This window comes from Dromiciops gliroides, chromosome 4, assembly GCF_019393635.1.
Source record: "Dromiciops gliroides isolate mDroGli1 chromosome 4, mDroGli1.pri, whole genome shotgun sequence".
In the NCBI taxonomy this organism is placed as follows: Eukaryota; Metazoa; Chordata; class Mammalia; order Microbiotheria; family Microbiotheriidae; genus Dromiciops; species Dromiciops gliroides.
The window spans coordinates 72966109-73087794 of NC_057864.1; the positions used below are offsets into that span (position 1 = coordinate 72966109).

Sequence of the window (121686 nt, forward strand, 5' to 3'; positions counted from 1 at the left end):
GATTGGGCTTTAGAACTGGCTTGATGGTCTATGGACATCAGGTCTTTTACATTTTAAAAATTTGGTCGATGTCTTTTGTCTTTATATCACAGTCACTTCCAGATATACCTTTCTCTGATAGTGAGTTTTACCTTGTAAACAAATTTAATTAAAAATAATACATGCAAAACCAACAGATGAAACAATGGGCAACATTCTGTAACCATAGCCTGCCACCTCTCATACAAAAGGAGGGAGGTCCATTTCTTCATCTATTCTCTGGGCCAAGATTGGTCATGATAATTGCATAGTTTCATTTTATTATTCTTTTTGTTTGTATTTGTTGTAAATATAGTTTCTTCTCTGGTTTTTTAAACACCAGATAGTGAACCTGCCTTCTTTATTTGATCCCCCACATCCCAAAGTCACTGCCCAGCATGAGGCTCCCCCAAATCCTGGGACAATTCTCCCTGGGGTGGCTCTTACAATGGCAAATCTAGAAAATTTCATTCACTATAAGGGGTTTAGTGATGGCGATTGGCATCGTTTGTACCCTGTTACTGTTGGTGAAAATCTTTGCTCCCAAGATGGTGAAAACTAGAAGAGAAAATGGGAGGGGGGCACTTACTATACTCTCAAAGGCATCTGGATTAGACTCTCCCCATTTAGTGATAGCCTACTGAATTGCCATGGGTTTCCATTAGTTAAACTTTTGCAAAGGATATATGTTTCCCAGCTACTCCTAAAGTATTTTCTTCCAGTTCACATTTTTCTAGTTTCCCATTTCTCTTTTGGGACCCCATCATGTCCTAGTCAAGGGTTTAAAATCTGAGATTCACAAACGGAGATAGATAGATAGATAGATAGATAGATAGATAGATAGATAGATAGATAGATAGATAGATAGATAGATGGTAAATGATAGAAGGATGGATGGATGGATGGATAAACTATTTTTCAATATAATTGGTTTCCTTTGTAATCCTATATATTTTATTTTATGCATTTAAAACATTCAGGGAAGGGGACCCTGGGCTTCACCAGGCTTCCAAAGGGGTCTATGGCACACAAAAAGTTCATTTCTTCTATCTCTTCCCTGTGTTCATGCTAGTATTTTGCCCCCTTTCCCTCCATACCCATAATATAAACTCCCAGAGGACAGGAACAGTGTTATTTGAAAAACTCTTTGTGATGCTAGGGTTTGAATTCCAGCTCTCCACATTTATTAGTTAATGAACAAATGTGTGTAAAGCACTTTACAAACCTTTAACGTGTACAAATGTCAGCTATTACTATTATTATTCTCAGTGCCTTGCAAAGAATAGGGGCTTTAATGTTAAATGAATGGGTGGCTAGATGGAGGGGAGGAGAAAGTCCTCTTGGAGCCTTTGTGGGTGAAGGAGAACTCTGGATGGGGCGGGGGGGGTGAGGGGGGGAGCCTGGACCCTGGAAGCATGCCTGGGTCTCCCCCGCACAGTTGTCTCTCCCCCAGCATCTTTCTTTGCTCCCTTGGCCCTCTGATTGATAAACAGGGGGTGGTTTCTCCTTGTTAGCCGGACTGCTGCCTTTCACCTTGATTTCCCCAGGGCCCTCGTGAACAATATCAATAAACACTAGGCTTCGCCCCCACCAGCTGTTCCCTTCCCCCACACAGTCTGCCAGTCCAGGGAGCTGGGAGGGGGCTGCCGGTTCTGGTCTGGGGACCGTTCCCAGGTGGTCCGACAGCCACGCGTTTGGGTGGCACCCCTTGAGGCTCTGTCTCATTGTCCTTAGGCTGGAACTCTGTCCCTCTGGGAGCAGTTGGGGTTCATCTGAGGTGGAGATGGGGAGAGTAACTCCTGCCTTGGCTTCTGAGCCAGCTTAGCCAACTGGCTAGAACACAGACGAGAGAATGTAAGGAAGGACAGGGGAGCCTCCCCAGCCATTAAGGAGCTTCTGGGGCAGGAGGAGAAGTGGGGAGGAGATGGGGGGGGAGGGGAGGGCAAGGCCACAAAGGGGAGGCTTTTAGTCTACGAGGTCCACACACCATTTGGTGAGGCTGTGTTTGAGCCAGAGCGAAGGAAAGGGTGTCTCGGCTATCTAGCAATAGTTTAGAAATAGGGGTCTCTCATAATCCTTGTCCTGATAATAATAACTGACATTTCTGTGGCACTTACTGTGCCAGGCACAGTGCTAAGGGCTTTAGAATTATTATCTCATTCGATCCTCACAATAACCCTGGGAGATAGGGGCTATTATTATCCCCAGTTTACAGTTGAGCCAACTGAGGTCAACTCAGAAGTTGTGACTCGAAGCTCCCAGGATCATGCAGCTAGTCATGTTTTCCTGACTCCTTACCCAGTGCTCTATCCCCTGCACCACCTAGCTGTCCCTAGTACAGCTTGGGCACCCACGTTCGGTGTACCATTCATTCTTATGAGCTTAAATTCCATCAGGGGAGAGTGTGTGAACTAAAAAGCTAAAGCTTACAACTGCACCCAGACTTTTGGGACACCATGATAAGCGTATGCAAAATAAATACAAAGTTATTTTTGAAGGTAGCAGCATGTACCATGTAGAAAGCAGTGCTGGAGCTTAACTCTGAAGGAAACAAGGGATTTTGAGAGGCAGCGGTGAGGAGGGAGTATATTCTAGACTGTGCAAAGGTGTGGAGGTGGGAGCTGGGATGTCATGTGTGAGGAACAGCAAGAAGGTCAGTCTATCGGTTATCCATTCAACAAGCATTAAAGTACCTACTATTCACCCACCAGGCATTGTGCTAGGCATTGTGGATGGGAAGACAAAAAAGGAACATTTCTTGCTTAAAAGAACCTTACATTCTTATGGTATGCCCCTCAGGATGATAATGGAAGACAGAGAAGGATGGGGGAAGGGGAAGAGAGACTGAAGGGTTGAAAGGAGAAATGAGAGAATCATAGAATTCTTTTACTTTGGAGGAGCCCAGAAAGTAAGTTATAAGGCAGCTAGGTAGCTCAGGGGATAGAGCACTGGGCTTGGAATAAGGGAGACTCATCTTCATGAGTTTATTTCCAACCTCAGACACTTACTATTATTTAGAATTTTATTTTCCCAAATTACAAGTAAAATACAAATTTTGACATCAATTTTAAAAAAATCTTTGTGTTCCAGGGGGCGGCTAGGTGGCTCAGTGGATAAAGTACCGGCCCTGGATTCAGGAGTACCTGAGTTCAAATCTGGCCTCAGACACTTGACACTTACCAGCTGTGTGACCCTGGGCAAGTCACTTAACCCCCATTGCCCCGCAAAAAAAAAAAAAAATCTTTGTGTTCCAAATTCTCTTCCTCCCTCCCTCCAAGAACTCAAGCCATTCAAAATAAGCTATACATGAGCATATGTATGAGCTATACATTTCCACATTAGCCAGGTTGTGAAAGAAAGCAGAGAAAAACAACACTTCATATAAAGGAACTAACAGAAAAATTATGCTTCAGTCTGTATTCAAATACCATCAGTTCTCTCTCTGTAGATGGATTGCGTTTTTCATAAGACCTTCAGAGTTGTCTTGTGAGACCCTGGACAAGTCACTTAACCTTGTTTGCCTCAGTTTCCTCACCTGCAAAATAAGCTGGAGAAAGAAATGGCAAACCACTCCAGTTTTCTTTACCAAGAAAACCACAAATAGGATCACAAAGAGTTGGACACTACTGAAACAAGTGGACAATAAAGAAAGTAAGTTTGATCATGTGAAAATGATCTGGGGGTTCTGGGGGCTGCAAGTCCAATGAGTCAATGGAATATGGCAGCCCCCAAACAGTAAATGCAATCTTGGGCTGCTGCTCTGAGAGGGGCATGGAACATTCCACTGTACTCTGACTTGACCAAACCTCCTCTGGACAGAATGGTCAGTTCTGGGCATCACAGTTTAAGAAGGTAAACTGGATTGTGTCCAGAAGAGGATAACAAAGATGACGAAGAATCTTGAGTTCATGACATCTAAGGCGCAATGGAAAGAACTCAACATATTTGGTCTAGAGAAAAGACTAAGGGGAGAAGGGATAATTGTCTTTGTATCTGAAGAACTGTGATGAGGAGGAGGGATCAGATTTATTCTGTTTGGCCCCAAGGCTTATCCCCAGTGCTTGATGAGGTGCCTGATACATAGTAGGTGCTTAATAAATGTTTGTAAATTATCTATCCAGATGTCAGAATAAGAAACAATAAGTGGAAACCACAAAGAAATAAATCTCATCTTGAGATCAGGAAAACATTTCCCAGTGGTTTGTCCAAAAGTGGAATGGTCTGTCTACAGAGCTGATGGGTCTCCCCTTCCTTGGAACTCTTGGAGCAAAAAGTGTATGGCCATTTCTTGGGTTTATCATAGTGGGGATTCCTAAGATATGATTCTGGGATTCTGAGATAGTCCAGCCCCCATCTCCCAGGCAAATCTACACCTGATTCATTCTTTTAAAAATGCAGATCCAAAACCAAGACAGGCTCATCTCACCACAAAGATGGCCAATAGCATTACAGACAAATTTCAGAATCAGCACAGTATATTTTGTAAGTTGCTTCCCTAAATATTTCATCATTTAAAACATTGTTCATAGAATTAAAAAAAACACTCAGATCAAACTTATTTTTTAAGATTCCACCATACAGGGGCGGCTAGGTGGCACAGTGGATAAAGCACCGGCCCTGGATTCAGGTGTACCTGAGTTCAAATCCGGCCTCAGACACTTGACACTTACTAGCTGTGTGACCCTGGGCAAGTCACTTAACCCCCATTGCCCCGCACAAAACAAAAACAAAAACAAAAAAGATTCCACCATACATACTCTATAACCTAGGGCAGTGTTTACTAAAAGCCACTTCACATGGGCCCTTTGGGTTTCTAAAATTTTGAACCTAGTGAAGTGAAATCATTAGAGGACACAGCCAAGTTGGGGTTAAGGTAGAAGATGACCCTCAGCAGAACATGTTCCAATGAGATTGTAGTCTAAAGTGCATACTACACAACTCTAATAGCCCATCCAGGAGAAAGCATTGATCCATCCTAGGAAAGCTTGATAGAGAAATTGTACCTGTCCCTCCTTATCCCCAGTTGCTGTCCATGGTTGCCCTTGAGCCTTCAGAGTAACATATTCAACTTGACTTATCACAAAGTAAAAACCTACATGCCTACCTTCCAGCAGAATTTTCTAGATACACACACACACACACACACACACACACACACATACAGACAGACATAGTAATATTTAAGTGTTTTTCTTTTCATCTCTCTTTCCTACATGTAGTTCCCTAGGCAGCTCCCTAATTGGCCTATCCCTGGTCCTATCTCTACCTGTTGGAAAAAAGAAGAGTCTCTAAGAGAACTATGGAGGATATGAAATTCTCTAAATGTGAAAGGAATGAAAAAGAACCCAAGCTTTCCCTTATATAGTCTTCTTTTCTTCTCTTGTCAGCCTGGAGTGCTGTGTCCCTAACACAGTACCCATCCCTTTTTAGATGGGTAAGATTGAGGATAATGTCAAAGAAGATCTGAGCCTTAGTTTCCTAATCTATAAAATGAGGATTATATTTATACCACCTCTTTACAAGGATGTTTTGGGGATCAAAATGGAATCCCCTCCATAAAAGTTCTTGGAAACTGGGAAGGCAGAAAAGGAAATATGCAGTCTCATGGGGTGTGTGAAACCTTCCTGGTACAGGTGAAACTTGAAGGCTTATTGCATACATAAACAAGAGCAGCTGGTGGCCCATTGGATGGATCGCTGGCCCAGAGTCAGCACAAATCTGAGTTCAAATCCAACCTCAGACACTTGCCAGGTGCGAAATCCTGTGCAAGTCACTTTAGTTCTGTTGTGTTTACCACTTTTGCCTCCGTTTTCTCATCTATAAAATGGGAATCATAACAGCACTTACCTCCCAGGGTTCTTGAGAGGATCAAATCAGATAATAATTGTAAAGTCCTTAGCACAATGGTGCTTGGTGCATGGTAATCATTATATAAATATTAGCCATTATTACATATGAGCCTTGCATCTTCTTTTAAAATATCTATCTGAAGGCAGGGCCTCACCCTTTTTCCACTTTGCTGGCTCCCTGAATCACTTCCTAGAGCCTTGTATCTACCTGCAGGTTCCCAATCCCCAACCCAAGCAAAGAGCCTGAGCCCTGTACCCAAACACTGTGGACATCATGACCTTTAGAGACAGCTAGGTGGTGCAGGGGATGGAAGACTGCACAGTGGAGTCAGGAAAACATAAATTCATAATCCTGTATCCAACCCTTAATTGGCTGTGTTACCTGGCCAAGTCACCTAACCTGCCTCAGTTTCCCTCATCTTTACAACTCCCCATTTTATGATGAGAATGATGATGCTACCAGCACCTGCCTCACAGGGTGGCTGTCTGGATCAAAGGAGAAAACAGATTCAAACACTTTGGAAACTTTAAAGCACCATAAAAATAAATGCTACGACAGATGACACCTTCTGGACTCCTTTCTTCCTCCCTCTACCTGGACAGATGCCCTTCTATGGAACATCATGGCCTCTCCTCCCAGGAGACATCCCAGATTTGCTTCCTACGTCATTGGGGGCTGGACCAAAATCAGCCGGGGCTGGACTTTGTAATGATTCCCTGCTCCCTACTCCCCTCCCTTCAAATACCTCACCCCCAGCCTTAGTAACTGCAGGATTCAGTCACTTAAGGCTTGAACCGAGATCTTGTCAAGCCTGAAAATCTAATTTTCACACATCCCATCCCCTCATTGCCTGAAGAGATGACTCTTAGGCTCTTGTCTTCCCAAAGCTTCCTTCTCTCCCCACCCCCTCCCCCAGGTGCAAGGCACACTGGCTTCTTCCTTTATGTCTGAGATTGTTTTATGTGTGAGATAGAATATCCTCCATCTCAGACACCTGCTCCCTCCCCAGCCTCCCTTCTCCCTGGGGGACATTCCTGTCATCGTCCACACCCACTAGAGCCCAGCTGCCACCTGCCCTTCTTTCCTCTTCAGTCCTGCCCCTTCCAACCTAGGCTTCTTCACCTTTCTCTGCTCCCCTCTCTTCTTTCCTCTGCCCCCCCAACTGCTCCTTGGAAAGCCAGGGAAGAGAGGCCAATTCCTCTTCTTCTCCTCCCCAGTACCCTAAAGCCTTAAATCTATCGCAGTTATTTGGCTCTAAGGAACACATCTCCATTTAAGGCCCTGGGCTCTGCCTTCAGCAAATCTGGAGAAGAGTGACAGTCAGTGCCAAGGTGGCTTAGAACACTGCAGCCACTGTTTTCAAGGGAAGGGGAAGAAAGACCCATCTCCATCTAACCCAACTTCCAACTACTGCTCCTCAGCAAGAAGATCATGGTGAAGATTAGATATGGGGTCACAGGGCGGGGTGGGGCAGAAGAGACCAATTATTCTGGCAACTTGGTAAAAATGAGGCAAATAGGGGCAGCTAGGTGGTGCAGTGGATAGAGCACCATCCCTGGAGCCAGGAGGACCTGATCCCAAATCCGGCCTCAGACACTTAACACTTACTAGCTGTGTGACCCTGGGCAAGTCACTTAACCCCAATTGCCTCATCAAAAAAAAATGAGGCAAACAATCCAATTGGAGTCAACAGACATTTATTATTTGTGAACTATATTCAAGGGGAAGCAGGACCACGTAGTGGGAAAAGCACTGAACTTGAAGTCATAGGGTTTGAGCTCAAGTCCCAGCTCAGTTATTTCCTTCCTCTATGACATTTGTCAAGTCAATTAAATTCTTTGTGACTCAGTTTCCTCATCTGTTAAAAAATGAGATTGTTGAACTAGATAATCTTCCTTCCAGCTCTATCAAGATCTAGGTAGGTGGGGATGGACGTAGACCTGTGATTTCACTAGTATGAGAAGCTTATGATCAAGACTCTCTCTATCCTAGCAGGTATCTTCCCTGCAGTTTATAACTTGGAGACCACTGAAAGGTTAAATGATTTGCACAAGGTCACGACAACAGTGTGTAGTCCTTGAATCTAGTTCTTCCTGACTCTAAGGCAAATTCTCTCTCCACCAACCTACACTGTTTCTCGGCACTGGGGACAAAAAGACAAAGAAAAACAGGCCAAACAAACAGTACTAGAGGGCATTTCTAATTGATTCTATTCAATAAACCTTTAGCAAGTGTTTACTAGGACATATGCAAGACCCCAATGGGGTACAGAGGATAAAAAAAGAGAAAAATACAGTCCCTGCACTCAAAAAGCTTCCATTCTGGGGCAGCTAGGTGGCATAGAGGATAAAGCACTATCCCTGGATTTAGGAGGACCTGAGTTCAAATCCAGACTCAGACACTAGACATTTACTAGCTGTGTGACCCTGGGCAAGTCACTTAACCCTCATTGCCCCACCAAAAAAAAGACTTCCATTCTATTCTGTGTGAGTGATGACCATAGAGGATAATACATGTAAGTGGATTACAGGGTAGGGTGTGATGAAGGCAAAGATGAAATTCAAGGTATTCTAGGAAAATTGGAGGGGGCGGGGAACATATTTAGTTAGGAGGAATCAAAGAAGACTTTCCAGAGAAGGCCAAATATGATCTGAACCTTGAGGGGAGATGAGGAAGTGAATTCCAGGCATGGCAGATGGTTTGCAGGAATGCAGAGGCAAGAGACAGCATGCTGAGCCAAAGGCAATAGCTTTGTAATCCAGTTTGGCTGGGAGGAATAGGGCAGGAAAGGCAGTAATGTGACTTAGGGTAGGAAAGGTAAGTTGTAGTCAGGTTGAAAAGAGCCTTAAATAGCAAGCTGAGGAGAGGGGGAGAGGAGATCTGAGGTCAGGTCTGTTGGACAAGTTCACTTGAATTAGCCTCCTTAGCAAGGACGGGGAACACTTGGCAGAGAAAGACATGCAAAGATACTCTGAAGGACATCTCTTACTTTTTGCTCTTGGTTAGTCACTTCATTTCCATTGAAAAGTCTGGTGACGTGGCAAGGCCAGAAATTTTCTGGGACTAAGAGGGAATCACTATTAGTTGCTACCAACTGATATCCACTTTTAACTTGCCCCTAAACCCTCCATTTCCCCTCATTATCACCCCAGGCAGCATCCTGGTGTGCTGGAGAGGGTGCTGGGTTTAGAGTTGGAATACCTTAGAGTTGGAATCCATTTATCAACCACAGGACTTTGCCCAAATCTATTACTCTTAGAGTTTATCTCTGTTTCCTCATCATAAAATAGGGATGACATTTGTGAAAGGCAGCAAGATGTAGTTTACGGAAGTCCATATTTGGAATCAAGATGAAATGGGTTCAAGAATTGACTCTAACAACTATCATTGTGGGGTAGGGCAATAAAACTTGTTGAGTCCTTTCAGTAATGTCAGAATCTCAGTGACCCTATTTGGGGTTTTCTTGGCAGAGATACTGACTGGAATGTTTGCCATTTCCTTCTCTAGCTCATTTGACAGATGAGGAAACTGAGTCAAACACGGTGAAGTGACTTGCCCAGGGTCATATAGCTAGTAAGTGTCTGAGGCCAGATTTGAACTCAGGTCCTTCTGACTCCAGGGTCAGCTCTCTATACACTTCCCCACCTAGCTGCCTGATTTTAGGCTAGAGGGAGCTAGTGAGGGGGTACTGTATGACTGTGGGCAAAGTCACTTAACTTCTGAGGGCTGTGAGCAGCTTTCAAAGAGGATGAGTTACTGTTCTGCATTGGTGGAAGATGTTTCCCAAAATTAATAAAATATCAGATATGAAATAACAGAAACTAACTACTTCATAAGAGTTGTGGTGAAAGTTAAGTAAAATCATCTGCATCCAGGGGGCTTTGTAAGTCTACACAGAAGCTTGGATCCCTCCCACCCCTTCCTGGCTACTCTCCTATTCATGTGATGCTGAACAAAGCTGAGGGTCATCACAAAACTCTTTGGAGTCCAATACAAATTTATGCTATGTAATCTCAACCGGGCCCTCGCTGCAGCAAATCAATCCCTTTCACACCTCCCTAATCCATTCAGGATCCCACTTAGCACAGCAGCTTTTCCAAACATCTTCATACATCCTCAAGACTCCCTCTCAGGGGAGAGCCTTGCCTCATATTTCACTGGAGGGGGCGGGGAATGGAGGCCATTCACTGAGAGCTCACCCTTCCCTTCTCCTCTTCTCATATCTTCCAGAAGCCTTCTTCCACTATGTCCTCCTTCATCCCTGTCTCCCATAAAGAAGTGGCCCTTCTCCTTGCCAAGGCCAAGCCCTCTACACACACAAGTGATCCCATTCCATTCTGTCTTCTTCAGTATAATGCCCCCTCTATCATCCCCAATATCCCAGTGAACTTCATTCTTTCCCTGTTTACTGGCTGCTTCCCGGCTGCCTACAATCATGTCTGTATCTCCCCCATCCTCAAAAAAACTCTCCTTTGATTGAACCATGCCTGCTAGCTCTCTCCCTGTATTTCTCCCTGCTTTGGGGGCTAATCTTGAGAAGACTGTCTACAATCTATGCCTCCTCATCCCTTTCTCTCACTATCTTCTTTTTTTATCATAAAAATATCTTATTATGTTCCAGTTACATGTAAAGATAGTTTTCAACATTTGTTTCCATAAGATTTTTAGTTCCAAATTTTTTTCTCCCTCCCTCTTTTTTTTTTGTGAGGCAATTGGGGTTAAGTGACTTGTCCAGGGTCACACAGCTAGTAAGTGTTAAGTGTCTGAGGCCGGATTTGAACTCAGGTCCAGTGACTGACTCCAGGGCCAGTGCTCTATCCACTGTGCCACCTAGCTGCCCTCTCCCTCCCTCTCTTTTTTTCTTCCCTCTCCCCTGCCCCAGGCAGAAAGCAATCTGATATAGGTTATATATGTACAATCACATTAAACATATTTCTGCATTAGTCAGGTTGTGAAAGAAGAATCAGAACACAAGGAAAAAACCTCCAAAATGGGGAAAAACACCAAAAAGTAGAAACAGTATGGTTCAATCTACATTCAGAATCCACAGTTCTTTTTTTCTGGGCATGGAGAACATTTTCCTTCCTGAGTTCTTTGGAATTTTCTTGGGTCATTGCACTGCTGAGAAGAGCCAAGTCTATCACAGTTAATCATCATACAATGTTGTTGTGACTGTGTACAATGTTCTCCTGGTTCTGCTCCCTTCACTCAGCATCAGTTCATGTAAGTCTTCCCAGGTTTTTCTGAAATCTGCTTGCTCATTATTTCTCACAGCACAATTGTATTCCATTACATTCATATACCACAACTTGTTCAGCCATTCCCCAATCGATGGGCATTCTTTCAATTTCCAATTCTTTGCCACCAGAAAGAGAGCTGCCATAAATATTTTTGCACATGTCTCACTGTCTTCTTATCTCTCTTCAGCCAGAAAGACTTCATCTTTCAATTGAAACTGCTCTCTTCAAAATTACTAATGATATTTTAATCAGTGAATCCAATGATCTTTTCTCAATTCTCCTTTTCCTTGACTTCTCTGTGTGTAGCCTTTGAGACACTTGATGCTCTCCTCTCTATAGGTTTTTCTGTCATTACTAATCTGATTATCCTCCTACATTCCTCATTTTTTTTTCTGCTAGATCTTCATCCTGGGTGTACCTGCCATCCTTGGGTGTCCTCAGCCTTCTTCTCTTCTTCCTTTATACCATTTCACTTGTTGATTACATCAGTTCCCATGGATTCTATTATCATCTCTTTCAGATGATTCTCAGATTGACTTGTCCAGTCCTAACCTCTCTGACCCCTAGTCTTTTATCTCCAACTGTCTATTACACACCTCAAACATTTTAAACTGAACATGTCCAAGACAGAATTCGTCATCTTTCTCCATAAACCTTTCCCTCTTCCTAACTTCCCTATTATTGCTGAGGGTATCATCATCCCCCAGTCATCCAGGCACCCAACTTAGGTGTCATCCTCAACTCAGAAGGGCAGTGACAGGTACCTTTAAACATTTTTGATGTTCTCACATCTAAGAGATTGGGTCTGTAAGGCCCCAGAGGGAAGATCAGGGATCAGTGGATAGATTTTGAAAAAAGGAATGTAGGCTGATGTAAGGAAAGACTTCCTAACAATTAGAATTATTCCTAAGTGTAATGGACTGCCTCAGGAGCTAGTGGGTTCTCTCTCATTAGAGGTCTTTCTTTTAGCAAAGATCAAATGACCATTGGTTGAGTATTTTGTAGCTAGGATTCTTTCTTTTGCGGGGCAATGGGGGTTAAGTGACTTGCCCAGGGTCACACAGCTAGTAAGTGTCAAGTGTCTGAGGTCGGATTTGAACTCAGGTCCTCCTGAATCCAGGGCCAGTGCTTTATCCACTGCACCACCTAGCTGCTCCTAGGATTCTTATGTGAGTATATGTTGAGCCAGGTGATTTGGGGGATCTTCTAAAATTTAGTGACTCCGTGACAAGAAAAGATGTCTCTCCTAAGAAGGATAATAGAAAACAATTTCCCAAACTGTCACCTTCATGAGCTGCCCCATCTTCCGGTCCCTGACCATTCCTTCATCAGCTGTATCTGGGAGCCTCAATTTCAGCTTCAGGACCCAAGGATTTCTATTGTTGATTCAGAAAGCTCCTTCCCCTAAAGCTCCCAATAGCTTTTATTTTGTGCATCCTTACAACAGATCCAGCCACTAAAATAGGAATAGACTGGCTAACAGAAGGGATTTTTCCCAGCAACTCTATTTGTTAATAATGACGATATTAGCAGTAACAACTACTTAAGCCTCTTGATAAATATTCATGCTTGCAGGGCAAGGCTTGGCAGCCCAGGATGGCTTCCCCCCAAATCTGTACTTAAAGTGAGAGACCCTGCTGGATACCCGGGTACCTGCTGCCTTCAGCCAAAGCAGTCCTTTGGAAGAAAATGGCCTCAGGCCCTCAGTTTAGGGGCCAATGCTGAAATGCCCCTGGCTGAATACTGAGGAGAAGAGCTGAGGGGGTAGGGGCTGAAAGTGGCCATTCCCTTTTTTATTTATAAATATTATAAACAAACCAACCACCTTCCCCCCCACACACACACACAAAGCACTTGATCTTTGGAATCTTCTATCAAAAGGGAGGGACCCAAACATAAGTCATTATCTTGAGGTAGATGGAACCAATAGATGAGAGAGATATGCCTCCCACATTTGGCTGTGCCTGTCAACTCAGCCTGGACAATGAAGGGGAAGCTAGGGGTGGGCATAATGGAGGGCACAGGTTCAGGATGCAAGGGAAGACTGATCTCAGAGGAGGGGCTGTACTGGAAGCCACACTGAGCCCAGAGAAAGGCAAGGGCTTTATGCCAAGAAAGTCAATTTCAGCACCAATGAAAAAGCAAACCTGGATTGATTCAGGCAGAGCAGCCTTTTACAAAGGCTGGAGAGACAGACAAATAGACACACATAGACAACCAGAGAGAGAGAGAGAGAGAGGGAGAGAGAGAGAGAAAGAGACAGAGACAGAGACAGAGACAGAGACAGAGACAGAAACAGAGAGACACAGAGACAGAGACAGAGACAGAGACTGAAACAGAGAGAAATGAAAAGGGCTTTACCCTCAAGGGCTTTACACTCTATATCCCTGAAGTATTGATGTAAGAAGAGGGAAACAACAGGATTTGACAGGTGATTGGATATGGAGAGTGAGTACAAGTGAAAAATCAAGGATGACATGAAGATTGTTAGCCTGGGTGACTAAGAGAATTGTTTAGGGAGGCTTGGGGGGAGATAATAAATTCAGTTTTGGACACAAAGAGTTACAAATGTCTATGAGACATCTAATTCAAGCTGTCTAATAGACAGTTGGAGCTGCAAGACTAGAGGTCAGGAGAATGGTTCAGGCTAGATAAATAGATCTGAGAATTATCAGCCTAGCAATGTCATTGAATTTGTGAGTGGTGATGATATCATCAAGAGAAATAGTATAGAGGGAGAAGAAGAGAGGGCCCAGGGCAGAGCTTTGGGGGACACCCACAGTCAGTGAGTACAACCTATATGAAGATCCAACTAGAGTGACTGAGAAGGAACAGTCAGAAAGATAGGAGGCGAACCAGGGGAGAACTGTGAGAGAGGTTAGGGCTGTGTAATAGGAAACCTGAGAATCATATGCAGAGAGATGATCATGGAGTCCAGAGCCACTGATGATTTTAGCAGTGAAATGTTGTTGTTGCTGGAGTTTGTCTTTCGTTTTTGATATCACAGGTGATGTTATAACTTGACCTTCGGGGCGGCTAGGTGGTGCAGTGGATAAAGCACCGGCCTTGGATTCAGGAGTACCTGAGTTCAAATCCAGCCTCAGACACTTGACTTACTAGCTGTGTGACCCTGGGCAAGTCACTTAACCCCCATTGCCCAGCAAAAAAATAAATAACTTGACCTTCAATTGGATTTAAGTGAGGCAGAGTTGCACAGAATCATCAGCCTCACTCTCTTCCAGGGTTATCAAAGTCCAGTGACAATTCAAGAGTCAGAATGACTGGCAATGGTCTGGGGTACAGTGAATGACCTTGGCATCTTTGATTCCTGACCAAGCCTAAGCATTCCACAACACCTGCTTCAGCCTCCTTCAGGGCTGTTGGAAGAAACTGTTCTCATCTGCCCATTTCTCTGGGAGAAGTATTCACGTACTTGGGGTAGACATCACCTTAACTCATCATACCCTCAACCTGTTTTAAGTTTTCTACTTAGATGCTTTTGCTGGGGTGTGGCCACTACAAATGCTATGGCTTCTTGAAGCCACAGGTGAGAGATAGATGAAGATGGACACCAAATGTGGATAAGCAGCCCTGAAAAGGGCTCTGCAAGCCTTCACACTAGAGATGATAGACCTCCCTGAACACTCTATACATCCACAAAATAGTATGGGCTTGGAGCATGAAATAGAGGGGTGAAAAAAACATGGAAAGCCACTGAAGTAAATAGACTAATGATTGGTTTGTTGTTCAATTGTTCAGTTGTGTCTGACTCTGTGTGAACCCATGGTGTTTTCTTGGCAAAGATACTGGCATTGGGGGCAGCTAGGTGGCACAGTGGATAAAGCACCAGTCCTGGATTCAGGAGGACCTAAGTTCAAATCTGGCCTCAGACACTTAACACTTACTAGTTGGGTGACCCTGGGCAAGTCACTTAACCCTCATTGCCTCACAAAAACGAAGATGCTGGCATGGTTTGCCATTTCCTTCTCCAGTGTCTCCCCATTTTACAGATGAGGAACTGAGGCAAATAAAAATTAAGTGATTTGCCCAGGGTCACAAAGCTAGTAAGTGTCTGAAGCCTAATTTGAATTAAGGAAGTGGAAAAGGATTTCCTTGTAGCAGGGGAGGGTCCAGTTGAGATGATGTGGTATAAATTTGTAGTGGACCCAATCAGCACAGTTTTGTGATATTCTCCAGTCTTGTTCAGCAAAACAACACATGAATAAGAAGTGGAGGCAGTGGGGGCAGCTAGGTGGCACAGTGGATAGAGCACCGGCCCTGGAGTCAGGAGTACCTGAGTTCAAATCCAGGCTTAGACACTTAATACTTACTAGCTGTGTGACCCTGGGCAAGTCACTTAACCCCAATTGCCTCACCAAAAGCAAAAAAAAAAAAGAGTGGAGGCAGTGGATCATGGGGTTTGTCAACACATGACCTACAAGAGGATAAGGAGACCAGAGGCTCAAGTGGAGAGGAAAAGTATGGCGTCAAAGCAGTTTGCCAGTTCAAGGGGGTCAAGTTAGAGAAGGGGGAGAGTATAACAAGGGTCATAACCAAGGGTCAAGAGCTGAGGGTGTAAGGATTTTGGAGGTGCTGAGGAAGACAAAGAACAGGTCTAGGGAATCATAAGGTAGAGGGCGGAAATGGAATGATTAATGCTTATGATTCAGAGGCATGAGCACGTAAGTAGAACACTGGTGAGTGATGGTCAGCCCATCACTTAATTTGGCTGAGGTGGAGGAGAGATGTAGGTCATGAGAGAAAGCAGTTTAGATGATCTCTGGGGTCCCTTTAAATTCTGAGGGTGGGCTAAAGATTGATATTTAATAACTCCTTTATTTTTTGTTTTTAATTTATAATACCATAGCATCGTATACAATATATATGAACTTAATTTAAATTCTACAATAAAAATCAAATCTCATAAATATTGAAAAAATAAAGAAAAATAATTTTCAAAAAGTTATTAAAACATCGTGACTTTTGGTCCAACCTGTAGCAGCCATAACGGTGGTAATACCAACGCTGAATATACATGTTTACTACTCTCGGCTTTGCAAAGGGCATGCATATTCATTCTCTCATGTGATCTTCACAATATCCCACTTATACAGAAGGGACCCTTGCTGTTGTTTGTTGAATTGTCTCAATTTTACAAATAGTGGGGAAAGTATAAGGAGATGACATTTCTTGCTCCCAATCACAAAACAAGTGAATGTCAGAGCCAGATTTAGGACCAAGTCTCTAGAAGTCCCATACTCCCTGCCTGACACCCTCCCACCCCCGCCAAAAGGCTATCTTGTCCAGGATAAGGGAAGGATAACCTGATACCTGCTCCCTCCTCTCATCTTCTGCCCCCCACCCCCACCCTTGCCATGACCAGTTTCTGAGACCTGCCTAGGATCCTTATCTCCAGCCCTATCTTGGGGATGGAAAAGCCACCAATTAGCCTGAAGTGTTCCAATTTTCATGCCCTGGAAGCTAGAGTTGAGGAGTGTGAAATGCATTCTCCATGGTAGATTGCCTGGAAGCTTTCAGTGCAGGGCCTGGGGGTGGTCCTGTAAGGCTAATCCTACAGCTTCTGCTTTTCTCTGGAGGAATTCCTTTCTGTGTCCAGAATGCAGCCTAAGCAACAGCATCCTGGGAGTATTGTTCACTTCTTGTGGTTTACTAGTCTCTTTAGTTCCTGGGCCTTGGACAACAACATTAAATTGCTGGGAGTGGGGGGGGTGTCCTGTCTGCCCTACAGTCACTTTCTATGGAGTCTTAGAGTGGGGTAATGGTGATAGAGTGCAACAGGAGGGATAGTTGGGGTGATCTCTAAGAGATATGGATTAGGAGAGAGGGGCTGACTGAGCAAAGGGACGAGGACTTCTGGGTCATATTGTTCCTAGTGTGAGATTAACCCTCAACCCCCAATTTTCCTATCCCAAAAGGATCAAGCAAAATGTACTAAACTATATATCGATCAATCAACACACATTTATTAAGGCTCTACCATGTGCCAGACACCAGGCTGGCATCACAAGAGTAATGAGTCAAACTATATAATCGATTATTATTATTCTCTCTTTTTTAAAAAAAGTTAGATCAAGTCAACAAATATTTATTAAGAGCTGAGCCTGGACTAGATAGGTAAGATAGATGACTAGCTGCATATTAAGAAGGGCATGACAAAGAATACTTTTTAATTTTGCTTTTTATAAAACACTCATTTAAAAAAATTTTTTTTGCAGGGCAATGAGGGTTAAGTGACTTGCCCAAGGTCACACAGCTAGTAAGTGTCAAGTGTCTGAGGCCAGATTTGAACTCAGATTCTCCTGAATCCAGGGCTGGTGGTCTATCCACTGAGCCACCTAGCTGCCCCAAATACTCATTTTTAATGCCAGGAATTTTTGCTCTTTACAACACAAGTATTTATTTGTTCTAAGTCCCACTCCTTTGAAGAATTTCATCATCATCACCATTAATTATTATTATTCTCCTCAAATTTTCATTCCATATGACCATCACATTCTGCCCTGGGAACCTTGTTGGAATCTCCCTTCAGTGGAATTGTCACTCTGCCTCCATTTAATGATATCCTCTCAAGTTATCGTCAAAAATAGAAAAAAGTACTGACTGAACTTGGGAGTTGGAAAGACCCATTTGAATGTTATCTGTGAACTTAATCCCTGTCAGATCCATGGCAATTCACTTGACTCAGCTGAGCCTCCATTTCTACATCTGTGAAATGGGGATAGTTGTCCTTACCTACCTTTCAGGATCTCTGTAATGGAGGCTTAAATACTATCAAGATATGAGCCATTGGGGCAGCTAGGTGGCGCAGTGGATAAAGCACCGACCCTGGAGTCAGGAGTACCTGAGTTCAAATCCGGCCTCAGTCACTTAACACTTACTAGCCGTGTGACCCTGGGCAAGTCACTTAACCCCAATTGCCTTACTGAAAAAAAAAAAAAGATATGAGCCATTGCCTTGTCCTTTTGTTGCCAAAATTCTAGAAAGAGTGGTCTTAGACCTCATTTTCACTTCTTCACTACCTTGCCCCTACCTCCCAGGGTTGTGGTAAGGATCAAATGAGATGATATTTGCAAAGCACTTCTCATAGTGCCCAGTATGTTATATAAATTTCAGCTGTTAGGATTGTTATTATCTTCCCCAGTAGAAAATGGATGCACATTGAGGCCACTTGGTTCCCAGGAAAGGTGTCAGAACTTGGCCTTTTCATCTATTCTTTTCCTTTCTAGGTGACAAGGATTGGACTTCATTACTGAGTGAATTTAAAAAGTCATCAAGAGGATGCTCCTAAGGCTCCAGAGCCAGTTCCACCTTGATGCCATGAAGAGCAAGGAGCAAACTGTTGGAGTAGCTTTCAAGACCATAGGCTATTGGTCTCAGATGCTAACTTTGGATATAATTTGGTGGGATTAATGCTATGTAGAAAATGAGCTAAATTTTGAGCTAACTCCTATAAAGACTGAATTAACATAAGAGACAATATCCCCAGAGGCATTGGGGAAAATGCTTGTGCATTTATTTTTACATATCTTTGGAGCAAAGGGCAACTAGGTGGTGCAGTAGATGGAGTGCAGGACCTGGAGTCAGGAAAACTCATCTTCCTGAGTTCAAATTTGGCCTCATACACTTACTAGCTGTATGACTTTGGACAAGTCACTTAACCATGTATGCCTCTTTCCTCATCTGTAAAATGAGCTGGAGAAGGAAATGGCAAACCACTCCAGTTTGTAGGGGCCAAATTTTAATTGGGGAGTGTTAGTTAGGCAGCTTGCTGCAATATTGGGGCAAGGAAGGAGATTAATAGCCTCTTTCAAAAACAGAACAGGGTTTATTAACAAGAACAAACTTAAAAACACAAGTAAGATTAGTATAATTAAGGGAAAGGAAAAAAGAAATGGGGGAAGGAAAATAATACGACCTGAATCACACCACTGCCCGGGGCTCAGCAGAACATACAGCTGCGTCCAGTTTCTTTCCAGCTCAAACACCAGAATGGCAAATCTCCTCCCTTCTCCTTCCCAGAAGACCCCAGGCTGTCCACACACAGCCCCAAGCTAATTGGCTGGCAGCCCTAACTAACAGTCACATGACTGCCCTCACTGGGCTTCCAGTCATTATCATTTTGCCAGGCCCATGTAGTCATGATGTGAGCGGCCAGCACCATGGCGATGGCTACAGCCAGTGGGTGGAGCACTGTGCCAGTGCAGAGGCTTGGCGCCTGAGCCCCACCAGTTTGCATACTGGGTTTTAAAAAAAATTCTAGCCAAAAGATAGGGTCATAAAAACCTCAAATCACAATTAATTCTTTACAACTATCTTTGCCAAGAAAACCCCAAATGGGGTCACAAAGACTGGACTGAAAATAACTGAATATCAACACCAAATCTTTGACCAATTTTACTTCCTAAAAAAAGTTCTAAAACATATCATTAACCTGATGGTTGATGAACATTTAGAAAATAAATCCGTGGTCACCAAGAACTATCATAGCTTCATCAATGACAGGTCCTGCCAGACTAATCTTATTTCTTTTGCTGACAGGGGTAATAATCATAGATGTTGTAGATATATATATATTTTTTGGTATGTAGATATATAGGTATATATGTATATATACCTATAATTTCTAGATCTATTATATAGATCATATTTTTTAACTAGACCTATAATATCCTTGGTTTACCATATGTATGTATTTATGTATGTGTATGTGTGTATGCATATATATGTATATATACACACATATCTATATATCTATCTCTATCTCCCATCTCATCTCCCATCTCATCTCCATCTCCATCTCCATCTCCATCTCTATCTATCTCTCTCTATCTCTATCTCTATCTATCTCTATCTCTATCTCCATCTCCATCTCCATCTCCATCTCCATCTCCATCTCCATCTCTATCTATCTCTATCTCTATCTCTATCTCCATCTCCATCTATATCTCTATCTCTCTCTATCTCTATCTCTATCTCCATCTCCATCTCCATCTCTATCTCTATCTCCATCTCCATCTCCATCTCCATCTCCATCTCCATCTCCATCTATCTCTATCTCTATCTCTATCTCTATCTCTATCTCCATCTCCATCTCCATCTATCTCTATCTCTATCTCTATCTCCATCTCCATCTCCATCTCCATCTCCATCTCCATCTCTATCTCTATCTCTATCTCCATCTCTATCTCTTCCTTAGTAAGAAACCTCCTCACTTCTACCATTACAGAGTATTACCTGACCTATAACTTAGATTTGCCTGAGGACACCAAGCAGTTACATGACCTTCCAAGGATCACACGGTCAGTACAAATTTAGGATTAGAGTTAGATGATTGGGAATTTTAACCTATGTCTTTCTCACTCTAAGTCACCTGTCTACCACCCTGACATGCCTCTTGTATGGTGTCTGGCACATAATACAAGTTGGTTTATTGGTTGATTATGAATACCAACAGTTAAGTGGCAGATGTACTAAGGACTTTGATTCTTAGTATGTTTTTAGTCACTGTTACTGAGGAAATGGAAGGAAGAACTGTGAGGATTGTTGTTGTTCATCCTTCATTCTGGAAGAGGACCAATGACATCACCTTCATGAATTGAATTGCAAGTGGATTGAATTTAGGTGAGGCAGAGCTTTGAAAAGGCATCAGCCTCACTCTCTCCTCCAGAGTCATTTGAATTCAGTGACGAGATATAAATAAAGATGACTGGCAGTGATCCTGGCCCATGAGGCTAGGGACAATTTGGCATGCTTCTCTGTTTGATGGGTCATCATGGATAAAGACTTCATCACCTACTGGCCAGTCTTTTATTAACATGTCTCTGTCCTTATCAAGTCAGATCTTCTAAGTTAGGAACAGAGTTATTGGGACCATACTTGGAGTGAAGACTCTTCCATCATGACAAAACTCTCCAAGGCTTATACTCTATGAGCTTAGCATTTAAGAATCAGGTCATCTCCATATCATGATATGGTATCCAAACAGGGCTTTTGTGAAGGAAGCTATGGGACCATGACATCTGAAAATATTTGCTGCCATGATTATCTGCAACCCCCTAGCCAACCCAGATTGCTTTGCTGCCAATCATCTCCATGAGTTGAAAGCTCAAACCAGGCTATGTACCTTCAATGACCATAGGCATGAATATCATAAATGTAGCACCAAGAACATGTAACACATGAGTGTGTTCTATAAACACATGTTATTTGAATGTGTCTGTGAATAATTGACTTTTCTTTGGCCAGCGATCATCTGTCTCTTTCTATCTATCAAAGTTTTGTGATATGTCTGTATTTATTATAATGCTTACTGAATTGATTCATTCAGTTACTATTTGCTGAAATATTGGCGTTTCCGGGACATTTCAATAGTTTGTGGCAGGGATTGGCAACTGGCCCTCAGGAGCTGTGAGCAGCTCTTAAAGTCTATCCAGGATGCTCTTTTAGCTAAAATAAAAGAATGAGTCTGTACCTGTGTGATGACTCATCTTATTAACAGGCGAGCAGGAGTCCCCAGCCTCAGAGAAATGTTGGAGAGTTGTTGATTATCTTTCATTAAAAAAACAGTTCAAGGGGCAGCTAAGTGGCGCAGTGGATAGAGCACCGGCCCTGGATTCAGGAGGACCTGAGTTCAATTCCGGCCTCAGACACTTGACACTTACTAGCTGTGTGACCCTGGGCAAGTCACTTAACCCCAATTGCCTCACACACCACAAAAAGCGGTTCAAGATCTCTATGGAAGAAAAAAAAGATGTCTATGGAAGGATGAAAAGTCTTGAGTCATGCCTGAAAATGAAAACTATCACGCATTCATTTAACTTGGAGAAACTCATCCAAGAGATGCAAGGACAGAAGCTGCACTAATTGAAGAAACATGGTGCAATACCTGAATGGGTTAGTGGTTTTCCCTATGATGGTACTCTCATGGCATCATGGTAATGTGGAGAGCAAGCTGGTTTGGGAGCCAGAGGACCTGGGTTCAAATCCTGTCTCTGTCACTTATCACTTGCATGACTTTGAGTAAATTACTTTATGTCTCTACTTTCTTCATCTATAAAATGATGGGGTTGGGGGCAGTTAGGTGGCGCAGTGGATAGAGCACCGGCCCTGGAGTCAGGAGTACCTGAGTTCAAATCCGGCCTCAGACACAACACTTACTAGCTGTGTGACCCTGAGCAAGTCACTTAACCCCAATTGCCTCACTTAAAAAAAAAGAAAAGAAAAGAAAAGAAAATGATGGGGTTGGATTATGTCCCTGCTTACTATGAATCTGTGATCTCATGATTCCTCCAGTGGTGCAAATAGCTACCCATCCATGACCTCTCTGCCTAGAGGCATCTAGGTGATATAGTGCTAGAGTACTGACCCGGGAGTCAGGAAGACCTGAGTTCAAATCCAGTGTCAGATATTTACTAGTTGTGTGATCCCAGGTAAGTCACTTAACCTCTCTTTGCATCAGTTTCCTCCATTCCTAAAATGGGGATGATAATAACACCTACCTAATAACCTGGCTGTGAGGACAAAATGGGATTGATATTTGCAAAGTGCTTAGCACAGTGCCTAGCACATAGTAAGCCTTTTATAAATGTAATCAGTCAAAATAATCAATCAATAAGTAGATAATCAGGGCCTGCTATGTGCCAGGCACTGTCAAAGATATTGGGGATATAGAGACAATGACAATAATAATAATAATAATAATAGCTAGTTTTAAAGTTTAAAGTTTCTAAAATTCTTTATACATCTCACTGATCTTCCCAACAACTCTGGGAGGGAAGTGCTATTATTATCCCCACTTTAAAGATGAGGAAATTGAGACAGAGTTTATAGTCACACAGCTAGTAAATGTCAGAGGTTCCAATGCAGGTCTTCCTGATTTCAGATCCCGCACTCTAATGTCCTGGACCATCTCATTGCCTAGAAATGAAACAGTCTCTGTCCTCAAAGAGCTTACCTTCTGTGGGGGAGGACAACATTCCAGATGGTCTATTTAATATCTGTGTTATCTTGGGGGAGACTTTGAACATCTCTGGGACTCATTTTCCTCATCCGTAAAACGAAAGGTTAAATTAGAGAGATTCCTCAGGTCTTCCCTAGTTCTAAATTCAATGATCAATCCTGAAAATTTGGAATCAATGAGTGCTTCTTCTCCTGACACCTGGAAACCAGTGAGTTTCAGGCAGCTTCTAACAATGGTGCTCCTAATGAGGCCACTGGTCTCGTGAGTTGCTGAAATATGTGCTGAGCTTTTCAATTCAACAAGAATTTGTCTTCCTTTCTTCCTAACATGTGCTCCCCTGTGTTCATCCTTCTGTCCAGCCATGCAGCTCTTTTTGTTTTAAAGTTTTTCAAGGAGTTTCCCATAAATTATCTACCCTGATCTTCATAACAACCCCTACTGGTATCATTATTATCCTCATTTTGCAGATAAGAAGGCCGAGACGGGTCAAATAACACCAGGGAAACTGATTCCTTAGACCCTCCCTTATTTGGTCTCAGACTTGTGATTTCCTTGGTCAGTCGTGTCTGACTCTGTGACCCCATATGCGCTTTTCTTGGTGGAGAAACTGGAGTGCTTTGCCATTTCCTTCTCCCACTCATTTTGCCAATGAGGAAAGGAAGGCAAACAGGGTTATGTGACTTACCCAGGGTCACACAACTAATAAGTGAATTTGTACTCAGGTCTCCCTGACTCCAGGCCCTGCACGCTATCCACTGTGCCACTACCCACGTAGGGAATTCCCAATGTGGAAACTCCATCCTCTGCTGGTACAGATCAGTAGCTGCTCATATCTTAGAGAGTTGCCTAGGCAAAACAGGTCACCCTCTCTGCAGTGGAGGCTGGGCGTGGTTCCATTGCCCCATTTCTCTTAATTACTGTCTCAAGCCTGCCTTAAACCTCCCCAGCTCACAGAAAGCCCTCCAGCAGGCTCATACAATAATGTTTATAAAGGGCTTTGAGCTACCAAGAAAAAAGACACTACATTAAAAGCTTGGGATTATTATAGATATCAAAATCAGCAGGGACACTGACAGACTTCATTATTATTAGAATCTAACCAGCTGACCACACCAATAACATGTCAAGCAAGGTAACTAAGCCTGACATAATGACGTTTGGCAGCATCAATGTCTCTGGAGACCAGATGCTCACACAGTAAAACTGCTTCCTCTCCACAGGCAAGTGGTGAAATTTGCTTCCTTTCCTCTTGACTATTTATATCTCTTTGACACTGGGTCTTCCTCTTTTGCCCAGGCTAGGAATGCAGTGGTCACTCACAGGTTCAATGAGCAACTCTGCTCATTGGGCACAGAAGTTTTAACATGTTCCATTTTTGACCTGGGCTGGTCTTAGGCAACTTGGTGTGTCCCATCCTCAGGGGCTCATGATATTGGTGCCCTGGAATTAATTTGGACACTCGATCATCTTTACCCCTACTGCAGCTCAGGATTCAACTGAAGAAACCCACTGACCTCAGCCTCCCCTAGTAGGAGGGCTCACAGGCCCTGTCATTCTTGCTTTTAACAGAAGCAACGGGCATTTTCCTTGTTCACGCCCTGCCATACCTTCCTCCAAAATAATTCCCCAGGATCTGCACTTCCAGTCTGGGGGAACAGTGAATGAACTTGATCTTTAAATAATTGGGATAAAGCATGAATTTGTTCTTGAGCTTGGCTTGATGCAAAGGATGAGGAGGTATTTATGTGCCCAGAGTCTGGGTATTGTGGTGGCCAATGAGCTCTGAAGAGGACTCACATCCATTACAGAGAGAGGATCTCAGAATATCAGAGGCAGGAGGGTGTGTTTTGGTCTGTACATCAGAGATCCTGAATCTTCAGGTCCTGGGGTCAGCACCCTACAGTAAAGGAGTTTCTCTTCTAAAAAAGAAGCCAAACCTCAGGATATCAAAATTACTAGGAAACCAAAAAGTGGTGAACAGTGTCATCTCTAGCCCAAGGAATGTCTTACTAAAGGGCTTAAATGATCAGGTTTAATCCTGAAGAAAGGGGTCAGACTTATCTCCCACTTTCTGGCTGATTACACTTTTATGCCTTCAGGGAAAATCTCTAAAATAAAGCTTAGGTTTGGTTCAAGTCAAGTATCCTCCAAAGGGTCCCTGCTAGAAAAATTACTCAATATACAAAGGAATAGTACCAGAAAAGGAGAGCTATTACTTTACGTCCCCTAAAAAGAATTGCTGAAAACACAAGACTCATAAGTACACATGATCATATGTGTAAAGCATAAATTATCTATCACACCTATTATATTCTCTCAGAAGGTATGGTAGACTCCATGAGACTTGTGGCTCTATTGATGAGACATTTTACCTTCACCAAGGCTCTGCCTTGTCCAAGAACTCAATCAAAGACGAAAGTTTAAATATTCTGGCCAGCCAGAGCATGACTCATCCTCCTTATGATGGTCATTTCCTCTGAGAAGGATATATAGCCAACCTCCAATTCAAGGACTTCAGGTCTCTCAAACTCATGAGGTTGGAGAGCACCTTTAATGCTGCTTGTCCCAGACACCAAAATTGTTAGTTATAGCTCTGAAGGGGATAGGGGAGAGGACCATCCTTCCAGATACCAAATATTTGTGCCATGCAGTGGAGTACCTTCTGGGTATACCTCATCCCATATTACCTTGGGATGAAAATTTAGGACTGGTGCCAAATATATGACTTCCGGACACACTGAAAGACTGAAACCCAGATGCTTAGAGAACTGCTGCTTCCACATGTCACCAAAATCTCTAGTTCCCTAATACTTGGAATGCCCAAACACAGAAAGGGGTATTGCCACTCCAAAGTGATACTGGGTTAACTCTTCAGGACCCTGGATGGTGGAGGCTCCACTCATTAGGCTCTTTTCCCAAGTAACAGTGGACAATCTCCAAGTTCATCATTGGAGGCACTGAGTATATTGTTTTCCTGGTTCTGCTTACTTCACCATGCATCAATTCATATTAGTGTTCCTTTGTTTCTTTGAATCAGTCACATTCATTCTTTGTTATGGCATAGTAATATTGTTACTCTCATGTAGCACAATTTGTTTCCCTAATCAATGAGCAATCTACTTTGCTTCCAAAACTTAGTTTTGCTCTAACAAAAGTGCTGTGATGAATATTTTAGTATATATGGAACCTTTCTTTCTGTCTTTGACCTCCTTGAAGTATAGGTCCTGAAGTGAGGTATTTAGGTAAAAGAGTATGGATATTTTCTCATCCCCCTGCCCACCTTTTAAAAGCATAATTCCGGGGCAGCTAGGTGGCGCAGTGGAAAAAGCACTGGCCCTGGATTCAGGAGTACCTGAGTTCAAATCCGGCCTCAGACACTTAACACTTACTAGCTGTGTGACCCTGGGCAAGTCACTTAACCCTCATTGCCCTAAAAAAACAAACAAACAAACAAAAAAGCATAATTCCAAGTTGCTTTCCAGAATGGTTGGACCAATTCTCAGCTCCACTAAAAATGTATCAGTTCACCTATTTTCCTTCCAATATTTATATCTTGAGAGCTTTTGTGAAAAGTAAGTGAGACGATGTATATAAAATACTTTGTAAACTTTAGAGTACTAAATAAATGTAAGTTGTTACAGGTTTTAGCCTCATATTACATTTCCTTTTCTTCTTACCTCAACAAGCTCATGAATTTCATTGTAGTAACAAAAGGAAACCCCAACAATATAACAAAAACATTCCCAAACCTCATATGTATACTGTAGTGGAGAACAAGCAGGCCATGCAATCAGAAAAAACTTGCTAGCTGTTATTAAACCTCTCTGAGCCTATTTCTTCACCTATAAGACAGGTCTAGAGACCTGTAATTGGTATGTGTAATACTTAGCCCAACAAAGCTGTAAAGACCAAATGACCTAATGAATGTAAGGGACATTAGCAATCTTAAAGCATTAGATATAGATCACTTGTTATTATTATAAGGTCAATATCTCATGTGCCCAAATTTCATTACGAACTAAGAGTTTGGCAAGTCCCATGGATACCACTCATATTAGTAAGGGAGTATGTTCTCCATCAAAGCATCACTCACAGAGCAGTGGTTGCTAAGAAACTTAGAGGTAAGATAGGAAAGCCTCAGGAAGCCACAGCCTGAAACATTAATTTCAATGAAAAACAAATTCAAAAATCTTCCCGGAACCAAGCCCTTTAGCTGGATGCAGTGTGGCGAATTAGGAGGAGCCCAGAGCTGCCTGGTAGGCATGAGATGCAATTAGGATAACACTCTAGTCATCAGCTATAAAGGACTGTTGAATCCTTGCCCCCCCCCCTCCCCTCTACTTCATTGCTTCATAATCCAAATGAGGCATCAGGGTCCATTGCAGGGGGAGTTTCCAGGACCCACATATTGACATTGCCATCTTGTTCTGTGAGCCTACCTCGTCCTGAGCCCTGGGCACAGAACAAAGATCCCTTGTCCTCTGTACCAATCCAAACTTCAGATCATATTCTAATCTAGTTTGTTTGTTTTTAAGGCAAAATTCTGGCCTTGGTAAAGAGATGAGAAAACGTACCTTTCTCCCTCCTTTCTTTGGCAGGGGTGCAAGATTGTGGAGGTGGAACATTGTCTATATTGTCAGATTTGGTTGATTAGTCTGGCTCAGCTGCTTTCTCCCCCTCCCCACCTTTCTCTTTTGTTCTGTTAGCAATAGATGGCTCATGGCATAGGGAAGAGGGAGAGGATCATAGAATCCTAGATTTAGATTGGACAGGGCCTTAGAAGTAAGCTGGTCCAACCTACTCATTTTACAGATGAGAAAAGTGGAGCTCAGCAAAGAAATTCAGGACTTTCTTGAGGTCATACATAAAATAGGAGGCAAAGCTGAACCGTCTTGGGATCCAGTGCTCTTTTTTTTTTTTTTTTTTGTGGGGCAATGAGAGTTAAGTGACTTGCCCAAGGTCACACAGCTAGTGTCAAGTGTCTGAGACTGGATTTGAACTCAGGTCCTCTTAAATCCAGAGCTGGTGCTTTATCCACTGTGCCACCTACCTGCCCCCAATCCCATGCTCTTATATTTAGAAATAAAGGCAATATAAACATAAAATAGATTAGTTAAAAACTAAGGCAGTCGGGGGCAGCTAGGTGGCGCAGTGGATAAAGCACCGGCCCTGGATTCAGGAGTACCTGAGTTCAAATCCGGCCTCAGACACTTGACACTTACTAGCTGTGTGACCCTGGGCAAGTCACTTAACCCCCATTGCCCCGCAAAAAAACCAAAACAAAACAAAACAAAAAAAACTAAGGCAGTCAGACTGTGATCTCTAAGGTGCTCTCCAGATATAGGTCTATAATTCTATCATTCTATGGTGCTATTATTATACTCATCTTACCTTGGGGAAGTCGAAGTTCAGTGACTTCCCTGAGGATCACACAATTACAGGGTGAGCCAAAAGTCCTGAATGGATTTCAATATTTAATATCTCCTTTGTTTTTTGTTATTAATTTACAATGCCATAGCATCATCTACAGTATATATAGGAAATAAATTTATATTATATGTAAAAAATCAAATCTTGTAAATGGTGAAAAACAAAGAAAAACAATTTTCAAAAAGTTATTAAGGGCAGCTAGGTGGCACAATGGATAAAGCACCAGCCTTGGAGTCAGGAGGACCTGAGTTCAAATTCGACCTCAGACACTTGACACTTACTATCTGTGTGACCCTGGGCAAGTCACTTAACCCTCATTGCCTCACAAAACACAAAACAAAACAAAAACCAAAAAAGTTATTAAAACATTGTGACTTTTGGCCCACCCTGTAGTATATGTCTAAGATTGAATTCAAACTCGTCTCCCTGACACAGAGCCCAGAGCTCTATTTAAATGTACCACCTAGTTGTCCATCATATAAAAATGAAAGACAATAATAAAACTTTTTAAAAGAATTAAAATTGCACGTGATTTAAAAGTTAAGGAAAAGGCAAAAAAGACAAATGTGTTTCATTGGTGACTTACCAATGAAAACAATTTTTATAAAAGACATATGCTCAGAAAAAAGGTGGGCACAGCCTGTAATGATAGAGAGCAATAGTGAATGGACAGATCACCTGGGTGCTTTCTGGGGGCCCACAAGGGCAGGGTATGTCAAAAATCTTAGTGAAAATGTAATGATACCATTCAATAATAATGAGAATGAGAAATTCTAATAGCTTAAAACAGACTTAGGGGAAGGTATCTAGCTCACTGAGGGGTACTCTAAGTAGGATTTATGGAAGGACGTACATAAGATTTGTAAGAGACGAAGAAGCTTGGATAGGTAGTGATCTTCTCTGGTGAAGGGCATACCCATGGATGACCTTGATTGAAGATGACCTCTTCAATGAAACGTTCAAGTAATTGAGTCTTGGAGAGAATAGCTTTTTTGGAGGGCGAAAGAGCATGGAATACCACAGTATTCTTCTCCCCTAGATTCCATTACTCAAGCTTCTACTTGACTCTATATTCCATAGTCCCTCAACTAGAGTATAAACTCCTGAATTCAAATGACAAATTATGTGAGTTTGGGCAAGTGCTTAACCTCTCTGGGCCTCAGATTTCCCATCCGTCAAATGAAATGTTTAGACTAGATGGCGCTTTTGAGGTCTCTTGCAGTTTTAAGTCTATGATAATGGGATTCTTGGGGGAGGGGCTGGGTGTCCTACTTTATGTCCCATCCCTTCTCCCCTTACTCTGCTCCCCCACCCCTGCCCCGGCACTTAGTACAATGCCCAGAACAGACAGTGCTCAATAAATATCTATTCCCATGACTTGTCTTTCACTGGGCCAGAAGAGAACAGAGAAGGACCCAATAAGAAAGAAGAAGAGCCAAAGCCAGTCCTGTTCAGCACTAGGAGTGGGGCTGGGAAGGAGGCAGAATTGGCATTCAGGTCCGCAAAGGTCAGCTTAGCCTCTGACTTCCTGCTCCAGGACCCTGCTGAGGCCTCATTCAGCTCCTGGATGGAGATTCCTGCCCTGTAACTAATTACCTAAATGGACACAGGCTGTTGAGAGACAGTCACTATTCCCTAATAGAATTTGCCCTCAAGTGCAATTTAATTTTCTGCGAGGTTGTTTTCCAGCCCCTACCCCGCCCCTCCCCCTAGACACCAGTGTTTCCCCAGCTTCCAAGTGGGATCAAAGCACCTTCTCTTCAGGGAAACCTGCCACCCTCCTCTCCCCTTTCCCCCGATCTACTTCCTGCCTTTGTCCTCCCTCTGAGCGCCCCCTTCTCCCCATGGCCCGGGCACCTGGCCTCGCCTCCCCGTCTCTTTTAGGTAACACTCTGGCGTTCTTCCTTGGAGGGGACTCAGTGTGCCCAGGATGCTGTTCCCTTGTGAACACTGGCTTTGTGGCTAAAGCTGGGCTCAATTTAAAGTAAACCCTCCCAACCTTCAAATCTTCAAAATGAAGGTGAATTTGTCCTCCTGACCTCTGGTAAGTAGAGCTCCTTCTGCATTCTTTATGCTGAGTGGACAAGCAATGGGGTGGGCATGGGGGTGGGGAATGGAAAAGGGGGAGCTGAGAAACTCCACAGTAGATCCTGGAGGGGGTGGGGGTGGAGGAATGCCTCCTGCGTGTCTTCTCTAGTGTCTTTTATGCTCCGTAAGCACAAATGAGGTCAGGACAAAGCTCTGAGATTTGGAGGGTCTAGTCAGAGTTCTTTGCAGCTCTGGCCCCCTTATTCAGTAGAGGCCTTCAGGATCTGCTCTGATCCCTCCCCCGCCCCAAAAGTGTGGATCAGGAAGCTCTTGAACTTGACTCTGGTGGATAGTAGGGTCAGAAGAACAAACTGGGGGCTTCGTCCTCTTCTGGTAGTGGTCTGAGAAAGGCATGGATGGGTATGCTGATGCTTTGAATCATCTCTCTTTCTTCCTCCTCCTTGGATTCTTAGATGGGGATCTCCTTCTGTGGAAGATGCTTTCCATTCCTTTCTCTAAGAATCCCATTGGGCTGTCTGGTAGCAGCCTTCTGTCCATAATGACTGAGTTCTGGGTGACTTGGACCAAGGGAGTTCTGGGTAGGATCAAGTCCGGGTCTTGTGATATTTGCTTCACAGGATAAGGGGTGGAGCAAGGAAGAGAAAGTGTCAGAGGTGGAGGACAGACAGAAAGGGAAGGGGGAGAGAGCGAGAGAAACAGAGAGGGAGACAGAGTGAGAGAAAGACACAGAGAGAGAGAGAATGAGAGAGAGAGAGAGAGAGAGAGAGAGAGAGAGAGAGAGAGAGAGAGAGAGAGAGAGAGAGAGAGAGAGAGAATCTAAAGGAAACAAGAGGAAAGGGTGGAAAACAGCAAGATGATAAGAGATATAGTTGAGGTGAGGGGAGAGCAGGAAAGTTTATAGGTCCTGGGGGGTAAGAGGACCATTCCAACATTTATGATTAAATAATGGCTCGGCTCCCATACATCTGGCCCTCTTCTTTGGTAGGCACAGGGAAAGGGATTCTGGAAAGTTTCTTTTTCTTTGCTATTAAAGTCTCGAGATGGGGTGAAGAGCAGGTTGGAGAGAGAGATGACAGAGGATGGATTGGTGTCATGTCAAGGTCAAATGCAAGAAGATATGGATGGGGGGAAGCTAGGCAGCGTATTAGATAAAGCACTGACACTGGATTCAGGAGGACCTGAGTTCAAATCTGGCCTGAGACAACTTGACACTCACTAGCTGTGTGACCCCGGGCAAGTCACTTAACCCTCAATGCCCTGCCCCCCAAATACACACACACACATATTATATATATGGCCATCCTGCATGCCACAGCCACCTTCTAGCCCTTTAATGTAGGAATGGGCTTGGTGGTTGGGTGTGTGCATTTGTATGGGTGTGGGCTTATCCATGTCTCTCTGTCAAGGCAGAGCGGTATAATATAAGGAGGGCTGGGTTTGGAGTCCAGAGAGACTTGGGTTCAAATCTTGTCTCTGACCCTTCTTGGTTCTGTGAACATAATCAGGTCACTTCACTGATTCTCAGTTTCCTTCTGTAAGGTGGGAGTGATGAAAACCATTCACAAATGATTAGGGATGGGGTCTGAACCTGGTATTTTCCTGGCATAGGAAATTCTCAAGATGAGGAAAGCCAGGGCACCAGTTTTCCTGCAGTTTAAGGGACATGTCCAGAGTCACACAGGCGCTTTGTGTCATAGGTGAAGCTTGAATTCAGACCTTCCTGGCTCTGAGACCAGTTCTCTATCTTCTCCACCAATCTGCCCCTGTCCCAGGGTTATTGTTAGGATAAAATGCAGAGCATTTTGTGAGCCTGAAAGCGCCACATGAATACCACCTACTGTTATTATTAGTCTACATTCATTCATTCAGAGGATCATAGATCTCTGACTGGAAGAGATCTCAAAGGGCAGCTGGCCCAACCTCCTTCATTTTATAGCTGAGGCCCCAGGAGATTTTGTCCAAAGTCATACAAGTAGTACTCCTCAAAATGGTATTTGTGGGGGCAATGAGGGTTAAGTGACTTGCCCAGGGTCACACAGCTAGTAAGTGTTAAGTGTCTGAGGGCAGATTTGAACTCAGGTCCTCCTGAATCCAGGGCCAGTGCTTTATCCACTGTACCACCTAGCTGCCCCTCAAAATGGTATTTGAACCTATCCATAAATTTTTATTTTTTTCCATGTTTATTTTATGTTTAATTTATGGAATAAAACCAGCATTTCCATTAAAATATACAGTATAGCAATATATAATAAATAAATATAATAAATAATATATAGTAAAATATATTATAGTGATATAAGAAGTAAATAATATATAAAACAATAAATCTATATGAAATAAAATACATAGTATAGTAAAAATGATGATTGTACATGAAACTAGAAATCTATTATGTACAACTTGCTATTCCTTCTAACTAAATAATAAAATTATCATGTAATTTTTATTCTTTTTAAAATTCTCCCCGCCTTTCCTCCCACCCCCCACGATGGATACCATTAGACACCGATAGGTGTATATGTATATAGATGTATATATACATACATACACACACATACATACATATATATACATCTATATATACACATATATGTAAATTTATTTTATACATACTTATATTTACAAACCTTTGTTAAGCATAATTATGTGCAAGGGGTTGTATAGCATAGAGAAGTTAATAAGGCATTCTGCCCTCAGGTGGCTTACAATCTGTGTGCCTATGCTTGGTTGTGTGGGTATAAACCTAAGTATATTCAAATATCTATAACTCAAGAAACCACCCCTCAAGAATTTCGAGTTGCTGAGATAAAGGGACAGGCAGGGGAAAGTTTGGAAAAGTCTTTGGCCTAAAGGGTTTTCTTTGTAGTCACTAGGGATGACCACTAGGTCTCAGTCCTGATGTTCAGAATTTCTCTCCTAGAGTCAGTATCTTGAAGAGAAGGCCTTCTATGCCCAAGTACAAATATTCCTATGGTCACCCAGGATTGAGATGTAGAGGAAGAAAGCAAGAAAGAAAAGTATTTAAGGTATAGCAATGACAGTGGGGATTTACATTAAAAAGGAACCAGACTCTCTGGTCCCCTTAATCTAGCTGTTCAAAAACTTCCCACTCTCTACTTTTGATCCCCATTTCCCCAATATTTAACTTTCATAAAATTTTTATTCCAAGTATCTGATACGAGTTCCCATGAGGAAATTTAGCTTACCTCACCCAATACCCCAAACCCTTTGAGGTTTCATTGGATGAGTACTCTCTTCCTTCTCCCCTCCCCCAGTAGCTCACCACCCTCCACTAAAATAGTCCCGGTCCTAGTCCTGATATAGTGGACTGCACCCCCCCCCAACTCCCACTTCTCTTATAGTAGTTCCATACTGGGGGACAGACTTGATGAGTCCATGATGTAATCTTCAAAAAGCACTGGGCCACCTCTAGGTGCGATGAGACATTAAAGCAGGACTTTAGAGGAGAGTCTAATTTAAACTCTACTCAAAGGGACTTACTTGGCAAGAGAAAGATTGAATTGTGTTCTAGAGTCAATTTGCCAAGTATTTACTAATCTCTTGTGATGTAACAGCAGCAAGATTTTCAGTAGAGGTTTTAAGATTTGCTAAGCATTTTTATATACATTTACTTAATTTGATCCTTATGACAACCCTAAAAGGTAAGATATTGGATGTATTATCTCTATTTTAAAAATCAGGAGAGGGGGCAGCTAGGAGGCACAGTGGATAAAGTACCAGCCCTGGATTCAGGAGGACATGACACTTGACACTTACTAGCTGTGTAACCCTGGGCAAGTCATTTAGCCCTCATTGCCCCACAAAACAAAACAAACAAACAAACAAAGCAATCAGGAGAATCCAGACTCAGATACTGACTAACTGTGTGATCCTGCACAAGTCACTTAACTCTGATTGCCTCAAAAGAAAAATGGGGAAGGGTAGCTAGGTGGATAGAGTAGCAGCTCTGGAATCAGGAGGACCTGAGTTCAAATTTGGCTGTGTGACCCTGGGCAAGTCACTTAACCCCAATTGCCTCACTAAAAAAAAGAAAAAAATCCTTTCCCCTGTGACCAGAGTAAGTTTCTTCTCTTTAGCTTTCCTATTAAAAACAAAGAAATAATGTAGTATGACAGAAGGAATATAAATATAATAAGGTTCAGGTTTTCCTGAGGTGCTCTGTCTGTCTGGGTATTTCTTTGCCGAGTAGGTGAACAAATTAAGTACTTGCTCTAATACTCACTATTCTCCTACTGTGGGTAGGAGCTACTCCTAAAACAATAATTCATAAGCCACTACCTATTGTGCTTCCCCTTATGAATCAGACAGTATAGACACTGCTGGCTCTTAGCAAAGACATTTATTAAAATGGCATAATAAGAGCAATGCAGGTAGCTAGGTGGTGTAGTGGACAGAGTGCTGGACCTGGAGTCAGAAAGACTCATCTTCCTAAGTTCAAATCCAGCCTCAGATACTTCCCAGCTGTGTGACACTGGGCAAGTCACTTAACCCTGTTTGCCTCAGTTTCCTGATCTGTAAAATGAGCTGGAGAAAGAAATGGCAGCTCACTTCAGTATCTTTGTCAAGAAAACACCAAATGGGGTCACAAAGGGTCAGACATAATTAACAACAAAAAAGTAGTAGTCTTAAACATCCTCCCCCCATAATTCTGGGGTGCTCTAGTCTACAATTATGCACAGTATCTCTGGGAAAAGTGGGCCCAAGCTTAAAGAACAGTGGTAATGATTCACAAATGTAGGGAATGAAAGAATGCCAAGGCAATTTACAACTATGTAACTGCAGGGCCTGGGATTCCTTTCTCTCATTACATAATCTTCTCAAAGTTTTCCCTTAGGTGCAACAGCAATTGCTGCTCCTCTCTGGAATCCATAGCTGGCTCTCTTCTCTACTGCCAGGGGTCACACTCCTTGAAACTGCTTTCTTTTTGTATCGACATGTATGCATCTTTGTAATGTGTGTCTGTGCTCCCTGCTGGATATGGTATCTCCCTACCAATTAAGTAGCTCCAATTCAGAAACACATGACTGATTTTAGGGTACAAAAGGTGAGGAGAGACCATCCCCTCCCCCTTGCTGTCCTTAGAATGGACATAGGGGTCTCCTCTACAACTCCCTCCAATTTTCTGACTCTCTGCAGAGGTAGGAACTCAGCCTTTTATTGGCTCTCAGAATCATGGCTGGCTTTCTTCTCAGCCAATCATGTTGCTCCTTCTAACAATTATACTTCAAAAAGAGATCACAGGAAGTTAACACATCAAAACTTTATCAACACTGAGGGCATGTTGTGACTTGGAGAGAGTGAATCACATCTCCCTTCCCTTCTGTTGTCACCTACCTTCTGGACAGCAGCTCAGTAACAGGTGGAATTTACCTATTCCTCATAGACTATAACCCACCCCAAAATTCAGCTTCTACCAGCCCATGGGATATGAGGTGAACTTTGGGAATATTGTACTGTATTAGAATGTAAAGTTCCTAGAAAGCAGGGATCCTTCCTGTTTAATATGATCTGTGGAAGACCTACCACATGGCTAGGGACAGATGGGCTCCTAATAAGTGCTATTCAAGGATAAAGATGATAATGGTGTTTTCAAAGCAACAGCTCTAGAAAAAGTGATATTTTTGTTTTATTATAAGGAACTCCAAGCACTAAAACAAAACAAACCCCCACCCCCCCCACCAGAACCCACAAGTAATTCTTTTATTCCAATGAGTCTATACTATCCGGAGAATCGGATATCCAATTCCATCACCATCTCTTCTCCATCCCTTCTCCAATCCCTTTGCTAAGACAGGGAAACCCCACCGGTTGCCACATGCCCTTGGGACCCAGGCTGTAAATATCCCTGGAACTGGGCCTCGGAAATAATAATAGCTCCCAGTGCTTGACAAATTGCTTTCCTCCCAACAACCTGGGGAGGGAGGGAGAGCAAAGACCATTATTATCCCTGCTTTCTAGATGAGGGGAAAGTCTCTAAGAGGTTAGGGAATGTGCCTATGGTCATATGGCTAGTGGTGTCAGAGTTGAGAACTCCAGCCCAGGCCTCCTGACTGAGTTCGGCATGCTTTCCATTTCCCCTTGATAAGTCCCAGTGGCTACCTCCCCCGCCTGATAAGCAGCCTAGGGAGAAGATTTCTCCCTAGGAGGCTAGAGGAAGGAATGGAGACAAAAGACAGAGCAGGAGGAGAGAGGGGCCTATGACAGATTACTGGAAAGGCCTGGGTGGACAGATGGAAAAGAGCAAAGGATACTGTTCTTTTATTGGAAAACTCTGTGTGGCTCCCTGAAGCAAGACAGTAGCTCCCAAGGGGGTTTGCTGGGGATTGGTCTCCTTGCTTCTCTTTGCTGGGATGAGTAATATGGACCGGGGCAGAGGGTCTATATCAATCTAGCCCAGCAGAAAAATGAATGAAAATTGAATTCCCCAAGGAGAGTAGGGGGAGCTGTTATCCAGACAGAGATAAATCAAAGGATGCCTCAGAGGCAGGGGAAGAGCAGGCTTCCAATAGCAGCAGAATAATTAAGGAAACAGTTTCAAAATGCAAATGCTGGAACAGGGTGGTGGGGGGGAGGTTGACGGGTGGGGATGGAAGGATGATTAGAGCTGAGAAGGAGAGGGGATGAAAAAAAAGCAGTGAAGGTGATGCATCCCCTGCTTCAATGATGATGTGCTCTCCCTAGGAACTGTGAGCTCTTCCACTCCAGGAAGCCAATAGCTCCTAGAATTTATGGATCTGCACACACACAAGTCCTTCCTAGATTGGGTTTCTGGAGATCTGCCCTCGGAATTCGATCTCTAGCCCTCTGGGCACTCTGGTTGGACTCCCAGGTGTGTGATTATTTCTTGAAGTCTCCAGAGAGTGTTCGGCAGGGTGCCTGCTATATAAAGGATGTGATTACTGCCCTCAATGAACTTTCTGGAGTATAAGACCAGTTCACAATGGAGGTCAGACATCAGGAAGATTTAAGCAAGAAATTTACACACATACACACCTCAGTTAAGGTGACATATAGCCAGAAAGAGGAACAGGGCATCTCTCTCTCTCTCTCTCTCTCTCTCTCTCTCTCTCTCTCTCTCTCTCTCAACTTCCATACACACAAAATGCATCACAACAAAGCAGCGCTTACAGAAACATGGGCTCAAAGAACTCTGCATCAGTTTCTCTATACTGCTGTGCACCCCTTTGATGTGTAGCTTCACATTCAATTCATCTTATCCCAAAATATGTAGGCAGCCTGGAGAGTGAAATTTTCTAGCATTTAATATATGGGCACCTATAAAATTAATATTTTAACGTTTTACTTTTGAAAAACAAAAAGACATTTTTAAGGGAATGGATCCTTGTATGATTATAATGCTCAGTGTAAGAGAAGAGATAGGAAGATGCACCTCCTCCATTCTTTTTTTTTTTTTTTGGTGAGGCAATTGGGGTTAAGTGACTTGCCCAGGGTCACACAGCTAGTAAGTGTTAAATGTCTGAGGTCAGATTTGAAGGCAGGTCCTCCTGACTCCAGGGCCATTGCTCTATCCACTGCGCCACCTAGCTGCCCCATCCTCCATTCTTTAGAGAGGTGGGGGACCATGGGTGCTGAATATTGCACATACAGGCAAATACTGTTGATATGTTGGAGTGGTTTTGCTAAACTGCTCCCCCATCTCTTTCTTTGTAAGTCTTCCTTATGGGAGATAGTTCTTTGGGTAGGGCAGAGAGAAGGAGGTAATATGAAAATGAAGCTGATATAAAAATCAAATTCTCAATTAAAATAAGATTAAAAATAAAATAAATTTAACTTTGCAGGTCCTTTGTTTGATACCTACCTTTAGCATCTCCCTTGATAGAAGATCACTTGCCAGGTGCCGCACCCTACACATCTCAATTCAATTCAACACAGATTAATAAATCCTTGCTGTATGTGCTGTGCCCAGGCAGTCTAGACACAAATCCCCCCCAAAAAACAACAAAAGGAAAGGAAAGGAAAAGAGAGGACAGGGAGGAGAGAAGTGGAGAAGAAAAAAAAAGAAAAAGAAACAGTCTCTGCCTTCAAAGAATTTACGTTTTACTGAGGGAAAACAACTTGGTCCCAGATAAATTCAAAAAATCCAAACTAAATACAGGTATAACTTGGGGCCCTAGGACCCCACATTCTGTGTTTACTTTAACCTCCTTCAAACTTGGGGATGATCCTAAAATATCACTTTTTCTCGACTCCTGCCCTGTCAAGAGGTTACTCTGGGAAATTCCTGAATATAACTTATATTTAGGATTCCACAAATTCGGATAATGGGGTTCCTAGCTCTAGTACAAACACTGAAGTAACAATTGTACTTTTTGCCTACCGAGTAGTCTTTATTTAACTGCACAGAAGACCCCCCAGAAAACAGAATGGACTCACCAGAGTCCATAAACAAATGTAGAACATCAGGCCCTCAAATTATTCCATAAATAATCATTTCATTTTTCCTCCCTTTTAAGTGGGTCCCACTTTTCCATAGGTTTCTTTCTTTCTTTTTTTTTTTTTGCAGGGTAATGAGGGTTAAGTGATTTGCCCAGAGTCACACAGCTAGTAAGTGTCAAGTGTCTGAGGTCAGATTTGAACTCAGGCCCTCCTGAATCTAGGGCTAGTGCTTTATCCACTGTGCCACCTAGCTGTCCCCTCCATAGGTTTCTAAAGTCCTCCATACATAGCACAGCCTCATGTTTTGTACTTCACTCTGATGGGAATTAAACTTTGCAGCCCTCTAGATCCCACCATTCCATTTTTGTTCTTTTCCCACTCTACAGATACTCTGGGAGGCTTTGGATTCCCTAAGAAGAGAAATCTACTTAGCACAGGCTTCTGTCCTCCTTTTCTTCCAAGGTATACAGTCTGAATAACTCATTGTTAAAGGCAGAATGGAAAGTCCAGGTTTCTTGCTTCCCTGTAATGATGGTTTTCGGTCCCTTACCACTACTCTGCCCAACCTTGGAAGCCACATGCCCAATCAGATTATCTCTTGAAGAGTTAGAATATTAAGGGAATTTTCTTTTTCTGGATAGAAAAGTCAGATCCCTGAACTCATGCATGTGAGGTTACTCATGAGACAATTTCCAAGACAAGGGGTGTCCAAGAAATCTTCCTTCTCTGGCTAGAAGGCAAAATTTAGGGGTCTTGCTGATAACACTTTCTTGGGTAAAGGTCGGGGGGACCAGCCTTCCTTCTTCTTTCCCTGATAGATCTAGTACCACATGGAAGTGTGCTTGTAAAGAAACCCCAACTCAGAAGTACACTGGTTGCTCCAGGGTCCTTCATAACAGTCATAGTCCAGTGGGGGAAAAGTATTGATTTTACAGCTAGAGGGACAGCACTATAGTCTCACGTTGGCTGATCCCTGTGTGACCATGGACAAAGGCTGCTTCTCACTCTTCTCATCCACAAAATTTTAAAGGTGTACCAGGTCATCTATAAGATCCTTTCTATCTCTAAATATATTATTATACCAGGCAGTCAGTGCCACCCCCACCCTCACCCTGAGACCTGTTATTCTCAGACCAAGTCTCTATAGGCCTCCCTATGCGTGGAATACTCTTACTCCTCACCTTTGCTGTATATATGTTATGATATTAGGATATTAGGAGCCAATATGCAAAAGTAGCTAGGTGACACAATGAACCTGATGTCAGGAAGACCTGAGTTCCAATCCTCAGACCAATACCAGTTGTGTGAACCTGAGCAAGTCCTTTAACCTCTTTTTTTTGTGGGGCAATGAGGGTTAAGTGACTTGCCCAGGGTCACACAGATAGTAAGTGTCAAGAGTCTGAGGCCGGATTGGAACTCAGGTCCTCCTGAATCCAGGGCCAGTGCTTTATCCAATGCACTACCTAGCTGTCCCCCCTCCCTCACCTTTAACCTCTTTTTGTCTCAATTTCCTCCCAGTAAAATGGGGATGAGAATGGCATCTATTTCCAAGGATTATTGTGAAGATAAAATGAGGTGATGGTTTAAAGTGCTTTGCAGAGAGCACTCTGTAAAGGCTGGCTATTATTATTAAAGGTGAGAACAATTGTGCCTCCTGAGTTTAATGGGATTTTAAACTATTGCTGTAGGACATGGCATCATTGACTTGGGACCTTAGACATCATCTGATCCACCCTCCCTCCATTTAACAGTTGAAGAAACTGAGGCCCCAAATGGTTATATGATTTGCCTAAGGTCATAGAAATGGTAGAAACCCCATTTAAACCCATGTTCTTTGGCTTCAGATCTAGTATTCTCAATACTTAGGAAAAAAAAAGATCAGCTCTGATTTCATAGAAATAGGGAATTCTTGGTAAGGATCCTCCCTCTACCCAGCCACATTGACTATAGCCAAGCAACTTGCAGTCTTGTTGCCTGGGGCTAAATAGCCAGACGGTGCATTAGAAGGGGAGGCTGGATCACTACCTTCTAAACCAGGTATTCTTAATATTTTTTGGTGTCAAAGATCCCTTTGGCAGTCTGGGGAGGCTTATGGACCCCTCTTCAGAATCATGTTTTTAAACAAGTAAAATAAAATGCATAGGATTCCAAAGGAGACGAATTATACTGAAACCATTATCAAAATATTAAAAAGAAAAAAAAACCTGCAGTAAACCACATTGTTTTTTTTTTTTTTTGTGGGGCAATGAAGGTTAAGTGACTTGCCCAGGGTCACACAGCTAGTAAGTGTTAAGTGTCAAGTGTTTGGGGCCAGATTTGAACTCAGGTCCTCCTGAATCCAGGGCCAATGTTTTAGCCACTGTGCCACCTAGCTGCCCCCCACCACCACCACATTGGGTCTCAAGAAACTTAAGGTCAAATGCAGAGGAAATAAGCATTTATTCATTGATTACTATGTCAAGCACTGTGCTAAGTACTTTTCTTACAAATATCTTATTTGGTCCTCACAATAAGCCAGAAGAGGTCAGTGTTATTATAACCCCCATCTTACAGTTGAAGAAACTGAGTCAAGAATGACTTGCCTAGGGTCACACAGTAAGGGTTTGAGTTCAGATCTGAGCTGAGGTCTTCCTGACTGCAGGTCCAGAGCTCTATCCCTTACTCTGCCAGTTGCCTCTGGGAGATGATATTAGCAATGATCTCCAGTATTTCTTCCACCTATCTCATCCTCTTTCTTTCCTTCCCCTGCCACTGCCAATCTTTTCAAAAAATCTGTTTCCAGGCAGCTGGGTGGATCGTTGGATAAAGCACCGGCCCTGCATTCAGGAGGCCCTAAATTCAAATCTAGCCTCAGACACTTGACACTTACTAGCTGTGTGACCCTGGGCAAGTCACTTAACCCTCATTGCCCACCCCCCCCCAAAGAAAACAACAACAAAAAACACCTGTTTCCAGAAAAGATTACAGTAACAGCTTTCTGGGCAGCTTTTTGGGGATAGACTTGAAAATGTTATTTAAATAAATTAAATAAATTGGGTGTCAATATTTGCAATCAGTCCTCCTCCTCCCTCTCCTGCACCCGTTATTACGAGGTATTGTTGCCTCATAATGCATTGGAAAGAAAAGAGCATTGAATTTAGTCAGAAGAGTGGAACCAACCAAGAGACTCTGACACTGACTTCCTTGGGCAAGTCATTGAACTTCCATAAAATGGGAATGATAATACCTGTACTACCCACTTCACTAGGTTCTTGTGAGGTTCAAAAGAAATAATATATGGGAGTCATATAAATGAGAATTTGTAAGGAAATTAATTTCTATGGAGGCTGGGGGCCAATGGTTTTTTACACTGTCCTCCATCCCTGGATGGGTTTTGGATAAATTGGGAGATCAAAATTAATAACCTAATTCACCTGCTGAGAAAAAGGGTGGGTTTGAAAGGAGATAGACTTTTGATTTCCTGAGTTGTCCAACTGACTGCAAAGCTATTATTCGGTCGTTGTCCAACTCTTCATGACCCCATTTGATGTTTTTTTGGCAAAGATACTAGAGTGGTTTGCCATTTCCTTCTCCAGCTCATTTTACAGATGAGGAAACTGAGGCATACAGGGTTGAGTGATTTGCTCAGGGTCAAACAGCTAGCAAGTGTCTGAGACCAGATTTGTACTCAAGAAGTTGAGTCTTCCTGACTCCAGGCCTGATTCTCTCTATCCACTGAACCACCTAGTTGTACATTTCTTCTCACCGCACTATCAAAAGGTGGGAATAGCAGGTGAAGAGTTAAAAAGAAACAACTTCATGTAGTAGATAGGGCACTGGACTTGGAGTTTGGAAGACCTGAGTTTGAATTTTGTCCTTAGACACTTACTTGTTGTGTGACCCTGTGCAAGTCCCTTGTCAGCCTCAGATCCCTCATTTGATAAATAAGGGAGTTAGATTCTGTGGGCTCTGAGGTCACTTCCAGCTCTCAACCAGAGTAAAGACTGTAGAAAGTACTGTAATAAAAATTGAAAATACAACTAATAATCTCTTTCTTAAAGCTAATGATATTAGCCAACCATCAGGTGCATGTGACCCAGGAAAAGGTCGAAGAAGGGATCCTAGCCGCATTAATAGTGCATATTTTGTTTTTACTGTCAAGTTGGTCCAGGTAAAGAGTTGATGACTCCCTCAGACTGCTTTGAAAATGCTGACAGAACCAGTCTGCAGGAGGCGCAATTCAAAGGTTGTCACTCTCCTTGGGAGCCAGGACGACGTATTCTTTGGTGTAGAGGTAGGGCAAAGGGTAAGAGACAAGATTTGGGGTTAAGCGCGGTGTGTTTGTTTACTCAGGTGAAATGCCAGGTGAGGGGGCTGCCCCAGTCAACCTCAGGCAAAGTCAGAGGGTGTGGCCGGCAGGGTGGTTGCTTACAACTCAGGTGAAGATTTCGCTTAGAGAGAAGGAAATTTACCTTGGATTCAAAAGACGTTTAACCCCTTATATCACTCGCCATTCTGCTCCTACCAAGCCTGGAGACAGGCAAGGGCAGAAGTTCTTAATCTCGGATGCGGGGACTTTTGTTGTTATTTAATTTAATATAATTTGTTTCTTTTATAAAGCTTTTATTTTCTGCATTTAACAAATTATTCTGAGTAGGGATCCGTAGGCTTCACTAGACTGCCCAAAAGGTTAAGAATCCCTGATCTAGGGGGTGAGGATTTGGGGGTTTGGACAGAAAACGAAGTGGGAGGTCTCGCCTCCCTTTTGGAGTTGGCCACGGGCAGCAGCGTGCGGGAGGGGAAGTGGAAAGAAGACTGGATCCGCGTGACCTTTAAGAGACGCCCCCGCTCGGACCCTTTGGCCAAATGGGATTAAAGTTCACGTGTACGCGGGGACCTGGAAGAACCCGGACCTCAGCTCCCAGGGCCCTAGGTGAAACCTCTGCCACCATCTAGCAGAGGTGATCTGATCCTAGCCAAGTAGGGACCGACCACCGACCTTAAAGAAAGAGGGCTTTGGGTAGTGTTGTGTTAGAATCAGCCTTCGCCGAGTTATAGCGCATTTGAACATCGATTACAGGGCACTAGATGAAGTATCTTCGATTGTCTTGTAATGATATTAGAGTAGAATTAATTATGTCGCGTCGCATTCTATCTTATTTACTTTCCGAATTCGCCTTACGAGGAATTTGTTTTTAATTGTGGTAGTATACATGGCAAATAAAAACAGGAAATCCATGTGCTTATCAACATGGTCGTTTTTCCTTTACAGTTTTTTGGCTGTATATATTTATACGTAGATTCGTGTTATGCCCAGAGGCAGAAATGCACATGGAAGAATACTCATTTTTAAGCCCTTCTTCGATTTTCAGTTTACAAAGTAAGCTGCTGCAATTCTCAGATGCAAAAGGAAAGGGAAAAGATACATCACCGTCCGGAAACTAAGCTGGGATAGGAGAGGGGAGAGGGGCGAGGGGCGAGTGGCGAGTGGGCGGGGGCGGGGCAGCCCCAAGCCGGTCTGGTGGCCGGCTGGGAGGAAGGCGCACTGGCCCGGGTTGCTGGTGGGAGGCAGATAGTGGCAAGTCCAGGACGATTTACCTCCTTTAAAATTGTGTGAGGGATATATAGGACGAAAAGGTAGGAACATGAGCCTGCCTACCTCGTCCCACCCTGTCCCCAAGGGCACACAGTCTCCAGCGGCTATTCTCCAAGAGCCGGCCGGCCGGCCGCGGCGTCTTCTGAGCCTAGCACCCTCCGCTGGGTCCCTGGGCCAGCCTCAGCCAGACCCCAGACAGGGAGAAAGAAACGACCAGACGAGGAGGAGAGCTGGATCTGGGGATGGGGAACCACTGGGAAACGAATGGACCAAGAGGAGGTGGGGGAGGAGGCGAAGAATGGACATTGTGAAAGCTCCTACAAGCAGGCTCCCGCAGGGGGAGAAGCGGGTAAAAGAATCGTTGGGATACTGGGCCAAACTGTTCACTTTATATAGAGAAAGGGCTTCCCAGTCTCTTTCCTGAGAAATGGAGGGGACGGTGAATTCTTTACTCTAGTCTACCTGGGCATATAAAACTGGGGGTCCCTTGCAACCCTTCTCTTCTGGCTCCCTCCACGACTGAAAAATTCCATGCCAATCCAATCAAATAAAAGCTCTCTTCTATTGCTGAAACACCTGATGCCGCAGCAGCTTGGGCTGCAATATTTATAGAGCAAGGCTTGGGCCGGGGACCCAGGCCGGACCCAAGGGGGCGGGGTTCCCAGGGAGCATTCCAGAGAAGCTCTCTGTGGCCCCACCCCTCCAAGCCCCAGAGGCCCCGCCCTAGCCCGAGCCCCAGCTTCGGCCTGGTTTACCTGGGTCCCTTCGGACGTTCCTTCTCGGCCTCAGGTTGCCCACATGATGTAAGGGGATTGGCTGAAGGGCGGGGCCTCCCTGCGGAAATCTACGTCACGCCGGCTCCTGCAGTGTGAATGAATCAAAACTGCCTCTAGGGACCAGCAGCTGAGCTGGGAAAAGGGGGGGGGGGGCGGGAGATGGAGGGAGTGGAGAAGAAGAAGGAGGGGGGAGGGAGAGAGGAAGGGGGAAGAAGGAGGAGGGAGGGAAGAAGAAGGAGGGGGAGGGAAAAAAGAGGCAGAGCTGCAGCAACAGCGTCGCCTTAACCCGGGATACACACTAACCCGGGAGAGCAGGATCAAAGGGATTTGAAATAGTCTAAAGGGTGGGAGGGGGGCAGGGGGGAGTGCCAGCCTACAAGTCCTCCTGGAGGGGTGAAGAGACCGGCTTTCGATTGTGACTTTGCTTATTTCGTTTGGGGTTTATCTTTTTTTTTTTTTTAATTTTGAAATTTCTGAATCTAGTCAGAGAGAGTGAGTGAGAGAGGGGAGGGAGATTTCCATAGACAGCTATTTCCCACCTCTGCCCAAGATGATGCAGAGCTCGGCCGTCACCACGGAAGGGTCTGTCAAGGGGCTCCCGGACATCCTCGGTGTACCGATGCAACGTAAGACACCCCCCCCCTTTTCTCCCCTCATTGATTTAATAATAAAGAAAACTGGCAGCCTCGGAGGCTGCATGGTGCAGGGAGGGTAACGAGCAGCCGCGGCTCTGAGCGGAGCTTGGGATGGTGGGATCCGGGTGGGAGCTAAGGGTTGGGGAAGGTTAAGGCAGAATGGAGAGAGGGAGGAGTCTGGGGCTGATATTGTGGAGGGGAAGTGGCAGATGGGGGAAACTGGGGTGAGGGGTCCTTCCCTCGGGCTTCGGGAGCCAGAGGCCAAACAAGAAAGCTCTGTCCTTGGTCTGAGCTGGGGACAGGCGGAGGAATCCCAGGCAGCTCGCAGCTTTTCAGAGGCCAGTGGAGAGGGTGCTATTTGGGGAGACCTGGGGAGGGAGAGCCAGACAAGGCCGAGGGTTGGAGGGGGGAGGAAGAAGAATGCCTTCGCCTTGTATGTTCCCCCCAAAGAGGCGAGATGCAGAGCTCCCAGTACCCAGTTTGTGCAACTTCACCCCGACTGGCAAGAAGTTGGAAGACTTCCTTCCTCCCCTCCTCCCGGCGCAACTCCCAAGAGGTTCCGGCGGCCCTCTAGGGAGGCTGGGGGCTGACCCGGGCAAGGGTCCCAGACAAGGGGCTCTGGAGAAGAGTGCTATCTCTCTCGGGCTGTTTTGCAGCTATGCCCGCAGCCTGAGCCGCTGGAGACTCCTCAGCGTTAGGGAATCTGTCAGTCACATTCCTGCCCACCAAGGAATGCGGGGGAGGGAGAGTCTGAAGCTTGAAGTTGAGAGCTAGGGCTTCTGCTTGTGAGCACAGGAACGCTAGACAGCCTGTAGTATCTCGTAGCTACGATCTAGGTCTGGAAAGTCCACCTAGTCCAACCTACTCATTTTACAAATGAAGAAACTGAGGCAAAGAGAGGCAACGGGTTTTGTCCAAGGTCACACAAGTATTAAATGGCCGAGCCAAAATTCGAATCTAGGTCTCCAGACTCTGTCCAGCTCTCTTCCTGCTGGACCAAGCTTTGAGAGAGACAGCGCAGGGATGTTTAGATTTGTTTGTTTTGGCGATTAACCTGAAGCAGTCTGTTTCTTACAAGCTTACTTATCTCTGGGGTTTTGTATTTATCTGTGCCTGTTCTCAAAAGTGTACACATAATGAGGTTCCCGGGGGCTGACACTCCGACACTGAGAGTGCCTAAACGGATAATTGGGAGTCGGTAGCTGTGTGTCCCGGCGAAGCCGACTTCACCGCGTGTCTCTCCCTCACGTTTTGTTGATGCAGTATAAACGTTCTCTAGGTGAGGTTCACACACAGGTCGCTTACACGTCTGTGCACAGAGACAAATGGCTTCTCTCGCTATAGAACTGTGCTTATGCCCGCGAGATATATATCAATGTCGTCTACTCTCTCGCGGTTTATTTTAGCTAAGGACCAACTCGCCAAACGACCTGTCTTCTTTACCTGCCACTCAGGACTTGCACCTGCCACGTGTAACCTCTTTGGGTCTATGTCACTCTGGTTTGGGTTTCTGCACCGAGGAGAGTTAGCTTGTGTATACTCTCCCAATGAGGGAGTCGGCTCCCCCCCCCCCACCCATGCCCTCGGAGTTTTTGAAGAGTAGGTGTAGAGGATCATGGTGTTGAAGAGAGAGGAAGGAAGGAAGGAAGGAAGAAATGGCTATTCTTTTACTCTACCAGCAATTATTAGTCTTCCTTCTAGTAAGCAACTATCTGTAAACATCTCCTTTATTTCACCTTTAGGAGTTTGCTTTTGTCTAGAAGTGGGTATGCAGAAATTGCCCGATTTCTTTCTTTTTACTTCCCACTCCCAACCCCCTGCTTCTTCCTCGGCTCCCACACACTCCAAGCATTTCCTATCCCCTTCACTCTCCCTCCAAGGATCTGGGGTTCGGACCCTCATAACTTCTCGGCATGTGGGCATGTTTAGGGAGGGGATTGTTTGCCCCTGCTATGTTTTAGTGACTGTGTTGTCAGCTTTGTGTGTGTGTGTGTGTGTGTGTGTGTGTGTTGGTAGGAATATATGAAGTGTGATGTTCACAAGTTGGTGTGTATAAATGTGTATGGATTTCATGTATTTTCAGATTCTCAGTAGGTTTCCTCTCACTGTCTACTGTCTGGGAACCCCAGTCGTGGCGGGATTCTAGTCACCTAAAGCTCCCAGAACGCACTGTGAGATGCTGACTTCGACTCCCATGCTATTTGAAAGGTGGGAAATCAGGGTGGGTGGTTGGAGGCGGTAAGACGCGAGTAAGAAAGGGACTTCTGTCTTCACACCTTCCAAGCTCAATACATTGCCCGGGAGCTACTAAGCCAAAGAAGTGTGATGTATCTGCTATCTGTTGGTCTGTCTGTCTGTGTCTGTACCGCTTTTACTGTGTGTCTTTATTGTGAGGGAAGGATTCCTGGTTGTTTCCTTTCCAGCGGTTTTAGCCCCCTCCGGCCCCTCTCCCCTATAGATAGGGTTTTCATCTAGTCTTTCATCTCAGCTTTGTAGCCCTCAGGAAGAAGGAGGTGGCGGGGCGGGGAAGGGGCAAGCAAAACCAGGTCTTGCCTAAATGGATCATTTAGGACTTCCAATGTCAGAAGAGCGCTGGGAGGAGGGACTGGGAACACAAATCCACCATACCCACCCTACTGGGGTTCAGTACCGACAGCTTGACATCTCACTCCTGGTATCTTACCTTGGGTAGCTTTCTTATTAACTCTTAACCCTCTTTAGCTGTTGGTCTGCAATGGGTCAATGTACATGGGGTGAAGTGTGGGAAACCTATTCTGCAAAGGAGGAAAATCGCTGTGAGACAGCGGGGATCTCAAACCCTAGGAAGTAGGGAAGGGAAGAAAGAAAGAAAGACAAGAAAGAAAGAAATAGGATCTCTCCCGGCAGTGGATGAAGTGTATCCATTTAGGTCACCTGGTGAAATTGTCCTGAACTCTCCTTTTCCTTTGCACCTCTATCCACTCTTTTCCTTTCCCCTTGGGGACACCGCTAACTCATTGGGCTGTGTGTAAAGTGGGAGGGGGAGAGAGGGGGATCGGGCTACTTCGATTCTATCAAGCCTTACAGTTTCCTTGTAGCATTTAAACAATTCCCCAGTATTTGAGCGTTTCGGAGATTAAGCGAGGAGGGGGTGGGAAAGATGAGAGATGTTCATTCCCGCGACCCGAGGGAGGCACCTCCGTTTGCTGGGTGCAAGGGTGATGCTATTCAGTGAAGGCCAGCGGGCTTGAGAGGTCGGAACCATGCCTGGTACTGAACTGCTGGTGATATTTCTTCGTGGAGAGGGTTGGTTAAACCAGGTTGTTTCGGCGGGAGGCAGAAGTTCATTCGTTTCTCCTTTTGGAAAAGTTTTTTGAGTTCAAGGAATGACGGTTTCTCTTTCTCCGTCTTTTTTTCACCTCTTATATGTTCACATCTCCCCATTTTCTCCTGCCTGGACTGCAGAGACCTGACCAGTTCTTCAGTGAAGAAAAAGCCTTCATAGAAGGCCAGTTTCGGCGTCTTCACAGTCCCCTTGCAGGTTTTGCATAGTGAAGTAGTTGCAACTTCCCCATTTCCCTACTATCTTCTAGGCCCTCTTGTACTCTTTGTCAACCCTACGACCCTCAGCCACTTGCCTAATCTCCAGTATGTGTTCCCCCGGCACAGGGCAGAACGCAACGAGGGAGAGCTCCCCTTTACGACCGTACGCGGGTGGGTAGATCCCTCCGGTTCCTGATCTTAGCACTGCGGGTGGGAGCTTCTTTTCTGGGGGGTGGGCTGGGTGGCTAGACTTCAAGGTCCAAACCGCCTGCTGGCAGCCGTTGGTCAAAGGTGGCGCCAAAGGCTACTTTCCGCTCTGTTCTCACTATCGCCTTACCTCCTCCACAACCCCTTTTTGCACAGTCCTGTAGGGCAAGCACACTTGAGCTCACGGGGGTGGGGGGTGGGGGGTGGGAACAAAGGTCCCTGTTACTCCCTCCGTCCCTGACCTGCCCTACCATCTCCCGCTCTGTCACACCCAGCCAAAGTTCCTTGGCTCGGGGATTAGAGAGGATGTGAAAAGTTGTCGCTGGGCGAGCTGTCGTTGAAGTGAGTAAGACTTTAGGTGGGAGCGGAGATGAATTTCCCTTTCCCAAATACATTCCACCTGCCTTTATGCCCATCTAACTCTAGGGCTAGGCTCCCCCGAGGTCCCAGTTCAATTATTTTAACTTTTTAGATGGTGTTTTTGTATGAACTAATGTAACCCGCAAGTTATCTTTGGAGTTAACAGTAACGTCCCTTTTCAGCTCTAAATCTCTGATCCTGTAGTGTGAGGAACCCTCAAAACAAAACGATAGGTCGAAAGTCAAGAGACTTGTCATTCTCTCCTTTCCTTAGGGCTAGGCTTTTTGGCCGACCGACTCCTTGACTTCGTGCTTTTGAGGGAAAGGACCGCTCCCCCTAGAATGGTCGGACCCGAAGTTACTCCGGCTTCGACTAACAAAGGACGAGTGAGATTTTGATTATTTTAGCAGTGGGTTGCAGGCTACTTTCCTTTGTGTCTAATTGTTACCCCTGCCCGCTCTCCCCCTCAACCCCTATTCCCAATGAATTCTTTGTTGCTTGCTATGAGGAATATTTAGCCATCCAGTTTGGCTCTGAAATAAGTTGTCTTAACTCACACACCAGGTTCCTCTGGGGCTCAGAGGAAAGTCCAATTAGTGTAGCGGATCCTTCTTTGGGGACCAGAGATGATGGAGATGTGGAACTTGCAAGCCAGTCATCCTCTTTCCTCATACTTGGGAAGCAGACAAACAGAGCCCTTTTGTATTCTTATCTCACTGACCTCCCAATACCTCACTAAATTCCCAAGATCTCTGGTCCCCACCAACACATCTACATATACCACACATGTGTATTTGATTCTTGCATAGTACTTCCTTTCAATTGGCCCAAAGAGTCTAGGGAGGATGGAAGACTGTGGGAACAGGGAGAGTACATGATTGATCTACTTTCTCCTATACAGTAACATTCTGGAGAGGGGAAATTTGGCTCCCTTCTCCCCTTTTCCAGTCACAACTGGAAATAAAGGGACATTAGAAAGAACATCTTTTCATTCCTGCAATATGATGTTCCTTTCATGTTGGGACGGGAAGGCGGATACATTGAGGATCTGAGTAGGAGCAAAAGATTAGGACTGAATGGACGCTCCTACCATATCTCACTTCACCTTCTTTTCATTTGAAACCCCTTCCCGCTGCCTAATCTCCTGGGAGAACCAAAGCTGTTCCAAAAATTAACATCATGTGGAAAACATAAATTTATTTTGATTTTTTAATCGGATCTGGGTCACAGGAGGAGGAGGAGGGGAAAGGGTTCGTGGCCTCCTCCACCGGGAAACTATTCTCTGCCCCAGGTCTTTTCAACTTGGCCCCATCTAAGGCAACCCCCTTCTATCCCTCAAGGGCATTGTTGCAATAAATCTTTGTCTCTTCTCTCTCCCTCCCCCCTCCCCTTCCCTGAACTGTTGATGAATGGACATCATTTACTATCTCCCCTGAATCATTTCATATGTGTTTAGAGGAAAATAGTCTCTAGGGTCTGTCTCTTCTCTTTTCCTTCTCTTGTAGGATCGGAAGGTGGGGGACGGAAAGAGACCTTTGAGTTTTTACCAGATCTCCTTACAGTGAAAATCAAACCATACCCCATAACTTATAGGCATCCCTACCCCTAAATCAAAGAAACCGAAGGGCAGCAGCTCTATTTGCCAACCGGTCACATGAAATTCTTACTACAGAAACATTTCCCCCACCCCGGCCAATATAAAAAGAGCCTGAATAATACTTGCGTCTGACCTGGAAAATCTAGCTGTGTTCGCGGAATCCGGGGTCAGGACTTGGATCCTAACTTTCCCGAAACCCAGGCTTTTGGTCTCTGCGGCAGAAGCTTTTCTAGAAACTTGGGCAGCGCGGGCTGGTTCTGGACCCCGGGTCACGGTAGACAGAAGGGAGCTTGGGGGTGAAGAGGGCAGTGCACCCAGAGACCTTGGGAGCCTGGGAAGGAATGACCCCGGGCGCATATTGGAAGACCTGGGGCTCTGGGCCCCTGGAAATCCTAGTATGCAGATGTAGCGCAGTGCTGAACGTTTAAGATCCGTGCGACGGCTGGAAATCCTATCCAGTAGGCTACTGGACGGTGTTAGTTGCTGAGAAGGGCTAAGGATTTAGGGGGACTTTCACCAATGCGGATCTAAAGGCACAGGTTCAGAGTTGGTCCCTAGCTTGGCCGCAGTAGTAGCTCCTACGCCAGCCCTTAGGGCTTTGGTGGGGTCGGCCCAGGAGAAACTTGGCGCTTCTTTGCAACTACTGGTTGAGGAGTAGTGCCCTTTGGTCTCGGAGGCCAAGCTCCCTGCGACCTCCCAGTGACCCCAGGGACTATTGCGGACATCAAGACGGAGACTGGGGGAGGGGGAAGGGAGGCGGGGCAAGGCAGCCTTCCCGGCTGACTAGGTGACTGGACAGTGCTGGGTGGACAGGCAGAGGTGCCACTTCTAGAGCACTTGATGCTCTCCCCAGTGGAGCACCTGGTCTGATTCTAGTGGATCTGCCCTTTGTCCTTCTTTCGGTGAAGGGGGATTGTGGTGGCGCGCAGAAAACGACCCTCTCCCTCTCCAGGTATCTTATATCTTGGTACCCCTGTTTCCAAATTCCGCCGCGGAGCTGGGGGCGGAGGAGTGGGTGGTGGTGGTGGTGGAGGGGAATGTGTCAACAAAACCTCGGATTTCGTAGTTCCCCAAAAGAAACCACCCTCCTACCCTCTCTCCTCGTAACCCCTCGAAAGCGCTGAGAAAAGACTGCGCTCTGGAGAGACTACTTTAGCGCCGTGAAGTGGGAACGGCCGGCAGGGGCACAAGTTGCAGGTAGTGGACAGACGGGGGAAGTGTCTTCCCCGCACCCGCGGCACCCCGGTTCTTCATAACCCAGTCCCCCACCCCTAAGCAGTGAGGATTTTTCGCCCCAGATCATCAATCACCCTAGCCTCCAACCTCCCCCCCCCCCCCGCCACCTCCCGCTCCCCAGGTTTTAGGCCAAGCTCTACGCAAGGACAAAACGGAACTGGGACGGGGACATCAGTGGCTCCGGCATTCCCAGACTTCTAAGCATTTACAAGTGGGTTTTCTCCCTCCACCCCCTCCTACCTCTGTATCCCCAAGTCTCTTTCCCAGCAGACCTGAGAGGCAAGTCAGTCTGTTTCTCTAGAGCCAACTGCACTCTATACTATCATCATTGTATTGACTAACCGCTCCATTAAACGGTGGTTATGCGATTATCGTAGTTATTATTCAGACCTTACCGAGAGTGCTAATAATGTGGCAGGTTTAGGACAGAATTAGACAAGGTCCCTAACCAGGGTGCTGATGATGTAAATTAGACAGGCAGGACATAAATGTGGGCAAGGGAAAGAAACGACACGACGCGGGTCGTTTTGTGCACTGAAGATGACTGTAGTAACGATATTAAGCCTAATATGTGAACTTTATTCTGACGCAATGATCTATTGACTCTCTCCAGGACGGGAGAATTTTAAAAAGGCTGGGATAGCTGTCTAAACGGGTCTAAATGGTGAGAGTCGCCAGGAAGGAGAGGAATTGTTTAGCAGAGCTCAGCAGGATACACCTAGAAGCAATGAGAAGTCTATAAAGAAAAGCACATTAGGGCTACCCTTCGTAGACTCAAAAATCAAGGAATATTGGGATGGAAACATCAGGAAACGTTGGACTAGAGCAATACACCAGTCCTAAAGGCATTTGAATACTTAAAGTCTGTCTACACTACTGCAAAAACATCTGGTCAATTCAGCTCCGCCCCCCCCCCAATTCAGTTAATGCTGGGGTTAAAAAGAAATCCGTCCAAGTAGTTGTTTTGCCACCACGAAGACAAAGCAATGACGTCTAAGTGCATTTTCTCTATTTTGAACCAACCTTATTTGAACCCATTGTTAAGGGTCAACCTTATTTGACCCATGGGGAGTAAAGTATTATAGAATACTTTATATATACCTAACACAGAGCTACGTCCCAGCTCTATGCTAACCATTGTCTGATAATCCTTTAGCACCCATGACAGCTAGCAACAGCGAAAGCAGACCCAGCCTAGGAAAACCACCATTAGGAAAGAGTTCTTACCTACTTTCTTGCAAGGAACAGATATAGGAAGAATGAGAATTCAGAGTTAAATAGCTTTTTAACAATTTGCAGAAAATCTCTGGAACAGTGCGTTTGGTGGAGAATGGACAACTGAGCCATCGAACTGTATCTGTCACCTTGGTGAAATTGTAGCATGTTTTCGGGGGGGGGGGGGCTGGAGCAGAGGGAGAAGGACAGGCTATTACCTATCTTCTGCCATTGCTGAGATATTTGTCAGTATCCAGGCTGGCGGGTGACTAGGAATCAGTCTAGCTGAGAAGGATGACCTCGTTTTTAACATTCTCTAGATCCAAGATTTGAAGCCCTCAAATTCCTCCCCCGCTCAAGTTCAAGGTGCTTTTCGGATTTCAGCGCCTAAGAATGTTTTATGCTGATTGAACTGGATTAGGAGACTCTTTAGACGTTCAGAGAATTCTAGAATTTACTTGTATTAGATTGAGTCATTGTTCTCATTACAATAAAAGTCCCACTCTCTTCCTGCCTTCTTTGGGGGATAAACACAACCCAAAATGTACATATCGACTATCTGAGTACCTGGCTAAAACTTCTGGATTTAGCAAAAGGAGATATGGGTAGACTTGAATTTATGTAGAAAGAATGTTTTCAAGAAGGTCTAGTTCAGTGTATTAAAATCTGCACTTTCTCAGTCGAGTGAAATCTCTGCTAGGAAGGGAAATTGGTTTGTCCACAAAAATTTTTTCATTGTAATGGGATTTCACTATGGGTCACCATGTGTGCTAGGATGCTTTATAGTCTTCCTAGATTATGTAATGTACTCTTTGGATTGTGCTTTTAGAAACCTCGAGAATGAGGCACAGGTGGTTAATACTATCAGTAACCGCCTTGGAGTTTATTATTCCTAACACTTGGGGACTAGCTAAAAAGAGATTTTCAAATGTAAAGTTGTGCTTTCACCTCAGCACCTTTATGGGTGTCCTGTTCCAGATCTGGAATGCAAAAACCAGTATTTTATGAAATGCTCTTTTAGGAGGGGGAAGGGATAGAGATGGATTGAATGGTCAATAATGAAATTGATTGCAGATTGCCTATTGAAATTGAAAAATGTTCTTTGAGCTAACTACACTAGAGATTGGGTTTATGAAGTGATTCCGCCTCTCTAGTTATTTTGGTATATCTTTGTTCAGATCTCTTTCTCTTATTGCCTAGTCAGTATGGGTCCATAAAGCCCAATTCATCATGCAAGGGAATTGGTTCTGAAGATAATAGAGACAAAACTTGCAGTCATCTTAACTAAAAGTTTTATCTGTGTGAGGTACGGAGTGACAAAAATGTGGAATATTACTTTAAAAATAGAGGGAAGAAAAATAGACTGGAGTCTAAGGTTGGCATTAGGGAAGAATAGAGAAAATTTTAAAACCTCTTTTCACTGAAGAAATGGGAGATTCTGGGTGTGCAATGTTGCATGGATTGTCAATATATGTTCAAATATTGGTTAATTTGGTTAAACGACTTTTTTTCCTCTTTATTTTTAAATCTTCATTATAAGGGATAGTTTGAAGGGTGAGAAAAAGAGGAAAACAAATGTAATGTAAAACAAAAGACATTTAAAAATAAAAATATCAGAAATTAGCTGGAGTAATACATAATTATATATTTTAGTAGAATTATGTATTTTTGTAGAGTAAAAATTGAGAATTGTTCCAAAGCATTTGAAAAGTTACATTTTGGGTTCATTTAATTTGATTTTTCAGTTGTTTTTGCTGAGAACATCCAACGTTCTACAGAAGAATATTGATACGATATTTTTTAAATGGACCTTTGGAGAGATGCTCACACAATGAATTTTTATGGCCAGGGAAACCTTTCTAAGCTACAACCCAAGTATCATATTAGAGAAATTCCTTTGAGGTATACCTCTGAATTTGATATTTTTGAAAGTGTTTTTTGTATCTGTATGTTTTCCAAAGCAGTATAAACCACTGTGTAGTCACACAGAGATCAAAATTAGAAGGAATGACAGTACTAAGGAGGATATATAGCAGGAAAGGAGTCCAAGGGATTGTGTTAGATGGTATTTGACTATGGTATGAGAAGGCTTTACACATTTTTTTTTCCTGTAGGGCAGTCAGTTGTTTTTTTTTTTCAAAAAAATAAAAGCACAAAAAATTGGCAACACATTGTGTATATAAGTATTTTAAATATGGATTTGTTTTATGCATACAATATTCAGTTCTTAAAAACCAATATATACCATTTTGGGGTTGGAATCATTTTTTCTTCACTATTCTTCCAGGAAATGGTGTGTTGCCCTTTCTGAAACCAGACAATCAGTTTATTATGAGCAGCTTGAGAGGCTGTGTTATTGCTTCTTCAAGATAAACCAACTTTAAATGGGGGAGAAGGGGGAGAAAGGAAGAGCTTGAGATGGAGAGGAGAGAAAACCAAATCCTAGATGTTGGAGAATAAATAATGAATTGTCTCTTATCGGAAAATGGCTATATCAACTCTTTAAAAACATGATTTCTTATGTGAAGTGAAATGTACCTTAAAAGAAGAGAGAAACTATTAGGACTCATGGCCATGACTTATCCTAGATATGCAGAAAACCTTAATTAAAAGCAAGAAAGGAAGTTTGGTGGTATCATGAAACATAATATGTGCCTTATTGGTGATGAGGGGCTGCATCTCTGGATTTGAAATCTGAATTTTTGAAATTCTTATCCCTTAATGGAAATGAAAGTATATGATCTGGGACAATGGAATGAGTGGCCAAGTTTTGTTTTGTTTTGTTTTTTCCTTCATTTTAAGTCATTTTATAGCCAGTTGCATCCTGGTCACTTTTTATCCAGGATTGTAATTCTTCAGTGTGAATATTACAGAATATCAAGAATATCCTCATTCACAGGATCATATCCTATCCAGAAATATCCTCCAGGAGGTCATAGATACATTTTAGAATTCATTCCCTTCTGTACCTCCATCCCATCGGGAATCTATGTATTTACCACTGAGAGTATTTTCCTAACCTGCTTCTTGAAAACACAGATTTTATTTTCTCTGTTCTTTGTGAACCAAGACACTGGTTTATTTCTTTTGCTGTATGAAATAGCCACTGAAATTTAAGAAAAAATTTAAGATTTTCCTTATGTGCATAAAAAGGGGCAATGAGGGGGAATAAGAATTTTATTCCAGTGTGTACACTTCCAAGCACACTTCAGAAGGGCCTGTGAAGTTTTTCCTTTCATTCAGTAGCAGGGTAAGAAAACCAGTCTAAGTATTGCCTAGGTATATACTACCTAGAGTTAATATAAGGTTGCTTGGACAGAGGAGCACTTAATAAGCATCTGTAGAATTGAATTGAAGTGAAGCGAATTAACTGGACAAAACTCTAGCTTCCTGGAGTGAATGTACAGGATGTACTGGTAGCACTGGTAGAAAACAATGCATCCAAGATGGTTTTACATGAAGAGTCAGTGGTAGAGTTCTTTTCAGGAATGGCCTTGTAGCCCAGGGACTGTTCTCTTGTGAATGGGGAAGGAATATGGTAAGAAAGAACATAGAACAACTGGGAGTCATTTCAGGTCCTGGTTGTGCCACTAAGCAGCCTGGTGAGCCTTAGGCAAACCACCTAACTCTAATGCCTCAGTTTTTTCATTTGTCAAACAGGAATACTATCTGCCTCACAGGGTTGTCAGAAGAATCAAATAAGGTCGAGGAAGACAGAAACATGTTGAAAGAGTTAAAAGCTCTAAACAGAGAGAAGGTATCATGGGATATAATGATTATTGTTCCCCTTTTTAGGAGTGGAAAACAGAAAATTCAATAAAGCTCCTAGGTTTTGATGGAGGGAGAACTTCGAGGCATCTGGCTGCATTATGCTGAGGGTTGATCTGAGTCTGACAGAGGGGTACAACTTGTCCACTTGTTCAGGAATTAGGCATTTATGGCAAATTGTTGTTGTAATTTTAGAGTAATTAGACCCTGCTAAGATGTATATTTCTTAAATGAGATATTCATATCACAAAAGACTACTTTGCTCTCCCCCCAAAATATAGAAAAGTTTCCTTCAATTTAACTTAATTCATCAAACATTTGCTGAATGCCTAATCTGTGCAGAGCACTGTGCTAAGTATCAGAGACAGACGAAATTTAGATAAAACAGGGTCCCTTCCCTCATAGAGCTTAGAGTCTAATAGAATATATCACATACCCAAATAATTATAGCACATAATAATACTGGAAAAGGGCATAAAAGAAGATTAAACAAGGTTCTATTTGAGATCCAGGCAGGAAAGGTCATTTTCAGTGGGGGTTTCATTGAGGAGGAAGCATTTGATTTGTACTTGAAAGCAATGGGTAGTGGGGGCTCCCTAGATGCTGGGAATAGTATAAGCAAAGATACAGAGATGGGAGTATCCAGGACACATCTGGGAATGATGGAGTCCAGGTTGGCTGCAGGACAGAATGCGTGTGGGACTTAGTGTTAGATAGGGTTAAGAAAGTAGGGTGGTACCAGATGGTATAGGCTTTGGATGCCAGGAAAAAAACTGAGCTTTATTTCATAGGCAATAGGGAGCCATTGAAGAATTTTGAGCAAAAGAGTGACAAGAGTATATGTAAAAGGAAGCTGTCTGGTAGTGATGTGAAGGAAGGGTTGGAGAAGGCAGAGTATGGAGATAGGACCATGTATTAGGTGGCTATTACAATAGTTCAGGCTTGTGGTAATAAGAGTTTTCCAGGGTGGTGGGAGCAGGAATTGAGAAGAATAGATATGAGAGATGGTGCAGATGTGGGAAGGGAGGGGCAATCAAAGAGAACTCCAAGTTTCCAAAGTGGGAGATTAGGTGAATAGGAAAGAAGGAAATGAACATTTATCAGGCATCTCCTATGTGCCAAGGGACAGTGCTATTTTGGGTTCCCTTTTACAGATCTAAAGCTGCTTTAGGAGCTCAAAATGTATTGTGTACAACCTGGTTTGTTCATGAAATCAGGTATATTTCGAGATGTGGAGGTGTGGGATAAACTGGAAAATTCAGGGGGAAAATAATAAAATATAGATGGATACTTATATGTGGGCATCTAGGTGGTACAGTGGGCCTAGAGTCAGGAAGACCTAAGTTTAATTCCAGCCTCAGATACTTACCAGCTGTGTGACCCTGGGCAAGTCACTTAATCTTGTTTGCCTCAGTTTCCTCATCTGTAAAATGAACTGGAAAAGGAAATGACAAACCACTCCAGTATCTCTGCCAAAAACCCCCCAAACAGGGTCATGAAGAGTCAAACATGACAGAAAGGATACAACAACGTATATGAACATATATTATGCACAGGATATTAATAATATGATATCATTATACATATAAAATTGTTAATCACCCTCCCCAGAGTCCTCTGGAGAAAAACCATTTCTCCCAATTTTCCCATTTCCTCCCTTACCCCATCTCCATCTTCATCTCTCCAGGATTCCATAATATCTCCCTCTTAAATAGACATTAATGGGATGCTTGGGACCTTACTGTGTCCTGAGGCATTTGTATGAGGCATTTGGAGGGTACGTCATAATTAGAAGGAGAGACCTTCTCCTTGACTGACTCACAATGCTGGTCCAGACTGCAGAAAGCTGCTGGCTGGGTCTCTTTTGGACATTATGTCCTGTGTTACATGGAACCTTCCGCTCTGTGCCTGCCTGGAGAGTTCACTTCATAGACTCTTCAAAGGGTTTTATCACTGCCCAGCTTTTAAAAGTCGCGATTAATTGCAGTAAAGTGACCAGCTGCCCACATCCCAATAATTAAATAGGCTGTCCAGCTTCTTCACAGAGACTCACGCAGGACTGCCTATGCTATCAAACCTACTCTAATCCGATCCAGTCCAACAAGCATTTATTAAGAGCCTACTATGTGCAAGGTAGCATGGCCTTGTAGAGAGCCAGTCAGGAAGATCTGGGTTAAAGGTCTTTTACTGGCTCCGTGACCCTGGGCAAGGCACTTAATTTCTTAATATTCCAAGGCATCTGTCTAAGGTCCTAAGTTGCAGAGTCAATGCCAAAATGTATTTATAAAAGGGAGTTTTCTCTCGGGGGTGGGGGGGGTTCCTATCACCAATGAAATTGTAACTCCAAAAAAAGCAATGGGCAAAGCATCAGAGGAAGCTAAGTGGTACTGTAGATAGAGCTGGACACCGTAGATAGGAAGACCTGAGTTCAAATCCAGCCCCTGTGTGATCCTGGACAGGTTACTTAATCACTGTCTGCCTTAGTTCTTCAACTGTAAAATGAGGAAATAATAGCACCTACTTCCCAGGGTGGTTGTAAGGATTAAATGAGATATTATTTGTTTAAAAAAGTGTTTGGCACATAGTAGGTGCTTAATAAGTGTGTTCTCTTCTCTTCCCACAACACTAGTAGCCAAGGATATAAAGACAAAATATCAAAAAGTTTCTGTCCTTGTTAAGGATCAAATGAGATAATATTCTTTTAAAAGTGCTTAGTATAATGGCTGGCGCGTATTAGGTATTTAATAAATATGTAGCCTTCCATTCCCACCATACTAGGAGCTGAGGAAATAAAGACAAAATGAAAAACAGGCCCTGCCCTCAAGGAGCATATATTTTCCTGGAGGGAATGCACCATGGAAAAAAGAAAGAATAGGCTTCCCATAGGAGGTGACTCCCGGCTTGAGCCTTGAAGGAAGAAGATAAGGATTCTAATAGGCAGATCCAAGTGCAGAGGACAAGCCTGCAAAGATCTACTTTCCTTTGCTCTACTGTAATTTTGAGGTACAGAAGGCTATGACGTGGGCCAAGAGAGGCAGGAAGAATAGTGGGAAGCCATCACTCACCACCGTCCCAGGCCACACTACATTGCAGAGTACAGGATGTTTTGAATTGGGTATTCCCTACACCAATTCAATAACAGGTTCAGTAAAAAAAAAAATCAAACAAAAAATAATATGCAAGTCACTAGCTGGGGTTTGGCAATATTCTTGTCATATAGAAATTGTATAATATTTATGGTAATGGACCTTCATGAGCCCTGTCCAGATCAAGGCTGCACCCATTAAAAAATAAGAAATTGAAAAAAACAAAAAAAAAACCCCAAAACACAACCCCCTCCCAAAAGAAATTGATTATAGGTCTACAATCAAGGGCCAAGCTGTCTGCATTGAGAATTTAACAGGTTATATAATACAATAAACAAATATGTATCCAGGGCTTTACCTCCTGAAGTATATAGTGGCTTGAAGAGTTGTGTTAGTTGCCTACTCAGACATACACAGAAGGGGCATATGAAAGAGGCAGGCTGGGGCAGTGGTTAGAGCACTGCTCTTGGAGTCATTCAGAGCATAGTTCCAGGATGCTACCTGACTAGTTGTGTGACTCTGGGCAAGTCACAACTTCTCTAGCTTACAGTTTCTTCATCTTAAAGTGAGGGGGTTGATCCAATCCCCTCCAAAGCCTCTCCTAGCTCCAAAGCTGATGTGAAATAGTTTCCCCTGATTCTTTTTTGGGGGTGGTGCAATGAGGGTTAAGTGACTGGCCCAGGATCACACAGCTAGTAAGTGTCAAGTGTCTGAGGCCGGATTTGAACTCAGGTACTCCTGAATCCAGGGCTGGTGCTTCATCCACTGTGCTACCTAGCTGCCTGATTCTTTAAAAAAAAAAAATAAGGCAGCTAGGTGGCACAGTAGATAAAGCACCAGCCCTAGATTCAGGAGTACCTGAGTTCAAATCCGGCCTCAGACACTTGACACTTACTAGCTGTGTGACCCTGGGCCAGTCACTTAACCCTCATTGCCCCACAAAAATAAATAAATAAATAAAAGTATTTTATTCTTTTCCAGTTACATATAAGGATAGTTTTCAACATTTGTTTTCATAGGATTTTTAGTTCCAAATTTTTATAAAGGTGTGATTTAAAAAAACAACAACAAAAACCCGGGTGAACTCACTGCTCCTTTCCAAGACAATTGAATCCACTTTTTTTTTTTTTTTTTGCACAGGGCAATGAAGGTTAAGTGACTTGCCCAGGGTCACACAGCTAGTAACTGTGCTGCCTGATTCTTAACCATGAGATGGAGGGGAATGAGTAGATGAAGTTTGATTTACTGAGCTTTCCCAGGGCAGCCACACCTAGAGAATCCTCTGCTTCACATCCTAGGCCTGGGAGGTTTTTAGAGGTCTGTCCACAGAGAGCAACATAACATTAAGGGAGAGACACAAAAGCAGACAAGCTGCAGCTCTATCCAGATGGAGAAGGGGGACGGTCCTTCCCAGGCAGGTCTGTTGGAATTAATGGCTAGCCCTGCGGTGGTGTCCCATGGGCACTGTGACATTGACTTGCATGTTTTACCAGGGGGAGGAGATCTAGCGCTGGGTCCTCCTCCATCTCTTTCCATCTGCAGATCACTTTGGGGAGAGCAAAAGGTCCCCTGGATCACTTAAACCAGATGTGTCAAACACGGGGCCACACATGGTCCACAACACTCCTGAGTGGTCGGGGAACCAGGTCGAAATGGAATTGGGAAATATTTAACAAAAGAAATAAAGATACAATAAAACATAGATAATCTTACCTTTTAAAACTAAGTCAGTATGCAGCCCACAAGGATCCTTCTGTATGGTTTCATAGCCCCTGTTTCTCTTTGAATTTGACACTACTGACTTAAACCATCTGACTGGCTTCTTGCTGTGATGGAGATATGCAATGTACCCGGAACCCCCCCTCCAAATCTCAGTGCAGAAAGTTTATGGTTTTGGGGAAACCTTGTATGGAGGCTTTAAAGTGTTTGGGTTTTTTTTTATTTGTCATGTCATTGGTGTTGGGCATTCCCAGTGAGGGGACTCCCTCCACTGAAGCACATTGGTACCTCCTTTGCAGCTTATCGTCTCAGGGAGCTGCCTGGAGAAAACAGGAGTCTAGTGAGATCCTGCAGCTAGTCCATGTGTACATTTGGGGTTGGTGGTGGCTCAAACCCAGGTCTTCTTTTTTTTTTTTAATATCAGGATCACTGGAGATAGCCCCATATTTTAAGACATTTGGGGTTAAGTGACTTGCCCAGGGTCACATAAGTGCCTGAGGTGAGATTTAATCTTAGATCCTCCCAATTTTAGGGCCAGCATTCTATCCACTGCATCACCTAGCTGTGCCTGAACCCAGTTCTTCTTGACTGCAAGGCTGGCTCTCTCTCTGAGATACCAGACTGCCTCTCAGCAACTGTCAGGGTTACAGAGCCCCCTTTTCACAACAACATTGTGACGTCAATAAGGCAACAGGCAGTATTGCTCTGATCCATGCCATTCGACAAGCATTTAGGGTGTGCTATGGGCTAGGCCCAGTGCTGGGGACCCAGAAACATCTCCTGCCCTTAAGGGTTTATGTTCTTTGGGGATGAGGAAAGGGAGGTGGTGCAGTGGACAGTGCTAGACTCCTCTTCCTGACTTTAAATCTGGCCTCAGACACTTTCTACCTGTCTGACCCTGGGCAAGTCCCTTCACCCTGTTTGCCTGTTTCCTCATCTGTCAAATGAGCTGGAAAAGGAAATGGCAAACCACTCTAGGATCTTTGCCAAGAAAACTTTGCATGGGGTCATGAAGAGTCAGGCACAACTGAAAAATGACTGGACAACAGCAAGGGATGGTAATAACATCTGGATAGATAGGTAGATAAATATAGACAGAGATATGTAACCTATATATGTATGTGTCATCATTTAAGGAGACAAGAGAGAGCACCAACATCTGAGATCAGGAAAATCTTACCATAGGAAATTCATGGCTTCCCCTTAAATAATGCTCTCTTAAGGTTTTGTTTCAACTCTTTAATGGAAAATATAAGTTCTTTCCAACCAAGGATTATTTCAACCATTATCTCTGTATCCTCATGACCTAGCACATTGGCTGGCACATAGTAGGTGTTGATGGATAGATTGATTGATTAAAATGTAATTTTAAAAAAGCTCCCACCCAAACACACACGTGCTTTTAACTTGCATTTTGGATCAATCTAAGAACCACTTGAAGGGCCAGGGATGAGGTCCAAAGGCCCCATTTTGAGAGCCATTGATTCCAACAGGCCAGCCTGGGAGGGACCATCCCCCTTCTCCATCTGGATAGAGCCGCAGCTTGTCTGCTTTTGTGTCTCTCCCTTAATGTTATGTTGCTCTCCATGGACAGGCCTCTAAAAACTCCCCTGACATTCTCTGCATACATTAGCACTAATGTATTCTCTCTTGAATAGTCATCATATTAAGACTCCTGGTAGATACCTTCCTCGAAATAAATTTTATGTGCATACATCCTAGGTACTCACCCCCATGCATTTGTATATGTGAAGAGGAATATCACTAAATCTTTCCCTTGGAGAAGCAGCAAAATAACAACAATTATATATGTATATATGCTAGATTCTAGTATTCCCTTGTCAGAAAGTTATGTTGGGAGAGTGGCCCTGTTCCCCTGGTGAACCAGGGTGAGTAATTAACTCTTCCAGGGCACCAAGGGCCAATTTAGTAAATTACCCTTCCCAGGGCACTCAGGGACGCCCTGAAAGAGTTAATTCATCTATCTGGGGGAGGGCTGTGATCGTAGGGAGAATTTTAGTTACCCCGTCTCATCCAGAGGCTCAAGCTTATTATGGATATCAAGTCAGCATTTGTATTTCTACTGTGCTAGCAGATTCTAATGTCTCTACTGTAAGTCCCTGCTGTGGGGATGGGGGTGGGGGAGTGATGGTGGGAGGAGGTTTGAGAAGCCTTGGGAGTATATGCTTCCTACTCCGTTAAAGTGCTCCTATAGGAAAGTTGAGGAAATGCATTTCCCTCCCATCTTTGTAGAGATGGGGGACTATGGATTTGGTCTGTTGCATATACTGTCAGACACAGGTGATGAATTGTTCAGTTTTTCTGAGTTACTGCATTTCTCTCTTTTTTATTCTTTATTACAACAGATAGTTTGTAAGGCAGGGAGAAATGGAGAGGTATTCTTGGAAATGAGGGTGCTGTGAAAGCAAGATATTAAAAAAAAAAAAATAAGACTTCGGATAGAGCACCGGCTCTGGAGTCAGGAGTACCTGAGTTCAAATCCGGCCTCAGACACTTAACATTTACTAGCTGTGTGACCCTGGGCAAGTCACTTAACCCCAATTGCCTCACTAAAACAAAACAAACAAAAAACAAACAAACAAAAAAAAGACTTCTCAGGGAAAAATATACACATATATAGGAATATAAATATGTACACATTATATAGGTATTTATGTGTATGCGTATATATACTGATATATATACATATCTGTATACATATACACACATACATATACAGGCATTGTATGTGTATGTGTATAATATTGCTCTGCTTGAGATATCGGTAGCAGAGATTCTTCTGGCAGATCCTGAAAGCAACATCTCTAAGAGGTGATCAGATCATAGAACGTTAAAGCTGGAAGGAGTCAAAGAGATCATCTTGCTCAGCACTGTCATTGTGGTTTTACCTTTGGTTCCTATTGGACCCCTTCAACTTTTTGTCTTCAAACCGTCTTCCTTCCTGACCTCCCCTCAAAACTAGGTTCCACAACGGGACATTTTCTCATTGTGACCTTGTCCCACCACAAACCCGTTGCCCACACCACCCATTTCTGCCACTCTACCTACCCCCCACGCACATTCTTCTTCCACTAGTAGGCACTAGAGCTCAGCTCAATGGCTCCTGTTATTGGTATCTTGCTTCTTCTACTCACACTGAGCTGAGCTCCTTGCTCCTCTTTGCTTGATCAGCACACTACCTATATTTGGCTTTTAATCAACACAGGGATTTAAAAGAACAAAAACAAAACAAAAGAACAAAAAGAACATGAACAAAATGATAGGTGTCTTCAAAGCTAACTTTGCTCCTTCCAGGAGAATGTACAGGGAACGAGGCCTTCTTCTTTCTTAGTTGCCCCTTCTTTGGCTGACCAGACTCCTTTTTCTACCTCTTATCTCCATAATTAACTAATATAAGTATGTCTGACCTGGACTGTGGACCAAACACTCAGTGTTCCAGCTGAGGTAGATTTTGTTTGGCAAAATTACTAAGTCATAGGGTTTAGAGTTGTGTTGTTCTAGAACCTTCTTTCTGACCATCCATGGAAGTCTTAGTCTTGTGGGAAGCACATCTATCTGAGTCCTCCTTGGAGTTTTAGGCTATAAGGGCATTGAGATCATCTCCTTTATCCTCTATCTTGAGGGCTCTGGGCTCATTTGAGGTTCTCCTACACCCTCAGTCAAGTATTTGCTTATCACTTTAGCCCACAGTATATTCAGAGATATAACTAGGACTGGGCAAGTGGAGATTCGTACCAGAACACCAACATTTTAGATAGTGCTGTTAACACCTAGAGTCCTTTGTCAGCAGAGAAACAACTGAACTTAGAACAAAGTTAAGAAGAATAATGAATTAAAACAGAAGGCATGAGTTTTCCTCCCCCATTAATCATAACCTAGGTCAACTCCTCTCCAGGCACATTTTTGTCCTGCTCTTTCCCACTGTGACCTCCCCCACAGCGTCCTTCAGGTATCCCAGTATCTGTCACCACTTTCCCATTTTAACTGAATCAAGGATGTGTTTTAGCTTGCTTATTGTTCTTTACACCCAATACTACATTTTCCATCCCCATTCCTTTGCACTGGCAGTCCCTTAAACCTAGATAGAGCACCCTCCTTCTTTACCTTCATGTCTTGGTTTCTCTGGCTTCCTTTAAGATTCAATTCAATGCAGTGGATAGATTACCAGCCCTGGATTCAGGATGATCTGAGTTCAAATCCAGCCTCAGACACTTAACACTTACTAGCTGTGTGACCCTGGGCAAGTCACTTAACCCTCATTGCCTCACCAAAAAAAAAAAAAAAAGATTCAATTCAAGTGGGACAGCTAAGGTGGCACCGTGGATAAAGCATGGGCCCTGCATTCAGGAGGACTTGAGTTCAAATCCAGCCTCAGACACTTGACACTTACTAGCTGTGTGACCCTGGGCAAGTCACTTAACCCTTATTGCCTCACCAAAAAAAAAAGATTCTGGTGTCATCTTCTTCAAGAAGCTTTTCCCAGAGTTCCCAACTGCTAATGCCTTTCTTTGTAAGGTTACCTTCCATCTGCAACACATGTATCATATATATAACTTATGTATACATAACCTCCATCATTAAAATATAAGAAGGCAGGGGATATCTTTGCCTCTTCTTTGTATCCTTAGCACAAAGTACACTATCTGGTAGACAGTAAGTACTTAGTAAATACTTGTTGAATGACTGACCCAGGAACAAAAATGACCAGATATGGCTTTGAGTAGAAGGTACAAAATAGTGAATGGGTTAGTCTTGGTTTGGCCCGATGACCTCAGTTCAGCCTCTGTTTCATAGAATCCCGGAGCTGGAAGGAAGATCAGAGGCCATGGAGTCAAACCTCCACCAGAACAAGAAGCCCTATGCCACCATGTTGGGGGAGCAGTCTTCTGTCCCTTTACTTGAAAGGCCTTGCCCTGAGGCTGGCTCTCAGATGATGGGCCATCACCAAGACTTGTCAGGGTGGTAGAAACTGAAAGAGTTTGAGCTCCACTCAAGCACAATGTCTTCTGAGAGCCCAGGACCATAGCTGAGACAGGATGAGACAGCGAACTAACACTATGGGATTGTTCTGTTGACTAATACAATTGGAGCGATGAGGGATGAGGATGCATCTCATAGGAGGCTTAAGGTGAACTTTACAACTTTCACGGGTATTGTGGAGTCATGTGATACAGAAGTCAAAATGAGTAAGGTTTTTAAAATGAATTTATAGAAGTGGAGTCAGAGGCCCATGGAAACAGTTCTATCAAGACATAGTACCCCGGAGGTGTGTAATATGCATTTAGTGAATCGAATAAGGTCCCGGCTGGGTCAGGGGGATATTGTAGGTTGGCAAGTCTTTGACTTTTGTTGGGTTGAGTTTCAGGTGTGATGCCTTTCTTTTGGGAGCACAGAAATAAGAGAGTGGCAGGGACTTTTCTTCCCTTTCCCTCCCTCCCCCCACAAGCATTGAAAGCTGGTTCTGTTTGGATTAGTTGAGCCAGATTCGGTGACTGGCTATTCTTGAATCAGAAAGACATTTAGATAGGCTTGCAGGAAGACAGGCCTTGGATAAGGGGCACGGGCTTTCTCCACCCGAGAACTCCAGAGCTGACATAGCCTTGTCCTCCATCTCTATCCCATGGCAAATGTCCCTTGTCTTTATTGTTCATGTGACTTCTGATGATGTGGCCTTAATATGGCTTCTGTTGTTTTGGGACATGGTAGTCTTTTGCTGGGGATCATTCAGGCTAATGATGGAAATGATAGGAAAGTAGGGTGGGGATGTATATCATCTTGGGACTTCCTGAATCCACTGCCTAATACTAACTAGGAATTGTGGGATACAGGGCAAATTCATTGAGCACGGTGGGTGGAGAAGACAGTCTATACTATAAGAAGCAGTTGTGTGGACAGAGAAGCAGTATACACCCCAGAGAGTCTAACCTGAGTCCACATGATACCAGGAACAATCCTCAGTCCCCAGCTGTCAGGAGGAGTCATGGGTTGGAGAAGAGATGTGGGGAGAGCCCTGGGGAAGAGGTACAATACTTATAGAACCCTTGGGGGGGGTGGCCTGGACCTGGACAAGGGACCTAGTATGATTATTCCACATCAGGTAGGGCTGGTGGAGGACCCTGAGATTCAGAGATGGTGGAGCAGAAGAACAGTGTCAGAAAAAAAAAACATGCACCCACCCCTAGCCCTACCCCACTCCTGTCAGTTACCCTCAGCATCCTTCCCGGTTTTTCTTTCATATTATGACTCTACTCCACCAGACTGGAAATGGACAAATAGCATATGAATGATTTCCCTGTAATGCAACATGGGTCATTTCCATTGCTACCTTAGTTCTGCCTCCCTAGAAGAGTAGAGCAGAATGGAACTCATAGCCAAACAAGTGTTTCTGTTTGCCTGCTGAGTGGTCTCTGCACGTGGCACCATGCACAAGGCTGACACTGCTCTTTCTTCTCTCTCTCCTCTCCTCTCCTCCTCCCTGCCACCTCCTGCCTCCTCAGAGATCCCTCAGTGTGCCGGCTGCAATCAGCACATCTTGGATAAGTTCATCCTCAAAGTCTTAGACAGGCATTGGCACGGCTCCTGTCTTAAGTGTGCAGACTGCCAGATGCAGTTGGCCGACAGGTGCTTCTCCAGAGCGGGGAGTGTCTACTGCAAGGAAGACTTCTTCAAGTAAGTTAAAACTAGAAAAAAATCAATGTCTGTCTTTGCTCAGTGCTGAAGACTACTCAGCCAGTAGCTGTAGGGCAATTTGCCCAATAGTGATACATCTGCACTAGAAAGTGCTAGTGGTTGTGATGGCAAAATAACCAAACCCAGGGCAGTCACCGGGCCGCACCATTACCATCAATGTCACCATCACCATTGCCATCATGGGGATTGTTTTTCAGAAAAATCGGCTTTAGGGGAATTATCTTACCCCTCTTGTCTCCTCTCAAGCTTTGAGTATAACATTTGTTTCTCCTCAAAGATGGCAAGATAGAAAAACAGTGGCCCCTCACATGCACAGTCTTAATTCAGTTTTAAACTATCACGATCTAAGTACCCAGTAGATGCTTAATATGCAACTATTGAATTAAATAAGGTCCTGGCTGTGTCAAGTGGATATCGTCAGTTGGCAAACCTTTTACCTTTCCTGGTTTGACTTTTAGGCCAACCTAAGACTTTTGGGGATACACTGTATAGCACTTTAAAGATCGAAAAGTGCTTTTTGACCTTCGCAACAATCCTCTGAGTCAGGAACTACAGATATTATTAGCCCCTTTTTACAGATCAGGAGAGTGAAGCATAGGAATGGTGGACTATGTTCAATCAGGGAAGGCTTCCTGACAGAGAGAAGGAGTTTACTTAATACATTCAGTCGAGAATAACCCTGAGCAAGATGTAGACAAGACATCTGAATGACTGATTGCATTTTTCAGATTTCATTCAGATGTTTTGCATTGGGCAGAAACATCTTCTAATTAAAACAAGCTGGGGCAGCTAGGTGGCGCAGTGGATAGAGCACCGGCCCTGGAATCAGGAGTACCTGGGTTCAAATCCGGCTTCAGACACTTAACGCTTACTAGCTGTGTGACCCTGGGCAAGTCACTTAACCCCAATTGCCTCACTAAAAACAAAACAACAAAGCAAACAAACAAAAAAACAAGCTGAGCCCAAGACACAATGACTTGGGCATGAGATGAGGATGGGGGGGGGTAGCTGGAAGTAGAGATACACATTATTTTTTAGAACTTCTTTTCTTCCAGAACTTCTTTTTAAATGAAGTATTTAGTTAAAGCAAATTCGGCAAGTAATGAAGACACTGAGGATTTGATCCTTTTTAGAGTCTCAGATTTCTTTAGGTCAATTTGAGTTTTAAGAGGTTGTTGAAGATTTGTATTGTTATTTACCTGGGCTACATCTGTCCAGATGAAGGGCACAGTGTGGAGGATGACACAGGACTGTGCCTGTCATCTATTTTGTCACCTAATCAGATATCGACTACCTTCTGTTCATCTCTGTTTCCTGTGAGGGAGTCTTGCCTCCCCAGACAGATCATAGTCTTTCTTGAGACTGGAGACTTTGTTTTCTGCCTTCTTTGGAATCCCTCCTGGGCCCAGGCAGGCTCAGGAAATGAAGACCAACTTTCAGCTTTTTCCTCTCCTGCTTTTTGTAGTTTTGCTGCTCCCTCTTCCCATTTTTCCATTCTCTCTTCTCACCTATGTCTCCTTTCCCCAGTGTTCACTTAGATGCTATTAACTGACCCTATTCACTTCATACTTTTGTCCACATCCTTTCCCCTTGCCCCAAGCCAGCAGACCCCTGCTCCAGGGAAGTTCTCATGGGCTTCTTGAATGAGGCAAATCCCATTGGGTCTCTTAGCCAACTTTAGGTCAACTAGACAGAGGCTTAGGGAGGACAAAGTTAAGTGTGTGGGTGTGTGGTTGTTTTCACATATGAGAGAGACAGAGAGAGGGTGAGGGAGAGGGAGAGGAGAGACACAGAGATAGACAGAGACACACAGACTTGGAGAAATATAGATACAAAGAGAATGGAAGGGAGAAAGAGAAGGGGGAAAGAAAGAACTATGGAATCTAGATGCAGATTGAACCATACTATTTTTTTTTTTGCTTTTCTTTTTTGAGGTTTTTCCTTTTTGCTCTGTTTCTTCTTTCACAGCATGACTAACACAGAAATATGTTTAATGAGATTGTACATATATAACCTATTTCAGATTGCTTGCTGTCTTGGGGAGGGGGAGGGAAAAAATTTGAAACTAGAAATCTTATAAAAACAAATGTTGAAAGCTATTTCTACATGTAACTGGAAAATAATAAAATACTTATATATATATGTAAATATATATATATATATATATATGTAAATAGATAGATAGCTCCAGGGAAGAAATATCCCACTTCTTCCAATTGTGAGTAAGACTCAACACCCAATATTTTCTGGTGTTCCTTTCTAGTATCTGGATTTTAATTGTTAGTCAGGCTTCCCTTCACTCAGGGTTTGGGGATTAAGGAGGTTAGATAATAAGACTGTTGTCAGGGTAGCATATTTCAGATCTAGATAGGCAGTAAAAAAAGGTCATTGAGGGAGTGACAGGAGATATTCTGGAGGAATAGAACCAATAAAAGAAGATAAAAGGATTTAAAGTTTAAAAAGGAGTCTCAAAGTGCCATTAGAAAGTCTACCATAATAAGGGACCTATCATGTTTAACAACCTGACTCTTGGATAAAAAAAATGTACACATGACACGCTTTATTCAATCTTCATGATTAACATTTTTTCCATCACTGTCTTAAGTTTAGATAACCAACAAAACAATATATCAAGCCCCAATTTGTAGCATTTGCCAATTTCCGAGGTGGAAATGCTCACACTGAAAATTTAACAATCAGCTCTGGGAGCCAGTATAAGCTGCTTCTTTGTATCTCACATTTCTATAGCACTTTGCAATTTATGAAAAAAAAAAAAAGACAACACTAGTATCAATATGCATCTTTCACAATTCCTTTCTCTTTCTGGATCATTTTCTCTAATCAGTAGGTTTGACGTAGGTTATTCCTCGGAAATGTCTCTAGCGTATCTTCCTTATTTTCCATTTTATTTGCTGTCATCCTAGTTCAATCCCGTGTGGTCTTTTCAAAATGGCTTTAGCTATCTATTTTTTATGTCATAGTCATTTATGGAATTCCCCTTCCTCCTTCCCTCACCTCCAGTTGGATCTTCTGTAATAAAGAAAAGTACTTAAAAAAACACTGGGTACTCTGGGTGTATCTGTCAATATTGGTAGTCCTCATTCTTTCTGCCAAGAGGAGGGAGGTATGCTTCATTATGTTTTCCCAGACCATCATTGGTTTTTCAATTGCTTGGAGCTTGAATTTCTTCTAGTAACCTTTTCATTTACATTGTTGCAGTTTTGTATATTGTTCTTTTGGTTCTGCTTTTTCCAGTCAGAAACAATTCAAATCAATCTTCTCATGTTTCTCTGAATTCCTCTCATTTATCACAATACTCTTGTGTTACATTCATATAACATAGTTTGCCCATGCATTCTCCAATTGGTGGGCACCCCTTAGTTCTCTGCTACCACAAATACTGCTGCTATAAAATATATATTTGTATATATTGAATCCTGGTTTCTTTTTTTGATCCCTTTGACAAATGTGCCCACAAGTGGGACTTTATTACCCTTTGCCTGCACTACTGTAATAATCTCCAGTCTTCTTGTATAGAATAAAATATATCTGTTTCCTTGCATTTAGATGAGAAAGCCCAGGCACTGAGAAGTGGGGCAAGTTGCTCAAGGTCACAGTGCTTGCTCATGGCCAACGTGTCTTGGGACTTTGTTGCTTGGAATTGCCTGTTTGTGGCTTGGCCCACTAAGCCATGCAGGCTTTGAAGCTGGTATCTGGTCTGGGCTTGCCATCTTTGATAAATTGCCAGCATGCTGCCTGCTGTTGCTGATGGTGGATCAGGCAAAGGTGTAGTTTGGCTGCAGCAGTCAGTGTGGGGCGTAGTCACTGGAGAGCCTAATGTCAGTCAAGAGCATGAAATCTATAGGAGTGCTTTAGAAGGGAATACTGAGAGCCTGGTACTTGAATTTACCCATGGAAATTGAATTCTTGGTTCTCCAAGTAAACTGGTTTAATATTTTTTTACTATAAAAATGTGAATTATTGTTACTATTATGAATAATAATTCATAAAATGCTCATTTAGAACTAGACTGAATCCTTCCTGCTACCACTGAAGAAAACTGTAAATTCCTTCTCTAGAGATCTAGAATAATTAATTATTTTAACAACTTTATTTAATAAAGTATGTATATATTAAGGGAATAATGGCATAGTGGATAGAGAGCCTTAGAATCAGGGAGATCTAATCTGATACATAATGGCTATATGGTTGTGGGCAAGTAACTTACCTTTCAGTGACCCTGGGTAATTCTTTAAGACAATAAACTGCAGAACAGTTATTGATCTGCATTGCCAGAAGGAGTTCCCTATACTATTGGTGATAAACTCAATTAGATCAAGATACTCTGTATCCTTGAATGCCACATATGAACTAAGAAAACCACACATTGACATTATCTGTGTTGTATCTTTATTTTATTAAACATTTCCCATTTCCATTTTAATCTGGTTTGGGTTGTACCCGGGAGATTTATTTGCAGTAGCAGGCAGTACATTTGACACCTCTGTCTCACACCAATGAAACCATAGGTCTAGCACTCAAAATAGAAATGCTTACTTTGTACAGGGCATTGGACTCCACAGGCATACATGGACGGAACCTTATCTTTAGCGATATACCTGGGGGTAGGAGGGAATGGGAGGATAAAAGACATCCAAGTACAAGTTCAAATGTGGTTGGTGCACTGAAGCCAAACAGAAGAGGAGGGATCTGAGAAGGAAAAGATGGGTCCCTTCCATCTTGGGAAGGTTTGATGTGACAGGGGATACCTGGATAGGGTTTGAAGGAAGAGAAAGATTTCAACAGGGAGGGAGTCACTTCCAAGTCATGAGGATGGTGGGCAGAGAGGGAGGAAGAGGCAGCCATTCAGTTTATTTGGTGGTATTTTTATTTTGTTTTGTTTTGTCTTGTTTTGTTTTGGTGAAGCAATTGAGGTTGTGACTTGCCCAGGGTCACACAGCTAGTAAGTGTCAAGTGTCTGAGGCTGGATTTGAATTCAGGTCCTCCTGACTCCAGAGCCAATGCTCCATCCATTGCACCACCTAACTGCCCCCATTCAGTTTATTTGGAACAGAGACTGTCTGAAATGGAGAAGTATGTTGTCAGGAGAGTTAGGTTGGAGCCAGATGAGCCTTGAATGTCAAAACTAAGGAGTTTATATTTTGTCCCGATGGCACTAGGGAGTCATTGAAGGTTGAGGGGAAGCAATGTAGAGTAGCACTAGCTGACTACCAAAAACCTGCATCACTGTTTTCCTCACTATCTCTCACTGCCTATATCCAATCTACTATCAAGCCAGTATTTTACCTTTGCAGTATCTCTCAACTGCATCCCCTTCTCTCCTCTAACACTGCCACTGCTCAAATGCAGGCCCTCATCAGCTCACACTTAGGCTTTTGTCATAGCCTGATGATGGTGGGTCTGCCTGCTTCAAGTCTCTCCCCACTCCAATCCATCTCCCACTCAGCCTTCAAAGAGCTTTTCCTAAAGCTCAGGTCTAGTCATGTCTCCCCCACATTCAGCAAACCAGAATGGCTCCCTGCTGCCTCCAGGAACAAGCCTTCCTCACGAGCCCCCTCCCACCTTTCCAGTCTTCTCACATCCGACTCATTAAAATGTGCTCTTCCACCGAGCGACACTGGCCTTCTGGCTGTCCCATGGACAAGATACTGTATCTCTTGGCTCTGGGCATTCTCTCTGGCTGTCTCCCAAGCATAGAATGCCCTTCCTCTTCATTTCTACCTACCGACCTCCTTGGCTTGCTCTAAATCCCAACAAAAATTCCACCTTATACAGGAAGTCTTCCCTAACCCCTCTGAATTCCAGTGCCTTCCCACTTTTAATTGTTTCCTATTTATCCTGTATAGAGCTCACTTTGTGTGTGTGTGTGTGTGTGTGTGTGTGTGTGTATATATATATATATTTAAGTGAGGCAATTGGGGTTAAGTGACTTGCCCAGGGTCACACAGCTAGTAAGTGTTATGTGTCTGAGGCTGGATTTGAACTCAGGTCCTCCTGACTCCAGAGCCGGTGCTCTATCCACTCAACTACCTAGCTGCCCCACTTTGTATATTTTTTGTCTGCATGTTCTCTCCCCCACTAGATTGTAAGCTCCTTGAGGGCAGGAACTGTCTTTTGGCTCTTTTTGTATCCCCTTCACTTATCACAGTACCTGGTACCTAGTAGGCCCATAATAGATGTGTAGTGATGAATTTTATCCACAGCATGGTGGGGAAGAGGGAAGGTTTTGGAGATCAGGATTTCCCCAACATTAGAGGCAAGCTACAGTAATTCTAACAATAGGCAGCAGAGGGTGCTATTGGTATGTACATGGGGCAGAAAGAGTCTTGTGAGGAGGGAGGACATGCTTTGCTGCTCTTGTATTTTCCTGTGGCAGGCTGCTGAAGATTCTTCTGATGTACAGCAGGAGGGTAGTTTTGTTTTTTCTTCCTTCCTTCCTTCCTTCCTTCCTTCCTTCCTTCCTTCCTTCCTTCCTTCCTTCCTTCCTTCCTTCCTTCCTTCCTTCCTTCCTTCCTTCCTTCCTTCCTTCCTTCCTTTCTTTCTTTCTTTCTTTCTTTCTTTCTTTCTTTCTTTCTTTCTTTCTTTCTTTCTTTCTTTCTTTCATCCTTCCTTCCTTGGCTCCCATTTCTCAACAGAAGGTAAATAAAAAGCAGAGGACCAAAGAAATAAGCAGTGTATGTGACTAATGCAGCATAATGGGGATGTGATTTGTTCTAATAACAACCAGTGTCGAAGCATTCTGGAGCAAACTCAAAGCTTAAGGAACCTTCCATGGCACATCCCACTTTGAATTGTAAGCTGAGAATAACAAGATCCTGCAGTGAGTGTGTTTGCTAAAGATGGCTCCCTTTATGGGCTGAGATCTCCCATAACCCCTGACATAGCCTAGGTCTCTCTGTACAGGCCTGGTAATTCCAATAGGGACCTAGGACTGGGGGGTACTGAGCAACCTGTTCCTATCACAGACATGGGGGAAGTCTCTTAGTCTCAGTGTCAGCCTCTGACAAATGTCCCTCTTTCTACTTCCCTTGAGGCTGTTGTGCTCTTAAAGCAACAGCTATTTGTCCAGACCGTAACCACCTGTGTTTAAATGTCATCGCAAACACAATGGATGGCACATGCTTGAAACCAGTCTCCAGCTGGATGCCTCTGGCAACCAGCCACCATCTGTGGCTCCCCTGCTTATCCCGGGCCTCTAGGGAGGATGAATTCAGAAGCACAGCCATCCGCACTGCCAGAGCTCTCCCTTGAGAGCTAGTGTGGCTGGCTGTGTCTTGTTTAAGGGTTTCTAAGGGGTAGGTCGTTTAGGAGCAAGTCTTTGTTGCTTGCTGAGTGGGCCTTTAACCCTGGGTAGCTTTTAACAGAGGCACCTAAGGTCAGGACCCTGTCCATCTGCTGCTGCTGACTAGCCATGACCTTGTTCTCCAGGCTGTCTGAGTTTTCAGAGCAGATTCCTATCCAGCAGCCACTGTGGCTTCTTTCACTCTCCAGAAGTATGTTGGATCTGCTTCTTCCCCCTTATCAATCCTGTCTGGAGGCTGACTGAGAGTTAGGGCTTCTGGGACTATCAATCCACAAATATTTATTAAGCACCTGTATGCCAGGCACCATGCCAGGGTCTAGATTGCTCCTCTATCATTATTCTTCGCTATTAGAATAGGATTTAGATGCAGTGGATAAAGCACTGGCCCTGGATTCAGGAGTACCTGAGTTCGAATCTGGCCTCAGATACTTGACACTTACTAGCTGTGTGACCCTGGGCAAGTCACTTAACCCCCACTGCCCTGCCCAAAAAAAAAGTTACTTATGGGGCAGCTAGGTGGCGTAGTGGATAGAACACTGGCTCTGGAGTCAGGAGTACCTGAGTTCAAATCCAGCCTCAGACACTTAACACTTACTAGCTGTGTGACCCTGGGCAAGTCACTTAACCCTAATTGCCTCACTAAAAAAAAAAAAAAAAAAGAATAGGATTTAGAGCTGGAAAGGGCTTTTTTAGTCCATACTCCCCCCCCCACCATTTTACAGAGGAGGAAACTGAGTCACTAAGAAATGAAGTGGTCTGCCCAAGGTCATGGAGAGGTAGGAAGTAGCCAAGTAGGATTCAAACTGGGCCCTCTGGCTCCAGAATGCAGGCTTCTTTCCACTGTATCACTGATTCTCTGGCTCTCTCTCTCATTGTCCCTGCAATCCCAGAGAGCAGGGGAAGGGGTGGGAATGGGAGCCAATGCTGATACTGCTTTGGAATCCTCCATAACAGCAACCCAGGATGTTTAAGGAGCCAGCTTTGGAAGCTGTGGAGTGCCCGCTGGGAACTATGCCAGGCTTCTACCACTTTCCATCTTTCCTCCTCCAGTCAGTCAATCTTAAAGTGGCCAACAGAGCCATCAGCAAAGGGCAGGTAAGCAGTGTCCTTGGGAGCGCAGGAGATCCTGAGCAGTCTTTGTGCTTACCAGGGCTCCCAGATCTGGGATAATTGGTTCCCTCAGAACCCAGTACATTGTGTTACTATTGTTCCATCATGCTCTGTATTCAAGTTAGGCCAAGGAACAGCCTCTCTGGCTATGATCAGTGGTTCTCCCCTCATCTTCCTCTGAGGGAAGAAACATTCCTTCACTGGAAAACTTTGGCCAAATCAATTGCTTCAATAACTCAGGGGTTTCCTCATCTATGAAACGAGTGCAGGCCATCAGCTTTTGTGAGAGCAAAGACAGCTTTTGGAGGGAAGGGGTCAATGGAAGGGTTGTTTACACCCTTACTCGATCCCTAAGAGCAGGGGTTCTTAACAGGATTCCAGGTGTCTGTGGATGGATTTTAGTGGGTCTGTGAACTTGGATGGGAAAAAGGATATCTTTATTTTTACTAATCTTTCATTGGTACCTGTTTTGTTTTCCAATTGAGAATATAGGCAACAAACCATTATTCTGAAAAGGGGTCTAAGGCTTCACCAGAGTGCCAGTGAGATCTGTGATAAAAATAACAATAAAAATACTTGCCTTTTCTCTTTTATTTTAATAAAGGCATTTAATTAATGAATGACTAACATTAATAAAATAATTAATAACACTGGATTTTGTTCCCCTAGGACATAGGTTCCTTTTACTCTACTAACACCCTTATTATTTATCTCTGTTGTCTTGTGGTAGAGTTTCTCTCTTGTCTGTTCACCAGCAGGTATCTATAGTTATAATAATAATAATACTTATATAAATGTGATATTAAATAGCATTTATATAGTTCCTACTATGTGCTAAGCACTTTACCAACATTATTGTATTTGATCCTCACAAAAATCCTGGGAGGTAGATGCTATTATTATCTCCATTTTTATAGATGAGGAAACTGAGGTAGACAGAGGTTAAGTGACTTGCCTAGGATTACCCAGGTAGTAAATAACCTGAGTCAGATTTGAACTCAGGAAGATGAGTTGTTTTCTGGACTCTAGGCCCAGTGCTCTATCCACTGTGCCACCTAGTTTATCAAGGTTGACAACTGGACAGAAATGATGATTTTTAAAAAGTTTAACTGACGTATTTTGTTTTGACATTATAAATATTTACAGATAACTCCCACTTTGTGAGGTGTCTTATGTTAAAGCAAAACACTTGAATAAAACTCATAAGACAGTGCCCTCATCTGAAATTGCACATAACATTTCACAACTTGTAGCACTCCTCAACTCTATTTATAAAAAATTTACAGAAGTCTATTTTCTCTCTTTCCTTTCCCATTGGGAAAAAGGAAAATAAAAATTTCTTGTAACAAATATGCATAGTCAAGCAAAACAAATTCCCTCAATGAGTGAATACAAATATACATATAAATATATATACTGTGTACTCACACACATATATATGGATGTGTGTACACACATATATTATGTCACACACATATATGTGTGTACCTCATTCTTCATCCTAAATATATCACCTCTCTGTCATGTTTAGCATGTTTCATCATTGGTCTTTTAGAGTCATGAATGGTCATCCTATAGATCATAATTCTTATAGCTTTCAAAGTTGTTTTACAGTGTTGTCACCATATAAATTGTTCTCTTGGTTCTGCTCATTTCATTCTTCATCAGATCCATTTTAAAGGTAATGCTTCATACTCACTTTCCCAAAGTAACCTGAGTGATATTTGCTTCATTAATTCTGTGATGGTGCTGACCACTTACATTGCCTTGGCCCCTGGGGTGCTTACACTGCTGGCTGATGAGCCTTTGGCACCGGCTGATGGCAACCATAGTTTCATCAATCTGGAAATCACTTTGGCAACCAAAGCATAAGAGGAAAGGAAGCTGTACCACAAGTTTGGCAAGATGAGAAGAGCAGGGAGGGAAATAGGACTCTAGACTAGAGGATCTCTCCCACAAGAATCCATAAGGATCCTGCAAGAGGTGGACCCTTTTTTGCTTTATCATTGTGACCCTGGTTGGCTTGCAGTGGGCACTGGTTACATCTGTCTACAAGGCTACATAACGCTCATTCCAAGGAGAAGGGAACAGAGGCACAAACGGGGCACTTGCCTTAGGCTACCCAGTACATTAGTGACAGAGAAGACAGGAATCGCTGGCTTCCAGGTTTTTTAGGCTGGTGCTTTCTGCAACCAGTCCTTGTTCTGGCTCACGGTAACCATGAAGAGTCTGTCTTCTCTGATGATCACTTGATCACACTGTGAAGAGGTGCTTTATTGTTACAGTATGTGCCTAGTACAATGAGCCAAAAGGGACCTCAGAGATAATCTAGTCTAACCTCATTTTATAGATAAAGAAATTGATGTCAGAGAGGTTAAGTGATTTGTCTAAGGTTGTACAAGCAGTAAATGACAAAGTCAGAATTTGAACCCAGGTCATTTGGCACCAAAGCCAGCATCCTTTTCTATCTTCCCCAGCTGCCTTTTAAGTGGGAATAAAAGAGGGGAGAGACAAGGAGGAAAAGAGATGGAGGAAGAGAAGGAAAAAAAGGTAAAAATAGAAGAGGGGGAGCCTGAGAAGATAATGACGGCATTGGCATGAATGGGAAGGAGTTTCTAAATGAGTTACATGTGCCTCTTGGAAGTGGGAAATGATTTGGTGAAACCCAATTCAGGCTAGTGTTTCCAAGTCAGCATTATAGAACCATATTAGGTGATTAAGAGATAGACATAGATGCCACCAGCAACAGTCCTATCACTGAATGATAGAGTTGGTGGGAAAACTGACACTCAGAGAGGAAAAGAAATCTGCCTCAGGTCACATAGCTACTTTTTTTTTCTTTTTCAAATCAGCAACGATTTATTAAGTCCTACGATGTGCCAAGCATTGTGGGATACAAAGAAAGGCAAAAATATTCCCTGCCCTCCTGAAGCTCACAATCTAATGAAGGACACAATGTGAAAATAACTATGTACAAATAAGCCACTTAGTGGCAAAGTAAAATTATAGCTTAGGTTTTCTGGTTCTTAGTTTCATATCATTTCAAATGCCCCCTGCAAAACTGCTCTAGGGGAACATGGGGCTTGCTACAAATGCAAATGATGCCTTCAGACTTCCATTTAACTTAGCTGTCAGGACCTCAACAGCATGGTGATGTTTTGGGGAAGGATAATTGACCACACTGTACCCTGGCAGCTCCCCATTCTGTCACCGAGAGAGGGAGACAGAGACAGAGAGATGGAGAGACATTATTTATTAAGCATTTATTATGTGCTATACTGTGCTAAGCATGGGAAGTGCAAAATACGCAATAAAGGTAGCTCCTACCCTCGACAGAGCTTACATTCTAATGGGGAGGACAATCCATTAAAGGGAGGGGGGTACCTGGGAAGGGGCAAATCTGGAAAGGGCCTGAGTTGGGAGTGGAGGCTTGAGAGAAATGATCATGGATGACCCAGGCTTCTTCATGGAATTAAATTCCAGGCAAGAACTCAGGGGGGAAGAGGCATCTTTAAGGTGAGAAGGGTGTTGGTTCAGTGTAAAAAGTCCAGAGAAATGTATTAACTGAAGCTGAGCCTACTCTTTGGAAAGGTATACCACAGCTGTTTTGTTCTCTGTTCTCACCTCCAAGGGAAGAGAGACTGGGGCAGGAGGTGGTAAGCTATTCTTCACCTGGTGGCGAGCTGTATAATAAAGGACAGCTTTTAGTTACCACAGACACTGTCAAATGATGGCTAGGTACACTTTAGAGTCATTTATTCATCAGTTTATAGATATAGAGCAGGAAGGAACCTGCCAGGTCATCTCTTACAACCTCTTCATCTTACAGATGCAGAAACTGAGTCTCCAAAAAGGCTAAGCAACTTGCCCAAGGTGGCACAGTGAATACAGTGATGGGTCTAGAGTCAAGCAGACCTGAGTTCAAATACAGTTCCAGGTACTTTCTAGTTGTGTGGCTCTCGGCAAGTCATTTAACCTCTTTCTGCAAGGTTCCTCATCTGTAAAATGGGGACAGTAACAGCAACTGCCTCCCAAGGCTGTTGGGTGGATCATATGAGATAATGTCCGTAAAGAGCTTAGCACAGTGTCTGGAATGTAGTTTTTGTTGGTGTTTGGTCGTTTCAGTTGTATCCAACTCTAACCCTAATCCTAACCCCATTTGGGGTTTTCTTAGCAGAGATACTGGAGTGGTTTGCCATTTCCTTCTCTAGCTCCTTTTATAGATGAGGAAATTGAGACAAAAAGGGTTGAGTGACTTGCCCAAGGTCACAGAGCTAGTAAGTGTCTGAGGCTGGATTTGAACTCAGGAAGATGAGTCTTCCTGATTCCAAGCCCAGTGCTCTGTGCACTATGGTGCCACCTAGCAGCACCCATGACTTCTTGGTAGTTTATTCTAATCTCCATATTAAGAAAAAATGAAAACCAATTTCACCCCCTCCAACAGAGATGGTCCAAATCAGTGGTCTGCAACCATTTTAAGTATGGGGACTACCCTTTCCCCCATTTTTTCAAAATAAATTTTATTGATGTATTTTGGTTTTGTATTATAGTCATTCCTGGATTTGGCACAAAAATCTCCCCACCCTCTCTCCACTTTAGCATTGAATCCCCCTTTATAACAACAACAACAACAAGTTGAGACCTCATTTGACAATGTCCACAAACATTCTGCTTCCATGGTACCTTGCCTCTCATTATCTAGTTTCAGCAATGAGGAATATGGGTTATAGTTACTCAAAGTTTGACATTGCTTTAGTGTTCTTTTTATTTCCATCATCATGTATATTTTCAGATCCCTTTTTTTTTTTTTTGAGTGAGGCAATTGGGTTTAAGTGACTTGCCCAGGGTCACACAGCTAGTAAGTGTTAAGTGTCTGAGGCCGGATTTGAACTCAAGTACTCCTGACTCCAGGGCCGGTGCTCTATCCACTGCACCACCTAGCTGCCCCCAGATCCCTTTTTAATGTCAAGACGTCTTATGGACCCTCACATACTATTAGGATCCATTGGTTGAGTATTCCGATACCCCACAGGATCCAAGCTGTCCATGGCTCCCCATCTGAATTCAGTAACACCTTCATTCTTTTTTCTTTTCTTTTTTTTTTGTGGAGCAGTGAGGGTTAAGTGACTTGCCCAGGGTCACACAGCTAGTAAGTGTCAAGTGTCGGAGGTCAGGTTTGAATTTAGGTCCTCCTGAATCCAGGACCAGTGCTTTATCCACTGCGCCATTTAGCTGCCCCTCAGGAACACCTTCAGATGAATTCATCTCTTACTTATCACAATAGCATCTACACAATGGAATGGGTATTGGCTCTGGAGTCAGAGGCCTTGGATTCAAATGCCACCTCTGAAACCACCCTAGTGACTTAGAGCCAGCTAGGTGATGGATACAGTTATCAGACTTGGAGTCAGGAAGACCTAAAGTAAGACATTTTGCCTCAGACAGTTGCTAGTTATATGAGCTTGGACAAATCCCTTAACCTCTCTGGCTTCCTTCATTTCCCTTAAAATGAGGGGTCAGATTTGATGGTTTTTAAGGTACCTTCCTGCCCTAAATTGTGACTTAACCTTCCTGTACCTCAGTTTCCCCATCTGTAAAAAGAGAGGGTTTTACTATTGGTATCTTCTAAGTCACCTAGTCCTCAGATCCTCTTATCTGTCATCCTTTGAAAAGATGAGAACACATGTACTGTGATTTATTATTAATTCAATCTATAGAAACTATGTTTGCTTATTTACTTATTTGCTCATGGACTGGAAATGCTCTGGAAAAACTCCTGGTATTCCTAGGCTCCCAGGTTGGGAGCTACTGATTTGAGTAGTTTTAGAATCTTCAAGGCTGTATGAATGTACGTCCGTGCCCCTCACCGCACAGTTAGAAAATGTAGGCAAGAAAGGCAAGAATAAGAAACTCAGCTTATAATGATGCAAGACTTGTAATGTTATGTCCCTCGTGTGGAATGCAAATACATTTTCATTTACTAAAGCCCATAAACAAGGCAGAAGCGATTACTTGTGTAGTTACACGTGGGAATAGAAAGTTAAACTTAAGAAAGTTAAATACAATTAGTGCATTTGTAAATCATTCTCTCTTTAAGTACCTGAGAGTATTGATGTTACTGCTGCTCTCCATATTGGCTAAAGTCTCTTGGGACCAGTGGCTCTGGATGGAGATTTTCTGTTGTATGTATGATGCTAATCTCATTGGTGTTTCTGGCTTTGGGTGTATGTGATTTAAAAGTGGTTAATGGGGTAGCTAGGCAGTGCTGTGGATAGAGTGCCAGGTCTGGAGTCAGGAAGATCTGAGTTCAAATCTGGCCTCAGATGCTTGCTGTCTGTGTTACCCTGGCCAAGTTCCTGGGCAACCTTTTTGCCTCAGTTTCCTCATTTGTAAAATGAGCTGGAGAAGGAAATGGCAAACCACTCCAGTATCTTTGTTGAGAAAACCCCAAATGGGATCATGAAGAGTCAGACATGACTGAAATGACTGAACATCAACAATGGAAAACTGGGACAAACAGGTTGGAACAAGGTGTGACTAGGAGGAAAGCCCTCCTGTCTGAGAGCTGTTGATGAACTAAATAAACAGACATGGTTGTACCAGGGATGGTTTAGGTTTCACGGGTCTAGGAATAAGAGGTGCACAAAGATCCTGTTGATTTAAAGAGAACAAAGCAATGAAGACCTTCATCTGTTTCAGTTAATGATAGGAAACTTAGGGATTATCTTTAACTCTTTCTCTCCCCCACCTCCCACCTCCAATGAAAAGTACATTTTACTAACCTAACATCTCTTGGACCCATCTTCTTTTCCATTCCATGCCATGCCATGCCATTCCATGATGCTTAGAGCAGCTGGGTGACACTGTTCCTGGAGTCAGGAAGATCTAAGTCCAAATTCAGCCCTACACACTTCCTAGCTGTATGACCCTGGGAAAGTAATTTAATTTCTACCTGCCTCAGTTTCCTTGACTGTCAAATGGGGATAATAATAACACTACTTCTGGTTGTGAGGATCAAACGAGATAATATATGTAAAGCATTTAGCCCAGCCCCTAGCACATAGTAGTGCTTAATAAATGATTATTTTTCCTTCCATTTCAATAGCCACGATCTCCATTTGGCCCACTGGTCACCTCTCCATGTTTGTTTGTAATTATCTCCTCACTGGTTTCCCACCTCCAAGCGCTTTCTTCTGTAATTTATCTCACACATGGCCACAAGATTAATCTTTCCACAAACCTAACTCTGACTATGTCATGCTACTGCAAAATGTTCAGAAACTCCCCATCCCCTCCTAAATAAAGCCTAACCTGCTTGATCTGGCATTCAAGGCCCTGCATGATTTAATCATAACCCGTGTCTTCAGGCTTATCTCATATTCCTCCCCTTCAGGCATATCCTGGTCAAACTGAAATATTACTGGTTCTCTTAATACACTGCTGCAATTTACTGCCTCTGTAACTTTGTTTATGCCCTTCCCCCACTCTCCCATTTCCCCTTGTCAGAGTCCTACAGATGGTTCAAGGACCAGGTCGGATGCTACCACCTCCATGAAGCTTTTCCTCATTCATTTTCCTCATTCTCATGCCCCACCCCCACCCCTCGAAGCCCAAAGGATCATTGTTCCACATGCAGAGTACTTTGTACCTCTCCTGGGCACTGAGCCCATCCTAACTGGTGTTCTAGCTAGTTGTGTCATGTGTCTTATCTTCCCTGCTAGATTAAGGGAAGGAGTCATGTCATTTATTGTGGTGTTCTCTGTAGCACCTATTGCAGTGGTAGCTGCTTAATGAATGTTTATTAGAGGAAGCCAGGGAGGGAGGAGAAAGGAAAGAAGGAAAAGGAAAAGAAGGAGGAGGGGAAGAAAGAAAGACGGAAGGACTGAATGAAAAAGGGGAGAAGGGAAGGGAGGGAAGGCTGGTTTTCATCTCCAGGCAGGGGAGAATGTCCCCTACAATTGCACCTCAGCCACTTCCAGAATCGGCAGCTTATCCCAGGTTCCATGAATATCCACAGAAGTTCACATTCAGAGTCAGCTCACTGGGGGTCAATCACAGCAACTTGCATTTATATCATGCATCACTGCTCATTTGGGCCTCTCAACAACCACGAGAGGTTGGTAGCGCAGCATTATTGTTCCCATTTTACAGATGAAGAAACTGAGGTTCAGAGAAGTGGTGACTCACTCAAGATGATACTGCTGGTAAATGATCATTGCTGGGTCTTGAGCGTACGTCTTCTACATCCAAGTCAAATGAGGGTAAAGATGGAAGAGTGAGAAGAAGGGAAAGGGAGGGGGAGGTTGGAGAGCACCAAGGACAAACTTGGGCTTTTTTATGTTCTTTTCCCTGATAGGGCTAGGAAAAAATGTAAAATGAAGGTGCTGGACAGGATGATCTTCAAGGTTCCTTCTTGTTCTGAATCCTATGACAGCGGTGGAGTTAGCCCGCCACACATTCTTTTGAGCCCTGGGGTACAAGTGTTTGCTCTCAGCCTGTGTCCTGCGCCAGGAAATGGCTCTTTCTTGAAGGCTGACTTTTGTCAGAGAATGGTTTACACTGCTCTGACGTTACGGTGGACAAACTTAACTCATTAAACTGCTTTTGAGCCGGAGATGATATATGGAGGAAGTATTGGTACATACAGTAACAGTAAATATCAGCAACTTATCTGTCAAGTGTGGTGATAGATAAAAGAAATACATGGAGGGAAGTGTCAGCTGAGAAAAAATATATAGCTTGCAGTAAATCACCACCAAGCAATTAAAACATAAAATTAAGTTAAGCAGTATTTTGTTTCCAAAGGATGGGAGAGCAGTGGCCAGAGCGAGGTGATGCTGACAAACAGGAAAGCCTAAAGGCCAGGGCCCTAGTCAGAACCGTATTCCCATTGGGCCAGGAGGGTCGTAGGCCATTGAATGTCTTCCCTCAATGGTGGGATCCCCTCAAACTCTTGGCATTAGTCCCATAGTTCAAGAAGAGAGTCCAGTTCTTTCTCTCAGCTGACAAGGGACCCTTTACTAAATCCAGATTCTCTCCTGAAGGTCTTCCCCAGCCATTCTTCCCATTCCAACTCCCAGTGATCCTAAACCTTGTTTGTTTATTAAAGCAAAGAAATAAAACTGGACAGGATAGATTGGGATGGAAAGAATACACAGTCTTGCTCCCCCGTGGCCTATATTTATCCATTCATTCATTCATTTAGGTAACATTTATTAAAGCCTACTATGTATAAGGCACTATGCTGTTCTATTCCTGTGGGAATACAAAGAATGATATAGTCCCCGTCTTCTCTTCACGCAGCTTATAGTACTTTAGAGGACCTAAGGTGCAGACAAAAAATACAATACAAGGTATGATCTGACAAAAGAAGTACAAAGCACCACATCAGTTCAGAGGTGAGAGAGATCATTTCTCACTGGGGGAATATGGATCAGGGGAGGTTTCAGGGAAGAGGTGGTATTTGAACTGGATCTTGAACACCTGTAAGAATTGAATAAGTGAAGCCAGCGGTGAAGGCAATTTCACATGGAAGGAAGAACATGAACAAAAAAGCACGGAGACAGGAAATTGTGGGGCCTATCCAATGAACAAGGAGTAGTCTGGTTTTTGTTAGTTCAGAGGAGGTAGAGATCATTCAGGAGGACTATTGAAAGAGTTTGTGTCTAAGGCTAGAGAGGGAGTTTGGAGATAGATCTCAACGGTCCTTCAATAAGAGAAGATAGCCACACCTAATCTACCAATCAATCAATCAGCAGCAAGCATTTATTAAGTTCCTACTCTAAGCTAGGCTCTGGGGGATACAAAGACAATGATTCGACAGAACTTGCCCTCAAGGAATTCACATTCTCTTTGGGAAGACAATATATACATGTGCAAATATGCAGAATTGAAACCAAATAAGTGCCAGATAGTTTTATGTCCTAGTAATAGGAGGAACAGGAGAGGCTTTCTCTGTAGAAGGTGGTGCTTGTAAGGGGAGGGACTGAAGAGAGAGAAGGTGGACAAACAAAGCAAAGGCCTAAAGACAAGATGGAATGTCATGGGTGAAGAACAAGAAGGCCAACCTGACTAGACTAGAGAGCACATGAAGCCATAAAGGTAGTTTGAGGCCAATTTGTGAAGGACTTTAAATGCCAAAGAAGTCTACATTTGGCCCTACAGGCAATAGGGAGCCACTGGAATTTACTGAGGAGGGGAGTGACCATGATCCAATCTGCTTTTTTTGGGGGGGGGTTGCGGTGAGGCAATTGGGGTTAAATGACTTGCCCAGGGTCACACAGCTAGTGAGTGTCAAGTGTCTGAGGCCGGATTTGAACTCAGGCCCTCCTGACTCCAGGGCTGCTGGACCACCTAGCTGCCCTCCATCTGCTTTTTTTTTTTTTAGTGAGGCAATTGGGATTAAGTGACTTGCCCAGGGTCACACAGCTAGTAAGTATTAAGTGTCTGAGGCCGGATTTGAACTCAGGTACTCCTGACTCCAGGGCCAGTGCTCTATCCACTGTGCCACCTAGCTGCCCCTCTCCATCTGCTTTTAAGAAAAATCACTTTGAAAGTACCGGTCCTAGATTCAGGAGGACCTGAGTTCAAATCTGGCCTCAGACACTTGGCCTTACTAGCTGTGTGACCCTGGGCAAGTCACTTAACCCTCATTGCCCCACAAAAAAAGAAAAAAGACAAAGAAAAGTCACTTTCTCTCTTGTGTAGAGGAGAGATTAGAGAAGGGGAGAGAGACTTGAGACAAGGGGCACAATCAGGAAGCTACTGCAAGAACTGAAGTGAGAAGTGATGAAGGCCTGAAATAATGTGGTGGCTGTATAAGTAGAAAGAGAGATTGTGGACATAACAACAATAAGATTTAACAACCAACTGACTTTATGGAATGAAGGACAACGAGGAATTGAGGAATGGGACAGAGGTTGTGAAGTTGGGACGCTGGAAGGATTGTTTTGCTCTTGTCAGAAATAGGGGAATTCAGAAGAAAGGTGCATTTTGTGGGGGAGGGAGAGAATGAATTATGCTTTTTATGTGTTGAGTTTCAGATGCCTCTGGTCAGTCAGTTAATAAACATGTAAGTACTTAGTGTATGCCAGGCCCTGTGCAAAGTACTAGGACTATAAAAAAAGGCAAAAGACAGTGTCTGCTCATCATCTAATGGGGGAACGTGAACACTCTGCACAATGCATGTAAAGGGTAAATCAGAGATTGTCAGCAGATGGTGAAACTTCCTGTAGAAAGTGAGATTTTAGCTGGGAACTGAAAGAAGCCAGAGAGGTCAGGAGGCAGGAGAGACACACGTGAAAATATCTGGGATGGGAAGATGAAGTGTCTTGTTGGAGGAACAGTTAGGAGGCTGGTGTCACTGGATGACTGATTGGTAGGCAGAGGGTATAAGATATAAGGAGAGGAAGAAGGTAGGGGGACGGCAGGTTATGAAGTGCTTTGAATGCCAAACAGGAGATTTTATATTTGATCTTGGGGGTGATAGGGAGACACTGTAGTTTACTGAGTGGTGGGGGTGGGAATGGGGTGGTGGTGACGGGGTCAGACTTGTGCTGCCCCATTTGCCTGCTGAGTGGAAGATGGATTGAGAAAGGGGACTTCTAATTTGAAATGTTCAACAGGCAGTTGGTAATGTGGGACCCAAGCTCAGGGAAGAGACTGGCTTTCTGCATAGAGGTGATAATTAAAGCCACAAGAGCTGGTGAGGTAATTGAGAGAAGAAAAATAGAGAAGAAAAAGGGGTCCAGAGCCCTTGGGGTACACACCTAACTAGTGAATGTGATAGATGAACCAACAAAAGTGACTGAGAAGTGGTCAGACAGGTAGGAGGAAGGAGAACCAGGAGAGACCACTGGAATCTATCCTATTTACTGCTTCTCCCAGAAGCCCTTCACACATGCAGGAGTCATGACTGCCCTTGAGTTCCTTGTGAATGGAATGTGGTGAGAAGCCATAGTTATATGTGTCCTGTGTCCCCTACCTTAGTAGACTGTAAGCTCCACAAGGACAGCAACTGTCTTTTTTTTTTTAATGTATAAGGTATTTTATTTTTTCCATTACATGTAAAGATAGTTCTCAACTTTTGTCTATACAAGCTTTACAATTTCAGATTTTTCTCCCTCCCTCCCCTCCCTCTCCCCCTCCCCAGACAGCAGGCAATCTGATATAGGTTATATCTATATATCTCTATACATATACATATATATATATATACACATAATAACATTAATCCTATATCTGCATTAATCCTGTTACAAGAGAAAAAATCAGAGCAGTGATGCAAAACCTCAAAATAGAAAAAAAAACAAACAACAGCACCCAAAACAAAAGAAATAGTATGGTTCATTCAGCATCTATACTCCACAGTTCTTTTTTTTTTTTCTTGGATTTGGAGATCCTCTTCTATCATGAGTTCCCTGGAACTCTTCTGTACCATTGACAGCAACTGTCTTAATTGTTTTTTTTTATCTTCCATTTTGTCTAGAACAGTGTACTGCACATGTTGAATAAATGGATGAATGAACAGATGAAAGGATGTTAGATGTTATTTCTTTTCTTTTCTTTTTTTTTTTTTGTGAAGCAATTGGGGTTAAGTGACTTGCCTAGGGTCACACAGCTAGTAAGTGTTAAGTGTTTGAGGCCAGATTTGAACTCAGGTTCCCCTGACTCCAGGGCCCGTGCTTTATCCACTGTGCCACCTAGCTGCCCCAGTTAGATGTTATTTCAAGAAGTTTGTAAGTGAATATCATGGGGTTCTATGGGGAGGCCACAGAACCCTATGATGGCCTCCCCATAGAATCCAAGATAAATAGCACAGACCTGGGGGCTGCATACTCCCCACTGATGAGAAACAATATGGAGGGTAGGGGTTGCCAGGGACTTTGACTTCCAAGATAGGTTATTCTATGCTAAAGTGTGTTAAGGATGGAAGAAAATGCCCATCAAGGCTCATCCCAGGACCTCATTTCAGCCAGTCATTCTGACTTCCAAACAGAGCTTATTTTTTGGTAAGGATGTCTTTTATTTTTTTTTGGTACCTCAGAGTAACATTTATTTTTAAAATATATTTTTATTTGTAGCTTTTTTTTCCATATAAATATTCTATTATTTTCCAGTTACACATAGAGATAGTTTTCACCATTTGTTTTTATAAGATTTCTTGTTTCAAATTTTCCTCCCTTCTTCCCCTCCCTGCTCCCCAAGACAGCAGGTAATCTGATATAGGTTATATATGTAGAATCACATTAAACATATTTCTGCATTAGTCATGTAATAAGAGACGAATCAGAGCAAAAAGGAAAAAAATCCAATAAAAGAAAAACAATAAAAACAATAGAAATAGTATGGTTCGATCTGTATCCAGATTCAACAGTTCTTTTTTTTCTGGATTTGGAGAGCATTTTCCATCATAAGTCCTAGGATGGGGATCTTAGTCATGTCTAACCCATAGGTTATAGGGTTGTTGTAAGGGACAAATGAGATACCACATGCACAGTGCTTAGTAACACTTTAAAGAGTTTCATAAAATTGAGCTGTCCCCCCACCCCCACCCCTTATCTGAGAGGTAAACTATTCCTTTCCTAATTTACCTATGGGATCACCTTTTATGTCTAAATCATGTACCCATTTTGACCTTATTTTAGTACGTCTTTTATTTTTAAAAATGTATTGAGGGGCAGCTAGATGGCGCAGTGGGGATAGAGCACTGGCCCTGGAGTCAGGAGTACCTGAGTTCAAGTCTGGCCTCAGACACTTAACAATTACTAGCTGTGTGACCCTGGGCAAGTCACTTAACCCCAATTGCCTCACTAAAAAAAAAATGTATTGATTCCTTTTGTTTTATATCATAGTTATTTCTTAATATACTCTATCACAGGTCTCCCCCTCCCCCCAACCTTCCCTTGTAAAAAATAAAAAAATTAGTTAAGAGAAAGAATGGTCACATAAAACCAACTGACACAGTGCCCACAACATTTACTAGGATGGGGATCTTAGTCATGTCTAACCCATAGGTTATAGGGTTGTTGTAAGGGACAAATGAGATACCACATGCACAGTGCTTAGTAACACTTTAAAGAGTTTCATAAAATTGAGCTGTCCCCCCACCCCCACCCCTTATTGGTGAAATGCGTATACATGCATGGGTGTGGAGTTTTGAGAAGTACCTTAATGGGAAGAAATGTTCCTGTAACCAAGGGCATTTTGGGATTTTTTGGCTTTGATTGGTCCCTCTAAACGGAGGACTTTGGGACTTGGTTAGGGGGCAGTGCCAGCACAGATAAAGCCATGGCTTCTATTCCCATTTAGGTCAATCAATCAGTTGACCAGCACACATTTATCAAATGCGTGCTTGGTGCTAGGCAGTGTGCTAGGTGCTGTGGATACAAATACAAAAATCAAAATAGTGCCTGCCCTCAATGAGCTTACCTTCTGGGGGAGAGGGGGAGACAACATGTACATACAAAATAGACACAAGGTAGTTAGCATTGTCCTAACCCAGTGGCTCACAGTGCACCTGTGACTAGGACACTTTTTTAAAAAAGCCATGTCACTAAGCAAGTAATTTCATCCCTTTGGCCTCAGTTTATCTGATCGAGTTGTTTCAAGAACCTTGATCTTCAGTGCCAACCTCTTACCATTACTGGAAAAACAACTCACAATGCATGTCTTCTGATGAGTGTGTCGTTAGCATCATCTTCTCAATGCTCCATAATCCTTAAAGCACTATACACACGTCAGTTAGTATTATTAATTATTATTACTAATAGTATGATCACACAAAGGCCAGAACAGCATCAATCCCCTAGCTTCGACTCAAGGGAGGGATATACTCTAAAACTGGGGAGCTGAGCTCAGTGTACAGATGCCCTTGGGATGAGCTTTCAACAGCAGCTGGGCCCCAGCTTAGAGCTGGGTGCCCTGGGTTATCCGGAAGAAAGGTAATATGGAAAGACTTTCACTTATCAACCAAAGGTCCACATCCCACAATCAGGAAAATTGTTTCAATCACTTAAAAATGCTGGTGGGGAAGTCCATTTATTTTTCATTTTTCTTGTGCACTTGCCACCCTTATGCATGAATCACTGTCGGGATGGGGATTAAATTTATGCCCCCCCATTATCTTTCATGTCTCCTGTGCTTACAGGGCAGTTGGACTTCCTGCGACTGGAATTCAGTGTCTTCTTTTTTTTCATGAGTAAGGGAGATAATTCAATGGCTCTAGCCCTTTTGTGGTCATCAGCAAAGGCAGCAAAAGGGGCCATTTCTCTGCTCAAGAGGATATCTTCCTTCCTCTTCCTCTCTGTTCTTCCTTCCCTTGTCTTTTGTTTTGCCAGTATTGTACAGTAGTGACTTAAAAGGGATTATTTTCATGTGGACCCAAGTTTGGAAACATATAAGATTAGTGTGTGGGGGGGGGTTGTTTCTGTGGATGTGCATGTATGTGAAATAATTAGGTGAAATAATTTTTTGTCTTTCAGTGATTATTTTTCTTGATCTGTATTTTTTAAAACTACTTAAATGTACATGTATAAAAAGAGGCCCACATCATACCTTTCTGTTCTGGTCCTTCTTTCTCTCCTGCACACACATTTACCGTTAGAGCTCACCCTGTTTTTCTTCTTTTATCAGTTAGATGTACTCTGTCCAACACCTGTCTCCGTAGGACAGCCACTCTCCAAAATTATCTACTTATCAGAAACATAATGACTAGCAGCTAGCTTTTATCTGTTCCAGAGAATTCTAGTTTCTTATAGATCTAGAAAATTCTAGTTTCTGTTCTAGAGAATTCTGGTTTCTTACAAATCCGTGGATTCTGCTTTTCTAGAGATATACATAGTTCCACAGCCATCTTTTTTAATATCCGGATTTTTCTTGATCCACTTTGTTTTGACATCACCTTCATCTCCAAATAGACCCCTTCCCTGATCAGAAAGACTTCCTGGGAAACAAAGAATGAAAAAGAAGGAAAACAAAAAGAAGCTGAGCAGGGCCTGGCGGGCTGTGCACTGTTTCACATTCATATTCCCCCACTTCTGCTTTTGCAAGCCAAGGAGGGTGCTTTTTCTAATCCCTTCCCTAGGGGCAAGACTAGTCATAACTAGACAGAATTGCAGTTTCATTTCTTTTACTTTGTTGCTTTTTGTTGCCCTTTCCGTTGACATAGTTGGAGTCATTGCCTATATATATTGCTTTCTTGGTCCTCTTGACTTCTCTCTGCATCAGTTCATATGACTTCCCATGCTTGTCTGTATACTTTGAACTCATGATTTCTTACTGTTCAGTGATTTTTTTTTTACATTCATGGATCACAATTTGTTTAGCCCAGTGAGCATCTATGTGTTTCTAGTTCTGTTACTACAGAAAGTGCTCCTGTGAATACATTTGGTGTAATACATGACCTTTCTTTCTATCCTTGACCTCCTTGGGGTAAGTGCCTAGAAGTGGAATTTCTGGGTCAAAGGATATAGACCTTTTAGTCATTTTCTTAATGTAATTCCAAACTGCTTTTCAGAATGCTGAGGCCAATTCAGTTATACCGGCAGTGTATGTGTGCCTGTCTTTTCACAATCCTTCCAACATTAACTATTACTGTCTCTTGTCATCTTTTCCAACTTGTTGCATGTAAGGTAAAACCTCAGAGCTGTTTTGATCTGCACTTTTCTCATGTGACACTGACTACCCTGGTCCACACTTCGTAGAAGGCCAGATATGTTAGATTATATCTCTCCCACAATGTTCTTTGGCACACTTAAGGGGATGGGGAGCAGAGACTTGGGGTGTCTGCAAACGGCTCAGGCCCCTAACAATAGTGTCCTCCCAAGTATGGGGCATGGCCCCCTGTGCCCCAGTTTTTATAAAGATTAGCTTTTATAAAGAAATATTTACTTCAAAAGGTATAATAACAAACATACTCTCCAAATTGTGGGAGACATAATCTTCCTTTTCCCCTCTTTTATGTCCTCAGTTTCTGGGAAGGGGAGGAGAGGAGACTAGGCTCAAAGTTTAGCTCAGTTTCTAGAGCCCATGTCCCAGTACCAAGGTCAAACTCGCCATACACTTGGGCTTGAGTCCTAGTCACCTTGATTTCTCTGGATTAGGCTTCCCTCCTGGTTCCAAGATGGTCATGGCTCAGACCCCAGTTGGGATTGCCATACCAGTGCCCAAATCTGAGAAGCAAAACAGAACCGAAACCCATAGCCCAGGCCCATTTCTCTGAGCTTGGAGAAAGAGAGGGGGAGCAGGGGAAGGAAGGCTTTGTTTCATTGGCTCAGTTCATGGTGCCTCCTGTGGGTGGATGGCGATCTTCCCCTTCTGGACACAGCAGGAAGGAGTGCCAGGCAGAAATAGAGCCACTGTCTAGGCTTCCAGAGCTTTAAAGACAGGGCCTGTTCCACTTAGGTGGCCCATCAAAGGAGGCTCAGAATGCCTCCAACTCAGGAGATCTGGGCACACCCTCAGAAGCCTCCTTAGGAATTAGGTGAGCTGGGCTCCAAAGGCAAGCTGCTATACTTACCATCAGTATAGAGTGTGCCTTAGGGTTGGTAGTTTGACATTCTTTTTCTGAGAACTTTATTCACATCTCCTATTGGGTCTTGGTCTTATGTATTTCCACAGACACCTTATCAAAAAGGCACTGAGGCGGCACAGTAGGCCTGGAGTCAGGGAGACCTCAGACATCTACTAGCCTCAGATACTGTGTGACTGAACAAAACCTCTTTTTGTCTCAGTGTCCTCATCTATTAAAATGGGGATCCTAATAACATCTACTTCCCAGGGTGGTTGTGAGAATAAAGTGAGATGATATTTGTAAAGTGTTATATAAATGCTAGGTTCCCCCGCCCCCCCATATTTAAGCACTTATTCTATCCACTCAGGCAGAAGGACACAAACCTAGAATATTCAGTATAGAAAATAAAATCAAAATAAAATAAAATAACCATCCAAGTATCATTACAGGCCAATGTTAGTTTTTTAAAAGGCCCATTTAAAAATATACCCAGGCAAATTTGAACCCTCTTAGGAGAGAAAAACCCCAAAACCCAAACCCAGGAGACATTCTAGGAGCCTGGCAGCTTGAGCTCCCCAAGTTAAAAGTGATCTTAGTAATGTCGATTTCATGACACATCTACTATACCTTGTCTGGCCTTTTTCTTGCTAATGCAGAAGAGTCACGGGCAGAAGAAAGGATGATTTTCTCTCTCTTTCAGTGCTAGCCATGCACCTTCCCCCAGCTCCCCACCCTGCCCCCACTTCTTTGGGGGTCTGCTGGGAAGTAGGTTGTCTGATCCTGGATGCCAAGACCCATCCTGACAAGTACCTTGCACTCCCCACACCCTGGACTCCATCTCTCCAGGTATTAACATGACATAACCTGCCGCCAGACCCCTTTCAGCCCCTTTAGCAGGCATCATTATAGCATAAGAGTCCTATCATTCTGAGTTAATCTGGGATTCATCAGGATAGCTGTGACCATAATTAATTTATTTGGTATTAATGCAGATGAAATATGTACTGTCCTTTCAGGGGAAATCATCCTGCCTCTAAGTATTAGTTAAAAGGACCATTAAAATCAAACCTTCCTCAGATCCATTAGGCGAAGTCTTTCATCTTGAAGAAGATAAAGTTCTGTCGTGTGAAATGTCATGAATAATTAGGTTGATTGCTGTTTTCAACTCTGCCCCTGCCTCCCCTACCCCTCCCATCTCCTCCCATCTCCTCCTGGAAGCTGATGAAGCTCACCCAATACTGTTCACTTCTCCCCTGGTGCTGACTAGGTCTATACTTGACCAATTAGCCACTCCTGGGTACCCCAAGTCACTTGCCTGGCTAGGGGTTCCATCCAGTCCAGATGGGTTTATGTCTGTCTTCTCCCTGATGCCAAAGAGCAGGGAGCAGCCTTCTCTTTCATGCTGAGCCTGAACAGTTTGGAACAAGGCCCCTCGCTCGCCCCATGTTCCCCCAACCATGGGGCAGGAGCAAGAGTGTCTCTGGAGCCCGCAGCTCTGCTTTGTAGATGAGGGGACTGTGAAAACATTTCTTGGTGGTGCCGTGAGGGGGGCCCAGTTGGCACTGATTTCCCTCTTACACAGACCCTTCTGCATGACTGGAAAGCACCACAGGACCAAAGAGATGGAGCTAGAAGGGACCTTCAATGTGCCTTAGACCAGTGACTCCTAGCTTTTTGTACGGGGCACACCCCTGGGGCCGTCTGAGGAAACCTATAGAAGCCCTGTTCCAAAGAATGTTTTTTGGTGTGGTTTTTTTTGGCAAGGCAATGAGGGTTAGGTGACTTGCCCAGGGTCACACAGCTAGTAAGTGTCAAGCGTCTGAGGCTGGATTTGAACTCAGGTCCTCCTGAATCCAGGGCCAGTGCTTTATCCACTATGCCATCTAGTTGCCCCCGAAGAATGTTTTTAAATACAGAAAATAAAATACATAGATCACAAAGGAAACCAATAATATTGAAATAAAGTTATCAAGATAAAAAAAACCCAGCAAGATCTAGATGAAGAACCCCTGAACTCATCTTATTTTACAGATCAGGAAACTAAAACCCAGGGAGATTGGGCCTTCCTCAGGTCACATGGTAAAGCACAGAGGAGAGATTATTTTTTATTCAAGGGACTTGGAAGTGACTTAGAAATGTCCTCAACTGCCCACATCAATTTGGCACAACCCAGCTGTATTAAGTGGGCATTTTCCTATTTTGTTTATGTCAACATGATTTGTTTGGGCCTCTTTGGCTTGGGCCAGAGGACCAGGGGTTGGCTATGGGGTGGCCCTGGATCAGTGGCATTGCTTCCCCTTGAGGCCAAATGAGATGATACTTGTAAAAAAAGGTTGTAAACAGTGCCGGCACATAGTAGACACCCTTTCCTTCCCCTTCTCTCCTTAGTGGAGACCCTTCCTGAGGGTGTGAGTGTGGGAGGCATAGCCCCATCTACTCCTGTAACTCTCCTCTATTGTTCTCCCACAGGCGCTTTGGGACAAAATGCACAGCTTGTCAGCAGGGCATCCCCCCCACCCAGGTGGTACGGAAGGCCCAAGACTTCGTTTACCACCTCCATTGCTTTGCCTGCATCATCTGCAACCGCCAGCTGGCCACAGGGGACGAGTTCTACCTCATGGAAGACGGTCGGCTGGTGTGTAAGGAGGATTATGAGACAGCCAAGCAGAATGGTTAGTAGGGTTCCTGGCCCATGGACAAGAACTGATGCTTTGATCATGCCTTGGGCGCTCCATCCCTCCCCCTCTCCCAACAGCAACAACAACAACAACAACCCAGTGATAATAGGACATAGGAGTAAAAGACCCTTAGCTTTTATGCCAAGATCCTGGCCCGGCTGTTCTAATACCAGATGGCTGGCAGCCTCCCCTCACAGGACATACCAGGCTGAATCACACCAACATGTCAGGTTTCATGAGGAGTCGGTCTCTTCCTTCCCCTTGCATCATGGCCCGTGTTTCTCTGCTCTCATCACTGCCCCAGTATCTAAACCATTGTCCCTTGTTTCACTAGACAAGAACAACCCTAGTTTCGGGTCCTGAGCCACCTAACCTCCAGCCCTTCCTTTCACTCTGCATTATTAACCCAACTTTATGAGACTGGATCAGAGGGACACTGGGGACTCTGAAGCTCACCTTAGGTGCCCAGCCACTTCTAGGGGAGGTGTTTGGCTGCCTGTGTTAGTCCAGGAAAGAAAGGAGAATTCTGGGATCACTGCAGAAGGGAAGTTAGCTAGCTGGGGTAAATATACTACCTATCCCCACCCCTAACATGGATTTAGGACTCGGAGAAGTTTTTATCCTTAACTTGTGGGAAAAGCTCAAGGGTGGGGATTTGGTGTTTCATGTTTTAATTTAAATTGTCTTTTTTGTTTTTTGTTGTTTTTTTGGTGGGGCAATGGGGGTTAAGTAACTTGCCCAGGGTCACACAGCTAGCAAGTGTTAAGTGTCTGAGGCCAGATTTGAACTCAGGTCCTCCTGAATCCAGGGCCAGTACTTTATCCACTGTGCCACCTAGCTGCCCCTAAATTGTCTTTTTTATTGTGAATGTAATAACAATCAACAAACAGGCATTTCACTATACAAGGAAGGTGAATGAATGTGCTAAGTAAGCACATTTCATAATATACTGAAAAAGGCTTGTATAAGAAACTTCAAAATGTCTGTACAGTATACACTTACATGTAAATGTGCACACATATAGGCCATGTTTAGTTTATGTGAATGCACACATATACATATATAAAATGAATTCTATATGTCATAACAATAATGATAATGGCTAACATTTATATAGTACCTACCCATGTGTTGGTCTAAGAGCTTTACAAATATGATCTCATTTGGTCCTCCCAACAACCTGGAGAGGTAGGTGCTATTATTAAACATATTTTGCAGATGAGGAAACAGGCCAACAGAAGTGAAGTGACTTGCCCAGGGTCACACAGCTAGTGAGTGTATGAGGTAAAATTTGAAGTCTTCCTTACTCCAAGTCCAGTGTTCGATGCAGTATGGCGCCACCTAGTGCCACCTAGCTGCACACATACATGAATTAAACAAAGGAGTAAAAAATAAAACCAAACCCCAGCTCTACATGTTTTCCCTTCTGCAGTTTTCTTTTTCTTCTGTGCATTTAAGGACTCTCTTATTTATGCTCTTTTCTTTTCTTGCTTATCAATTTCCATGTGGAGCACCGTGTCAGGGAAGTGTCATCTGAGGGCCCCCATTCAGAATAGCTCCATGGGACAGAATTCCTCTTAGTCCCAGAGAAGGATTTCCTCCCCCATGCCCCTTCATGACTTCTGCTCACCTCCTCCCCAAAGCGACCACAGCCTCTGGGGAAGACTCTTCTGGTCAACAAAGACCTTTTCTGGTTTAATCTGTTCTCACTGATGGCCCCACCTGAGAGCACCCTTCTATGCTGTTCTGGAGGTGATTATGACATCATAGAAGATTAGACCCTTCTCTGGGGGATAAACTATTAAAGCAGATGGACGCCAAGGGCAAAAAATCAACAACCCTTTGATACTGATGCCCTTCACTGTAGTCATTAGGGAAGGGGGGGGAACCCAACCACAACTTAGGACAAAGAGGAATCATCATTTTGGTATCAGTGTGTCAGTATGCAGGGAAATTTCCCCAAATAGATTATCTGGGGAAATTTTGTATATGCATAAATGTGTATATGCAGGCACAGAGCTTAAAATGAAGAAACAAGGAAGAAGGAAAGCATTATTTCAATCTGGGAAATAAGAAGGGAAAACTTTATTTATAGGCATATTTCTTTTGGGAAAATCTTCTAAAAGGTGGGATGGATGGTTTTCTTTCTTTCTTTTTTTTTTTGGTGAGGCAATTGGGGTTAAGTGACTTGCTCAAGGTCACACAGCTAGTAAGTATTAAGTGTCTGAGGCCAGATTTGAACTCAGGTTCTCCTGACTTCAGGGCCGGTGCTCTATCCACTGTGCCACCTAGCTGCCCCTGGATAGTTTTCTTAGAAAGAAGTAGAACGGCATATCGGCTGATGTTTCTTTTGAAAATCCATGGGTCCACATGAATTCTATTGGGTTTATCCATGATCACTGACCTATCTACATTTACCCATATCACTTTCGTTCCTCTTAATTCTCCTGACTTTCTTTTCCTTCTTTATGGCTCCCATTTGCACTTGGCTAGGGAGAATATCAATATAGACAGATATAGAAATAGATATAGATGTATAGAGAGAGGTATATATGTACACATATACCTCTCTCTCTATGTGCGTGTATGTAGGTAGGTATATATGTGTGTGTATATAGAGAGAGGTATATGTGTACATATATACCTCTCTCTATACATCTATATCTATTTCTATATCTGTCTACATATCTATACATATCTATCTATCTATATGTATGTATGCATCTCCTTATAACAGAATAAGAGTTTCATAGGGGAGAGACAACATTGGCCCTAGAGTCAGAAAAGAGAGTTCAAATCATTTCCCTGACACTCTCTGTGTGACCTTGTCCGCGTCCTCCAACTCAGTTTGCTCGTCTGTAAAGTGAGGGGAGATAGACTTGATGGCCTCTGGGTTTTCTTCTGGCAAGTTTAAGACAACAAGGCTGAGTAAAGGATGCTTGGTACAGATGTGAGGTCCATTCGTTCTTTTTGCAAACACTGTATGGAAAGGCCCTGTGCTAGGGGATGGGGGGATGCCTCTTCTTAGGAGATGTAAGTGTTGGGCTCTGTCTTCTTCTTCTTTTTTTGGGGGGCGAAGCAATTGGGGTTAAGTGACTTGCCCAGGGTCACACAGCTAGTAAGTGTTAAGTGTCTGAGGCCAGATTTGAACTCAGCTCCTCCTGACTCCAGGGCCAGTGCTCTATCCACTGCACCACCTAGTTGCCCCCGGGGCTCTGTCTTAAAGGAACTGATGAACATGAATTCCTAGTGAAGGGCATTCTGGGCTGGCAGAAGAGGAGGGGAAAAGGCACAGAGGTGGGAATCAGAGGCCAAGTTAAACTTCCACCTTCCTCATGATTCTCCTCAGCCCCACTCTGATAGACTTTCAGGGCCTGGGGATGTGGCCAGAGCCTGTATTTCTGAAATGTTTCTTAAGTTCTTGCTGTTCCCCGGCACCTCTTTTCTCCCCTCCTGGAGCGCTTTGCTCTCCTTCCCAAGTCCCAACCTTTTCTAGGGTACCTATGGCCACCCAGCTTTCCTACCCCTCTTGTTTTTGACAAAGGTCCTGATGACATCCTGATGTCATTTATACCTTACTTTGAATTTGTAGATATATTTTTATTTTAAATAATTTCCAACTAAGGAAAGAAGGACTTTGGCTTTTCCAAAAGGAATTTAAGTGACCAGCTAGCTGGTGGGGGTGGTTTTTTATGTAAGGGGAGCACTTTTTTTTTTTTTTTTTGGTGAGGCAATTGGGGTTAAGTGACTTGCCCAGGGTCACACAGCTAGTAAGTGTCAAATGTCTGAGGTCAGATTTGAACTCAGGTACTCCTGACTCCAGGGCCAGTACTCTATCCACTGCACCACCTAGCTGCCCTCAGGGGAGCACTTTTTAATGTTAGGTCAGATAATCAGTCTATGTGCAAGGTCACACTATGTGGTACATGCTACTCTAAGGTATATAAGGCTGACCTCAATCATTACTGTCATTTTTGGTTTTCCTGCTGTCTAGACTAAGGGCCAAGAAGGAATGATCTCTAGGAAGACAAGAGGGAAGAATGTAGAGATTTTAAATCTAGAGGTAGAAGGGACATTAGAAGATGACCCGGGGAGGCAGGGCAGCTAGGTGGCTCAGTGGATAGAGCACTGGCCCTGGATTCAGGAGGACCTGAATTCAAATCTGGCCTCAGACACAACAGTTACTAGCTGTGTGACCCTGGGCAAGTCACTTAACCCTCATTGCCCTGAAAAAAAAAAAAGATGACCCCCATATGGGGGAACTAAAGCTCAGGGAATAAAAGGGTTTGTCCAAAGTCCCCTGGGGGTGGTAAATAGCAGATCTAGGATTCAGATCCAGCACAATGCCAAAGAAAAGTGAGGGAGGAAAAGGAGGTCGTCAGGGACAGGGAGTCCTCAGCATAGTGTCTTGCATGTTGTAGGCATGGAGTACTTGTTCAAATAAATTGCACTAAGATTGCCCAAAAATAGTGTTTTCAATGAAATATTACTCAAGATTGAGCCACCAAGGCACTGTGTCTAGAACATCTAGTCAGGTGTCGGAAATTCCCCCAAACAAAAACACAAAAAAGTCACAACTCACTTCAGTCAGCTTCATCTCCTCTCTGTTTGTCTGTCTGTCTGAAACTGGGGTTGTTATTTTTTTTATTTTTTATTTTTAGTGATGCAATTGGGATTAAGTGACTTGCCCAGGGTCACACAGCTAGTAGTGTTAAGTGTCTGAGGCCAGATTTGAACCCAGGTACTCCTGACTCCAGGACTGGTGCTCTATCCACTGCGCCACCTAGCTGCCCGTACTGGGGTTGTTATTAATTAACTAGAAAGGAAAAGGTTTTTGATCTGAAGATGGAAAGCAGAGAAAAAGAGTATTTGGTCCAGGAGCCAGGAGGCATTGGCAGAGGTGCTGGTGACTTACTTTACAGGTGACTTTGAGCAAATCCTCTCTCCTCTCTGGAACTCAGTTTTCTCATCTGAAAAACGAGGGTTTTGGCCTAGTCGGCCTCTGAGGGCCCTTTGAGTTTTCTTCCTCCTTCCCTTGTTTGTCTCTCTGGTGAAGAGGCAAATGAGCCAACAGCCAGGGAGACAAAAAGCAGCAGCAAGGAAACAGATTAATTAATAAACTGGAAAGTCCACCTCTACATGATTGATCACTGACTGTAAATGAGATGGTTCCTGCCCTCTGAGAAACTGACATGCTTAAAACACCAGACAGACTAAGTGCTCCTGTTCTTTTAATATGTCATTGGCTTTATAAAAACAGTAGTGGTTTGTCTGCCTCAGTTAGGGACAGATTCATTACTCCCAACACTTATTTCTTCTTCTCTCTTTTTATTTCTGGCTGGGTGAAAATGACCTGTGATAGGTTTTCAGGAAGCTGGAGACTGAATGAAGGGGAGAGATGACTTGGCGGTTAAGAAACAGAAAGGACAAGGGGGAAAATGGGAAGAGGGAACAAGGATGAAGAGAACAGAGAACTTTTTTCTTGACTGTAGAGAAGGTAGAAGAGAGAGGCAAGGCAGGAAGGGGCAGAGAGGTTTGAGATATATGGTTATCCGAGGTACAAGGAGAAAAAGGGAGGGCCAGAAACACCGGACACAAAGAAAAACACACTAGAGTCATAGAAAGATGGAAGAGATCTTAGAGGTCCTCTAACCCATAGATTTTAAAAAATGAACTTTAATTTTTATTCTGAACTTAACAACCACCAAATAGAATAGGCTTTTGCTTATACAGAGAACAGAAAAGTAGGCTCATACATGAAATTGCAGTTCTCCATCATGTGCAGCTTGCCTATTTTAAGTAGATATTATCAATTTGTAGCTTCCAAAACTATCCTACTTTCCTGACTTCTTTCTATTCACTTTATTTTTTAAAGATGTCTCAATGATTCCCTCCCCTCATTTTTACAGTTGAAGAAAATGAGGCACAGGGAGGCTGAACGATATGCCTAAGGTTAGACACATCGTAACATATGTCATAATTGGCACAAGGTGGCCTTTGAATGTTGGTCCACTGATTTCACTATACCAGAATGCTTGCTGAAGTCAAGAACCTTGTTTCAATTTTGTATCTTAGTAATAGTTAACATTTAGGACTTTAAAGTTTGCAAAGTATATATGATATGTATACATGTATAATATGTATAATATTATTTCATTTGATCCTTATGACAACCTGGGAGGAGGTAGCTGGGTGGCTCAGTGGATAGAGTGCTGGACCTAGAGTCAGGAAAAATGGAGTTCAGATGTAACCCCAGACACTTACGAGCTGTGTCGCTCTGGGCAAGTCACTTCACCACTGCTTCAGTTTGCTCATCGATAAAATAAGGATAATAATAGCACTTACCTCTGAGAGTTGTTGTGGGGATTAAATGAATTAATAATTGTAAAGCATTTAACACATTGCTGACACACAGTAGGTGCTATATAAACATTAGCTATTATATAGACAAAGCTATAGTTGGGTAAAGGGTTAGCTTCTAGGCAGGCTATGTTGTTTAGTCATGTGTGATTCTGTTTGGGGTTTTCTTCTCAAAGATACTGAAGTGGTTTGCCATTTCCTTCTCCAGCTCATTTTACAGATAAAGAAACTGAGGCAAACTGGGTTAAATGACTTGCCCAGAGTTGACCAGCTACAAAGTGTTTGAGGCCAGATTTGAACTCAGGAAGATGAGTCTTCCCAACTCTTGGTCTGGCACTCTATTCATCATGACACCTGACTTCCCAAATGTTATGTGTAGAGTTTTCTATTTAGGTCAAGGATGGTTTTTTTTCCCCCAATTGCAGATGACTCAGAAGCTGGAGCTAAGCGGCCTCGGACCACCATCACAGCCAAACAGCTGGAAACACTAAAGAATGCCTACAAGAATTCTCCCAAACCCGCCCGGCACGTGAGGGAGCAGCTGTCTTCTGAGACAGGGCTGGACATGAGGGTTGTGCAGGTGAGGCAGCTGCTCCTTAATCACTTACCTCTAATGGCCACTCAGCCATGATCAGGTCTCACTTTCCAGTGACGAGAGACCCTGGGGCAGACAAAGAAGGTTGTCTGGAACCTGTAAGACTTCAGGTGAAGAGAAAATCTTCCTTCATATGAAGGAGACCAGGGTACTTGGGAAACACTTCTGCTCCTTTCTCACTTTGGCTAACAGCCTGATTGATATTTAGGGAGACCCAGTCCAGGGAATATGATGAAAGGGTCTTGAGCAGAGAGGCCTGACAAAAGCCATTGGACATCCAGGCATGGCATCTGTCTGGTGCTGCAGTCAGAATAGAATCTCTTAGGATGTCAAAGGTATACTAAGGGTCCTCTAGGGCTGCCTGTATACATGAGGACTCCCCTCTACAGTGCCCTTGACCAGTGCTCATTCATTTTGGGCATGAAGACTTCTAGTAACAGAAAGGCAGAGCCTCCCAGTTGGGACGGCTATAATTGTTTTGTTTGTTTGTTTGTTTTGCGGGGCAATGGGGATTAAGTGACTTGCCCAGGGTCACACAGCTAGTAAGTGTCAAGTGTCTGAGGCCGAATTTGAACTCAGGTTCTCCTGAATCCAGGGCCCGTGCTTTATCCACTGCGCCACCTAGCTGCCCCTACAGCTATAATTGTTAGCAAGTTTTTCCTTACATCAAGCTAAAATCAGCATTTCTTCAACTCTGGGATCAACAAACAAAGACATCTAATCCAGTTCTATAGTACAACCTTTCAAATGTCTGAAGATGACACGCATGTTTCTCTATTCTCTAGAGCAAGAGTTCACCAAGTATGGTCTGGGGACCCTTGGGGGATCCTGAGGCTCTTCCAGGGGGTCTATGAGATCAAAACTCTTTTCATAGACACAATAAGATGTTTAATTTCTAGTATGGTAAACATTAATAGACATAAACCACAAAAACAAAAGTTCTATCAGGTCTTCCATAATTTTTGTGGAATCAAATCAACTCCATCATTGTTCTTGAGAAGGGTGTGTCAACCTGCTATCCTCCCTAAAACTTTTTCCCCCAATCTTAATAGTGTTTTATTTTTTCCCCAGTTACATGTAAAGATAGTTTTAAACATTTCTTTTTATAAGATTTTGAATTCCAAATTTTTCTCCCTCCCTCCCTTCCTTCCCTCCCCTTTCCTCCAGACAGAAAGCAATCGGGTATAGGTTATACATGTATAATCACATTAAACATATTTCTACATTCCCACAACTTTCTAAAGCAAATATCCCTCCCTAGCCACTATTTTCCTATATGTATTGTTTTCCCCCCTTAGAATATAAGCTTCTTGAAGGCAGGGACTAGTTTTTAAAAATATTTGTATTCCCAGCACTTATTAAAGTACCTGGAGTACAGTAATAATGTTTTTCCCTCATTCATTCATTCATTCATTCATTCATTCATTCATTCATTCAGTCATCTGTACCTTTATTTGAATCATTGATAAGAATGCTGAGTAAAAAACAGGCCAAGAAAAAAGGCTAATACTAGAGTTGTTACAGGACTGCTATGCGAATCACCACTCATTAGGTCAGGACATTCATCCAACTCCAAATTCATCTAAGTGAACATCTGGTCTACACTTCCCCATCTTGTCCAAAGAGATATTGCTAGAGTCGAGTTCTTTGCTGAAATATTGATATGTCACATCTGAGGCACCGTCTTGACAGTCTAGTAGGCATAGGGAGAGGATAGGACTAGACTTGTGATTTCAGCACTAAAGGGAACTCTCAGGTGTGAAAACTCTCCATCAACTCAGGTTGGAATCTTCTCTGTAACCAGTAATTTTAGAGAGTTACTTAGAGCAACGGGAAGTTCAATGACCTTCCCAAAGTCATAAAACCAACATGTGTCAGAGACAGGACTTGAATGCAAGTCTTCCTGGTTCCAAGGCCCTCCATCTTCTACCCTATGCTGCATCTCCATCATTTGAGGAACTGTCAAATGTTGAGTCAATATGGTACATAAATGTCACTTCTCTTTCTAAATGTTTATAAATCATCTACTGGTGACGCATTTTGCTAGGAATTGATTTCAAGCTCACTGCTTTCGGGTTTGAATATTTTATCATCTTCTCCTAAAAAATAAGGATGTTGCTCTTTCTCCAGACTTGTGGCCCCAGTCTTGTCCTCCATGATTTCTCAAAGATCCCCAGTAGTGATTCAGCAATCACATTCTTTCAATATCCTGGTATGTATTTGATTTATTCCAGATAAATGGACTTCAGTGAGGACAGCTGGATGAATGCTTACTAGGTTTTCACTTATCTTGGGTCTTTTTTTGCCCTTTCTATTCTTTCTAGTCTGAAGATCATTTTCCTCGGTGGAGAAAATATAAGCAAAAAGTTGAGCTTCCCCCCTCCCCATTCTTGGCACTTATCTTCCCATCTATTTTACCACAGTCTTTTCTGATTCCTTCTCTTGTAGACAACATAGCTTATCAATGTGGGTACCCTATCAAATTGTGAAGATCATAGATAATTAAGCATCTATGCCTTCATTCCCTATGATTCCTGTCCATGTCATCCCATAAATCTTCCAAAAAGAATTTGCTCAACAAGCTAAGTGCTTTTTAAAAGGTCTTCTCACAATCTTTGGGTACCAGTGTGGCATTTGTCCATCCTTGTTCTCACCAACCCACCTCTACTTTTTGGGATAGGGAATCAGAAGGACCTGAATTCAAATCCTGCTTTAGGCACCTAATAGCTGTGTGACCCTGGGCAAATCTCTTAGCCTCTGTTTGCCTCTGTTTCCTCATTGATAAACAGGGATAGTAATAGCACCTGCCTTCTAGGGTTATTGTGAAGAGCAGATGAGATATTTTAAAAGTCATCTGCAAACCTAAAGTGATATATAAATGCTACTTATTATTTTTATACAACTTCTTGCACACAAGTCATATTTAGTGCTATGCTGCAGCAGTTCCACCTCCAGCATTGTCCACTGGGTAATCTGCAATTTTGATTTATCTGAGATTGTGGTGTGTTGCATACAATAGAGACTTAATGCTTTTTGCATTCAACTGTCTTTCTCTCATTTGCAATGAAGCATCTCTTCTGAATTCATCCTCAGACACCTCACTTCTTCCGAGTCCATCTTTTTGAAATCTGAGTATGTTGATAAGCTCACCATGCACATATTGCCCCTGTTCCTCCCTGAGATCATTTTTACCTGTATTGCCAGAATTTCATCCTTGAGAGCCTACCACTCCTATTGAGCTGACTTCAGGCCACTGGGTTCTACCAATCCTTTCTCTGAAATCTTTGAAATCTGTTCTCTCAAAGTTCAGGATGTTTCAATCAGTTTCTGCACACTGAGACATCATGACATGGCACAATCTCTTCCTCTCAAGGTCTCTTGTTTTCACTTTGTTGGTAAGTTTTTCATTATGGGTCAAAATCAGACCAACAATGGCATCTCCTTGATTGCTTCCTCCATTTTTTTTGGCAGACGAAAGTCAGTGCATGTCAAGAACTTTTCTGTTGTGCTGCTGTTAGAGAGAAGGACCTCCAGCATATGTCAGAATAGGCGAGCCCTTCACCTTTGGGATCTGGGCAAGGATAGAGAGATAAAGCTTTTATTAAGCACTCACTATATGGCAAGCAGTGTGTAGGAATTCATTATCCCGCTTTTCTCCTGGTTTGTTAGTCTGTAGTGTTTTCCCATTATCATATTGCTTCTGGTTTTCCCTCCTTTGATCTTTACCCAGCTGGTTCTCAATCATGCTCCACCCCTCAGTTCACACATGTTTTAGACTTTTCCTGAAGGGGGAGCCCTAACATGAAAACCATCTCACTCCTCTTGAGCCTCTGCCCTCTATCCAATACAGGGTCCCCAATCTTCAGGGCAGTCACTGCCTTGAGCAAGTTCTGCACGTGGTGATCTGCCTCAGGTCTGTGCTGTCCAGGAAACTGTGCATTATACCAGGCTCCTGAGTACTTTCAAATTCCCCTCTTCTTTATTCTCTTAAAAATTTATTTTTAGTGGCAGCTAGGTGGCCAGTGGATAGAGCACCAGCCCTAGAGTCAGGAGACCCGAGTTCAAATGTGACCTCAGACACTTGACACTTACTAGCTGTTTGACCCTGGGCAAGTCACTTAACTCTCTTTGCCCCACCCCACCCCCCAAATTATTTTGATTGTTGTCTTGTTTTTACAGCACCTAGATTTCTTTCTATATCCTGTCTCTTCCCCACCCAGACAGCCACCTCATAATAAGGAATTAAAAAAGAAAAAAGAGGAAGAGAAAGAAGCACACCAGTAAAACCACTCAATACAGGGAAACTTTAGATGTAGTGTTCTACACCTATGGATCCTGACCTCCACAAAGGGTAGGGGGAAAGTGTCTTCTTAGGGACCAAGCTTGTTCTTTCTAATGTTCTCTGCTTTTCAGTATCCCTGCCTTGCAATTTCCTCAGAGTCCCTTGGTGACAGTGGAGTCAACAAGTAATCTTTGTGTCCTCTGCCCTTGCGTTCTAGGTCTGGTTCCAGAACCGGAGAGCCAAAGAGAAACGGTTGAAGAAAGATGCTGGACGTCACCGCTGGGGCCAATTCTATAAGAGTGTCAAGAGGAACCGGGGAGGCAGCAAGCATGAGAAAGAGAGCTCTGCAGAGGACTGTGGGGTTAGTGACAGTGAGCTGAGTTTCCGAGGTGAGCAGGGCCACAATAGCAAGATCCATGGGGTTAGGGAGGCCTCCTGGTGTACCAGGAGAAACCACACTGGCCTGGGAGTCAGGAGACCTGAGTTCTAGTCTTAGCTCTATCCATAATTAGCATATGAAGTTAAGAGTCATTCAGCCACTCGGTTTGGGGGGTTGGGGGGGGTCACTTAGTTATTTAGTAAAGGGACATAATTCTAGCCTCACCTACCCCTTAGTGGTTAGGATGTGATAAGACAATAGAGGTGAATTTGCTTTGAAACTATTCAGAGCATCATGCACATGGAAGATATGTCTTTTGTGGTGGCAAAGTCCCTGCTTCTAGGTTAGGTACAGGCCAGACTGAAGGTCACACAGAATAAAACAATATTCCATTCATTCTCAGAAGAGATGAGGCTGCAGATTCTTGCTTCCTTTTAAGAAGCATGCATTCACTGTTTAGCTAGGCAGGGGTAGTAGGTGTGGTCAGAAGATGAATCATGGGGGAAAAAAGGGGGCAGCCTAGGGATGGTGTCTTGCATGTTCAGGAATGGTAGAAGAAGGGATGAAAGAGGGGGAGGGTGGGCATGACCACATGGTCTTGCGGTTGAAAGGGAAATGTGGCTTAGGTGTGGTGCTAGTGGTGGTAGGGGTGCTGGGAGTCCATGTTCACACCCCTGCCCCCCAACCCTCCACCCCAGGTGTCTCAGGGACTTATGGAAAGTCACTTCTTAACTCGTATGAGGTGGCTAGCCAAACTCTGAGAACAAGAGACTTGATGACTTTGCTTTGTGATTTATCTCTGTACAATGCAAGAGGGATCCCTAGACAGAGGCACCTACGGACCTTCTGGGGGAATTAAGGAAATTCAGCTTAGTTTTTCATTGGCCTGATCCCAAGGTAAAGTAGCCTACTCTCTGGGATTAAAATTGTTAGCTCCTTAGAGATTAATGATTTTTTACTGGGAATGAGGGTGTCCCTTAGCTTCCCTAGATGAGGTCACTTAAGAACAAAAGGATAACTTTCCTTATTCAAGTTTATGCTTTATTCTCAGAAGGTAGCTCATTTACCCTGAAGACAAACCCCATTACCAAGAGGAGCCTCCTCTTTCAGATCTTAATAATATCTGGGTTTTTTTTCTCTCTCTCTCTGTGAAATGTCTTAGTGACCTTACTGATTCTCTTATTATCATCACTATACAGATTAGTCCCAAATCTATCTATCCAGCCCATGCCTCCCTCCTGAACTCCCATCCTGTATCACCAAGTGCCTATAGGTCATTTTGAACTAGATGTCCCAGAGGCACCTCAAACTCAACATGTCCAACACAGAACTCATTATCTTTCTGCTAAAACTCACCCCTCTTCCTATAACTTCATCATTCATTCATTCATTCGATTTATTTAATTTTGTCGAGGGCGCCACCATCTTTCCAGTCAGGCAGGTTCACAATCCCAGGGTTATCCTCCACTCCTCGTTTTCCCTCCTGTCTTTCCTCCCCCATTTCTAGTCAGTTGCTAAGTCTTGCTGACTCTATCTCCACATCCACCCCGTCCATCTCCTCTCTTTATGTGGCCAACATCCTAGTTCGGGCCCTTACAAATTCTCCCCTATTTGCTCCCCCTTTATCCAGTTTTTACCGCATCGAATCCTTTTTCCGACTGCTCCCAAAGTGATATTGCTAAAATGCAGCTCACTTCACAGCTCATTAAACTACAGTGGCTTTCTGCTGCCTCTAGGACCAAATATAAACAACCGTGTGGCTTTTAAAACGCTTCATGTTACACACTGCTTTCCTTCACTCGCTCTCTGCTCCAGCCAACTTTTCCTTCTTGCCGATTTTCATATGCACCTTTCCATCTCCTGTCTCTGTGCCTTTGCACTAGCCATCCCTCATGCCAGGAATGCCCTCCCTCCTCACCTCTACCTCCTAGAATCCCTAGTTTCCTTCAAAATTCAGCTGAGAGGCCAACACATGAGGCCTTTTCTGACCCCCTATTAATTACCTTGTATTTATCATGTATATATTTTGTATTTACTCATATGTACCTGTTGTTTCTCTATGTAGAATGTACGCTCCTGAGAGCAGTGACTGCTTTATTTATGTCTTTTTATCCCTAGTGCCTGGAACGGTGCCTGGCACACAGCAGGCACTTAATAAATGCTTGTTGATTGAGATCTAAGATGGTCATGGACTGCTTTTACTATCTACACCTGAATGGTGTTTTCTCCCCTTTGCCAACCAACCAAAGCCAGGAAATTAAAACACTTCCTTACCCTAGGAGAAATGTAATAAAACATCAGCAGAGTTAGCACCGAGGGCAGGCAAGGCAGGCCCCAACCTGATCATGTGGAAGGGGGTGGACACCACTCAGGATATTTTTGAATATTATGTTTTATCAAAGTGCCAGGAAATTCTGCTCTCAGGACCCCAAGGTATTTATTTTGTAATAGCATACTTAGTTAAAAAGAATGGAAAAATCTATTTGCATGTGGGACAATAAAGGCTCCAATCCAAGTGTGGAGTGCTCAAGGGGGTGGCCTCCCAGTATCAGCACTTGACATGTTCCCCTGGCAAATTATGTCAGCTCCCAACTCAATTCAACAAACATTTCTTAAGTGCTTGTTATGTGTAAGACTCTGTTTTAGACCTGGGCAGACAGAGAAGAAGTATCAACAGTTCCTATCTTCAAGAAACTTATAGTCTACTGAGAGGTCCAATCATAGAACATAATAGCTTTCAGCTGTTATTTGACTAAACTAGGACACCCTCACCACTCCCAACCCTCAGCTAACTTCAGTGCCTTTTAATGCTCAAGGCCTCTTAGGGACATGCTTCCCAGAGGACAAACAAGGCCACCAGGGTACACTCCTGTTCTTTGGGGTCTCCAGTATTTGGCACAGTAATGGGCATATAGTAGGTCCTTAACAAATACATGAATTGGTGAGACTCTGATGCTGAAAATCATTTTGTTCTGGCATCTGGGATGAGTCTCATGTAGGTATTTTGATTTTCTTCTCCCAAATTAAGTCTTCTTAGGATGGTGGACCACTGCCAATGACTGTGGGCCAGTGGCTGGCAGTGTGGCAGCTGTAGTGTGCTCTCCTCTCTTGTGAAGAGCAGGGAGCTACAGGGTGACTGGTGCCCATCATTAAATCTCCATTCTTTTGTCCACAGAAGATCAGATTCTCTCAGATCTCGGCCACACCAATAGAATTTATGGCAATGTGGGGGACGTTGCAGGCGGACAGTTAATGAATGGGAGCTTCTCCATGGATGGGACAGGACAATCCTATCAGGACTTGAGGGACGGGAGCCCTTACGGAATTCCCCAGTCTCCGTCTTCTGTATCATCCCTGCCATCCCACACTCCATTGCTCAATGGGCTGGATTACACGATGGACAATCATTTGGGAATCATTGCACATGGAGGGCAGGGAGTGACGCAGACACTAAGAGTGATGGCTGGGGGGCCTACCTCGGATATCTCTACAGGAAGCAGTGTTGGCTACCCAGACTTCCCAACCAGTCCAGGTTCCTGGCTGGATGAAGTGGATCATCCTCCTTTTTAAAAGACTCTGCTCCCCACCCTGCTGATTCTTCTGGCCTGAGGATCCATCCAAGTATCAAGAGACAAATATACTTTTCATGGATAACAGATGCACCAATGTGAATTTCCATTATTTTCAATGGAAGTCCTCCACTGATTCATGGAAGGTTGTAATTTGATAATCCTAGGGTATTGTTCTGTGGGGGAATTGGTGGGAGCAGAGGAGTCCTTCTGGAACAGCATGGGGAATAGATAACTATGGCTCTTTGCCTAGGGCCATAAGGAATGCTGACTTGTTGGTTCTTCCCCTTATCCCCCATGCTTACAGGCCTTGGCTGTTCATCATTCTGGAAGCACGTGTTAACTGTGACTACTTTGGGAACTCCACCTCAGCTGGTGTTTTTACTGAATGCTTCCCAAATCATTGCCTTTACCAGCAAATGAGCTTCTTGCAGCAAAAATAGCAGACTCAGTGTTCCCTCGAATTAAAAATCCATTCATCACCAACACCCAAGTTTGGAAGTACAGTCATTACAGTCATCTGTTCCCAAAGTCACTGGAAACAATGACAGCTATTGTTTGATAGCAAAAACACTTCTCATACTTTTGGTGTGAAAAGATGATTTCTCCCCTCTACTTGATTATGTCAGTGTATCCTTGATTTTGTTTAAACAAACTGACCTTTGTCCTTTGGAGATGGGAAATGACTCCCCTACTGATTGACATCTGGAAATTTCTTGGTCCCTGATCGTGATAATTTTATTCACTAACATCACTCTCTATTCAATCAGGCTGCAAGTTAGAAAGATGATGAAATACTAAACTATGGAGTCAACAATGTAGAAAGACAATCAGAGAAAATAAATGTTGGTGAAGATGCAGATTCTGAATAGTTAGTTTCGCTCTCTTGACTAGAAAAGGGTTTGCTTGGAGGGGCAGTCATGCAAAGAGGCAGTGCTATTTTTAGAGTGCATTTTAAGTTGGGCATCTAGGGTACCCTTGTGGGTAACACCCATTTAAAGAAGAGCCTTTTGCAACACTAAAGAGTCATCCTGGACCTTTCACTTTTGCTTGGTGTTTTACAATTAGATTGACGTCCTAAAAGTGATAGAATGGAGCTATCTGTTAAATCTCAAATTTCCTGGGGGCAGGAATCACACATGCAACTATAACTAAGATATCCAAAGAAGCCTAGCACCCATTTTTGGGGGGAGGCCTGTTATGTTAATGCAGTATATCATTAGGATTATACCCAAGCAAGCCCTAGGTAAGGGTATATTCATCTGTCAGGTGTGGAAGTGAAAGCATCTCTAGGGTTATCTGGTCTTCCCACAGTGCAGAATAAATTAGGAGAAAAGAGGGAGGTCAATCCTACTTTACAAGCTCCCTAGCCCAGAGCAGACAGTCCTATGGGGAAACTGAGGCCTCCTGCCTTGCCTATTGATGATAAAAGCTCTTTGTGTGTAAGCTGAAATTCTGCCAGATGGTTTCCTACCTGTTGTATGGAAAGCAAGGCACCCCTCCCCCCATCCTCTCCCTATCATGTGGGTGTTTCTATCTGCTTCATAACTGCTAGATACTCTAGATGTAAGAAATCAATCAGGCATGGTTTACCAAGCGTTAACCTAGGGACCAAGGATGCTAAAAGCTCTTTCCTGCTTTCACTGTCTAGGGCAGATTGTCCATTGAGGACTTTGGGAGGCAAGATAGTATTGTGGAAAGTGTACTTAATGTGGAGTCACAAGACCTAAATTTGAATCCTGATCCTGCCACCTGCTGCCTGTTTGACCTTAGATAAATCACTTAACCTCTCTGGGCTTCTTTCCTGCTAGTCCTTGGACTAGATGACCTAATAGGTCCCTTCTATTTCTATATCTGTGATTCTTTGACCCGGAAATAAAATCCATTCATGTGGGAAGCATAGGTCTAAATCCTTTTTGTGTCATGGACCCCTTTGGCAGCCTGGGGAAGCCCTCCTCAGAATAATGCTTTCTAAATGCATAAAATAAAAAATATATATATTATAAAGGAAACCAATTATATTAAAAGTTATCAAAATACTAAAAAAAAAAAAAGAAAAAAGAGCACCCATCCAATTTCATGGACCTTTTGTTAAGAATCCCTCATCTAGAAGGGAGAAATAAGCAAGTTTCTCCTTTGCTGCTGTTTTCTTTAAAAACTCCTCATGGGGCAGCTAGGTGGCGCAGTGAATAGAGCACGGCCCTGGAGTCCGGAGGACCTGAGTTCAAATCCGGAATCAGACACCTAACACTTACTAGCTGTGTGACCCTGGGCAAGTCACTTAACCCCAGTTGCCTCACTTAAAAAACAAAAAACTCCTCTTACCAGGGCCCTCGTAACTGCTGAAAGCAGGTCCTATCCATGACCTATAGACAGCTGGTTCATTACTACTTATGAATACTTGTTCTCCAAGATCAGGGGCTAAATGCTAGTGTCTCAATGTTGTTGCTTTTGTAGTGTGTGTGTGTGTGTGTGTGTGTGTGGCGGGGGGCAAGTCAGGGAATACAGAGTGCTGAAAATGAAGACTTTATTCTTTGGTTTCCATGTGCAATGATGATGAGTATTACACCGGGAATTTCCAAGCACTGTGAACACCTAGTTTTTGTTTTCTCTTTTTTGGAAAACAGAACTTTGCCTACCATCTTTTTGAGGAGAGTATAGCAAAAAGGGAAACCCTGAATGCCCTGCACAGTCCTTGGCAGGTTACAGAGGTTGTATGGGCTGAAAATAAAGTCCCAGGGACCCATTTCTTTAGTCCTGGCATCAAGGATTTCCTTTAAAGCTCCAAGGAGCAATGTTTTCCGGAACTAATTAGCACAACTTGGAAAATCAACTGGCAATTTTTTGGGGGTAGCTTCTTCACATATGCCCAGCTCACTCTCCTTTAAGCCTCACAGGAACAGTATAAGGGGATAGTGCAAGTTGAGGGGGCACAGGCAGGGCAGTCTGCTGCTGTCTTGATTTGTAGCACTTCCTGGACGATTAATGTGCTCATCATGGCTATTCCTTCCTTTGCTCAGAAATTCTCATGAAGTAGCAAGAAAAATGAACACACTGATACGGTTTCCTTTATTTAGGTTGCATGGTGAAATCATCCTGCCTTTCAAGAAATCTTCAAAGCACATGTTGGTGGCCTATCAAAAAAAATATATCCATGGTTGCCTTTGTGTTTTAAATAGATACCCTTTTTGGTGAGCTACCTTTGCAAGTAAATAGGATTGTGCTGATGTCTGTCCATCCAAATGTTCTCATCTCCCTTTCTCAGTTATTCTAGGATAGGCGTTCTTAATCTCCTTTGTGTCATGGACCCTTTCAGCAGTCTGATGAAGTCTATGGACTGTTTCTCAAGAGGGACATTTTTAAATGCAGAAAAATAAAATACATTGGATTACAAAGAAAACCAATTATGTCAAAGTAATTATCAAAAATATTTTTTAAAAGTTCATAAATCCAGGGGCAGCTAGATGGCACAGTGGATAGAGCACTACCTGAGTTCAAATCCGGCCTCAGACACTTAACACTTATTAGCTGTGTGACCCTGGGCAAGTCACTTAACCCCAATTGCCTCACTTTAAAAAAAAGTTCATAAATCCCAGGTTAAGAACTCCTGTACTTGAGGGAAAAAGTTGGGGGAAGGGCTAGTAATAAGAGAAGCATTTGGGTTCTCTTATGGGCAGAACTCCATGGCTTGGCAGCTTGTTCTTTAGATTCTAAGATGCTGCACTGTTGCAATTTCCTTCCTTGCTTACACAAAAGGACTGATTTTCAAAAATGAAAGGGAGACCATCCAAAAATATTTACAGTATTTGGCTCTGGTCTTCGCTCCAAGGGAGCAATTAACTTTTGCCCATCATCTTCAGTGCTTGGCTAATGGTCTAGATAGAAAACTTGGACCAAGCAGATTAAAACTGCAGTTTCCAATAGTAGATGTTATTTTAAAAAAGGGGGAGGGATACACCAAGGGACAGGGAAGTTATCGAGGTCTATTTGCCAAAAATAAATCCAACCATAAGGGAAGGAAATAATCTAAGGGATAACCTGGCCTAGGGGTTTACTGTGAATGACTATATAAGGAATATTGTAGGAAAGAAAATAACATGCCACTCTTAGGCTCAAGCTATTCACAAATTTCTATGTATATCTGCTGCCTTGTTAGAAATTGAAGATTTCGGACTTTTAGCAAAAGCTGTTAGTGTCATCCATTGGGCCGATATCTGGTCCCTGCAATTCCTTGCTCAGGAATTCCGAAATGCATTTGATCACAGGTCTTGCCTGACACTTCAGTTCCCATTCTGGATATTGCCGCCACCCCCAAGTCAGCCAGCACCGGCTGCAAGAGCTGTGGAGGCTCATTTTGAAGCATTGCACTTTAAAAGTTGGAATCTGTGAGATGAAGATGAATTCAATTAAGCGGAAATGAGTTTTGTTTTATTGCCTGCTGCTGAAGGGCTCTGGGCATGCTGAAAGCTAAATAAAAAGCACATCACTGGCACATGCTTACTCTCTCTCAGATTGGTCAATTGGCTCTTTTCTTCCCCCAGCAGTTGTTCCATTGGTACTGACACAGCAACTGGGACCAAAAAAAAAACAAAAAAAAGATTAAAAAAAAGAGAGAGCTCAGCAAAGCCAGCCCATCCACACCCACCCTGATTGGTAGGACCAAATTGAAAGCACAGAGCTTGTTTCATGATCCTAGCACTGGTGAAGGAGATAGCTGGCAGTTAGCCAAGGCATCAATCACTCATTCACTCAGCTAAGCTGGGCATGTTTCAGAGTGAAGGCTGTTTGCTGTGTCCCAGGTGGACAAGAAAGATACCCCCATGCTCCCGTGCTTGCCCACATGGACAGAGATCCTATCATTACCTATCACTTGAGAGCAGCATCCAGCTGAACAAAAGCAGGTTCAGGGCTGCAGGACCCCAGATGCCAGAACGTCCTGAGCTTGCCTCCCAAGCTCCCCTAACCCTAAACTCTTGACTGTCACCCTTACCCTTTGCAGTGTAAATTCTGTACAGTTCAAAAGAAATGAAGTCTTGTTTCCTTGGGGGGGGGGTAAAGAATGAAAGGAAAAAAAAAAGACCCTGCCTACCCTTATTTATTTATTCCCATGTGTCTTTGGATAACAGAAGCCAGTGAGTTTGTTTGTATCTGCCTCCTGTGCGTTGGCATGAGATGTGTATGGTAATACTATGTAAAATAAATATGGAAAGTTCTTAAGAACTTCACTTGTGTGGCTTTTTATTCACTGTTGAAATAAAGAGACTAAAGGCACCAGAGTTGAAACATCCTTGTCACTGGAAAAAGGAAAATCACCAAATGTTCATATTTCAAGGTAAATCATAAAACACCAGGTCTATGTAGTAGCAGTAGCAGTAGCAGTGGCAGTAGCAGTAGCAGTAGCAGTAGTAGTTGTAATGACCTGTGGTTTACAAAACACTTCCTTTCCAAAACCTCTGTGACACAGAAATTTTAAATATGCTCATTGCTATTAGAGGTAGCAAGGTGGAAGAGTGGATACAGCACTGGGCTTGGAATTCAATCACTACTACTGCCTCAGTTTCCTCAATTATAAAAGAGATGACAGCACTTGTTTCACAGAATTGTTGTAAGAATCAAAAACTATTTGTAAAGCTCTTATCACAGTGCCTGGCACATAGAAGGCACTATATGAAAGCTTATTTTCTTCCTCCCTAATTTACAGAGGAAGAGGTTCAGGGAGGTCAACGGCTTTATCTACAGTTAAAACTATTATGTAGCGAAACTGGTATTTGAGCTAAGATCTTTTGCCTCCTAGTCCAGTCCAGGAGGCTTTCAATTTTATTATGCTGTCTCTCTATCATTGGTAGGCTGGAAGGTGTAAGGGGCTAAAATTCTAGCTATACTACCTAAAATCTAATAAGTGGTTACCAATAAATTATAAGCTTTAGCAAGAGTATTTAAGTGTTTAAGTATTTATTAAAGAGCATTAGGATCAGAGAGAAAGGTAAAAATCTAACTATTTCTAAGAGACCCCATCATCCGACCCACCATGGCGAGGTCAGGAACCAAAAAAAGAGGAAGCACCCCTCCGCCAGCATCCACTTCCTACTTCATGTCCTCCTCCCAGAAATGGGAGGCTCCTCAAGTTGATTGGCTGGTAGCTTTGATAGACAGTACCCACGAGCGAACGTCTTCCTGACGCCAAGGAACTGACCACATGGCTTGCCCTCAGATGCCTTCTCCTCATGGGAGAGCTTTCCTACAGTAGCTCTCCAGCAGGTGGCATCATTCCAATCATTACATAGACCTTGATTTCCATCTTGTGTCAAAATGAAGGGCTGTGTCTGGGAAAGCTGTCCTTCTGCGCTTTCTCCCAGGATACTGAGAGTGGCCAGAGAAACTTGATAAATCACATAGATTTTAGCAACTGGTTCTTAGATGAATATTTCAAGTCTTTTCAAACAAATTTTTTTCCCTTTGAGAGAGAAGAGCATGTTTGGGTGAGGGCAGGGGGAGGGTATAGGAAGACCTCATCCAAGTCCACAGGGCTCTTCAAGTGAGCTCCCCCTTCTCGTCTTTTCTCTTGGATAAGCTTTCCTAGAAGCCTGTGAGGCTGGGGTTTGTTTCCTCCTCTAAGGAGGCTCTATTAGTATGCAGGACTTGCAGTTTAGCTGGAAATAAGAGAGCAGCAGAGACACTTTCATCAATAAAATCTTTTTTGATTAAAGTCAGAGCATTTCTCTAGAGTTGGGCTCCAGTCTGGGAAAAAATAAGTGGGTGCTTTTTCCTTTTAATTGCAGTTTTGTCCTGGTGTGAGACAAGGTCCAGAGAGAAAGGTGATTACATGGTGTCCACCAATAGGACAGCCCTCGGAATCTAGCTAAGTAGTCAGTGCCCTTCAAAAGGAAGTCGTTTCAATCTCTAAAAGGTAGCTGGGCTCAGGATGCTAAACAGGAGGCAGAAATATAGGGTCACAAGATTTTCATTCCAGCTCTGCCACTGGATGATTGTACAACTTTGAGCAGGGCCCCTAGCTACCTCCCAATCCTTTTTTTTTTTTTTTAAAGGGAAGAACAATGCCTCTGCCTCTCCCAAGTGGGGTTGGCTTTCTATAAAGGGAGCTGGGGACTGACTGCTTGATGAACTTTTGGGGAAGGGCATTTATGAGGTCCTTTGACAAAAATCCAATTTGTATCCCCAAGACCTCATCTAGCACAGTGTCTGGCACATAGGAGAGAGTTAATAAAAAAAAATGCTTGTTGAATTGAACTGAACCTTTAATGAAAACCTACTGTGTACCAGACACAGTGCTAGGTGTTGGGGACACAAAAGCAAAAATGAAAGCTCCTGCCCTCAAGTTGCTTACATTCCACTGCAGGCAAAATAAACAAGTAAATACATAAAAGAGGAAACAAAATATATACAAAGTATTTCCAGAAGGAGGGCACGACTTCATTAGGAAGGGTAGTTTGCTCACAACAATATGGGGGCTCCAGAGGAAACAACGGAAGGGCAGGATAGTCAGAAGTGGTCACAGGAGGAATGGGGCTGAGTGAGGGAGAGGGCTAGGAGTAGTAGGTAGGGAAGGGAGCTTCAGTCTAGGCAGCCTATGATTCATAATCATGTGGGTTATTTGGCCCTGAATTCAGACTCGGGCTGCAGGGATTCTGAGTGGAGCCACTGGGCTCCACAATCTTTATAGTATCAATGGTAATAATGTTGACCTGATCCTGAGCAAAGGGTGGAAAGAGGGGGCGGAGGGGGCACTCAAGAAGCTGCAGGTCTGATGACAAGTCTGTGCTCCAAAATCTTTTACCTCAGATAATTTTTTGATGGTTGAGGAAGCCAGCAGATAGTACTGTTTGGGCTGAGGGAGGACTGGCAAACTGAACCGGAAGGGAAGGAAAAACAAGGACATATTGCAGCAATTTGATGGCTAGAGCTAACCCTGCCCCTAGGGCAAGTGATAAAGAAGACCAAATAAAAATTTTATTATAGTGTGGTGAAAATCTGAACTGCTGATGATAATGGTTTGAAGTTTAGTTTCCTGATTATGAGACTGAAGACCATGAATCTGCTATGAGGCTTCCTCTTTAGGTACCCTGCGGGGGGGGGGGGGGGGGGGTTGGCTCACATCTGTAACTAAAGCATCGTCATCCTAGATTGTCGATGTATCTTTTCTGGCTGTTCCCTATGCATGGAATGCTTTCCTTCCTCATCTCCATTTCCTGGCATCCTTGAAATATCAGCCAAAACTCCCCTCCAAGAAGCCTCTCTCCATGCCCCTTAATGGCAGTGTCTTCCCTCTATAACCTTAGAGGGATTTATCCTGAACATATCTTGTTTGTACACTGCTGTTTGCATGTTGTCTCTCCCACTAGACTGTGAGCTCCTTGGGAGCAGGATGGTTTTGTTTTTTTATTTTGGCTTCTCTTTATATGCTCAATATTTAGCACAGTGTTTGGGTACATGGCAGAGCTTAATCCATACTTGTGGATGACTTAAC

At 43.4% G+C, this 121686-nt stretch overlaps 1 protein-coding gene across 1 annotated transcript; it reads left to right on the forward strand.

The window, feature by feature from the left end:
• Positions 1-45886: 45886 nt before the first annotated feature.
• Positions 45887-113590, forward strand: LHX4 (LIM homeobox 4). Its single transcript, XM_043962575.1, has 6 exons — positions 45887-45962; positions 69200-69371; positions 97808-98010; positions 104802-104956; positions 109471-109642; positions 112808-113590. Exons 1-6 carry the CDS (start codon positions 45887-45889, stop codon positions 113200-113202), a joined length of 1173 nt encoding a protein of 390 aa, XP_043818510.1. The 3' UTR covers positions 113203-113590.
• The last annotated feature ends 8096 nt before the right edge of the window (positions 113591-121686 follow it).

Coding starts and splice junctions, on each gene's coding strand:
- LHX4 (XM_043962575.1), top strand. CDS start 45,887: ATGATGCAGAGCTCGGCCGTCACCACGGAAGGGTCTGTCAAGGGGCTC. Junction 98,011..104,801: donor TGAGACAGCCAAGCAGAATG/GTTAGTAGGGTT, acceptor CCCCAATTGCAG/ATGACTCAGAAGCTGGAGCT. Junction 109,643..112,807: donor CAGTGAGCTGAGTTTCCGAG/GTGAGCAGGGCC, acceptor TTTTGTCCACAG/AAGATCAGATTCTCTCAGAT.